Source organism: Marmota flaviventris, chromosome 5, assembly GCF_047511675.1.
Source record: "Marmota flaviventris isolate mMarFla1 chromosome 5, mMarFla1.hap1, whole genome shotgun sequence".
NCBI lineage: Eukaryota > Metazoa > Chordata > Mammalia > Rodentia > Sciuridae > Marmota > Marmota flaviventris.
Genome location: NC_092502.1, coordinates 56,239,678 through 56,383,856, shown reverse-complemented (window position 1 = coordinate 56,383,856; position 144,179 = coordinate 56,239,678). Strand labels below are relative to the sequence as shown.

The 144,179-nt window shown below is 38.3% G+C and overlaps 1 protein-coding gene across 1 annotated transcript; it reads right to left on the bottom strand.

The window, feature by feature from the left end:
- Positions 1-29,882: 29,882 nt before the first annotated feature.
- Gramd2b (GRAM domain containing 2B) lies at positions 29,883-98,294 on the bottom strand. Its single transcript, XM_027949298.3, has 14 exons — positions 98,048-98,294; positions 57,772-57,891; positions 54,490-54,601; positions 51,417-51,483; positions 50,365-50,468; positions 45,919-46,014; positions 43,920-43,991; positions 43,738-43,818; positions 40,741-40,852; positions 40,085-40,207; positions 39,364-39,451; positions 38,244-38,348; positions 35,259-35,352; positions 29,883-31,126 (listed from the first exon to the last, which is right to left on the bottom strand). Exons 1-14 carry the CDS (start codon positions 98,128-98,130, stop codon positions 31,085-31,087), a joined length of 1,299 nt encoding a protein of 432 aa, XP_027805099.1. The 5' UTR covers positions 98,131-98,294; the 3' UTR covers positions 29,883-31,084.
- Positions 98,295-144,179: the final 45,885 nt, after the last annotated feature.

Below are 144,179 nucleotides of genomic sequence, written 5' to 3'. Positions count from 1 at the left end.
TAAATAAAATAAAAGTCTTATGTACAACTATAACTAAAACAAACAAACAAACAACAACAACAACAAAAAAAAAACAAGGATAAAGTACAGCTAGGCAAAAGAAAAGAAATTTGTCAGACATGGTCTTGCTGGTCAGAGTCAGCCCTGGTTAATACTTGGATGTATATTCTTATCTCTATGTGCCCCCACCTATTTCCACATGTTTATGAAGCCCTCTCTGTGCCAGACATGGAGCAGAGTGCTGGGATGCCTTGGAGAACAAGCAGGCACAGTCTTTGCCCTCAGTCCATAGGAGATATGGACCCCATATCAACCCACACTGATATATTTGAAGCAAAGTGTTATTAGGAGGAAAGGCTGTGATACAGAATTAAAGGGTAAGAGAGGCGTGGAGAATGTCTTAATTTAGACAGCAAGGCTAAAAAACACTTGCCCAGGAGTTGACATTTCAGCTGAAGTGAGGATGGAAGTGGTTAGCGATGTCAAGACCTGAGTGTCCAGACAAGGAAAGGCGAGGCCAGCGAGGGGCTCAGAACACGCCACCCCAAAACATGCTGCTTTGGCATGGTGATTACTTTGAGCTGAAGGAACTTGAGAGACAGTAGATGCAGGAAGGGTCCTCTCTCTGCCCTCCCTCTTTCTACCTGAAAGCAGGGCATTAAGTCCTGTGAGAAGGTGCCCTCCCCGGGCCAGGAAGAGGACAGTCGTTCTCCTGGAGATGGAGAGTCAATGTTGAAATGAATGTGTACAAATGAACCTTCCTAAAGTAATCTTTAGCTTCCATTAGTTTCTCCTATTTATTTCCTAGTCACTTTTCAATCATTTACCACCCTTAACCCCATCCCCCCCTTTCCTTTGTCTTGTCAAATTTCCATGATTTGTCCCTCTTTCTTAAAATGGAATACAAGCCTCTGGCCTTGGTCTAACTGAGTCTGCATTTCTTTCTATGATGGTTTCATGCCACATAAATATGTTAACATCCAATAAAATATGAATGCTTTTTCTCCTGATTTCTCTCCCCGCCCCCCCAGTACTGGAGGCTGTACCCGGGGGTGCTTTACCACTGAGCTTCACCCCCAACCCTTTTTAGTTTTACTTTGAGATAGGGCCTTGCTAAGTTGCCCACACTGGCCTTGAACTTGAAATCCTCCTGTCTCAGCCTCCAGAGTAGCTGGGGTTACAGGTGTGTGCTGTTGTGCCCGGTTTAATTTGTCTTTTAATTGTCTTAATTTATCTCAGCTCAATTTATAGGTCCTAGCCACAGACCATAACAGGATAGAGAAAAAATATTTCTCTTAGGGCAGGAAGGAGTGGGGTAAATTTGACAGTTTTTCCAGGAGGAGGAAGCGGGAGGGCAGCCTGGTTGGTCTGGAGTGAGGCAGGGGATGTGGCCAAGACTTGGTAGAGTTGGAATTTTGTCTCATGGGAACATTAATTGCATTATATATGTAATTTTAAAAACAAAAATAAAAAGTTATGTGTACAGGATAAATTGTAACATATTTTTCTTTTTTAAAAGTTGTTTTTGTGGTGATGAGATGGAACCTAGGACATCATGCAAAATAAGCGCGCAGTCTCCCACTGAGGTACATCCCTAGCCATGCAACCTATTTTTCTTAATTACCAATACACGCATATTGTCTCCATTATCTTCTTGATGGAATAGGTGGTAGTCAGCATTTCATCACTGTGATGAAAATATCTGACAAGAACAACTTAGAGGAGGGGAAGTCTATCTCACTCAGGGTTTCAGAGGTGTCAGTCCATGGTCAGCTGACTCCATTGCTCTGGGGCTGAGGTGAGGCAGAGAATCATGGCAGGAGGGCCTGGAGGAGGACAGTTATTCAGCTGACGGCTTCCAAGAAGCACAGAGAGATCAAGATACCAGGGACATTGGGGGCAAGTGTTTTAAAAAGTTGAAGAAATGTGACATTATTTGTTTGTTTGTTTTTTTAAAGATATAATGGCTGATTGTAAAAGTTAGATTTATTTATTGTGTAAACTTGGGTCCAAGATGACATTTTTAACCAGCTTATGAACAATCATTGGTAAGTTGGATAATATAGAAAATACTTTTTCCACAGGGATAGTTAATTTAGGTCAGTCAAGTTGGTGATGCCTGTCCATTAACCATTTATGTATTATTAATAAAATTACAAGAATAAAATCATAAAAAAAAGATACCAGGGACAAAATATAAACCCCCAAATCACGACCCAGTGACCTACTTTCTCCAGCCACACCTTACCTGCCTACAGTTATAACCCAGTACAATGGTCCTTTCAAGTTGTTAATCCATCAAATGGATTCGTACCCTGGTTACAGCTCTAATAAGGTAATCATTTTACCTTTGAACATTTCTGCATTGTCTAACGTGAGGTTTTTTAAATTTTTTTTTAAGTGGGACACCTCATGACTAAACCACAACACTTTTACCACCTGTTTCTTCATAACTCTGCCTATTTCTTACTAGTGAGTCTTTCGCTGCCATTGTATCAGAGCATACTAGACCTTCTGTCTACCAACAGCCACTTCCTTGTATATGTGTTTTTGAAAGTAGTTCCCTTGGGACTGAATAAAAACCAATAAATAGGATTTAAAAAAAAAAAACTGGCCTCAGGAATCTTAAAACAATTGAGTTGAATTTATTCCTAAGAAGTTATTAAGGAATTGGAGGTACTGACCAAGCCTGGAGTGGTGGTATGCATTTGTAATCTCAGCATTCAGGAGGCTGAAGTGGGAGGATCACTCAAGAGTTCATGACTCACCTGGCCAACAATAGCTTTGTTCTTGAGATCCTTTCTTAAAAACAAATAATGAAGTTGGAGCCTCCTGAAACTTCTCTGTGCACAGTTCAAATGAAAAGTGATTTTGAGAAGCAGGGGGTGGGGGGTGGGGGTAGGGGTAGAGGGGCATAGTGACACATGCCTGCAATCGCAGCAACTTGGGAGGCTGAGGCAGGAGGATCATAAGTTTGAGGCCAGCCTGGGCAACTTAGCAAGACCTGTCTCCCACAAAAATATAAAAAGGACTGGGGATGTAGCTTAGCAGTTAGGTAGAGTGCTCCTGGGTTTAATCCCCAGCTCTGCCATCCACTGCCCCCCTGCCATAAAAAGAAGTGATTTTGTTCCTGATCTTTGGTTTCAGGGCAACAGGTCTAGTTGTACAAGTCCAGGCTTCATAGGGAATTAGACAAGGGTCACCTGGCTAAAGGAGCCTGCACTGACCTTGAGGGCTAGGGCCAGAAATCAAGTGGTAGGTGGGTTTGGTTCATCCTCTGAGGCTCACTGGACGGTGCTGGGCAGTCTTGTGTGGAGTTTGTTTTCCAGGGGTTTTGATTCTCTATCAATCTGTTATTAAACTCAGGTCCACAAGTTCATACCATGAAAAAAACAATGTCTGAGAGACAAGCAGGGGGTGGGGGGATAAAAGATTTGTCCAGTGGCCAAACAATGGAGAAGTGGGAGGCCATGCTTGCCAATCAACTTCTCGACTCCAAGGAATTAGGGTGCTGTAGATGTAGGAAAGGAATAATGAGGGAGAGAGAGGCTAACACAGCGGAGGGATATTCCTTTATTTTTTGGGAATAGTGGAGATCTTCTAGGAGCTCAGATGCTCTTCATTCCTTTCATGGCCTGGTGTTTCTGGCTATGTGGCTGGTAGGTATCTTTAGCCTTGAAGTGGGAGGAGAGATGCTAAGCAAATCTAGGTCAAGTTAGCCCTGTATTATTATAGTTCTAAACAAATCATTTCTTCAAGTTCAACATATCTACATGTAGAGCTGAATAGAATCTGACCCAAAGGTTAAGACAGCAATGGAGTCAGACACAATATAGAGGCAGAGAGCCAAGCCTTTCCATGCCACATCAGCATGCCAAAGTGAAGAGTCAATGTTTCAGTAAAAGTGGGCTCCAAGTCCCTAAAAAGTAACTTTGGCAACCATTATCATCTTTTTTTTTGAGGGGATGGGGGACTGGGGATTGATTGAATCAGGAGCACTCTACCTATATCCCCAGCTCCTTTTGTTAAAATTTTTAATTTTTTATTTGTTTTAATTAGTTACACATGACAGTAGAATGCACTTTGATACATCATATATAATGGAGTATAAAAATTTCTCATTCTTCTGGTATACATGATGTAGAATCCCAATGGTCATATAGTTATATATGTAAATAGGGTAATAATATCTGATTCATTGTATTATCCTTCTTCCTAGTCCCATATGCCTTCCCCTTCCTTCATTCCCTTCTACCTAAAGATCTAAAGTAACTCTGTTCTTCCCTAACTCCCCAAACCCCTGCCCCTTAGGAATTAGCATCTGCCTGTCAGAGAAAGCATTCGGCCTTTGGTTGGGGAGATTGGCTTATTTCACTTAGCTCTATCCATTTACCTGAAAAGTCCATAATTTCATTCTCTTTTTTAAAGGCTGAATAATATTCCATTGTGTATATATACCACAGTTTCTTTATTCATTCCTCTACTGATGGGCATCTAGGTTGGTTCCATACTATAGCTATTGTGAATAGTTCCATACTATAGCTAGGTCAATTGGTGGATCCATTCCAAGTTTTCTGAGGAATCTCCACACTGTTTTCCAAAGTGGTTGCACCGATTTACAGTTCCACCAGCAATATGTGAGTGTACCTATTCTCCTACATTCTTGCCAACACTTATTATTGCTTGCAATTCTTGATAACTGCCATTCTGGCTTCCCTCAGCCCCTTTAAATTTTATTTTGAGATAGGTTCTCACTATATTTCCTAGCCTACCCTCAACCTTGCAATCCTCCTGCCTCAGCCTCCTAAATTGCTGGGATTGCAGGTGTGCACCACTGTGCCCAGCAAATTTTGTCTTCATAACCCATGTATCAGAGGTGCTACCTAGAGCAAAATTGATGAGAGACTAATATTGTGTTGCCCAGCTGTGTGACCTTAATATTAGTGATTTTTAAGCCAACTAAGAGCAAGTGAAACTAGAGGGTTTATTTAGGTTTTCCCTGGTAACACCTCTCTGAAAAGGAAACTTTTCCTGGGAATGTTTATTTTTAGGAAGTAAATTTATGATGTTGGGACATGTTCTCCAGCCTAATAAGGAATGCTTCACCCAGTGATGCAGGATTATTTATCTGGCTTTTCATTTTTATTTTGGCCTCATTTTGTCCCAGATAGTGGAAATCCATTTTAACATTCTAAGATTTGAGGGCCCTGATGAAATATTAGAGTTCATTTGTTGTGCCATTGGAAAGAAATAGTAATAGTTTTAATTATTTCACATTATGAGCTCAGGAGTCATTCTGGATATAAACTTTTTCCAGGGTGTTCTTGACTTGGGAACTGATCCACTCATTTTGGTGGTTTGTAAGCATACTGACTGTGTTTACTGAAGATCTATCAAATAATTATGGACTTCCTTTTCTTAAACACTGTATAATCAAATGTGGCTCATGTAATCATTTGGTTAAGGATATTAGTGAACTTCAGTTTCTGAACATGAGGACAGGAGAGAGCCTAGCATGGTGGCCAGGAACAAGGCTTCTGGGATCACAGCATCAAATCCTGGCTCCTCTACTGAATAGTCTTGACTTTTTTTTTTTTTTAAGAGAGAGAGAGAATGTTTTTTTAAAAAATATTTATTTTATTTATTTTTTAGTTTTCAGTGGACACAACATCTTTGTTTGTATGTGGTGCTGAGGATTGAACCTGGGCCGCACGCATGCCAGGCGAGCGCCCTACCGCTTGAGCCACATCCCCAGCCCTAGTCTTGACTTTTGATAAGTTCTCTGTGACTCAGTTTTAGCACCTGTAAGATGGATTTGTGTGGGCAAAAGAGTGTGCTTTATAAACCTCCAATTAAAGACAATAGAATGAATCTGAAATAATGTTCCTATATTCATACATAAATACACCACCAGTGAAAGTTTACATCTTTTACAACCATGAGATCCTAATTAGAATAAGTTATACTCCATGTATGTATTATATGTCAAAATATACTTTACTGTCATGTATATCTAAAAACAACATATAATAAAAATTTTTAAAATAAATAAACCTACAAATTTTGGGGAGTGTGGTCGACCAAGGGCCCCTGTTGCTGACCTCTGAACTCTATCACTGTGTGTGCAGGACTTCATGGCTGCTTCTAGTCAACTGTGGCAGGAGTTTTAAAGGAAAGCCAATTCCAAGACCGCCTCTTGCCTCTTTAACTTTGTGTGGCTTGCCTGATTCAAACTTTTTTGTGTGTGTGCGTGTGTGTGTGTGGTGCTGGTGATTGAACTCAGGGCCTAGTGCATGCAAGGCAAGCACTCTACCAACTGAGCTATGTCCCCAGTCCCCCTGATTCATATTTCTATCTAACCTTTCTGCCCCAACTCCTCACTGGGTCAATCTGAGGGATCTCCCAGCCTGGTCCAGCTCCCTCCCTATTTTCCCTCACATAGGCATTTCTTCTAATAGGAGGTTGTCAGATTTAGCAACAAACAAAGTCCAGAATATTCAGTTAAATTTGAATTTTAAATAAACAAAGAATAACTTTTTATTATAAATATACTAATGTTGCTGAATGCTCTGTTCTTGTCCCAGATGCCAATCCAATAATGAGGGCACAGTTTTGAGAAAAAGGAAAAAGAAGGTTTATTGCATGCAGCAAAGGAGAAACACAGGAACTCCTGTCCCAAAGGCTGTGATTTTGCCCATCAGCAGGAACAAGGGGCTTTTAAAGAAGTGATTCAAAGGCTATATTCCCCATTTCTCTGTTGGAGTTGTAATTCAAGTTGTAATTGTTAACTTGGGAGATAGTCATTTCTGAGACCTTCTGGTGCCATCCCCAAAGTCTGGATTACTTTGTTCCTGTGGTGAGTGTGTACTCAGAGGCAGATAAGTCTGCCTAAAATGGGGAAGAAAGGTAATCCTATTTCCCCTGAGATTAGGGAGAGGAAGAGATTAGGAAGAGCAAGGAGAGAAGAAGAGAAAGAAACATGTTCATTTTAAAAATAAGTTGCAGTGGCAGAGCAGCAAGGGCTATATCAAAGCATAAAGTAACAGGGATGCAAGATTGGTTCAACATATGGAAATCAATAAACATAATCCATCACATCAATAGACTTAAAGACAAGAATCATATGATTATCTCAATAGATGCAAAGAAAGCATTTGACAAAATATAGCACCTCTTTATGTTCAAAACACTAGAAAAACTAGGGATAGTAGAAACATACGTCAACATTGTAAAAGCTATCTATGCTAAGCCCAAGGCCAGCATATTCTAAATGGAGAAAAATTTAAAGCATCCCCTCTAAAAACTGGAACAAGACAGGGATGCTCTCTTTCACCACTTTTATTCAACATAGTCCTTGAAACTAGCTAGAGCAATAAGACAGATGAAAGAAATTAAAGGGATATGCATAGGAAAAGAAGAAAAACTATCACTATTTGCTAATGGCATGATTCTATATTTAGAACATCCAAAACATTCCACCAGAAAATTTCTACAACTAATAAATGAGTTCAACAAAGTAGCAGGATATAAAATCAATAAATCAAATGAATTTCTATACGTAAGTGATGAATCCACTGCAAGAGAAATTAGGAAAGCCACCTCCCCCATTCACAATAACCTCAAAACAACAACAACAACAACAAAACACTTGGGAATCAATCTAACAAAAAAGGTGAAAGACCTCTGCAATTAAAACTACAGAAAACTAAAGAAAGAAATTGAAGATCTTAGAAGATGAAAATACCTTCCATGCTCTTGGATGGGCAGAATTAATACAGACAAAATGGCCATGCAACCAAAACTGTTATTCAGATTTAATGCAATTCCTATTAAAATTCCAATGATATCCCTCATAGAACTAGAAAAAGCAATTGTGAAATTCATTTGGAAAATAAGAGACCCAGAATAGACAAAGCAATCCTCAGCAAGAAGAATGAAGCAGGAAGCATCACAATACCAGACTTTATACTACAGAGCAATAGTAACAAAAACAGCATGGTATTGGTACCAAATAGACATGCAGACCAATGGTACAAAATAGAAGACACAGAGACAAACCCACATAAATATGGTTATCTCATACTAGACAAAGGCACTAAAAACATGCATTGGTGAAAAGATAGCTTCTTCAACAAATGGTGCTGCGAAAATTTGGAATCTATATGTAGCAAAATGAAATTAAACCTCTATCTCCCACACTGCACAACAACCAACTCAAAGTGGATCAAAGACTTAGACACTAGAACAGAGACCCTGTGCCTAAGAGAAGAAAAAGTAGGCCCAAATCTTCATCATGTTGGCTTAGGACCTGACTTCCTTAACAAAACTCCTAAAGTGCAAGAAGTAAAATCGAGAATCAATAAATGGGATGGATTCGAACTAAAAAGCTTCTCCTCAGCAAGGGAAACAATCAATGAATGATGAGAGAACCTAAATATTGGGAGAAAATCTTTTAACATATGCACCTCAGATGAGCACTGATCTCCAGGATATATAAAGAACTCAAAAAACTTAACACCAAAAAAACCAAATAATTCAATCAATAAATGGGTAAGGAACTGAACAGACTTCACAGAAGAAGAAGTATAATTGATCAACAAACATATGATAAAATGTTCATCATCTCTAGCAATTAGAGAAATGCAAATCAAAACTCGTATTTCATCTCACTCTAAGTCAGAATGGCAATTATGAAGAATACAAGCAATAATAAGTGTTGTCAAGGATGTGGGGGAAAAGGTACACTCACATATTGCTGGTAGAACTGAAAATTGGTGCAACCACTATGGAAAGCAGTATGGAGATTCCCCAGAAAACTTGGAAGGGATCCACCATTTGACTCAGCTCTCCCACTCCTTGATTTATACCCAAAGGACTACATACCAGTGACACAGCCACATCAATGTTTATAGAAGCTCAATTCACAATAGCTAAACTATGGAACCAACCTAGATGCCCTTCAACAGAAGAATGGATAAAGAAAATATCGTGCATATACATAACCTGAAAGAAGAATGAAATGATGGCATTTGCAGGTAAGTGGATAGAACTAGAGAATATCATGCTAACGGAAATAAGCCAACCCCCACAAAACCAAAGGCTGAATGTTTTCTCTGATAAGCAAATGCTAGTGGGGCAAGGGGAAGAATGAAGGAACTTTGGTTTGTGCACAGGGGATAGGAGAAGGGTGGGGCTGTGGGGATGGGAAGGATGGTAGAATTACCCTATATACATTATTACCCTATATACATGTATGATTACACTACTGGAGTGTTTCTGTACCATGTATAGCCAGAGAAATGAGAAGTTGTGCTCCACTTGTGTAAAATATGTCAAAATGCATTCTACAGTCATGTGTAACTAATTAGAATAAATTAAAAAAAAACCCAAAGCGTAAGGAGGACCACTATTACAGAATTAAATGATTAAAAGATGTAAACTAACTAGGGATGGACTTGACACATAATAAGTGTGAAATCATGGAAAACTCTACTTAAGAAGGGATCCGTTGGTCAAAGAGAACATTTTTAAATGCTGCCTAGAGATCATCCAACTGGCTGCACTTACACTAACTCAGACCCTCCCGCAGCTATACCTTTAAGTTGACCAATCAGCCATGAACTCATGGACTTCAGTGCTTGCCTGAACCAATCATTGTAGATTTTTGCCTTCTTAAACCCAAACCCTTTGTTTTCTCTTTAGAACACATGTTCAGTTTTACACAAATCTGTGTGTCCTGGATTGCAATTCTTAAAAACTCTAAATAAAGATCTTTTATCCTTTATAGTCTTGATATTGATTGACATAAATTCTCAATCTATATTAATTTTATTATAAGCAGAGGGTATTATTGTTACCAGAATCTTAGGCTAGAGGTGGGCTAGGAACTTTGAGGGGTCCAAACAGATTAGGTCCACTCATCCCAAAAATCAAGTGGAAAAAGTAATTGTGAAGTAGGAAAGGAATTTATTCAGTTTAGCCATACTGGGAAGGATGGGAGTGGGTGGGTAGGAACCAAATATCCTCATCCCTGTGTTCAGGAGTCTAACAAGAACTTTTAGGATGTAGGTAAGAAACAGAAGTGTGGGGGCAGGACAAGAAGTATGCCTGGTTGAGCAGAATTGGTCGAACTGTGTGTGGTTGATAATTATCTCCAGATTTGGACATGAAGAACCTTGTCAGCAATAAGAAAGTTGCTGTTGCCTGGGGTTAGTTTTGACTTTTTTCACAAGATGTTTATTGATCAGACCTGTCATTCCTGGAATCCAAGGAAGAGAGAATCCAGAAAAGAAAGACTCGGAGAAAAGGAGAAGTCAGAAAGGCAAGATAGCATTAGTTCCTTCAGATTCGGAGCAATGACTGAGGCTTCTAGGCTCCGGTGGTCTGGAACAGGAGATGGTGAAAGCTGACAGCTGACAATCTGTTAATTAGGATGTCCACGCAAATCTCAAAAATCTCTTAGTTACTCTTATCTTTGTGCCTCTGAAGGAGGAGGATGACCAACTTTAGATGAGCAATCCTTAAATGATTAACATGTCTTAGTGCACAGTTGGACAGGAATCGGGCCCAAAGTTTAAGTTAGCAAAGAAGACAGATGCAAAATGAAGACAGAGATGCCAAGATTTATCCTGCTTGTACCTGGCCTGAAGTAGCCATTGGACATCTGTGTGCCCAAGTGAAGAGTCAGTAGCAAAATCAGCTACTATTTACTAAGTCACTACTACATGATCAGTACAGAATTCATTTTCCTTGACCTTTTTCTTGGGTCAGTCTTTCTCCTATGGAGGAGGGGAATAATTCCTTTTCTCTGCCTTCTTAAGTTCAGGTCTGGAGCCCTGCAAATTGAATTGACAAAACATAGATTAACAAGAGAAGGGGCTGGGATTGTGGCTCAGTGGCAGAAAGTTTGCCTAGCATGTGTGAGGCCCTGGGTTCAATCCTCAGCACCACATATAAATAAATAAAATAAAATAAAATAAATTGTGTCCAACTACAACTAAAAAAGAAATATTAAAAAAACAAGAGAAAAAGATTTATTTAATATGCATATGGAGGCTTTGGAGAACTGAAAGAAAAACCCCTGCAAAGGCTGTCAGATCTGAAGGCTAATATACCGTTTTATCAAAGAATGGCACATTTGTGGAAAAGTGACAAGGCAAAAGAAAAAGGTTTTGAGTTTCTAGAAGCAGTAAATTGTGGGACACTAAATATATGGAGAAGCCAGTGGAAGATAAGAGTTCTTTTGTGAAGATTTGTTTATGCAGATTCAAGCCAGTGCATTTCCAGTGATAAGAATTTTCTTTTCCTCCTGATAAGGGAGCAGAGAGAGGTGCACCTTCAAAAAGAAATTTATGCCTCACATTTAGGCAGATTGGAGGAAGGATAGAGAACTATTTCAGCAGACTCCTCTTTTTCAATTGTCTTCAGCTCAAAATAATTCTTTGCATAAGTGGCCTATTTGGGGGTAACATATTCTGATTCCCTTCAATATGTTTGATTTAAAACTGCCTACAAGTTACCCAATAAGTTTGAAACTTAGAGTTATTTTTATCTGATGCAATATATGAAGAGAATCACTTTCCCTTCGCAGCTGGTAAGCAAATCCCAAGTATGGAGAGTTGCCTTGAAAAGTCCTCTGGGGACAGAAGATGGGCTTCCAGGCTGGGGAGGCTGGCTGGCTGGAGGGCTACTGCTTATGGTGCAAGCTCAGGAAAGGTCTCAGTGGGTGAGCAAGGACCTTGGCAAGGAGCAGACTCTGAGAGATGTGGGGACAAAGGTAGGAAAAGCAGCACAATAGCCCTAGGCTGGGAAGTGCATGATGAGAATTCTTCCCAGTACCCTTCCAGGCACCAGAAAATTTATACATTCAGGAATGACAGACATGGAAGTGGCAACCCAGGTACCACGAGGAAGTAAAAAGTGGAGTCTGTAAATACACTCTGAGCAAAAACTAAATATTAAAAAGAAATGCATGGGGCCACATAGAATGCCTCAGTAAATTTCAAAAGGAATAATATTATTCTGTGTTATCCGACCATAATTGTCAATAAAATGAGCAATCAATGACAGAAATCATAGAAAATAGTGTATAGCTTCCTCCAAAAATTAAAAATAGAAGTGACATATGAGCCAACGGTTCCACTTTTGCATGTATATTCAAAGGAAATGAAAGCAACATACTGCAGAGACAGTTGCATTCCATGTTTTTTGCAACAGTAGTCACAATAGTGAATATGGAACCAACCTAAGTGTCCATTAACAAACAAATGATAGGATAAAGAAGATGTGGTACATATTCCCAATGGACTACTTTCAGTCTTAAGAATGAAGGAAATCCTGTCATTGTGACAACATGGATGAACCTGGAGGACAGTATCTTACTTGAAATGTCAGGCACAGAAAGACAAGTACTGCTTGATCTCACCCATATGTGGAATCTAAAAAAGTTGATCACATAGAAGCAGGTGACAGGAGAATTGTAGTAATCAGAGCCTGGAGGATAGGGAGATTGGAGAGAAGGTAAGAGGATACATTTCAGTTACACAGGAGGAATTAGTTAAAGGGATCCATTGCCCCATGTGGTGACTATTCTGATATTTTGTATACCTGTGTTATGGTTTAGAAATGGAATGTTTCCCAAAGGCTCATGGTTGAAGGCTTGATCTCCAATGCAGCACTGTTCAAAGGTGGGGCTTTGGGGAAGTAATTGGATCATGAGGGCTCTGACCTCACATATGGATTAATCCATTGATGGATTCACGATTTGGTGACATTATTGGGAATTGATGGAAACAGTAGGATATGAGGCTTAATTGGAAGAAAGAGTCCATTGGGAGCTTGCCCTAGAAGGGTATATCTTGCTCCTAGTTCCTTTCTCCCTTTCTCTCTCTGTTTCTCAGCCACCATAATGTGAGCAGCTGAGTTCCACCGCACCCTCTCTTCCATGATAGTCTGCCTCACCACATGCCCATAGCATGGAGCAAGATGACCATGGATCAAAACCTCTGAAACTGTGAGCCATACTAACATTTTCCTCCTGGCTGGGTGTGATGGGGTATGCCTATAATCCCAGCAACTCAGAATGTTGAGGTAGGAGGATTGTAAGTTTGAGGCCACCCTAGGCAACTTAGTGAGATTCTATCTCAACCTATAAAATTTAAAAAGCACTGGAGATGTAGCTCAGTGGTAAAGTGTCCCTCTGGGTTTAACTCCCAGTACCCAAATAAATACATAAGTAAACTTTTCCTCCCCTAAGTTGATTTTCTCAGGTTTTTTTGGTCACAGTTGTGAAAAGCTGACAAATACAATCTGAAAATTGCCAAGGGTAGATTTTAAGTGTTCTCATTACACACACACACACACACACACACACACACACACACACACACAAAAGGTTAATTAGCTTGATTAGCCTTTCCACAATGTATACATATACTGAACACCTTGTTTTCCACCATAAACATATAAAATTTTCTCTTATTAGAAGAAAGAATGACCAATAACAGAAAACTACCTTAAATGTCTTACTTGTTAGAAACCAAATAACATTACTAAAGAGATCTTAAAATTAAAAGAGAAGAAATTAAGAAGTATATGGAACTAAGTGACATGAGAGGTCAGTCCCAGATGTGAGCTACACAGACTGGAGTCAGGTAGATCTAAATCTTTGAAATGTGGGTGTTTGTTGTGCACTGGAACAGCAAGTCGCCAAAGAATTCCAAGGCCTTGCTGCTAGTACTTACTAGAAATGCTGGTGTGAAGGCTTGCTGAGCATGTGCACATCCACATGCATGGAATTCCCACACTTCTCTTGAAGGATATGTTGTTTTTGAATCATCACTTGCTTGACCATATGTCACAGGTTGCTGGGGATGGTTCTAGTTTATGACTACTTTCCTGTAAAATTATCAATAGACATCATCTGTCACTTTCATAAGTGTCGTGGTATGGATAAACTATGCCATACTCCTAAAAAATCAGTTATGCTTTAGGTTGGTCATAATCTTGAAGTGCTGGCATTTTTGTATTGAATAATGTCTTTGTGTTATTTTTACAGTTTTCTTTTTCCCCTTCTTTCTCTATCTTTCCTTCTCTCTCTCTCTCTTTTCCTGGTACTGGGTATTGAACCCAGGGACACTTACCATGGAGCTATATCCTAGCCTTTTTTATATTTCATTTTGAGACAGGGCCTTGCTAAGTTGCTGAGGCTAGCCTTAAACTCACAGTCCTCCTGTTTTAGCCTCCTGATGCACTGTGCCAGGTATTATTAGTATTTTCTTTGATACTTGTTTTGTTTTATAATTGCTGCATCATTACCATTTTGAGAGACTTATTTTTCTTCTCCAAACCTTTGTTATCAAGTTCCCTCTTCCTATACCCCACCATGAGAAGGTTGCAATGGATGAGGTGGACAAGCTGGAAGAGAGGGACTTTGTTTCCTCAAATGGAGAGACACAGGTAGTGAGTTACACTTTTGACATGCACTTCCTGTTGTGGTACTGACTTCCTATTTCAGTGCATTCTCATTTCTGATCCAGAAGAAAACACCTCTGCATGCTTAACATTTAAATTCTATGAAGAAATGTATTTTCTTTGATGTGAATGCAGTCAATTTAAATTTTATATCTGCAAGAACAGCAAGGAATATAAACCAGAACAAACTGACTGAAATCAACACTGGGCTCATGAGAGGCAACTCAGGTCACCTGGCTGCCTCCTGTTCTGGGAGAGAACAATGTGGAGCTTTCCAGACTTCTGCCTTTAGTTGGGAAATGTGATTCCCTTCTCTCCAGAGAAGCTCTCAGTTCACAGTCTCCTTTAGACCTACACTACCGAGTTTTCATCAAAGGAGATTCCAGCTTGCAATGTGCTCTGGCATGCCTCACTGACATTTTTATTCATGGTCTGTCGCAATGATGATTTACAGCGGTTCTTATCATTAATAAATCTGGAATAACTAGAATAGTGTGTGACCATAAAGACAGTCCTGGGTCACATCCTTAGGCTAAAAAGAAATCTGGATGCCCTAAAGGAATGAAAAACATGAACATAATATAATGTTGACTGCTCTTTCTTATTTCCTTTTGGTCCTCAGAAAATTCACTGTGTCTACTGTATGGCTCTTTGCTTTTTGAGGTTCCTTGGGGGAAAATGCCATCTATGAATAAGATGTGTGATATATATTTAATGTTTCAGGGTGGGCATGTAGATACACCCTAGTTTTCTAGATGTAGACTTATAGCAGTCTGGGGTATTTTGAAAGATGGTTAGAAGCAGGAAGTTACTAGATAGGATTTTGAACTCTGGAAGTCAGGGCCAGGAAGTCTAATACTAAAAACCCACCAAATGAAGGGAAGACAGAGGGAATGGGCATAGGAAAGACAGTAGAATGAATCAGACATAATTTTCCTATTTCACATATGAATACGTGACCAGTGAAAATCCTCATCATGTACAATAGCAGGAATGGGAAGTTATATTCTATGTATGTAAATAGGTCAAAACACATTCTACTGTCATATATATCTGAAAACAACAACAACAACAACAATAAAACCCACCAAGTCTCTTTCTAGGAGAGATTTACGTATTGCCTGGGCTTGAATTCTGCTCACAATGCATGTTCCCTTACACTTTTTTTTTAAAAAAATATGTTTAGTTGTAGATGGACCTAAAATCTTTATTTTGTTTATTTAGTTTTATGTGGTGCTGGGGATCGAACCCAGGGTCTCAGACATGCTAGGCAAGTGCTCTACAACTGAACTAGAATTTTTCTTTTTTAATATTATTATTTTTTTTTTTTTTAGTTTTTTCAGCAGACACAACATCTTTGTATGTGGTGCTGAGGATTGAACCCGGGCCGCACGCATGCCAGACGAGCACACTACCACTTGAGCCACATCCCCAGCCCTCTACCACTGAACTATAACCTCAGCCCCCCTTACACTTTTAAAGAGCTTCACAGTTTACAATCAGGGGCCAGTGAACCAGTTTGAATTTAAACATTTTATTTTCTTCCCGTGTACACTCTCTAGAGTGAGTGGTGCTATCATAGATTTGAATCCAGGAAAGCTGATGGGGACCTAAGGATCTGTTTCCAAACACATCTATCTCACTAGGATTCTGTGGTCAGTATTTCTTGGACCACACTGGTTCGTTGGCAGGGCTAACTCTTTTGAGACAGCTGGGGTATCACCGAGGCACTGACTGAAAGAGCCTGATCAAGAAATTCCTCTTTAGACTGAACCCTTGGTCCTGGATTCATCAGATTCAGTATGAGGGACTGGTGGTAGAAAATTTGTTGAGGTGGGCCTGTTGAGACCCATACTCCTGCAACAGCTTGAAACGTAAGTGAGACTCCAGTGTCTAGAAAATGAGTCACTATGGCACCACATATTTCAACCTTGGGGGAGAATTGTCGTCCTAGCTGAGTAAATGAGCATCTCACCAGGGAATCATAGTGTCTAGTTATTATTTGGTGCTGTGATTACTATTACAGCCAAGGACCAAGAAAACATAAAATAAATAAAAAATAACACCAAACACTGAATAAAAGAGTGTTTCTGGGATCCTCTGTATTTAGTGAAAACCAAGTTCATGGGAGGAAAAACTAAGCCCATGCTTTTTCATTTCCTCAAACCCAGGTATATGGAGTATAGGTGCGGGCAAGAGCAAGTGTCCCCATGAAGGGTTTCTGTATCAGAAAGGAAGCAGAGTGGCTGCTTGGCCTCCGGGAAAGTGTTCAACCTTGCTGTCTCAGGCCCTGTTTATGAAGTTAGAAGCAGCGGATGGGAGTGGCATATTTTGTCCTTTCTAAATGTCATGAGCTGCTTTATGAAAATTTATCCAAACGTCAGGAAGTTTTCCATATGTAAAAAGCCCAAAGGTACAAGAACAAAAGATTATAAAAATATTGATTTAGAAATAGGAAACCTCTTATTCTCTAGCAAGACCATGAGCCTGGTTCTGTTCATCCACTTCAGTAGCAGGTATGGCTGTCAAAATATTTACCTGGAGGAGAACCAAGCAGAAAGCTGGCAGCCTTGCCCATAGGCCTATCCAGCCACGTGGTTGCTTGTCTTAGGAAAAATGCAGCGCCAGCTTTCTTCGTTTCCTTGTCACATCATAGCTTTATGCCATTTTATAGCTTTAAGGGCTTCACAGCTGTCCTTATTTTGTATTTGCCCACTTTCCCCACAGGCAGAATTTAGCCAACGTTTGATATTCATTTAGGTTCTTTGTAAAAATGGAAGATTGTGGTTCTAATCGAACCCATTCATGTTCTTTTCATTCCTGGCTAAATCAGGGGAGGGGATATTTCCAAAATCCATCCTCTCGAGGCCATGAGTTGAGATGGTTTGGATTCCCTGCAATCTAATACTTTGCTCCTCAGAAGGAGAAATGAATCAGGGTCTTACAAGGAGAATTGCTCCAGGTCTTATGGTTGTTCTGAATGACCACCCAATTCATCCCACTCTCAGAAAACTGCTTTCCTATCATTTGTTTTGGGGAATTAATGATTATTGCTGAGATTTAAAGTACAAGGAAGAAGATCAGTAGTCTTGAGGGGACTGAAGCCCCTCTAGGAGTCCACAGATAGTGCCAGTTTCTTATAAAACTTCACTCGAAAATCCACTTGGGCAGTAGGATCGATACAGTCAAAGGCCTGCAAGAGAACCCTGCCTTGAGATTAATTTCATGTTGTAGTGCTCAAGAAAATAGTGTTAGAGGAAAGCATTAATATCCTATACTGCCCGTGGATCAAACGAAAGGGTATAAAATGCAATAGACAGGCTCTCTTAAGAGTTAAAAAACAATGACGGCCAAAGGATGTGCATGTTGACCCAAAGCTTACTCACTTCTTTTATCAAGATTGATAATAGGATTCTGGTCATGGGAAGCCATTGGAGCCCAGATGGAGACCAATTTACTGGGCTTAACACACTAGGTCACTTTGGATGTGGACAGGCAGGTAGGAATCACCTTGTGTTTCATTGCTGAGTTAATCCCTTTTCCTCCCTGTTATTTAATTTTCTTTTCTCCAGGGTGACTTCAGGATTTACACAGCATTTTATTCAGTTCAGCAGCCACTCGGCTCTGATGGTGCAATCAGCACTCTGCCTTCAATTTTCTTCTGTCAGTAAACTACCTCTCTGGAACAACTGCCTGGCAAACAAATTGGGTCACAATATGCTTGTCTGTAAAGCCGACAGCCCATCACATCCTCCACGCAACGTTACCCAGATCAACTGTGTCAGAGCCCCAGTGTTGTCATGTGACTCTTGTTCTTATTTCTTAGCTTAGTGAGAGATGGCTTAATTTCCCATGGGTGAGTTTAACCCTTGAATGGAAATTTGCCTTAAAAGAATGGAAGAATGTGCAGATTGCTCATCCACCATTGTTCTCTCCTACAGTAGTCAGAATAACAATTTATCATCAAGCAATCCAGGAAATATTTTTATGACTCCCCCCGCAACCTCTGCCAGACTGCTGTCTGGCTCTGACTGCTTCCTAACTGAGCTTTCACTAAATAAATAGCTTTTCAACAAGTCCAGCGGGGAGGCAGAATGGAAACTGAGTATTGTGGCTTTTTCGGGAAGTGAGACTATGATGGATAGAGTCCTTGCTTTCTGTTTAATCTTAAGTAACTCATTCGAGCATTAACCTTTGAATAGGAGTAAGTGTAGATTATTATGAAGCTTTGATTCAAGTCCCCAGTCCTCTCTTCACTCAGGCTGAGCCAGCTGAGCACCTAACAGCAGGCAGTCACTGGACCCTAGGTATGGCGCCATTTCCTGCAAACCAGCTAGCCACTGGGTGGCGAGATGATTCCATTGGACCTCTTCCAGTGCAGAGGGAAAAGAGATTCTCATTTTTGGAATGCACATGTCTTCTCAATATCATCTACCTTTTTGCCTATAATGCTTCTGTCTTGTTCATCATGGTGACTTAACTCCACACACTGCAACATGTTGCTTCTGATTAAGAGACTCATTCCCCAAAGAAGTGTAGCAGTAGGCTTGTGCCTATGGTTTCCATGCAGAAGTTGCTGGCCTACCAGGACAGTGGCATGGCCTCCTGATGACCATCCCTTACAGGACACAGGAGGTGTCATGGAGTGGAAATCAATATGTGTGTCTCTCCTGCAGCCAGAAAACATAGCCCAGGAACAAGGAGTGGATTCTCTCATTATTATAACAAATAATCCATTTGCAGATTTCTTGCTTTCCATCCTTGCAATTTTGAACTTTGCTTGTTTGGAGATTTTGAGTCCTAAGGGAGGAATATATACATGAGGAGATAAAAAAAAATGTTTCCATTGTGTTGAAAGCTAAGACTGCCCAATGTCCATTTTGGTCTCCTAATGTCATTGGGTCAATAGGCAACTCAAAACTACAGTGACACCAAAGAAGGAAGAGGAGGAGGGGTGGGGGAAAAGGAAGAAGTAGAGAAGAGAAAGGAATGGAGGAAGGAAGAAGGAAAGAGAAAGAAAGACAGGACTAATGAAAATTCAGACCCTTTAGGAATAAAGCTTTATGTCACCCCTATTAAGTAAAGAATTGTGACCAGCTGAGGTTCTGTTTGAGGGCAAAGAGAAGATGAAATGAGAAGTGGAAGAAAGAAGATAGAGCTGGCTGCAGTAGTGCATGACTATAATCCCAGCTACTTGAGAGGCTGAGGCAGGAGGGTCACAAGTTCAAGGCCAGGCTGAGGCAGGAGGGTCACAAGTTCAAGGCCAGGCTGAGCAACTTAGTAAGACCCAGTGTCAAAAAAAAAAAAAAAAAAAAAAAAAAAATAGAAGAAGGAACATATAACGTTGTGACTAGTTACAAAAATAAGCACTACCATAGCAGTGATTAATATTTTTCTTGGTTTATGTGTATATGAGTACATAAGCACTGTGTATGCATGTATATTATAGATGTGGCTGTATTAACTATTTTCTTCTTATCTCTTTTTCTTCCCTTTAATATTTTGTACAAATTTTGTTGGAGGCTAACTTTACCATTTAATAATTAGGAAACAGAATATTTCTATGGCACTATACCAAAATTTTTTGTATTATTTTGAATTTTAGCAGGTTCTTATTATATTTGAAAGGAAAGTGACCACAACACTCGGAGCAAGAGATCTTTATTGCAGCAGTGAGAAAGAGGAGGAGGAGGAGGAGGAGGGAGTTTTTATAGCCAAAATCTAATGAGGTCTTTGGGTGTGCAAGTTGCCTTTTTGGCATACAATGATTGGATCATATAGTATTTGCTAAGGGTGTCATCTTCTGCCTTCAGACATACGGGGCAGGGGCTAGATGTGGGTTTCTGTTGCACCAGATGGGCGAGGGTAGAGTGTTCAGCCTTGAGTGGGGTTGAGTGTTCAGACTTGAAGCAAACAGGTGATAAAGAACCAGACAGAGTGGGGTTTGAGTGCCCAGGCTATCCTGCAGCTAACGTTTGTTCAGCCTGCGCAGCAGACAAGTTAGTTCAGCCTGCCTTGCATCTAACAATGTTTCCTTGGCAGGTCTCAAATTCAGGGGCTTAGATGATTCACCCATCCCAGCCTTCCAGGTAGATGGGACTGTAGGTGTGTTGCTGTACATTACACCTGATAATCTGACAAACCCTTCTTTCCTTCCTCTCTTTTCTTCTTTCTCTTTCTACCTTTCTCTGTTTCATTCTTTTCTGACATAGTGTCTTGTTCTGTAGCCCTCCTGTGCAGCTGGGATTAAAGTCATGTACCACTCTGCTGGGCTTTGCGTCTATTACAGTTTGGATATGACGTATCCCCCCAAAGCTCCTGTGTTAACGCAGAAATGCACAGAGGCAAAATGATTAGATCATGAGAGCTGTAACCTAATCCGTCCATCCTCATTGGGGAGGTGGGTCATTGGGGACATACCCTGGAAGGTCTGCCCTGCAGTGCCCCTACCCCTTCCTAGCTGCCATGTAGCAGAGAGCAACTTTTCTTTGCCTCACCCTTTGGCCATGATGTTCTGCCTCACCTTGGGCCCAGAGCAATGCAGTTGACCAACCACGGATCAAACTGTGAGTTCAAATATCCTTCCCACCTTAAGTTGTTCTTGTCAGGTATTTTGGTCACAGCGATGAGCAGCTGACTAACACAGTGTCAAATCTGAGGAAAAATTGACATAGCTGAGAGGTGGATAGTATGACTACGTTCTAGAGATGGATGCAATGGATGTTGAGACTTGGTGTCTCATCATTTTGAGGAAAGTGTGAAAAATCTTCCTTTGATGGAAGGAGAGTTGTACTTGTTAGACTGAAACATGGAGTTGTGTTTCTTGTTGTGTAAGACTTCAAATATGTATAAAAGATGTGCATGAATGCTGAGCAGGAGAAGGGTGGGTAATGGCCCTATCAAGCTATCACTCTGGGCTCTAAGCCCTTCATTTTGTGATGCTAATGCCCAGACTGTTTCCATTTGCCAGCTGCTCCCTGCTAGACTCTGCCAAAAGGGGCAGGAGACAAAGAGCCTGTAAAGGTGGGAGGGAAGGAGTTCCCTCTTCCTGTTTGCTTCTCAGAACTTCTTGCCTTATTCCTGTTCCAGCAAGTGTTACCTTACTCTCACTTCACTCTGACACTGAAGCTTACGTCTAAATACTGAATCCACATTGGCAGAATCCACTTTATCCCCTTTGAGACCTCCTGGCTGTGCCCCTTCTTTAGAGGTTTGACTTTTAGCTCTGTGAGGTCCCTCCTCTGAGCTTCTAAGTTTTAATAGTTTTAACCACTTCCCTCTAGTTCCCCCAAACCGAGGTCTGCCACCTCAGTATTGTTTCCCTTTTCTGTTACCAAGTGAATAATTCTTTCTGCTTGGTTCACAATTCTGGATGTTAAATTTTCTCTGGCATGGAGCTTCTTGCAGAAATGGAGCTGGGAGTAAGCCAGGTGGCTGGAGTTTGCTGAACAGAGCACAGGAGAGTAGAGTCTCTCTTTGAAAGACATAAGCAGAATAAAAAGACAAACTATAGTCTGGGAGAAAATATTTCCAAATAAAATATCTGACAGGGAACTTTTATCCAGAAAATGTAAAGAACTGGGGCCATGGCTCAGAGGTAGAGCGCTTGCCTAGCATGTGTGAGGCACTAGGTTCGATTCTCAGCACTGCATATAAATAAATAAAGGTCTGCTGGGGTCCTGCCCTAGCGGGGTCCAGGGAGTCCTGAAGGATGAGTGGCGTCGGCGAAAAGATGAGACAGGAGTCGTTCCGTTGGAGCAATCTCCAGAGAGAGATCTCTAATGCAGCTTTCTCTGGGTCATCTTTTATTACAATTTTTCTCATCATTATAGATTCAGAATACGTCATTGATTAAATAATTTAAACCTTTGCCAAGACATGACATTTCCTTAACCATGGTTGGGGGTACAAAAAAATGTAACATTAATTTACATTTTTCCAGGATATGACCTTCAGTTATGTAATTATTAAAAGTACAGAATCATTAATAAAATATGTCACTAATTTACATTTTTCAGATTTTCCCAAGATTTACTATTTTTCCCAAGATATGTTATTTTCTTATTAACTAATGCCAAACTACGTAACCAGACTCTAAGTCTCCTAACCAATCATTAACCTAAAGTACACTTGTACTTTATTTCTAATCTAAAATTCCCATCTAAAAAAGTCCCTTTAAATCTTATATTTAAAATATCCTAAAGTTTATGAATCATTCTTAAAACATATCAGAAACCTATACAACTACAAACTTCAGAATTTCTAAACTTAAGAATCTAAATAAAATAATATTTCTAACATTATTCTAAAACTGTGTCTTATAAAGCTGTTTTAATTAATTCCTAAATTTATTCTCATAAAACTGATTGAGCTACTTTCTCAAAGAGTTTCTTTGTTTCTCAGTCAAGGTGCACTAGTTCTCATATCTTTATAATCTTTCTCAATAGAAAGTAAGTTCTAAAAATCAATCCACTTTCCACCAATATTAACTATGCTCATCATATATCCCTATGTAAAGTAAGAAAGGGTTTATAAAAAGAGAAGAATATATCTTTATATGTTTTAACTTTCCTAAGTGCATAATATAACTTTCCTTAATCAAAAATGAAACTGCATGTGGTGAACTTTGTGAAATAAGCATACTGATTAGGTTTTCTAAGAGGCCAGAAATATGGGCTTGGGTTCTAGTTGATATAATCAATGTGGTGCCTAAAATTCTCATGACCTTTCAAAGGATGATTGTTGTCCGTTATCAGGTTTATCCACAATGTACTGAGATAGAAGAACAGCCTTCTACTTTGTCCTTGATATGCTGAGGGGTAGTAGAACAGCCTCCAAGGCATGAACTACCTGTTATGTTCTAACCATCTGAAATTTAATTTGTTTGGCATTTAATATACTCATGCTTCCTGTCAGAAACATAAGCATGAAAATGCAAAGTCTCAATTACATAAAAAAGGGTCTCATGGTTTCGGTTTCCCACCAACCAGCGTGGCTTTGCCAGCATTCATCCTCACTGTGACCCTGTCAAGACAGTGGGAGAGCGGCTTTGCCAACAATTTTTCTCACTGTGACCCTGCCAAGACAGTGAGTGGGGGATCACCTTCACCAAAGGTCCACTGACAACTAAAAAAATACTAAAAAAAAATTTTAAAAAAAGAACTTTCAAACTCAGTATTAAGAAAACAGTCCTGTTTAAAAAAAAAAATAAGGGCACAAAACTTAAACTGACCCTTCACAAAGAATATAAACAGATGGCAAATAAACACATGAAGAGAAGCTCAACATCAATTGTCACTAGGGAAATGCAAACTAAACTATAATGAGAATCCATAACATGCCTATATTGGAATGTCTAAGATTTAAAAAACTTTTTGTATGTGTTGGTAAGGATATAGAGGAATTGGTACTTTCATATACTGCTGGTAGGAATACAAAATAGCATACTTTGGAATAATACTTCAACATTTTTTAAAAAAAGTTAAACATATACCTGCTATTTGAACCAGACTTTCCATTCCCTTTTACCCAAGGGAAATGAAAGTACATATTCACACAAAGACTTGAACCAGAATGGCCATAATAGCTTTATTTTTAGAACTAGAAGCAACCCCAATGTCTATCCACATATGAATGAATAAACAATTTATAATATATGTGTTTGTGTGTGTATGTACATATATATGCATATATAATGAAATATTATCAAGCAATTAAAAGGAACAAATCATTGAAACATATAACAAAATATAAGTATTAAAATAATTGTGTTGAATGAAAGAAACCAGGCAAAACAGTATGTATTTTTTATTTTTTAGTTATAAGTGGACACAACATCTTTATTTTATTTTTACGTGGTGCTGAGAATGGAACCCAGTGCCTCACACATGCTAGGCGAGCGCGCTATCACTTGAGCCACATCCCCAGCCCCAACAGTATATATTATATGGTTACATATATATATAAAACATTCTAGAAAATACAAACTATTGTAATCTACAAAGACAGAAAGCAGATCAGTGATTGCTTGGGATGGGAGTTCAGAGAGGGGCACAAAAAATGGATTACAAAGGGATTTCTTTGGGAGATGATGGATATTTTTATTGTTTTAATGGTGATGAAATTTTCATGAATACAAAACCTATGTCAAAATTGATCAAATTGTATACTTTATTTATTTGTGTATTTTATAAATTCATTCCATAACTTTTATTTTTGGCTATAGATGAACACAATATCTTTATTTTGCTTATTTATTTTTATGTGGCGCTGAGACCGAACCTCACATGTGCAAGGCAAGCACTCTGTCACTGAGCCACAACCCAGCCCCCAAACTGTACACTTTAAACATGTGTAGTTTGCTATATGTACATGTGATAGCTTTTCGTCACTGTGACCAAAATACCTAACAAGAACAACGTAGAGGAGGAAAAATTTACTTTGGGCTCATTGTTCAGAGGTTCAGTCCATGGTTGGTCAACTCCACTGCTGAAGGGCAAGGATGAATTGCCCTACAAGGGGAACATCATGGCTGAAGAGTGTGAAGGGTGTGGAGGAGGAAATCTGCTTAGCTCATGGCAGCTAGGAAGAGAGGAGGTGAGAAGGATGGAGGGGGAGAGAGAAGAAGCAGACCAGGTACCCCCACCCAAAAGACCTTACCATAATTAAGTTTCTCCAAAGACCCTTCCCGTAATTACGCTTCTCGTCACCAAGATTTTACAGATTATCAACAGGATTTCACAGGAGTTCTGCAAAGAGTTCAGTGTGGTGTGAAGCTTCTACTTTCTTGTAAATGCCAGGTTTGCATACAAAAGGTGTGATAGAGTCTGTCTCAAAGAGTTTATTGCTGTATTAAAGATACTCTATTTTCTTGGTAAAAACTTAGAAGATCTCTGTCTAGCCTAATAATATGGGACAAAGTGTAACTTTTCCCAAACATTGGGTATAAAGTTCCCAAGCAGTGGATATAAAGTTTCCAGACTGGGGTCCAAAGAGTTTTAGGCAGTAGACCCTCTGGACAACTGCAGCTTAAATAAACCTGCTTCCTGAAAATTCCTCAGGTGTCCAGCTTCATCTGTCCTATATCAGAGATAGATAGATATAGAGGAGCCAAGCACATGCGTTCAGTGATCTACTTCTTTCTGCCACTACTACTTGCTTACAGTCACTACTCAGTACTCTATTCAAATTATTTATCCATCAATTGCATTAATCCACTGATGAGTTGGGCATGGTGGCACATACTTATAATCCTGGCCACTCCAGAGGCTGAGGCAGGAGGATTGAGAGTTCAAGGACCTCTCTCTCTCTAAAAAAGATTAATCTACTGATCAGAGTGCCCACAATTTACTCATTGCCTAAACACCCCACCTCTGAACCTTGCAGTATTGGGAATCATGCTATCAAAACATGAGTTTTTCAGGGGACATAAAGAGTTCCAAACCACAACAATCAGTGAGAAGTAAAACAAATCAGAATGCTGTTAGGATGGTGGTAGTTAACAAAACTGCACAATATTCCTTTTAGTAGTTGACCAACTAAACTTCTCCTGTGACTCTGGCTGCACACTGCACTCTTTTTCTTCCCTATTTATTTATTTTTTATTTGTTCTACTTAGTTGTATATGACAGCAGAATGTATTTCAATTCATCCTGCACAAATGGAGTGCAACATTTCAATTCTCTGGTTGTACAGGGACTAGAGACACACCATTCGTGTAATCATACATGTACCTAGGTAATGATGTCCATATCATTCCACCAGCTTCCCTGCTCTTATAACCCTTCCACATACTCCCCTCTGCCCAATTCAAAATTCCTCCATCCCTCCCACCCCCTGCCCTTCATCATAGATCAGCATCCACTAATAAAAAAAAAACATTTGGCCTTTAGTTTTTGGGATTGGCTTACTTCGCTTAGCATGATATTTTCCAACTCTATCCATTTATCTGCAAATTAATGCTGGGTAATATTCCAGTTTGTATATATATATATATATATATACACACACACACACACACACACACACACACATACTACAGTTTCTTTATTCATTCATCTATTGAAGGGCATCTAGGCTGGTTCCACAGTTTAGCTATTGTGAATTCAACTGCTATAAACATTGTGTACACTGCACTCTTACTACAGAGACTTCTTGCTGGGGTGAGCAAGCCCAGCTGAGTTTGGAGGACAATATGTTTACATCCTACAGTGACCCACATATGTGCAGACTGGAAGAAATAATCCTTGAAAGAAGGAGCAAAGGAGTAATAGGATCACTGCATGGGTGGGGCCCAAGAATGAGGGAGGTGAAAACAAGGAAAAATATATGGCTAAATTGTTTATGCACACGTAGCCTAGGGACAATCAGGAACTGTCTAAGCAACATTCTCAATGCTTACTTTAGCTTTCTGGAGAGAAGGAGGCATGTTTCTGTCTATAAAATACTTAAAAACAGGTTCAGTGATGGCAGGACAAAGGGAACATGCTTCTTTATATGACATGATCTCCCACTTCCATGTTCAGAAGGGTTTTTATACTCAAGGTCATTTTCAGAAAGAACAGTCAAAGTGAGACTTTCTGGCGGGATTCTTAAAAACCTAAAGACGAATGAATTACATGGTTCATCAAGACCCATTGAAAGAGTGACTTTGTGGGAAGCAAGGGGTCATTTTTCTTTCCCACATTTTGTTACCATAATCAGTGATTATTATTGGCAGTGATTATTATTATTGCCTAAACACCCCACCTCTTCTTGTCACCAAGATTTTACAGATTGTCAATAGAATTTCGCAGGAGTTCTGCAGAGAGCGCATGCTCTGTGGGTGCATATTTGTGTACAGACAGAAAGAGGAAGACAGAAAAGGGTGATTAGAAATACAGAGATAAGGCCCGGGGTTGTGACTCAGTGGCAGAGTGTTTGCCTGGCATGTATGAGTCACTGGGTTCAATTCTCAGCACTGCATATAATAAATAAAATTAAGGTCCATTGACAACTAAAAAATTATTAAAAAAAAAAAAAAGAAATACAGAGATAAGAGAAACTAAGAGGTAAACAGTCAGGTCCTCATCCCACCCTTCTACCCCCCATATTATAAAGAGCTTTATTGGGACACAATAAAGATATACTAGAAATTCAGGGGTCAAAGATGCTATAATGAACAACAGTTTTTAAATTTTTTTTTTAAAGGCAAGAATCTGGTAAAATCATCATCATCATCAGCAGCAGGGACAGGTTTAAAAGAAGCACATAAAAAGATTTGTTTTTTCACATTATGACCCCAGCTGACAGCATAATTATTACTGATGTATACACCTTTTTTTGTGTGTGTGGTACTTGGGATTGAACCTGTGGTACTTTACCACTGAGTTATAACTCCAACCCCCTCCCTTTTTTTCCCTTTTGATACAGGGTCTCACTAAGTTGTCCAGACTGACCTCAAATATGTGATCCTCAGACTCCTGAGTTCCTGGGATTGCAGGTGTGCTCCCCCCCCCAATCTTTTTATTGGTTCTTTGATGATGTGTACAATATTTGTCTTAAAAATGCTGAAGAGGGAAAAATCAAATGGATTGTGCTAATGTCTGTGTCCTTTAGATCACCAGGACCACTGATGAACAAATAAAGCATTTTCTGAATTTCACCATCCTAACATACATAAACCAAAACAGCAGACAATTCATATTAAAGTCAGAAAAATTTCAGTCTGATTCTATGAATTTATAAAGTAGGATGAGTTGTTGAAGGCAAGGAAAATACATTCTTAAAAATGAATCTGGGCTGATTTCAAAGAATTGCATAAATGAATACCTAGATGATGTTTTAGAGCATTGTAGAGTACATGTAGGAAGGTACCTTAAATTTTCACAAAGCTTGAGGGCTGAGGATATAGCTCGGTTGGTAGAGTGCTTGCCTTACATGGACAAGGCCCTGGGTTCAATCCTCACTACATAAAAAACAAAACAACAACAACAACAAAAACCCATGAAGCTTGAGAGGTGAACCATAATAATAATAGTACTTCCAGAATATGGAAGATTGGCAATTGATAGTAACTAAGATAGTATATGCGTAATCATAGATTAAGATGCCAGAATGCATAGAAATAGCATTACAATTGATAATCTCTTTATAAGTTGTTTTCTGTTTCTAGAAAGGTAGAAACATACATCTAGAAAGTATACAAGTGTTTAAGGGCAAGGTATTTGGTGGACTTTTGTCATTATTTGGCTACTTGGCATTTGAAGCCCCTTAACCCCGTGTTAAGATAATCTCCTACATTTGAACCCAGGTGGTAGAGGCTGAACCAGCCCAATGCTTGCTTTCCCATGCTGTATAGTTAATGCACAGGTGTATGACCTAGATTCCACTATTAGATCCACCTGAACCAGATTTTTGACTTGTAAGCTAGTAATGAAAAACAGAACCAGTAGCAATAGCAAGTGGCATTTCCAATGCAAAAAGAATACCAACTAAGAAATGATGGAGCATCCTTTCCCTTCGGACAGCTCAACTGCAGTGCTTGTTGGAAAGTTAAGTTCCAGGTGCAGAACCAGCAGCCATGCTGTGGTGGTGACAATTGTGAGACCTGTTTCTTTGCTGAGAACCATCCAATCTTTTAAAGCATCTTATCTAATTTAAAAAATGTGACGACTGCTCATTGTCGGAAATATGTAGAATTTAGAAAAAGACAAGGTGTTTTCATGTGTACATACATATGTAGGGTTTGTAAGATTGGGATCATACCATAGTTTTATTCTTGTAATGTGATTTTCTTTCTTTCTTTTTTTGGGGGTACTGGGGATTGAACTCAGGGGCACTTGGCCACTGAGACACATCCCCAGCCCTATTTTGTATTTTATTTAGAGACAGGGTCTCACTGAGTTGCTTAGGGCCTCGCTTTTTGCTGAGGCTGGCTTTGAACTCACCATTGTCTTGTCTCATCCTGGGATTACAGGTGTGTGCCACTGTGCCTGGCTTGTAATGTGATTTTCTGTTTTATTTTCAATGCCTTTCTTTGACAGGACAATTCTAAATAACAAAATCATTTAACTGTTCTGCTGTTGAATGTTTAGATTTAATATTCTGCTGTCAGAAGGCTTCGAAGAACATTCTTATATGTAAAACATTGACTACATCTCTAATTATTGCTTTAGGGTAAATTCCTAGATGGCAGATCATTAACAGTAAAATGTGAACATTTTAAGGCTCTGTACCCATTTGTAAAATTGTTCTCCAGAGGTGGCTGACCCACTCTTGATTCCCTGGTGGGTTCTGAATAAGTATTTGGAAGAAAAGAAGTATGAATTGAGTTGAAAGTAGTAGCGTAGAGGTAGAGAAAGTGTTAAAAAGCACAGCACATCTTAGTTACCCTTGTTTACAAACTGACAAAACACAGGGTGAGCAGGGTGTTTTAACCAATGAGTATTTTATTAAAAGCCAGTGGTGCACCAGGCTCAGTTGTTGTCCAGTAGGCCGACAAATACAAATGATGCCACCAATTCACTTAGCTTATCTGATTAAACAAAATACATTTCATAGAAATGATTATAAAATGCATTGCTGATAGAAACAGAATATATTTTATACTTATAGATCTTGTACCCTAAATAATTATTAGTAAAAACCAGCCAACCCATATGGTAAATAAAGTTAGCAACCAGTTATTTCTTTATTTTAGTCAACAGAGAAAGACAATTGTCATGTTGAAATGGGTTTCTGCATTCATCACAGCCTTACTGTTTCAAAGCTAACGTAGTTGACATACAATATGAAAAATTCATTTTTTATTCTGTATTAAATAATTGTTAAACACTTTTGGTTTAAAGTTAGTTTTGGTTTCAGAATAAGTTTAATTTACTATTTCTGTCTCGTGCCTCATGATTCACCATCTGTGGTGGGTGAGAATCACTCCAATTAAGTATTGGTTACAGGAACAAAGCAAAACATAAATGGGATAGTTTAATCCACTTTGCTTGACATTCTTGCCAAAACTGAATGAAGAAGTTAAGATACATAGGTGATTTCAAGCAAAACACAACAGCAGAAGGGGGAAGGGAGTGGGCGGGGGAAACTGGTGTTATTTGAAGCAAGCCTGTCTAATATTTAGAGACATTTATTGCCTTTTTGGAGACTTGGGTCATTCTTTAAAGGACTGTATTGAGTCCATTGGTGTTTGATGTATCCCTAGGTTTGAAGGTTGGGTAGGAGGGGTATAAGAGCAAAAGGAGGGTGGGAAGGACTTAACAGGTGTGGGGTGGAGTGTTTACTGACACAATCACGGCAATCGCAGAACCCCAATTGCCCCAGGGAGTGTCCACCAGGCCTTTCCTGAGACCTCCAGAGATGGGTCTGTTTTCTTCAGGCAGCGGCGGCAGCAGTAGAAGCAGCAGCAGCAGCAAAAACTTCTTCAGAGACAAGGTCAACTTTTATTGCACAAGAAGCAGAACAAATCCCCTCCCCTATCCTGAGCTGGAGACCTCCCAGTGCAAACAGGTCTGGATTCTCATCGGCTCGCACCTCTGGCCAGCAGGGGGCGCTTAACAAGCACGCCTGGGGAGCACCTTCTTGGCGGAAACGTGAGGTATTGTGTTGGCCCCAGCAATCTGGTGGGTCAGTCACTATTCTCAAGCAGCTTTTGTAAGTTGTTTTGTATCTTGAAATAAAAAAGAAACTTCTGTTAGTAAACAGAATGGAGTATCTTAAGGGTGTATTTGCCATGGCCTGTGTAATACTTGAGATTCAATATTTTCTACCTTGAATAAAAAGGTACACATAGGTTAAAGTGAAATAAGGCAAGCAAATGATTTTTCAAGGACTAGAATTCTGTTTGACAATCAAATCTAAAAATGGAAAAAAAAAAAAAAACTAAAGGAAAAAAAAAGAGTGGCACAAAAAGGAAAATGTCAGTAGAGACTGAGAGAAATGAGGTAGAAGAAAAAGAACAAAGAACTGACAACACCCAGTGCCACCCAAATTCATTTAGAGACCATGGGAAATTGGCCTTTCCAGAACCCATTTGATGTTTTTTTTTTTTTTGTACCAGGAATTGAACTCAGGAACACTCAACAACTGAGCCACATCACCAGCTCTATTTTGCATTTTATTTACAGACAGGGTCACACTGAGTTGCTTAGTGCTTCACTGTTGCTGAGGCTGGCTTTGAACTCACGATCCTACTGTCTCTACCTCCCAAGCCACTGAGATTACAGGAGTGTGCCACCATGCCTGGATCCTTTGATGGTTTAATTAGGCTAATGCCACATCATAATCATTAACATTCCCATTAGATATAATTTATGCACAACACTCCCAAGAAAACTGTAAATTTCACGGGGATAGGAACTGACCAAGGGATCGACCATGTCTTATGCTTGGACCTTAAGACTATAATCCACTAAAAATGGACATTAAATGTCTGTTGAATAAAATAATTTTAAAGAATTCAGAGCAAGGAATTCTCAACAACCAATATGGTGTTGGGAGTAAGGAACTCCATGCATCAAAGAAAAAAAAAAAAGGAGAACGTATTCTCCTATAATCTGGGTATTTGTCCCCTCTCACACTCATGTTGAAACTTAATCCCCAGTCATATGTTTCGTATTTTGAGGCAGGGCTTTATAGGAGGAGGAAGAGATACCCAAGTTAGTAAGCTTGTTGTCTCACCATGTGAACCCTTGTGCCACCTCAGGACTCCACAGACTCCCTATCAGCAAGAAGGCTTTCACTAGATGTGGCCCCACAACCTTGGACCTCCCTACCTCCTGAACCATAAGCTGAATAAGCCTTTATTCTTTATAAGTTGCCCAGTCTGTGATCTTCTGTTACAGCAAAAGAAAATAGACTAATAGACTAAGATATCTTTTGAAAAGGTCTGTGATGTCCTTCAGGCATACTTGGGCAAAAAAAGAGAAAAGGTCTCTAATGTGTACGTGGTAGGAACTGGATGTGTTGCTCACCTTAACCACCCAATACCACACACAGGCAGTTCTGTACATGAAATTGAGGACCAGAGGGGTTAAGGAACATGACCAGTTACACAAGCAGTAAGTGGCAGAGTAGTGATAAAAACAAAATTTACACTCTTTCTACCATACCATTCTACCACCATTAATGGCACTTCTAGTATCAAGAAAATAACTATGTATTTCTTTGCTCATAAAAAAAAATTGCCTTCTCTCATATTCCTGCTTCTTAACTTCCCTGCCTCCCTCAGTACCAAGGATAAGTGGAAAAACAGGAGTAGGAAGATAAAAAAAAAAAAAGAAACAAAAGATAGATACCCAAAATAGTGAAGACACACTTACTAAGGGCAAAAAACAAACAAACAAAAACTCTAAAACAAAAAACCAAATCCACAAAAATAAAACAAAAGAGGCAAACAATTTGTAGAAGAAAACCCAAATGTCTGATAAATAGATGAGAGGGTCAACCTCAGCAGTAATTAGGAAAATACAAAGAAAATTCATAATGAGATTCATAGTATCAGACTGGTAAGCAGGGGCCTGAATGGGTCAGGATAGGGCCAGTGGAAAGAGACTTTGAGGAGACATTTGAGGGTAAAGTTCATAGGATTTGCCAACACATTAGTCAATCAGGGGCAGGCGAAAAGCGGAAGGAGGTAGACATTATTCTTAGACTTCTAATGAGGAAGACTGAAAAGAACAGTGATCCCATGAGCAGAAACTGGGAGGTATTAACCAGGGAAAGACCATGAAGCTTAGACATGACCCATCCTTGAAGGTGTGAAAAGAAATCACTGGTACTGTGTAAAAGGAGCAGCCACCTTTCACACTTTTCCATAGCATGGAGCTGTTATTTCACCCCAGGTTGTGCTGTGTAATTGTAATTGCCTCTGAGGAAGGGGGCAGACCCATCCAAAACCAGGGGGGTGGCCTGATAACTCTTTTTCATACTCAGATTCCCTTGAGTAATACACGTAACTTATAGCTTTTCAGAATGTCAATTTGACCCAAATCTCCTTTTTACTAATTCTGCTTTGGGACAAAGGTGGTCTCCACTGGTACTACTGGAGAGGTCTCCCTAGCTGGCTAGCTGAACTGGGTCTGAAGCCCTACCAGAGACCCAGCCAGCTGTAGACCTGCTAAGAACAAGTCTTCCTGTATTCTGTCCCATTTCTACAGAATGTGGCATCCTGGCCAGGCCTGGCAGGAGAGTGAGAAGGAGAAAGCAGCAGGATTCTGTGTGCTTCCTATTCAGAGAATACCATTTGAATGTCAGAGTGAAAACTAATACCACTCTGTTCTCTAGGTCAGCATGAAAGGCAACATTAGTAAGCATTTCTTTATAAACAAAACCCAAACAACAGAATAAAAAAAATCATCTTCAATTCTCAGAACCTGATGTTTTAGAAAGGAAAAAAAAAATTAGTATCTAACCCACATCTGGTCTAGTTGATTTTGGATTTAAAAGAAAATGTTTCTTAGTTTGGCCAGAGATACAATGACTCAATATGAATTATCTGGTTGAAACAGTGGTTTGGAAACTCCTTTGCTTTCAACCCTTGTTTCTTAAATGCTAGGTAACATTTAATGTAGGACAGCAAAGATAACTTTGCTTATTTATATTTCATATTTCTTCCCAGAACTGCACTATTATGTAAAGCCACCAAATACTCAGAATTCATAATCGCAGTTCTAAGCAAACACTTGAGTTTTCACTCTACACCTTTCCTTAAGGATTAAGATTAGAAAGAAAAAGAAAGAAAGAAAGAAAGAAAGAAAGAAAGAAAGAAAGAAAGAAAGAAGAAAGAAAGAAAGAAAGAAAGAGGAAGGGACACAAATGCTGAAAGACCTGTTTATTAGGTTTAATTCTGGGATTTTTCTAGCATGTTGTTTCTCCTTGTTCACTCTCCCATCGGCTTCCAAGAATGCCACAAGCTAATGACAGATTTGCCCTGGGAAGATATTATTAGAGGTAGAGGTACATCAGTGGCCTCATCTACAAAGTCAAGGTCTGGATTCTGAGAAGCAATAAAGCCTAGGGCTGCTTGCTTGACTAATATATCAATTAACTGATATATGCCTCTGTTTGTCTTGTCCAAGAGATTGAATCCAGGGCTTCTTACATGCTGAACACATGCTATACCACTGAGCCCCAATCCCAGCCCCTAGGAGAGAAAGTTTCTAAGCACAACTTCGCAATCAGATCAGTTTCAAAATGTAGGTCCCCAGTCAACTTTCTAGTGTATCACCTTGAGCAAGGTAATAAAACTTGTACCTTCTCTAACAGACAGTGACCTACTGCAATATTTTATGTATGGCAAGAATCAGCCTGGGTGGTGGTGGGACTGGTCAATTGTCTCAGTTGACTCCCTACCATGCCTAGTGTCAGTGGTCACTTTCCATTGAGTCCTATGGCACAGAGAAATATGTCTAATCAAGGAGAAAACAAAAGAAAGACCAAGGGAAACCATGTATTTAAAGGAAAATGAGATTAAAATCTGTTTCTTGGGGGCTGGGGTTGTGGCTCAGTGGTAGAGTGAATGTCTTGCATGTACGAGGCACTGGGTTCGATCCTCAGCACCATATAAAAATAAATAAATAAAATAAAGGTTTGTGTCCATCTATAACAAAAAAAAAAGTAAAAAAAAAATATATTTCCATTATGGAAATAAAAAGTATTTTTCCATATTTACTTTGTAAACCCCTGCCCCCCACTCCCCTGCCAGGTTTGGTCATTTAGGTTTTCTGCAGACTGAGTTGTGTGAGTGTGTAAACCCTGGTCCATGGCAATTGATGGAAACTACCATGAAGAAAATGGGTCACCTTTTCTAACTTCACTATGTTAGCTGAAAGTTCTTGGCAGAGGACCTCCACATTTAATTGTACTTGTGATCCCAGGCTGGATGGTGCTATCTGTCTGTAAAAACAAAGAGAAAAATTATTAGCAGGGAGGGCAAAGAGAGAAGTGGAATGAATCCATTTTCAATTTGAGTGGCAAACTAGGCTATAATAGGAGAGAGAGAGCATTTCACTTGTTAATATCAGAAAGGCCCTGCAGTAATCCCCACCTCCAGACTAGGTATTTAGGAAATTAATTCTCACAAGCTCAGCTGAAAATCTTTTAAGCTATTTTTGTTCAAGGGAATGAGTTGTGCCTTGGCTTCCTAACAAAAATCAGACCATTATTTTCAAGTACATGGTTTCTTAGACTCCTTTTATTAACTCCTAACATCCTTTCTTTCCCTACCACAGCATACATTTGTAAGGCTTATTGCTAACTCAGTAATACACAGATTTTTTTTTCAAATGGGAGAAAGTTTAGAAATGTCTATCTCATTAATCAAATTTCCATTCAAGTCTGAGATTTTTTGGTTCCTTCCTTGAGACTTGTCATACCATCATAACAGGTGTCCAATATTTACCATTTGACTATTTTGGGCATGGCTCTTACTCTGGGGTCCTTTAGTTGTTAACACCATAGGAAATTTGGAGAAGTACAGTAAATACATTTTTCTTAGAGAGATGATCTAAAGCTGTTTATGAGATTTTCACAATCAAGTTAAGAACCATAATCTGTATCCACTCTACATTTCTTAGTTGTGATTTAATTGGCACTGTTCAGTTTTTGGATGGTGGTGACTGGTCCAATTTATTTTACATAGGTGCTGTTTTTAAGATAGAGGGACTTGGTAAGTTATGGACAATTATTTAAATCTTAAGAAAGATGTCAATATTCTTCATCCTTGACCCATGGAAACATGATCTCAATCCTTGATTTTTTTAGGTGAGGGATCTAAGGCCTGGAAAAGTGACTTACCAACATGAGACTCTGAGTAGCAGGTGTTCTCATCCCTGGGCTAGGGATATGGGGACGAGCAGAGCCAGCATCACAGGATGCTAACATGCTAACAAAGCTGGCAATATGCATGGATTCACAAGGATGGCTCTTCAGCAATGGAAGAGGAAAATTCACATGTGGATTCAGCTGCCCGGCAGCACAGATGGATCCCTCTGGACAAAGGACCTGGGGCAGCTTGGGTCCTGGAATAGGGCTGTGTCAACACACCTTCCCACCATGCTGTTCCCTGACCACATGTCACAAGCGATCTTTGTGATTTTTTTCCTTTGAAGGGTATTTTTCAGGTTCTTATTTCCTCCTGGATTGATTATTTTGAAAGTAGAATGAATGAATATTCAATTTGTTAGTGGAATTCCCCACTGATTATCACCAAGTTTATTAAATGATAATAGGACATGAGATCTATTTTTCTAATTGAACCAACTTCTTCTTATGTGATAGTGAACTAATAGCCTATAATAATCTGGAGTCACTACGCCTCTAATTCTGTTAACATTTGAACAGGTGAGAGAGTAAGGGCAGATTATGAATCTATTCCGAACTATTTATTAGGCTTCTATAATATATTGGTTCAAATGTAAACTGTGGCTCAAAAATAACCTGTAGACCAGCATATAGTAAGCCACAGAAGGTCTTTAGGTAACTTAAAGAGTAAAGAAGGCCCTAGAATGGTATACACAGCAATTCTCAAAGTGTTGATTATAGACCAGCACCATCAGCATCAATTGGGAAGTGCCATCCCAGGCCTATTGCATGAAAAACTCTTGGATGGATCCTTCAATCTGTTTGAACAAGCCCTGAAGATGATTTTGAGGCATCTTAAGGTTTAAGAGCCACTGATAGACTGAGAAGCCTATCTTTGTAATTTTGTAGATCTGCATTTGAATCCTGGTTTTACTATAAACAGTGAGACATTAGGTTAATTATTTCTTTTTATTTATTTATTTATATGGGGTGCTGAGAATTGAACCCAGTGCCTCACACATGCTAGGCAAGTGCTCTACCATTGAGCCACAGCTCCAGTCCCCTAAGCTAATTATTTCTGAGCCTCAGTTTTCTCATCTGTAAAATGGAAATAACAACCCTCTCATCAGATTATGGTAAAAATATAATGAAGATAATCTGTTTGTATTTGTATCTGTATATATCCATTCTAATAGAGATTCTTGCATATGGCAGGTAATTTGTTAAGGACTACCTCTACTTTTTTTTTTTTTTAAATTTATTTATTTATTTTTTTAGTTTTCGGTGGACACAACATCTTTGTATGTGGTGCTGAGGATCGAACCCGGGCCGCACGCATGCCAGGCGAGCGCGCTACCGCTTGAGCCACATCCCCAGCCCCAAGGACAACCTCTACTTTTAAAACTCGAGCTAAAAGTATGCTTTCTAATCTGAAAGAATGATTCTATTTTACTTGAGGAAAGAATACTATGTCTGAACAGATTTATTTGGTCAGACATGTCAAAAAGGAATGAATGAAAAATCTTCACAGACATAGTCAACTAATTACTAGTCGTATGATTCTATAGTTGTTGGGAGTTTTGTAAACAAATTGGTTAAAGATTTAGACATGATGAAATGTGCTGAGTTACTTGCATTGTTTTTCTTTTACAATGTCCTGACTCACTGCCATTTTATGAAGATAAACTTGTATAGGTTAATAAACAGGCCAAGGTCACAACCGACTCTTGGAATCATAGAGCAAGACAATGTGAACTTAGGTGCGTTTCTTGCCATATTACTGGCAACAGTATAGTAACTCGAGAACAGTGCAGGGTTAGGTCATTCATCCCTAGGAACCTCCTACCTCTTGACTTTTTATATCCTTAAAAGTATCATACAGAATGCATTCTCAGTGAATGTTTGCTAAGGAGGATGCCAAGCTTGGGTCAATTATTATGCTAATCTGAACAGCCAGTGGAGGTCAGCTAGAGGAAGCGTCTTACTCGGTACTGTGGGTATCCACGAAGGACGTTAGTGACCCCAGTCGCTCCTCCAGAGTGTTAATTCTGTATCTCATGTAGAAGGTCGAGATGATTAGGGCACAGGCACTGGAAAGAGATAAAGAGCAATTTCCAGCAGGTTAATGGCCAGGATCTAATATTCAAAAAACAATAAACTCAGAGCCAATTTGAATGCTGGAGCAAAGCATTTTCTAAAACAACTTGGCTAAAGAGGTGTTCAAAAGATCATTTTAAAAAACAGGTCGATGCTTGGGGCTGGGGTTGTGGCTCAGTGGTAGAGTGCCTGCCTATCATGTGTGAGGCACTGCGTTTGATTCTCAGCACCATATATAAAATAAATAAAAGTCCATCAACAACTAATAAAAACATTTAAAAAATAGGTTGATGCTTGTCATGAAACTTCATGGCCAGAAGGAGACTTAAAAAGACTAAAGCCCTAGTCCCTCAAATTGCAAATGATGGACATTCTAATAAGACTGTTCAAGGTCAGACCCAGGACCATCAAGCCAGTGTTCCTCCTCCCTCTACTGGAGGAGTCTGGGCAGAGAGTGCCTAGTCTGCTCCCCAGTGACTCACAAATCCCTTGCTTTATCTGGAAACCAGACTGGGCATGTTCTCTTTATTGTGAGGAACAGCTTAGAATTGGACCATGCTATTTTCAGAAGGACTGGTTACAGACTGGAAGCTGTTTAAAAAGTCAATGCCTGCGTTTTTAGGAGAGGGAAAAGTCATTTTGAAGATGTATTGTCTTTTCTTCACATTTTGAAGATGTCTTGTCCTTTCTTCAGAGGACAGGGAACAGACGGAAAAACAACAAGAAAAAGATACTTTGTAATTTATAGAACAATGTTCCAAGGAATGGTGTCTATTCAGAACTTAGTTCTCTGCTGAATTTGGTACAATCATTATGAAAATGTAACCTATGCTTAAGAAACCAAACAACGTCAATGTAGGGGACAGAAATTGTCAGACAAAATGTTTGGGTCCCATTAGAGACAAATACAACAAAGATTCACAATGGCTCTTGGCAATGTGAAGAGGTTTTTCCTTGAGAGAATTGAATCATTTGTTTAAATCACTCAGAGTAAATACATTTACTTACACAATTGCATAAAATATAAGAATATGGTGGAGAGCCGGACATTTCTGGGACTTCACTTTATGCAAAATTCCAATGTTTTCTGACAGACCTGTTGGGTGGAAACCAGAAAAGCAACAATTTGACACCGTGGCATACTTCCTTCATTAGGCAATGTCCCAGTGGGGAAAAGATCCTGGAGACAGGTGCTCAATCCCAGGGAAAAGACATCAGAGAAAAATATTAACTGAAGCCTTTTAGTTGTCACTTTAACCAGTAGTTTCAATTGTTTCTAAAATATTTCATCCAACACATGTTCACTGAGAGCCTTCTTTGGGTCAAGTATTGAGTTGGGATCAATGGAGAACAACAGAACACCATCCTTGCTCTCATGCCAGCATAACTGGTGACCAGTTATTAGAAGATTAGTAAACAAGAACCAATTCAATGATTTGCATTTACCACCAATATTTGGATCATAATCTCAAAGTATTCAAAAGAATGAAGTGGGCTCCATGAAGACTAATTCAGCTTTGTCCCCCCCACCCAGAGTACAATGCATAACTGGGTACTGGTTGCTTCATGAACAAGAGAGAATTAAAATGCAAAAACCTACAATGAGAAGGGAGGGACTATGTAGGGATCAAGTAAGACAATGAGATATTTTAAAGGTTACAAACAGAAATCTCCTCCCCTTTAAACAAAATAAACAAACAACCCCTCTCCCCCCAACTCTACTTTTTACCATGTACAGGGAGACTTTTGACTTTTCCTTCAGGAGTTCTGTTGACATGGGCATCTGCCCGAGTTGGTTTTGCTTCTCCCTTGGAGACGTTCAGAACTGTCTGGGATTCTGTCACATGGAAATCTACCAAGTCAAAGTGGAACTGGATCAGTTTTCTCCCCAATGTATTTAAAAACACAGGATCAACTACAAAGCAAAGCGCTCTTAATCTGTATAATGGCCGAGTACATAAATGGATCTTCTCATAAGTTGGGTGAAGTGGCTGGTGATGGAAATCCAATGCTCAAGCAAACAAGTAATAAAACAATATAAGGACAGCCTGTTGTCATCCCGCCAATTTGCAAGGGAAATTTGTCTATAGCAATTAATGCTATCACTGAAATAAGAAGATAATACTACATGCTGATTTTCCTCCACCATGCTAATATTATGTCCATTTAAGAGACATTTGTTAAATGCATAAAGGGAAATGGACTTTGACCACTTAGGTAATTCCTTTCCCTTAAACTTTCAAGTTGCTCCCTTTCAGATTCCCTTTGCAACTGTTAACTAGGACGACAAGGTGGGCTTTTTTTTTTTTTTGTCTCTTTCTATGGGGAGAATGAGAGAGTTTAGTGGGGAATCAATTTTAGTTAAGAAACAAAGATCTGCCAGACCTCGAGAGTTCTCAGACTCCGGGGTTTGAGAACCAGAACTGCTGTATCCTTCCATGTCTTGACTTCTCTGTCGAACCACTCCATCCACATCTGAGAATTCATCATTGAAATCCTGAGGGAGACAATGAAAGGAAGAGAGGCCAATTTTTCCGCATTAAACAGGCAGGCTTTTGTGACTTGTGGCCATCTCCATTAGGCCTGACCCATAAAATACGGAAAAGAAGGAAGGATTACCCCACACTACTGGGATTTTCCTAAGAGATCAGAGTATCTGGTTACTGAAACTGAGATTCTTCTGGGCAGTTAGCATTCTGTCCACAACAGTGACCAACTTGTTTGAGGCAAATGTCTAAGGAAAAAAAAAAAAAAAGCTGGAATGCTAATGATTTGGAAAGCTTCCAGTGTAAAACTGAAGAATTCTCATTAGCACTTTGTAATGAGAAAAAACTGAGTGCTATAGACATACAGAGGAGAAAAGAGTGGATAGAAAGCTCTAAATCCAAGTTTGAATATGCAGAGAGGTATTACTAAATTATAGTTTTTTTTAAAAGATGTTAAAAACAGAAGGAAAAATGACTTTAGAAAGTAAACCATAAAATGAAAGTTTCAGCTTTTTTCCTTCCCTCAACTGATCAAAATAAGGTCAGTAATGTAAAATTTAAATTATAGGGAGATGATAGAGGAGTAAGGGAAAAGGCAGAGATGTTTCAGTTTGCATTCCTTGGACTCCTCCAAAGTACTTGGAACTACAGAGATAAGTGGGATCATTAAAATGTCCCAGCAGAGGTATAATTAGGCTGAGCTTTTAACATTTTAGTTAGCTGCCAGATGAAGAAGAGACTCCTCTTGCAAGCAAATCACCAACCTTTTGCCTTGAACTTGCCTCTTTTGGTCATCTCAACATTCATTTGTATTTTACACAAGAATTTATAGGGGAACGAAAACTGAAAAAATAAATCTCTTCAAGTTCATCATGATCTATTGAATGCCTAGAGTGTTATCAGGCTGTATGCAAAGCTCCTTGCATACATGATTGCATTTACTGCTCCTAACCACATGGTGATGTGGGCATTTTAGTGGATGAGAAGACTGAGCAGTGCCGGAGCTTGCCTGATGACATCACATGATGGGTGGAGCCCGGATCTGAAGCCAGGCTTGCTGGATTTCAAATCACATCTAATTGTGTTTTGCAATGCTTCCCATTACTTTTTGTAAAAGATAGATCCTTAAAAAATTGAGATAAAATTCACAACATAATTTAAAATATGCAATTCAGTGGTTCTTAGAATATTCACAAGGTTGTGCAACCATCATTCCAGAATAGTCCTCCCCAAAGAAAGCCCATACCCACCAGCAGTCACTACCAATTTCTCTCTCCTCCCACTCCCTGTTAACATCTGACTTAATTTCTGTGCCTATGGGTCTGCCTGTTTGACACATTTCAGAGGCAGAGGGTCCCTGACTCACAAGTTTTTGACTTTGTGACAGTGTGAAAGCAATTCACATTCAGTAGAAACTATATGTCAGATTTTGAATTTTGATCTTTCTCTAGCCTAGTAATATACTCTATAATAATCTCTTGTGAAGCTGGATAGTTGCAGAGAGCAGAAGCTCTGGGTCAGCCAAGTGACCATAAGGGAAAACAATGGATACTCTGTGGTGTACTCCACTGGTAAGCCCTGATGTTCAGTGAGCTAGGCATAGTGAATGAATTTTTGACTTATGATGTTTTCAATTTATGATGGGTTTCTAGGGATGGAACCCCACCATAAGTTGAGGAACATCTGTAACTGTAATCATACAATACATGACCTTGTGTGTGTCTGACTTCTTTGATTAAGCATTTTGTTTTCACTTGCCACCCATTTGGTTGTACATATCAACACTTCATTTCTTTGTTATGGCTGAATAATATTCCACTGTATGTATACACCACATTTAAAAAAAACTATTAGTTAGCTGAAGGACATTAGGGGTTTCTCCCTACTTTTTGTCTGTCATGAATAATACTGCTATAAACACTCTTGTAATAGTTTTTATATGAACATTCTACTACTCCTTAAGAAAAAATTCTACTACTCCTTAAAAAAATTCTGTACAGGAAGATTTGTAGGAGGTATTGAAACTATGGGATCATACTGCTTCACTAAATGCAAATATATAAGAATAACAGATTTGGGAATAATTACTTGTATGACACTGTACTCTTTGGGGAAACATTATATTCCATTAGAGGTACAAACCTTGTACAAAAGGGAGTTATTTCCCACTAGAGATTTACCCTACAGTCAACAAATTCTAAAGGAACCAAATAATGTCTACCTGTTACTTGGGCATTATAGTTTTCTTTCATTCATTTCTGAGTTTGCCTCATTTTCTTTTCTATGCTGTCAAGCCGATGAAGACAAGAATTAGCTTTCTCTCCACATGTCTGAGGCAGAAAAACAAGGCTACTCAGCAAAAAGGGATGCCTACTCTCACCTCCCGATGGGAGAGAAGCCCTGAATTAATTTTGATTTTTCCAGTTTTCTTATAGTATACACTGGTATGGTGCTTTGAATATAGAATACTTTTGTGGGATGACTTATGCCCTGCTTCAAATAGATTTGCAAATCCCTTTAAAACCATGCTAATGGTATATATAGCTCAGTTGTAGAGCACTTACCACCCTCCACCAAAAAAAAAAAAAAAAAAGAAAAAAACAAACAAGCAAACAAAGCCAGTCCTTATGTATTTCTGTGGTGACCAGAAACTCACTAAGACAGCTTATTATCATGTTTCATTTGTTTTACAGAACTCTTCAATTACTAGAAAAAAGTTATGGTTTCCAGTGTGTCCCTCTTCTTCCAGAGACAGATCTGGAAGAATCTGCTTCAGCTCTGCCTCAAACTCTGAGGTCCTAAGCTCCTCCCACACCCTGGCCATGGTGTATGCACACAGTAATTATGGAACACACTCCCTTTCTTTTGCCTGAAGATAGTTATGTAGGCAACTTACCAGGGGCAGAGATGAAGGACGGTCTGCTTGGAAAAAATTTTCACCAGAAGACTGAATGGGGCTGCTACCAACACTTACATTCTGAAATTATTGGAACAAAATGAAAATCCAGATCAATTATAGGCAACCAGAGGCAAGAGAGAAGAAAGGCAGCTATAGAAACTCAGGATGGTCACACTTACTTCCAAGTGCCCACACACAGATTTTAGCAGTTTGTAAGTTGAATCTCTGGAGAGTAAGGAGACAAATATGTACTGAAAAACAAAAGGGAATAAGTATTAACAGAGACTCCATTATGAGAAGCATGAGTTCAGAGTTCAAATAAGCAGCTGTATATATTTGTTTTCAAATGACACAAACCATCCCCCTTACCCAAACATTCAAATTTTACTTCATTTAAATAAATAATAAAACAAGTATAAGGAATAAAGCAAGTATTACCTCCCCCATAACAATAAAACTTCTAGACTCAATTTAAGAATAATAAAGAAATGTAGGGCTCCAAAATTCTGACATAGGTGCCCCTCAAAAGCTCAGAGAGCAACGGGCCTAGACATTCAGAAAAGACCAGTGGTATCTGCTAGATCCTCTTAAAGTCTCTCCCACTCCAGTTTTGTTTTTGTGTTTAAAGGTATTTAACAATTCCCCTGGGTCCACTTTCTCTGCCCTGACCTAGATTTCCTCTGAAAACTTCCCAGCAACTCTAATAGGCCAGTTCTTTTTCACACCATTTCCAGATTCTTCCCTGTACAAATATGGAGATTTTTCTAGTGGTTGCTTATAAGTGAGTTATGGGAAAAGAGTAAAATCAGAGCCAGGCAAATAAGCTGGAGACAAATGACATAAGGAAAGTTATACCATAAATGGGATATTCACAAAATATAAAAACTCACTTTTCTCCATCTATCTGAGCCACTGAATCTTTTCAGATCCCCTTTGTATGACTTTGTGATGATCCCTCTCTTTCATCAAGAAAACTTGATGTCATTTCCAAGTAAGTATTTATTATATTCCAAAGTAGTTAACACTGTGGGTTCTGGCATTAGATTCAGTTGTAAATTTTGGCTTTGATATTTACCAAGTGGGTGATTTTGGGGAAAGCTGCTCAAGCATTCTTGCCTCATAGGTTGGTAGCGTGGAATAAATGAGAAAATACAAAGAAAGCATTTGATGTGTGAGGGATACTAATGCCAGTTAGCTGTTAGTATTTTTTAAAATCTCAAAATAGATATATTAACTTATTTGCTAGCTCATCAGAATTGCCTCTTTTTATCTTTCCATAAGTTATCTAGTATGGTGAGAAGTGGAATATAGCTATGTGTTTTCATAAATATGGTAGGTAAGAGATTAAAAAAGAATTTCAAGTAAAAAACAAGTAACCGAACTTCTCCATTTCCTCTCTCCTGTCAAGCTGAAATAAATACCATTCTCTCTTTCTCTCCTCCACCCTCTCTCTTTGTGGTGCTGGGATTGAACCCAGGGCTTCAGGCAAGCTCTCTACCACTGAGTGATGCCTAGTCCATGAATTATTACCACCTCGAATGGGAATATTTCTGGTTGCACGTGTCTGGGATAGCCCAGGAATCAACAGTAGCTCTAGAATTTCTTGATAGAAGAGAGGTTGTCCAAGCACCTGGTAGCAAAAAGGGGTGGGAACTGATCCCAAAGCTATAATTGTGGAGCAGGTACAGGTTTCATGCATTTGGGATGACTCTGGGGAGGCACCTAACTGGTTATGAGAAGGCTGGCCAACCCCCTCCTAGAGACTCTTCAGTGTCACCTGCCTCCCCTATCAGCAAGGCCGCTGTCATTATTTTTTCTAGTAATATTAAAGGAATTGAATATTTCAGTTTTGTCTGACTGAACAATTGTTAAGGAAAGGGAAGTTGGGAAAGAATTTAACTTTTTTGACCTTGGTCAAGCAAGTATAGTTAAGTCAGTAGGAAATTCAAAATTGGGAACAATTACATTAGAATAAATCATTTTGCGGGGGGAAATATAACATAATTTCCCTAGGCTATAATTTTTAAAATTAGTCTTATAGAAAATCTCCAGCTTCACTGTAGGAGATGATGATATTTACGGTCCCAGGTCTCTGTCCTTGGCAAGAAGCCTGGAAGGCAACAGAGCCCAGAGCAGGAGGATAAAGCAAAAGTGCTCATGCTCTGCAGGAGTACTCACCTTGTCTGTGACTGTTGCTATAATCAGGGCATTTGGCACCAGAAGAGCAGTTTTGGTTTTCTTTATTAGGGTTACTGAGAATGCTGGAATAGAGATCTGAAACAGATTCAGGAAGTTAGCACTGGTTTAGACTTCACAGGAGAGCACTTCAAATCTACATATTAAAGGAAAAATGGGGAGAAAAGATAAACAAGGAAATCAACACCAGCATCAAGCTCCCTAGACTTCATGAAGAAAAGTGAATCTTCTCAGCAATTTAGTGAGACCCTCAGCAACTTAGTGAGACAGCATTCCTGGGTTCAGTCCCCCTGTACCAAAAGAAAAATAAAAGTGAATCTTACAAAGTGGTATGAGTCAGGCGTGGTGGCACACACCTGTAATCCCAGTGGCTCGGGAGGCTGAGACAGGAGGATCTTGAGTTCAAAGCCAGCCTCAGCAATGGTGAGGCACTAAGCAACTCAGTGAGACCTGTCTCTAAATAAAATACACAATAGAACTGGGGATGTGGCTCAGTGGTTGAGTGCTTTGATTTCAATTCCTGGTAACCCCTCCCCCCAACCAAAAAAAGAATAGTATGGATGGTGCCACCTGAACTCTTCAAACTGGTGTTTATAAAGCCAGAGGACAAATCTGGACCAACAATTCTACTGAAGGTCTTACTGGGAAACTTTTCTCTTTAGGCATGGGGAATAGAATATAAAAATTACATTCATTTTCATTTATTAGAGCCCAAGAAGTTCCAAGATGTGGTCACCCGCTTTGGGTTAACTTCCACATGCCCCACTCCCCTCTGTGTAGGGCATGTGTGGGTGGGGACAAAATTCAAGAATGCCAGTGCAGTAGAGAAATCACTGCAGAGTCAAGGTTATTCAGTTCTGCATGACTCCCTCAGTCTTACAAACTTTCTACTCTGGGCCTGTTTCCTGATCCATGCATTGGAGATAGACTTGTCTATAGAATTTTCCATGACTTAAATGTGAAATATAATATGGAAATATATGGAAAAAGGCCAGTATCAGATAAAAATTTCCATCCATTTCCTCATTTGTCTCATGAAATTAGGATTTTTTAAATTAGAACCAAAAAATAAATTTATTAGAACCCAAAACTACAAAAATAAACATACATTGGTGAAATATAAATTCACCTCTGGTTCTAATAAAAATGACAAAACTGTAGAAGCTGTCATTATTAACACCTGTTTACCAGATGGGAATGTCATTTAATTACGATAAGACTATAAAGTTGGTATCTTATAATGAAATTTGTTTAGAGAGGTACATGACTTGCTTGAGGTCCTACATAGAGAAGGTTACAAAGGTAAAATCTGAACTGAATTGATCTGAAATGTGGGTTATTTTCAATACATTGTGCTATAAGAATGTACGAGATGGTGCAAAGAACACTAGGCACTCTGGATATCTTGTTATATCCTCCCAACCTCATTTGGTTACAAAGAAGAATAGATCATATCACTTTGATCCCTGAATAATAGAGTCACACAGGAATGGTTAAAAGAAAATGATGTCACTCCCTCCATAGGTCTGTGTGCTTGCCTGAACATGTGTTTTGTTAAAATGCTTCATTTATTCCAAAAGAGATCAACAAGGTTGACAGGAAAGAGGAGGCCTTGCGTTAGTACTACCAGCTTGAGGAAGGAAAACGAACTTTTAATTTTGAATCTTTGCATTCACATTTGGGTTTATGAGATGCGCTGACTTATTGCCCTGCCAAGTTCCAGACAAGAAGACTAAGGAGGAATGAGGAACTAATCCAAATTAGGTATTTTCTCAAAGCTCTTTTGCCAAAGAACTCTACCCACAAAAAATTTTAAAAATAGGAGGTAATTCTGCAGTTGTAAATTGGGATACCTTTGGGAAAACTGAATTTGAAGACCTATGAAGATTAATGATGATATCAAAATGAGTCCAATTTGGTTTTTGAGCAGCAGTGCAAACACACAGTGACAAGGGACTATAAATTTAGATTTTTCTAAGGCACTGAACACCCTTAAGGAGTTTTCAATCATGAGTGCAAAATTACAACTCCACAGCATTTGTGAAACGAAGCTGAAATTACTTTTCAGTGAGACCAAATGGAACTTGATAGATGCATGCTAATTTTACTAGTGTCTGAAATAGAGACCGGCCGACGACAAGGTTCTGATCAAATTAAGGCTAACTTTATTAACAGTTTTCCACGGCAGGGTGCTTAGAAAGTTCCCCTTCCGAGAGCAAATTATCTGGGTGTCTTCAGTTCATACTGGAACATGCTGGACTTCTATTGACAGTGAGGAGATTCTGTAACATCTCGGAAGCCCAGATCTCTTTTGATACTCATCAGAGAGGAAGAAGCATATGACTCACTATTATGGTTCTTATTCCCACTCCCTGCTAATTTTCAATCTTCTGCCTCTGTAAGTTAGACAGAGCACATGCAAAAACAATCCCCAAGAGTCTGCATCTTTAAACACCCAGGGTTTTACCTTCTTTTTATCATTTCTCTGTTAGGTAGAAGTAGGGTTTTTAAAGCCATTGCAGAATAGTATTAGCTTGAAACTGCATTTACTACCTTTCTTCATTCTTCCATCTCTAACTGAGGACTGTCTTGGTCCATGAATATCTTTAACCCTTGCTTCTCTGCTCAGAGATGTTGGCTCTCCCTGAACTTCTGAGAACTACCTTTACCACACTGAATGGTACTATATAATCTCCTTCCCAAATCCATGAACGAGTTCTCATAATTCAGAAATCTAGACCGTATGGTGAGATACTGCTTAATATTGCTTTGTGTTATATTGATTCAGATAATACCTCAAACCAAAATTTGCTTATTTAAATGTGTCTCTACAAAATAAAGAAGGAAGGGGCTGGGGATGTGGCTCAAGTGGTAGTGTGCTCGCCTAGCATGTGTGAGGCACTGGGTTCGATTCTCAGCAGCACCACATAAAAAATAAAATAAAAGATATTGTGTCCACCTAAAACTAAAAAGTAAATATTTAAAAAAAAATAAAGAAAGAATACAAAAAAAACCCATGTTTTACCTGAAGAGTAGTATGCTTGTCTATACCTAATGCCAAAAAAAGAAAGTTTCCATTGTATTTGTTGAGTGGTCTCTATACATGTGCCAGAGGCTTTCAGGAAAATATTTTTAAAGAAGCAAATCAACTCAAATAAAAAAGTTTATCATCAGCCTACTTCCTGGGTATAGAGACTGCTTATTCATCATCATGAATCAGAGTGACTGAAAACTCACTGTCATGCAACCCAAGAAGATGTTTTTGTTGACTTCTTACTCTGGTGGCCTGAGTGAACTGTGATGTAACACCATGCTCGAAGGCAAGGATGTCATCAGGAGGGGATTATCTCTTCTCTTCCTACACTGCAGGTTTAGAAGGCGGTGCCGCGGGCAAACTGCCAATTTCCTCAGGTTATTCTCATTTATGCTCAAGTGTCACGCACCTCTGCTCCCTGAATCTGTGTTTAATGAGAATGAAAAGGCTCAGTATCAGAGAGTCCTTGGGGAAGTGGGTATGAGACTCCTCCAGAGGAGGTCTAAGTGCTGCCCTTGCTGCTGAGGATGTGCTTCATGTGCAGGTCTCCTCTTTGTTGGTCTGAATATGGTGTAAAGTTTAACATTTCTTACACAAAGGGTTTTGGTTTTAATGAATGCCTTTGAAAGAAATTGTATCACCTTCTCATATGAAACACTCTTGGAGTGTTTCTGGTGACATTTGGGCAAAGGGTATCTAGGGGAGAGGGACCTTGTGCTTGTATAAGGAAACGAGTGAGCATGCTGAAGGGAGGACTCAATCCTTGACTCCATTTTCTCTCTCTCTGACCTGTTTGTCTCTGAGTTATTCTTCCCCTCAGTTATCTTAAATTCCAGGTCTGAGAGATAACATCTTATGATGGATATTGAAACTGCCCTTTCTGCCCCCAGCCATGATTTTGTTGGTGCTGACAAGACAAGACTGCAAGACAAGACCAGCCCAGGACAAAGATCAATTCGACCAGGACCTGAGCAAGATCATGGCCACTGCAACCCCCTTGCCTCTCGCCTCTGCTCTTTCCTGGTAGAACCACAGTGCTACTGTTGAGGCCCTGAAGATAGCGCTCTGACCTGTCTTCCCAGTACAACCACACTGAGAATATATTCCCCAATAGCTTTTGCTATTGTTGTTTTTTGGGGTGGCTGGGAGTCGGCCTGGTCTGCTGGGATTCCCCAGGGGCCAGGACTACAGTTAACAATGGTATTTAGGCAAAGAGGGAAGTTAACGTCATCTGGGGGCATTGAAAACCTGTAGTCTTTGAAACCACAGCAAAAGAAACTTGGTGTAAAGGCATAATCATGATATATTTACAAACAGAGTTAAGTTAAAAACAATTTATATGTGCAATATATAAAAATGCAGGATTAGCTTTCTTTTCTAAATATCATACCAACCTTAGTGTCTTTTCCAAAGACCTTGGAATGAAAACAAATCCAGTTTTCTGATACAAAGAGCTTTCCTTGGTATAGTATTTCTTTCTGTAGAGCGCAGGTAAAGCCTGGGAGAATACAGACAGGTATAACAGCACCATTTAGGATCCCACTAAAATATTATTTTCATTTAAAATAAAAGTTGTGTATCTATTCAAGAATGGGCAGAGATAATATACTCATACTCCAAAATTCTATCACCTCTTTCTCAGTCATCTTTAGTGGAATAAAAGCTGCGGTGACTGGATTTTATTTTTTAATTCAAAGTCTTAACAGATTCTAGAATAAGAATCAAAACGGGATGTAAGTTAACCATCATACCCGAGAAACCGAGACTGGTGTTTCAGAAGCCTCCTGTTTAGGAAGGTGTGTCACCCGTGAGAAGGTGTGTCACTCGTGTGCCAACTGTGGCACGCCTGGTCCTCCCTTCCCAGGGATCCTCACTAATGACTCACTAAAGAAATAGCCAGCCACTTCAGGGAGAGCATGTGACTTTGCCCTCTGCCTGGAGATCATTGCAGGAATCTAGCATCTTGCCTTCATACATGTACACCAAAAGAGGCTAGGAGTGAACCTTGGGGCCCCGATGTGATGGGCCACACACATCACCAGCATTCTGGGAATCTGCATAGCACAGATATTAGCATATCTGTCTATACTTTTGACCTGTGTGTCCTTTTAACTTTCTTGTAGCCTCTCTTGCCCCAGGCTTGTTATACTTGAAAAAAAAAAAATCTCAGGATGATTCAATCAGCTGTATTTCAGCAATAAATACAAAAGGCAGGAAATCATTCTGGAACTATGCTGGATGAGTCCATAACTCATGAAGAGATTCAGCTTCTCATTCTACTCTCTTACCTTGCAAGGCACTAGGGGAAAGGTGACTGTGGCTGGCATTATTGCTCCTCCATGACCTGCTGCCTTCAGAAACCTATTCCCCACACTGACTCGGTTCCCCAAATAAGTAGCAGCTTCTCACATATGTGGCTTAGAAGTTAAAACAGGTCCAAACTTACTTTGCCTCAGTGGTTCCTCAGTTGGGACATCAAGAAACAACTTGTGAAAGTGCATGTTCGCCTTGTACTGCAGAGAGGAAAACACAGGCCTCACTGTACAAATCCTAACTCCAATTTAGATTAAATAACACATTTTCCCTCCCTTAATGCTATCTTTAGGAATTTACCCTCTCTGATCTTATAAATCTCCAACCCAGCCCTTCACTTGGAGAACAAAGGTTTATTCTAACAGGATTAATGCCTCGCTGGGTGGACACCACATGCAGCAGGTGGTCAGCTGAAGTATCAGGCAGGACAAGGATGTTCCTGATAAGGAATGAGATGAACTCTAAGGAATCTCACTAGAGAAGGTACTGGCTACCAGGGCACTAAAGATATGGGTACCTCAGAAGATCCCAAAGGGTAGAGCTTTGTACTCAAATAAACCTGGACTACAGTCCATGGTGTGGGATCATGGCCCAGTCAATTCACTTCCCTGGGTCTTGGTTTTCTCTTCTGTGCCAGAGGCCAAAGCATCAGAGAGATGCCACCAGGCTTACAAGGGTAGCACACTGCCTGCTTTCCTTCTTTTCCTCCCTTCCTTCCCCTCTTCCCCTCCTTCCCTCCCTCCCTCCTTCCTTCCTTCCTTCCTTCCTTCTTTCCTTCCTTCCTTTCTTTCTACACCAGGGATGGAACCCAGGGGCGCTTAACCATTGAACCACATCCCCAGCCCATTTTTAATTTTTTATTTTGAGACAGAGTCTTGCTGAATTACTTAGAGCCTTGCTAAGTTGCTGAGGCTGGCTTTGAACTTGAGATCCTCCTGCCTCAGCCTCCTGAGCTGCTGAGATTACATGCCTGTGCCACTGTGCCCGGCTGACAAGTGGGATTTCACACAAAAGAATTAACTCTCCAGGGCAGTAGAAGGCCCAAGAGTTGGAAATGCTGCACATTTCTTCATCTTCACCATGTGCAGCTTGCAACTTGCTTTACACAAACCTCATCCTCAAAATAACCCTAGGAACTCGGTGTCCCTATTCCAGGGCTTAGGACCTCTCTTCAGGAATACCGGGAGCTTTAAGCCATACCAAAAAAGTAGGCAGAGTGCTACCCTTATAAGCCTGGTGGCATCTCTCTGAGCTAGGTCCTCCCTCTGCAGGATCACTCTGCTGCATAGGATGCTTCTGAAGAAAAAGTCTGATTAGGAGAACTGAGAGAGACGGGCAAGTAGGCCCCTGATGATGTAGTCCCCAAACCAGGGGGGCTCAACGGCAGGACCGGACCTCTTGTTGCTGTACAGGAAAGCTGTAGACCAGGTTGTCACAATGACAGGTGGTCCCTGCAAGCCAGCTATTTTATAGATAGACACCTTACATAAAGTACATTTCCTTGTGCTGCTTCTTAGGAGGGCACTTTGCACTGAGAAAGATACCCTGATGAAAGCTAGGTGTTTGATGGGAGCTTCAGTAGTATTTTGTGTTTAATGGCTACAGGGAGCACTGTTCACACATTTGATTTAAAACATCTTAGGTCATGGAGTCTTTAAAAGCATCAGTGTAGAGGCAGGAGGATCTCCAGTTCAAAGCCAGCCTCAGCAATCTAGTGAGGCCCCGAGCAACTCGGCAAGACCCTGTCTCTAAATAAAATACAAAAATGGGCTGGGAATGTGGCTCAGTGCTTAAGTGCCCCTGGGTTCAACCCCTGGCGCCCCCCTCTACTCCAAAATGTCCGTGTAATGAAGAGCCAAAAAAAAAAAAAAAGGTAGTGGAACAACACATATAGTACCTGACTCTTGATTGGATCTGGGTAGGGAAAAAAAAAATCCCAAACACCTTTACTTTATAAAGGACATTCCTTACTAGGGCAGTTATGGAAATACAAACTGAATTTTGGTACTTCATTAAATTTCATGGGTGTGCTGTTTGTTTTAATTTTTAGGAAATACATATTTAAGCATTTGGGGTGATATGTCAAAAACCCCCTCTCAAGCCCCCAAATGACAAGAAGACCGGCCTAGAAGTGGAGCTCAGGGGTGGAGCATTTTCTTAGTGTGTGGGAGGCCCTGAGATCAACTCCCCACACCCAAAACAACAACAAAAAACACCAACCCCAAACTCCTGGCCCAAGTAAACACGTCACACTCAGTGACACAGAACTGGGCTTTGTTACCTAGTGGGGTGTATCTGAGAGCAGAACTGAAATTACTTCTGCAGAAGGCCTTTCTTCTCTGGTGCCTTTTCTGTAATTTTAATTGTGGATGTTACATCGTCCCCTGTCCTGCTAACTATTAGACAAGCACTGTGTTAGTATATGCTCTCTGGGTACTTGTCAGAGTTAGGGGACACAGCACAGCATCTGCTACCTCTCAGTATGTGTCGAAAGGTCAGGTGTAGAATCTAATAGTGATGAGAAATTGACCAGAGGAAGAGCCATTGTCTGTCCTTCCAAACTCTCTGAACTCCTGTGCCTATGTCAGTCATGCAGGAAGTTGCCTGCTCAGGTTATTTTATTTTATTTGTTGTTTTTGGATACACATGATAGTAGAATGTATTTTGACATATTATACATACGTGGAGTATAACTTATTCTAATTAGGATCCTATTCTTCTGGTTGTACATGATGTGGAGTTACCTGGTCATGTATTCAAATACAAAGATAGGAAAGTTATGTCTGATTAATTCTACTGCCCTTCCTATTTCCTCTTACCCCTCCTTTCCCCTCCCCTCCCCTTTGTCTAATCCAATGGACTTCTTCTACTCTTCCCCTTCCCACCCTCCCTTGTTGTGGGTTGGCATCCACATATCAGAGAAAACATTCAACCTTTGTTTTTTGGGGACTGCCTTATTTCACTTAGTATGAAAGTCTCCAGTTCCATCCATTACTGGCAAATGTTAAAATTTCATTCTTCTTTATGGCTAAGTAATATTCCATTGTGTATATATACTACATTTTCTTTATCTGTTCATGTGTTGAAGGACACCTGTGTTGGTTCTATAGCTTGGCTATTGTGAATTGAGCTGCTACCATGCTCAGGTTCTTTCCCTCCCTCGGCCCTAATGGTTCTGTCATCCAGTTACTCCATTCCCCTATTACCTGGCTGGAAGAGGAAGACTTTTTTCTTTCAGTCTTAGGGTCATTTTTGCTTTCTGTTTTACAGTCGTTCTTATCACCTACTAAAGAGGTACCATCACAATTGGATTTTGACCTGGGGAAATAAAATCCAGGAGATTATAAGATGAATTGTTTTATCCACTCATTATTTATTATAATAAATCTTGATTATTATACTATGTCACGCGAAAACCTGATGTTTATTTGTCTCTTCTAGATATCAGCAATCATTCCTGATACTCTAGGGCATTTACACAGCACGAGTCTCAAGTGAGTGGGGGATTAGAGCAGGCTACCAGCACAAACTGCAGAAATGATAACTTATTTATAAAAGGAGAAATGACAGTTGCGATGTGAAAGTAACCACATCATTTCAAAAGTATTTTCGTCAGTATAAAGAGGAGTATTTGAAGAAAATTACCAAATAAAATTAGAGCTATAATTCAATCAAAGAATATTTCTGTCTCAGAACCCATTAATATTTAACAAGTATTAATTGAGGGAGGCATTGTGCTAAATGCCTTGGGCACACAAGGCAGTCTTTATGTTTAGGGAGCCTGTGTGCACACGCAGCAGACATGGCTTTAAGAAGGCAGGACTTGATTCAGCAAGATGTATCAGAGGAGTTGGGAGAAGGTACAGAGACAGTAGGTCAAACAAGAGGCAAGGGAAAAGGAGGTCAACAGAACAATGTGGGCTTAATGAGTGGGGCCTAACAGGATGAGCAAGAATTGGGTATGAGGAAAAGAGAAACAAAACATCTCAGATGGGGGAAAATAGTAAGAGTGAAATCAGTTACAAAAAAACCAAAAACAATGTTTAGATCTGGGTCAAGTCTTCTTAGGTCCTGTCTTGTTAAGGGCAGAGGTCAGAGCTCCAGAACTTCTTTCTAAAGTGATTCTAGTTCTGGCTCTCCATTTTAGCAGATGTGGAATCTGAACATATATTCAATCCTATAGCTAAAAACAGTCCAAGTGAAATGCATATATGATTTCCAGAGGTAATATATGAACAAGTCTTATGATTGCATAATTGCCTGCTTATTTCTTGGGAGGAAATGATATACAAGAAATCCATGATTTTACATTATTATTCCTTAATATGAGGGCCTGTTCATATTTGGTTCAAAGTAGATTTAGGAAGAATATGAAATAATTTGGATGCCACAGAGGGGCAGAAATGACTGACATTAGACACGACACTAGGCTCTGATTTGCTTAGTTGTGAAAACACAGGCCATAGATGCCCTCGGCCCCTTCCAGCCCCAACAGTTCATGATCCCACCAGGCTCACAGCACAGGTTAAGTGCTGCTTAGCAACTCAAGGTAAATGATTGGGTTTCAGCTACAGGCCATTGAACCTATTTATACATATAAATTTCCGGGGAATTCTAGAGATCACATTTTGGAAACTGTGAGTAAATGTCTGTCCTCGAAAAGAAAATTATTCTTACAAATGTCAAATTACCAGTTATTCACACTCCTTCCTGATTTCAGTGTCATCACCTCTTCTGATTCAAATGAGTACCAACAGCATTGCCAAGGACATGTCCAGGTCTTCTGAAGACCACAGGCTGCATGTAGGCAGGAATGACAAGGTGAGCAGGTGACTCTACCTTGGGTAATTTCAAGCCACAGGGGGCTGTCTGTGTAGGGCTGACCTCTGGTGTGGAAAGCTTCTTTACTCTTGGGTTTTTTTTTCAACTGTGCCATTCTCAATGAGCATAGCCCCATGCAAAATTAAAGTGTGCAGCCTCTGCACAAAAATGATTAAGGATTTCCCGACAGTGCAAACAGAGCATTCGCCCCTGTGCCATAGCACAGGCCATGAGGCCACACAGTTTCCAGCGTGTCCTCCCTGATGCAATGTGCTGTTCTCATCTGAAGCCTGAGGAAGTTGGAGTAAAACCAATAATGTCTGCAAGGTGACTGTTGGAGCCAGTTGACACTGCTGAAAATTACATGAAATAATAACGTATTTTGTGCCCTTACGGAGAAACTCACTTGGTGAGTGAGGCAGGATGTTCTTACAAAAAACTACTGTAAAAGGGATGGAGAAAAGTGAGATGCCACAAGACAGGCATGCAGAAAAGATGGAGAAATAATTGGAAATCAGAGTCTGAAAAGAGAAATCTGGAAGCAGAGTTAAAACTTACGCTTGGTCCTGAATGAAGAATAGATTTGGAGAGAAGATATGGGCTGGGAGCCAGGAAAGAAGTGAAAAGAAGCAGTTAGTTAATTATTTGTTAGTAGGCGCCAAAAGAGGGAGAAGTTCTAATAATGGGCAGGGAGAGTGATTGCTCCTCAGCTGAGATTAAAAAAAAAAAAAAAAAAAACCACATTGGGGGCCAGAGATGTAACTCAGTGGCAGTGCACTTGCCTAGCATGTGAAAGGGCCTGGGCTCAATCTATGTATTTAAAAAACCAAACCAAACCAAAATAAAAAAAATCAAGAAAATCACAACCAAAAAACCCAAACAAAAAAATTGCACATTTACCTATCATTGACCATTGGTTTAGTTACTCTCTTTAAAGGGCTCAAAAGTAACTTTAAGTCCCTTCTTGGTAGTTGGTGTCTCGGAGACTGATGGAAACCACAGCTATATACCTCAAAGTCTCCCTTCCCCGCTAACTTCCCTCACAGCCCAGTCACAGACACAGGTGGCCTGGTGGATCACTGGGATGGGTTTTCCTCTGTTCTTTTCCATGGCTCCCAGGAAAGTGAGAAGCCAGGCCCAGAGGCTGAGCAGATGCTGCAACTGGCCAGCCTTGCCAGGTGCTTCATAAATCTGTGCTTGGGGGCTGGGGCTGTGGCTCAGCAGTAGCGCACCTGCCTGGCATGTGTGAGGCATTGGGTTCGATTCTCAGCACCACATATAAATAAATAAATAAAATGGAGGCCCATCAACAGCTAAAACAAACAAACAAATAGCTGACTGACTGACTGACTGAATGAATGAATGAATCAATCAATAAATCTGTGCTTGGGAGTGGGGCTTCCTGGCTTCATCAGTCTGCAAAATCAGTGCTTTCTGAAAAGGCTACCCGTACTTCAGAAGGCTGGGCAGGAGGAGAAAAAGAGGCTGCTAGAAAGAGATGAGAGAGGAAGCCAAGTGCCTGTGCCTGGCTGTCAAGGAAAAACACTCTGTTCTTTCCCAGAGGCCTTATTTGCCTACAGTCAGTCCACACTCTTCACACCAACCATAAAACTAGAAACCCCAGTCTTCCCACAACCCTGAGAACAAAGAGTCAAGTGAGGACTCACCGCAGGCAGATGCTTTTCTTCTGGTCTGGGGACTCGGCCTCCACCGAGGGGGTAGGGGACTGGGCTGTTGGACTCCTGCTGGTTTTCTTTTTGTCCTCCACACCATTTTCAGCCTCTGAGCTGGAGAAGAAAGAGAAACGCTTCACCTTAGACATCCAGAGGGAAGTGGAAGGAAAAAAACGGTGGAGTAACCTGGAGTTCTGGAGAGCAAATGATCTTGAATCCCCACTGACAGGCTGGTCAACTTGGACAGCTGTGCACTTTCCCAATCTCCATTCTGACCCCTCTGGGCTGGAGCCTCGAGGGCAATAGTTGCAGATCACAGCTACTTCACTTGAAAAGGCCGACTGTGTAAGGACTGCTCAGCTCCCAGGGCTGTGCCTGTGGGCCCTGCACCGCCCAGCTTTGGCCAGCCTAGGCGTGTGCTGGGCAGCAGATCACCTGGAGGATGGGAGGGCCCTGTGCGCAAGCGCTCTGGAACCCACAAGGGGTGGCTGCCTGCAGGTGCTGGGAACTCCCACCCACTCTGTTTGTACTTCTCTTATGTCACTTATCACCTTTTGTTGTAGTTATGAAGGTTCCACTTTGGGTTGTTGTTGTTTTAGCCAACCACTTCCCTAAGCAATTTACAGTCTTTAATCTTTACAACCACCCAGGCTGGATAGGATTGATTACCTTCATTTTACAGATGGGATATCTGAAGCTTTCATCAAATATGAACAAGTTTACAAAACTAGCATCTACCTTGGTTGAAATTCAAACTCAGTTCCGTTCACCTGTAAGGTATTTGTGTACACATTCTCTCTTTCAGTCTCTCTCCCCACTCAATCATCCATCCCCCAACCACTTACTCGTCCATTTATCCTTCTTACTAGCTCTTCAGTGTGAGAGCCCCATGGTGAAGTGGAAATCTGATTCATCTTTACACAAACCACAGGGTCAAGGATAGTGGCAGTATGTAGTCACGGTCAAGTGGTTTTGGAAAAACTAGATCTAACCCTGGTAAAAGAGTGGAAGAGAGTAGACAGGAAGGTGAGTCAAGAGAATTTGCACATTGAACAAATGGACAATGACCATCATGGTGTACACCACTTGGGTACAATTTCCAATGTGGGAAGTAGGAGAAAAGGAATATTCAGTTTTCTTTCTTTCTTTTTTTTTTTTTTTATGGTGTTGGGGATTGAACCCAGGGCCTTGTGCATGCAAGGCAAGCACTCTACCGACTGAGCTATATCCCCAAACCGAGTAAAGAAATATTGAGGGGAGAAAAGAAGGTGTTATTAAAGGATCAGAACTTCTTTGATGCCAGCAATGAACACGTAAGACATACTTTTGAGGATGTAAAAACACTGAGGTAGTTGAGCATAAAGTAAGACATAGTAAATGGCATTGCTATGACAGATTTCCTCATTTTAACCTTAATTTACCACCTATTAGATATTTCCACCTGCATATGAACAAGCAGGCAGGAAATGTTATTGGCTGGTTTAAGCTTTGCTGTTGCTTGCTTAGCCCTGTCACGCATAGAAACATTGTAGTCTATACTAGGAGTCCTATCCTAAAGTTGAAATCAAGAGCCAGTGTATCTGACAAACATAATCAACCAAGTAATAATTCCTATGAATGACTGATGTTCTCATTCTGTAGTTAGCATTTCTTCTTTTCTTTTTTTTTCCTAAGTAGACAAATATTGGAGAACAGAGATCCAACCTTTTACTTCTTTGGTTCTTCCAGTACTTAAAGCACTCAAGTATATTAAAAAGGCTTAGTTCTTATTTGCACTGCATTATGTGACAAAGATTACATGGGAGACCTTGAACTCTTATTAGAAAACATTGATTGGTTTAAAATAAAATAATCGAACTTTTAAATTTTAATACTAATTTAACTTACGAACTTAGAGTTTTCAAATTGTGAATTGGCCTTGGAGCACACCTTTGCCTCTTCTATTTATTCCCTAAGACACACATATTACTCCTATTCTTTAGGGGCATCAGACAGAAATCCACTTGAGAAGCACTCTTTAGGTAGGGAGACCAACTGTGTGTGGAACTTCAACAATCCATCTCAGCATTCATTTAAATATTTACTCAATTTTATGGGGGGATAGAACAAGATTTGGAGGCAGAGCCTTTGCTGTTCTGTATAGCCCTTTTGTATAGAAAGAGCCATTCCTGCTAAAAGCCACTCTGAAAAAGGTGTCCCTCTCTTGAGGCCACACCCCTGATACATAGACTGGCAGAGAGAAAGCTCCTCTTACATCCAGCACCAAGATGTAAAGAAAGCCCAGTTCCCTCTGGCTTTGAGCCCCTCCTTGACCTTGCCCTACCTGGTCAGGCACTTCAGTACTGAGTGTCACGTGGTGGTTCTGATTCAGGTGGACAGATTACAATATCTGTGCATCCTATCTGAACAATGTCTTGCAATACAAAACACACAGGCATGTTCGAGTTAAAAGAGGCTATTTCCAGATACCCTCCACCTGGCTCTTCCTTAAACTTGTGCTTGTCTTCAGTGCAGATTCTGTGCTTGAGGGCCCTACCAGGAGGACATTCTTCTCAAAGCCTCCCTGTAACTCACCTTGCCCCTAAACAATGAATGCCTTGATCTGTTAGCTTTTCACCCACGTCTTGTTATCCAATGACTATACCAAATTCCTTGCAGGCAGGGAACTTCTGTTTTTTGTTTTTTGTTTTCCCATAACACTCAGTTCTGCATTTTACTCACAGTGGTCATCACATGTTGATTGATGTGGGATTAATTACATATTGTCTCAAAGAGAAAGTGAGTTTCATCTATGGGTAAATTCCATGTTAGTTTAGTTTAGTTTTTTTTTTTTTTTAAGATGCTTTAGACTCAAACAAGCTAATTCCTAACAGCTGAGATTTTTTTCCCTGCCCCTTACCTTGGAGGTTTTGTCAAACCTAGACTGAAGCTCTGTAGAGTCCAAACACTAGGGACGTGCCTGTGTCTGAGAAGCAAAGTGTGGGAGGGGAAACGGAATGCTTCCTCAAGGACTCTCCGTAACTTTAAAGTTACTCTCCATTAAGCTGAACATTTTTATTTAAATCATGAAAATAAGAAAATCAGGGTTTTAAAGAATATTTTTAGTTGTAGATGGTCACAATAACTTTATTTTTTTTTTAATGTGGTGCCCAGAATCGAATCCAATGCCTCACACATGCTAGGCAAGCTCTCCACAACTAAGCCACAACCCCAGGCTGAATTTTATTTTATTTTTTAACAGAAAAACAAAGCCTTTTAAGTTCCCTTAATCTCCAACTAAGAGACTCAACTAGAAAACAATAAACAAAAATTTTTTTTTTCTTTCAACAAATATTTATTGAAATGGTCCCTGCTGGTAAGATGCTTGGAGCTTCAGGAGGATAAATGAGCTGACAGTTCTAAGCACCCATAGGAACAGCAGAAGATGGTGGAAACCATCACTTGGTGCTGGCAGGTTATTTCTTCTCCCATCTCCATTCCAGTTTATGCATCAGCTATGGGTCCTGAAAGCTCTTCAGTAGGAATTTCAGAGCAGTGAGACAGTCATGTTTACACCCACCAAGCCCAACTTCACCTACTAGGGGAAAGAATTTTTATTCAGCTAGGACAAGCTGGATTCAATAAAATGGTTACACAATCTAAAAATAAAAACCAGGTTGGACTATCCTTATCAATGGCCCAATATGGGTCACTGCCCAGACCTCAGTAGTCTGATGATGACATAAATTCAGATGTCACAATTTTTCAGAACTAGAAGTTTGACATAGAGTTAACTATCATTCCTCCTGGTGATAGTCTCTGTGAGTTTAAGGTAAACTCGACCCTCTTTTCTCTTGTCACCTCAGGTCCCGGGCCCTTTGCCCCTCCTGCTGAGAATGTATTGCACTCAGGTATCCTCACATGCAAGGCCAGGTAAATAAGGAGCCATCTGGCAGAAGCTATATTAAGCTGCAGCTCAGGTGAATAAAAACAAGCGTCTCACTGTGGTTTAGTGTTCCTTTCTAATTACGGCAGTAATTCCTGTGTTTGAGTCTACCTTCATGTTAAATTAGTGTTCGCAAAGGCATAAAAAAAAAAAAACCAAACCCACTAGATTCCTTACTCTAGTACAGGTGGGGGTAGTTTTACATCCACTATCATTAAAAAACAAACCAAAAAACCAACCACCCTCTGGTCATCATTTTTCAAACGACAGTTGTTACCAACAAAGAGGATCTCCACAGGATACATTTCTGGACACGGCCAGGGAAAGCAGAGTGTCGCGTGTTGTACTGAAAGCTCAGCTAGGACTGACTCACTAAGACCTGGGGACTCCTCACAGATCCTTCCTTGTTTCTGGTGTGTGCCTGCCTGTGGCTTCAAGGCTGAAGCAAAGACTGCAATACTTGGGAAGCAACTAGTTAACCAGCAGAGACAGAGGAAGTTTCTGGGAACTGCTGGGCAGCAGCTATAGTACAAACACAGACAGACATCTAGGAACCAAAAGAAGGAAGTAGCGTGGGGTGCAGAGGTGCCGAAGCAGGTAGAAGCTGAGCTGAGGACAGCTGGGTGACTCTTCAGCTTTTCTAATTTGGTAAACTTAGAATCTCCCAAGATAGATTTTTAGGTCAAAATGGCCTTCCATTTGTAACTCTAATATAGTAATATCTTTGTCTAGACACTTTAAATTAATTTGTCTATTTAAATATTTATTTCTGAATAGGTACCATAAGCACCAGTACAAAAGCTGAAAATTATAAATAAGGAAACAAATTTCCCTTTTACCCCCGTTTAGTGGTGGCCTGGTTTCTTTCTGCAAATGTACCTACTGTTCTTAGAAACTTGTGTTTTCTTCCTGGGACATCTGGGCATATGTGTGTGTGTGTGTCTGTTTTAAGTATAAATGACAGCTTTAGTATTCCACACCTTGTTTTGTTTTACTTACTGTATTTCAGTGTTCTTTTCCTTATCAGTATACAATAGATCTTCCTCATTCTTTTTAATGACTGCATAAGAGTTCCATTTGAATTAATGAACAATATTCAACCAGTTCCTTATCAATGGGCATTTAGTGGATTTTAGTCTTTTGCAAATACAAAGAACATTGCAACACGCGACTTTGTATTTTTATTATGTATGTGAATATACCTACGGTATAATTTCCTGTATATGCAACTGCTATGACAAAGGCATGTGATTTTAAAAATTTTATAGTTATTGCCAAACTGCCCTCAGTAGAGATTCTGTGACTCACATCACAATATATAGCTGTTTTTACACATTTGTGTTAATGAAGTGTTAAACTTAAAAATATGGCGCTGGGGCTGTAGTTCAGTGGCAGAGCACTTGCCTAGCATGTGTGAGGCACTGGGTTCAATCCTCAGCAACACACAAAAAATAAATAAATAAAATAAAGGCATGCTGTTCATCTACAACTATATTAAAAACATGTATTTATTTAAAAAGTGCCTAGCAGAGTACCTGATACATAGAATAACAATAATCATTTTAATAATGACTAGTGTTAAACTTTTTAAACAGGCCTTTACATTTATTTTAAGACAGATTCTCAGTAAATTGCTGAGACTGGCCTCCAACTTGTGATCCTCCTGCTTCAGCTTTCCAAGTTGCTGGATTACAGGTGTGCACCACTGTGCCAGGCTTTCTGATGACTTTTTGATAAAAACATTTAGGAAAAACAATTCTTATTATTACTGCCTCGTGGATTCTTGGCAACACTCTAGAACCGCCTTTGTTTTCAAGAGTTGGGGGTCTTACTATGCTGCCCAGGCTGGCCTTGAACTCCTGAGCTCAAGAGATCCTCTTGCCTCAGCCTCCCAGTAGTTGGAAAGTTAGGCATGCACCTCCAAGTGTGGCTTTTTAAATTAAAAAATCTTAAATATTTAGAAGAGTTAAGTGGATTTTCAGGGTCAGTGTGACATTAAAATAAGCCATTAATGACTAACTTTATTTTTTCTTGATAGACTTATAGACAGATACAAGGCAGATAGATAAAAATTTACCTCCCCTCTCTAGGGTGTATAAAATGAGGATTTCTAAAAGATGCAATAATTCTGATATAAGAATGATAGGAAACCATCATTAGAAGAGGTATTTCTCCAAATTTCTGAAATATGGGGAACAGAACATAAAGTACAATATTCACTCATGCAGCCAAGTAGTTTAGAGTATGGGCATCAGTGTGACATAAGAGAACAGAGACCTGTTTGTCAGCAATTCAGAGAGGTGCTATAGGAGGGGTAGGTGAGAAGTTGCTCAAAACATTAGATTTGAAGGTGTACCTGTGAGAAACCTTTGACAGCCCTCTCTCAGTCCCTGTGCTCAGACCCAAATGGCAGGCAGTTAAGAGTTTAGCCCAAGAGTGAAAATATCAGAAGTTTCATTTCTAAAAAACCTTAAAACCTGAGGTACAGAAACCAGGGTACCTAGTACAAGGGAGGGAGCCCCAGGTCACACCCCTGACCTTCCATTTTGAATAAGGCAGTCTTCAGACAGAAGCCATCTCCCTATCCATGGACAACAAAGGTCCAGGATAGATACTCTAATCTCTTCTTTTCCCCCTAATCCTTTGTTCTTAAATATGAAACAATAAGCAAAGATTGTCAGATCTTTAAGAAAACTTGTGAAAGTCTGAAAGAAAAGGCCAAGATAAACCTTGACAAATAAGACAGTAAAATCCTAAGGAAACTCACTGCAGAAACCAGAAGAAAATAAAAACAAACAAGCATAAAAGAAATATTAAAAAAAAAAAAAACCCAAAACAAATCCCCAAACCTAATTACTATCTTCAGAGAGAAGACAGTCCCCATAAAAAAGAACTTCAGTATCTTGGAGCAGAAAGGACCATTTTTTTTCCCAATTCTCCCAGAGTCCAAATCCTTAACATAACCTAACAAGGACTCCAGATCAGGAGGGTGCCCTATCCACTCTCCTAATCTCTCTGACCCTTGCTCACTCAGCCCAGCCACACCCCAAGATATGAGGAGAGATTTCTGTTGGCCTGCTCTCCTCAGAGAGTCACGCGATTTCCCTCCTCTCCTTCAAGTGGATACTAGAACGTCACCTTCGTCATGAGATCTATATATTAACCAAGGGCTGGGAGACATTCAGAAAGATAAAAGGCAAGAGGGCAAAAGAAGACACCTGTAAGGCAGGCACATGTATATTAAATGAACAGGGGTTCGAAAGAGAACAGAGAGGAGAGACGCAGGGAGCAAGGGAAAGAGAAAGCATTACTAAAGAAGAAAATGGGAGGGTGAAGGGCAGAGGCTACTGCTTTCTTATCCTAAAAAGTGGGAAGTTAAATTGATTTTAAAAAATGCATGAGAGAATAGGAAGGGGTATTATGCCATTTAAAACTGGGAGTAGGGGGCTGGGGACTGAACCTCAGTGGTAGAATGTGCTTAGCATGCACAAGGCCCTGAGCTCAATTCCCAGCACCAAAAAAGAAGAAGAAGAAGAAAAAAATTGGAGTTGGAAGAGAGAGAGGTCAGCAGTGTCAGTGAGCTGAGTCTTTTCCATCAAAACAGGAAGTTGAGAGATAAGGTTTAAAATTCATAAAGCAAGAAAGAGCAGGAGACATATATTTTTACAGATAGTAAGGTGACTAATTCAATTTAAATCCATACTGTTAAAAGTGGCAACCACTTTTAGTCACGGATGGGTGAGGTGGTATTGACTTCATCACAAAATTTTAGTGCATTACATCATTTAGGTAAACATTCTAAAAATTAAAAAAAAATCTTTATTAATATCCCTGTAGATAAAGTGTAAAATGCAGAGTGAATAACAAAAATAGATCAATCTACTATCTTCGGAGGAGTTCATACCCTGTGTAAAACCCAATGCCAGATTCTGTGTTTTCAAGGTACTTAGCTTTTACTAGGAATTTTATTTGAGCGCACAAAGAACAACACAGATGATAAGCATAAAGAAATCAGGAATTCATTTCTTCTAATTGTAAAGAGAATGAAGGATGTTTTGTAAAAGAAATAAGCACAGCATTGTGTGGGCATGAGGCGACCTATCTTTCTCAATTAAACAAAAAAAAAAAAGAAAAGAAAGAAAACCCACAAAGTAAGTGCCAGAAACATATTTCAGTCCAATAAAGTAGAAATGTAAATAATATCTCTATTTGTCTTATAAACCAGTAAAAACAAAATAGTTCCTTAGATTGGAAAAACTAAAATCTTCCATTACTACCTGGCAGTCTTAAGTACCCCTTCTGCCCACAGAATGCCAAAATTGTGCAGAACTGATTGTAGAAGGATTGACATTTGAGCTGGGTACATATGATTTGGAGGGGCAGAGATACCAGAAGGGATAAGAAACATGAAGAAAGTCAGAAGTTAAATCATACCAAGGAGGAGTCACATGCTTACAAGGAAATCTAGCAGCTTGGTGTTTTCTCAAGTACAGGCAGCAGGAAGGAAGCAGCAGTAGTTAGGTGGCCATGAAGCTTGATTCCTGACGGGAAAGAGCTGCTTTTAGACTTTGATTGGCAGTCAGGATTAACTGAAGATTTGTAAAAAGGGGGAATGAAAGGACCAGATATTCAGTACCCACTTTTCCCCATACACCTCACGAAGAGTCTGATGAGATGTACTTCTGTAGGATTATTCTCATGTTGGTGTACAAGAACTGGGGAGGCTGGAGACAGAAAATGGAAAGGCAGATGAGGGATGCATTGGAAGGCAGGAAGCAGAGCCTGTACTGGAGAAATACTCCAGAGATAACACCAAAATGAATGGGGAGAAAGCAACAGAGAGAAATCCTGAGGTTATCTGGGGGATGGTATCCATGGCACTGCTACTATGAACAGTTACAGGAACACAAGAGGAAGGAATTTTTAGGTCTGTTTTAGATATAATAGAAAGAACATTGTTACTAACAGCCTAAAAAACTGAAAGAGCCTAGAAGAAATGAACAATTTTCAAAAGAGTAAACGACTTTTCAGAGGAAGATTTGTGCCAGCTTGAAAAGTAATTCTGTTGAGTCCCAAGACACTGCCACAGCAGAATAACACCTCAATCTCATGCAACAGCAGGGCTGGAGGATGGTGTAGCTGAGGCCTCCATCTGGCTCCAATGCACTTCTTTAATCTGATCTCACAGAGCTCGCTCTCTGCTCCCATTAAAAATGGGCAAGTCACTGTCCCATTTCCTCCTTCACATTTACTCCCAAGTCTGTTTTTCTAAATCATTACTTTTCTCAAAGCTTGAGGCAACTCACATTATTCCACAAAGTGTTTGATTCAAGATTCTGATTTCAGAAGGGACAGAAAACTAGCTTATGTTAAACACAAACAAATAAACAAATAAAAAACAGCCCCCAAGAGTTTCGTTGGTGCCTTAAAATGAAGTCCACAGCTGCAGCTGCCGAAGTTGCCCCTTCCACCCCTGGAACATGCAGCAATGATCTCCAATCTCTGGGGTGTCCCTCTCCAAGTCTTGGGACATCAATGCCTGATTCATTCTCCTGAGACATCGCCTCCATTATATCATGCCGCTGCTCCTGAGCCAACAATGGCTTTCTATGAGCATCAGATGAGGCCTCTGGACATGAGCCATGACCCTCCAGAGTTTCCCAGTCCCCCTTTTTCTACTTTTCAAAAAGAAATTCTCCATTCCAGGCCTGACTGTGGGTCCTTACACCATGCCCTAGGTTATGTCCCATTCCATCCTCCCTCCATGTACTATTGGCCTGCAATGCCCTTCCTGCTTCCCCAACACTGCCATATTTCCAGTCTTAGGACAGTCCAATTACACCCTCCTTTTCTCCCTGCTGTATTTCCAATGTCTGGATGTGAAATTGTGCAATTAATTCTTGTTGATCGGATAACTGAGATATTTTGCAATACAAGACAAAAATCCATATTTTTAAAAAAGGCTTGGGCTTACATTTTTGTCTTGAAATGTACCTGGTAACATCCCTCCCAAATGTGGTGAGCAGTTGTATTGGAAGAGGGCCTTGCTGAGAGCTGGGGTGGGAGGAGGAAAAGTGCAATCTTTTCACTTTCCCTCTGCTGAATTAACATTGTGTGTAAACTTATCCTTCAAACTGACTGTTAGGTGAGCAATATTTTGAAACCATATGAAAATACTGCCTTTATTACTGGAAGAAATAACAATACTAAGCAAAACCATAATCGAGCTAAATAACTTCTCAGCAGTGGCATTTTGAGGCCAAGCACTGTTGGAAAACAATAAAGGAAAATGACAAGAAAATCCATGAAGGAGGCAGAACTGACTTCTCTCATTTCCCGTCAAGGTAGACTGATGCTGCTGATAGTTCTCTTTTGTTACTCACAACCTGAGCACGTAAGTAAATATCATTTTGCATTGCTTAATCCTAACAAAATTCCTGTAAATATATACTGAATACGTCTCAGTTATCAAATCAGAATATAACCTCCTCAGGGGCCAAGACTTTAAATATTTTTCATATTTCTATTTCCATTCCCTTTTGAAACTGTTATTCTGCTAGTAATTGCTGACTACCAGAATAAGCCCCTTTTCATACACCTAAGATATATTATATGGCATCTATTGGGTTAAGGTTTTTGGCCTGAGGCATCTATTTCGGGAAAAACAGATTTTTAAAATATAATGAAAACCTTACCCAAACTGAAAGACAGAAATGCACAAGAACATAACATAATGTCCAGGAAAAACAATGTAGATTAAGTACAATTAACAAATCTTCAGCTATTAGGGTAAATATTTAAAATATCATGCATATCAAATAAAATTAGAAAGTAGCTCAGGTCCTTTAGAAATAGCTATGGATTATGGAAAGCAACGTAGTCTTTGGAAATATCTTTTTTGGAGGTGATATAAGAAATATGCCATGTAATAAATCAAAATAGCCACTTGGAATTAAAGACAATTCTGAATGATAAAATGAAGCAAAGCTCTTTACATAAACCAGACTTGCAACAGGTCAAATTTATAAGTGATCCTATCTTTAAGAGTAGGAATCATGGAGTTTAATAGCAGCTAAGTTCTTTCACCTGTCTTTGGGTAAGGCCATCTAAAATTTTCATTATGAAAATCTGGTCTACACCAAAAGCGATCCTATATGCTTGATAAATAGCCACATGTATAGTTTTTGAACTTCCACCTGGTAGGGAAGAACAAACATAGGCATGGGCCCTATTTCCAATACACAGAGTTGAGATGAAGAGATTAAACACATGGATAAAACCCAAAACCCATTGTGCTATCAATTCTATTATAACTCAAAATAATGTTGGCAGTGTTCCTTGGGATTTTCAGAATTAAGTGAGGTCCATCATAGAGGAAATCAGTTTGGAACCCTGTTTTGAAAGAACAAAAGACCAAGATAGTACAAAACTGGGAGATTGAGGATTTCAGGCTAAAGTCATAAAAAGTTATAGCATGCAAAGAATGAGAAAGAACAGTATGTGGGTCCTCAGGAATGACAAAGAGAGGCAGCATTTGTAGAATGAGGACTGGGAGGTAAGCAGAATGCTAAGGAATTGCATGGCTGAGGTGTTGATGGGGGGCGGAGGGTGCAGTTGAGCAGAGGACTTCTAGTTGGGACAATAACAGGTCTTGCCACGATTTTGAGATGAGACATTTTATGAAAATGATACACCACTGAGAAAAATGATTGTGTATCTTCTGATAGATGGGTATGGCAAGAGAATAATGTCAGTAATGCTATGGTGTGAATGTTTGTGTTTCCACAAAATTCTTACATTGCCCTCTAAATGCCCAAGGTGAGAGCATTAAGAGTTGTTCCCTTCGGAAGATCCTTGGGTCACAAGAGTGGAACCCGGGCTGGGGCTGAAGCTCAGTGGCAGAGTGCTTGCCTAGCATGTGTGAGGCACTGGGTTTAATCCTGAGCACCACATGAAAATAAACAAATAAAATAAAGGTGTGATACCCATACACAACTACAAAAAAAAAATTAGAAGGAAAAAAAAAGTAGAACCCTCACAAGTGGGACGCAGGCATGAATATGACAATATGAAACTTATTCTGCTGTATAATTCATATGCACTAATTTTAAAAAAAGCATACATCACCATGTCAAAAAAAAAAAAAAAAACCAGACAATAGAAGACTGAGGGAGTGTACAGCCTCCATAAGGATACAGTAAAATGACAGGTGTCCACAAAGCAGGAAGCAGGTCCTTACTAAATAGGAAATTTCCTGGCATCATTTTTTGGGGAGGGAGGGTACCAGGGATTGAACTGAGGGGCATTTGACTGCTGAGCCACATCCCCAGACCTATTTCATATTTTATTTAGAGTCAGAGTCTCACTGAGTTGCTTAGTGCCTCGCTTTTGCTGAGGCTGGCTTTGAACTTGTGATCCTCCTGCCTCTCCTGAACCACTGGGATTAGAGGTGTGAGCCACTGTGTCCGGCTCCTGGTATCTTGATCTTGGACTTTCAGCTCCCAGAACTGTGAGAAGTTCTGTTGTTTATAAGCTACCTAGTTTACAGTGTTTTGTCATACCACCGATAACAGATGAAGATATTAGGTTTTTTGCTTCCAGGAATAGAATGAATGAGGATCAGGTAGAAAGTGAAAGAAGGAAAGAGGTGCCCCAGAGAGGCCTTGCTAATACACTTTGTAGGCAGGACATTCCTTCATGTAAATCCTCTTAAGTTTCAATTCTCTTGTTATGACCTTAGTGAAATTATACCCACGATAACAAATTTTATTGAGGGGAAGAGGGAGCAGAATAGATTATGCCAGAAATACGTGTATTTGGCCAGAAAGGAACATCATACCTATTAATAGTGCTCTAACATTTAACGTTAAAACAGACAAGTGAAAACGAGGGCCATTAGGAGAAAACTCGGAAGAGACAAATGTTTGCTTTTGTTTTGAGAACTGTTCCTGTCCCCATGGAGCTGAGCTGTACTACTCTGGCCCTCACCGGGGGGAGTAGGCAATTGGACCTGCAGCACTGGAGGGAAGAACAGCCTCCTGTCACCCTGGCTGGCAGCCGTGATGACTAAAGCCCTTCCCTTCCTCTTACACTCTTTATTTCCTGTAACTCTGTCTTTCTGTTCCATGTGGGACAGTAAAAAATAGATCAAAAGTCAGAGTGAGTTCAAAGACCAAGATGTGTGGGCAAGACCAAGATGTGTGGGCACCACTGTAGACTTAAAGGCACTGAGAATCCAAAACAGTATGGAGTGCTCCAGAAACCTGGCACTGCTGTTTCTCCCTCTCTCAAACTCCCCATTTCTACCCCCTCTGCTTCCTGTATTCTGATTTCATAGTTCGGACTGGATGCGTCTGAGGGCAGCACAGGACATCCATAGGGGCTGTGCCATACTGGAACTTGCAAGTCATACCAAGTAACTAACATATCTTGGATTGTATGGATGTCATTAGCACATTCTTTGTTAAAATGCCATGTATTATTAAAACTCAGGACTCTTCCAAGAAAAAAATTAGCAGAGTACAGTGGTGCATTCCTGTAATCCTAGCTACTTGAGGGACGCTGAGGCAGGAAGATCACTGGAGCCCAGGAGTTTGAGGCTAACCTGGGCAACATGGCAATACCCAACATGAAAAATGGAATTACAAATATAAAAAAAAACTAGATAAAAAATTAATAGGACTGAACTTCTAGGAAAGGCACTGTTGTTTCTTAAGAATAGGACAATTATATATTAGATAAAGCAGTTTTCTTTAGAAAGCTTTGCTTTAACCAAAACACTCCCAAACTAGACACATACTACCCCCTGACAAAAAAATAAGAGTACGGTTTTTATTATTTGCATTTTGAGTGAGGTTTTAACAAATGTAATGTAATCTACCTAGGAAAGCAAATGTTTCTTAAATGTATTTGGCTTTTCCTAGAATTTATCATATTCTGCATATCATATTATACATATTAGTATCAATATCTAATTAGTATCATATTCTATATATCATATTGTACATATTAGTTGTCAATAATATAGAGTTGTTCCATATTATTATTAGCATAGCAAAATTTTAAAATATACAGTTATAGTTATATATGTATCAATATGGAATAATTGCAGAATTAGTGATAATTCCTCACTATTATTGAAAAGAGATGTTTATCCCAATATTTTAAATACAATTAACTTGTACAGGATAGGAATATTAGATTTAATGTAATTTATACATGATAGTACCTCTTTTAAGGAAATAAACATTGATTCTGAACAGATTTTAGTCTTACTTCTGACATCCATATTTCCTATCCTTAATTTCTCCCACCACAAATATGTATTTTCTCTATCTGCATGAAGAACGTGTTGCTTTGGAAAACACACCTTCTTTGTTTTTTCCTTCTTTCTTGCCACTCCTTCCTACTGGATTTTCCAGATGACTACACTTGCATTATATCTTGCTATCCTCAAAGAATACCTGCACCCATGATGGTCCTGCCAATCTCTGGGGTATGCATGTGAGACAGGTGCTACCCACACTCCACAGAGAAGGAAACAAAGGTAAGGACACTAAGAACCACACATCTGCAGCCTCAGTGATCGAGCCTCTGTTATTCTCATACTTTGTCTATCTTTTGCTCAGCAAGCCCAGCCACACACCAGAGCCTGTGGATTTCACCTCCTTAATATTTTTTACTTAAGTTTCCTCCTTTTCTTTCTTTAGTTGGTTGGCTTAGCTAGTAATGTCCTTAAAGTCTCCTGCCTGAGCCACTTGTCCCTCCCAACTTCAGAGTTGTATGTGACACCTTCTCCTTTCATCTGTGTGGAAGATCACTTTGCTTCTTTGAAAAGCTCCAAAATGATCACATCATTCCTTCACCCTCTTTAAAATCTTATGGTTATCAGTTATCAGTTGCTAATGAAGATGAGTACAGCAAACAGGTCCTCTCCATTCTGACACTTCCCTTTCTGACTCTTAAAATGTTGTCATGCTTCTCCCAAACACACTGTGCTTGGGCTGCTAATGCCCTCTCTTGAGGTCTCCCCAGAGCACTGCACATCTTTCAAAACTTATCTCTGGCTGGGTCACCCCCTAGATGAAGCCTGCTCCAATCTCCTTTATAGTTTTATACTAGGTTTATTTAAAAATTATGAATGGGCTACTGTTTGCTTGTCTTTCCTTTGCTTAGACCATAAGCCTCGGAAGGATAGAGTTGTGGTCTTATCACATCTCTTATCCCTACAAAGATGCTCAATTCATCTACCTCCAGTACTTCCTGTTCTTGAACTCAGCCTTAAAGGTCAGATTTGCTGATTTCTGGCCTACAGTCCTTTTTGGCTATGTTGGACAGTAATAAATAGCAACAGGAAGGGATGTATTTCACTTGAAATTCCTGGGCTTGGGAAGACTGGCATGGGAGCCAGAGAACTTTTCTTCTGGGGGCTAAATCCTGTTCTGGAAACTTAGACTAAACATGTGAGGGCAGTTTGGGTGGGGCAACAGCTACCTATCCAATTCTTTCACACAAAGATAAAATAGAAGTCTCCTGCAAAAGTCGCGGGTAAGGAAGAAACATTTCCATTGAGGAAGCTTTACCATTCCTTCCCATAGAACTGGGTGAAAGGTAGGGGAGTTGGCCTAGTTACGAGGCTGATGACTTTGTCAACCCTGCTGGGAGGGACCTTAGTGCCTTAGTTTGCTTTGCTTTGTTAGAATTTAAAGGGTGATGTCTAGATATTGCAGACTGCAAGAAACTGGAAGAAAATGGGGTTTGTTTTTCTTCACTCTACTCCATTTCAGAAATGGAGAAGGCTCTAGAAGAAGAATCTCTATCCCATGATCTGTGGCTTCCTAAGAGTAGCCAAAGGCAGTTTCTGGGAGTAGCATCTTTGAAAGGGATGTTTATCATATTTTGGTATCTTAATAAGAGCCTGGACTTTCCTGCCTCCCCACCAGCCCTCCCTGTCATAGCCTGTGTCTCTGTCAGATCTCTGTCATAGCTGCTCTTTGTCAGATCTTTCTCAAATTTAGAAAACCCAGACTTTCCCCCTCTTCCATTTAAAAAAGCTTTGAGGAAAGGAGACTTAGGGTATATATGCATTTTCTTTCCGATGAAAGAAGTTACAAATCATTGATAAAAGGAATAGTGGCAATACTTGAAAATCAGTCATGGTTGCTGTTGGGTTTCATAGAAAAACTCAGACGGGTCTACCTTTTGAGATTAATAAATTTACAGCATAACTGAGTAATTAAGGGTAGTCACTTAAAGTTGACAGAATAGTATAAACCTGAAAGTTAAACTTGTTTAATCTATATCCAAGCCCACTACTTACACTTCTTATTTATTTTGAAGCAAATCCCCCAGAACATTATTTTTTCATCTGTTAACTACTACAGTACATAGTTCCAGATTGTTTCTTTAAAAACAACAACAATAAAAAAACCCAAACAAACTAATATATTGAGCCCCAAAAAGATCAGAAACTATAATTGATTTTTTAAAATGAGTGAAACCTAGCCACCCTGCAGGGTAGGTATCAGCTCTATATGGTAGGATTCAGGTCTGGAGTAGACTAAGGCAGCTGTAGGCATGTGGCTGGGTATTTGGGTACCTGGAAAGGGACTCAGGAAGGTCACATTCCCTGAACTAGTCCAGATGGCTGGGGCCAGCAGAGATGTAGGAGGCATCCTCTTGGATATCCCCTGGGACCATACCCTTTTCTCTTGGGGGCTACCTGCTCTGGCTATTCTGTGGGGAGGAAAAAACAGAAATGACATTCCCTAATCTCAACATCTGGGCCAGTAATCTGGCTTCCTTGAAGATAAAGGAAGAAAGATTCCCAATTACACAGAACAATATAAAGCAGTTATAATTGTGAACAGAATGTATCAAAGGGGATGAGCTTCCATGACTTGGTTGAAAGATGGAGCCATACCTGCATCCTGTCTGGGCCTTATGTGGCAGCTACTCCTATCCTGTAACCTTTGCCCCACAGCCAATGGACAGTGTTGAGAGAAGCCTAAGTAATGGCAGACGCCGGCGAGGTGTCAGTCCATCAACACCGTGTGTCAGCAAGGCCTGGGGCTATGCTGGTATTAGACTGTCTGGGCTTTCATACAGGCATGTTCACCTGTCTTTGTGATTTGCAGGGTTAGGTTGACCTCGGAACAGTCTTGTAGCCATTTGAAAAAATGAGCAGTATGTGGATTTGAAACAAAATATGGAGTTCTAGATGCAAGAGTCAGTTCTCTCAGAAGTATGTGATTCTCAAATGACACTTGACCCTTATCCTTGCAAGAAGTTCTTTGAAAAAAAAAAAACCTATAGAATTCTGTTCACGAAAAACAGCTTGTATGCAAAAATAATTCCAATCCTATCCAGATACCAAATGGGCAGGTTACTTTAGAAAGAGCACTGAGGAAATCTCTTCTAAGCTAGAGGGCCAGCTTGTTTTTAAGGCAGACATCTGCACAGTATGGTTTGCTCAATAGTGAGAGATAATGGGAAGGACCCCTCTCTGTAGAGCTCCTGAACCCTCTCACCACCATTCTTGTATCTGGCCTCTTACCCCAGTGTGGCCATTGGGCCTCTTACTCCAGTGTGCTCCATTTATATTTCTTTGGAATTATCTTTAGAAGAGGTAGGCCAGTATTAGTGGTGAGGGTAGCGGTGATGAATGGTGGAGGGTATATGTCTCTTTTGCAGCTCATAATTTTGTTGTGAATATAACAGTATGAATGTATGAAGTCACTGGTGGAGTCCCCATCAAAGCTGAGAGAAGACTGATTTATACATAGAAGACAACAAAGGTACAGTGGTCCCGCTTTACCCATGGAAGGCACACCCTGAAACCTCTAATGGACGTCTGAAACTTCAGATTGTACTGAACCCTATATATAATATACTTTTTCTCTTACGTACATACCTATGATAAAATTTAATTTATAAATTAGGCACAGTAAGCAGTTAATTGTAATTACTACTAATAAAACACAACATTATAAAAAATATACTGTAATAAAACTGCCAATATTACTGTTCTTATGCTTTAGAGCTGTTATTAATTAAGTAAGTAAGGGTTACTCGAACACTTCCACTATGATAGCATGACTGTCAGTAGCAGTGAAACCAGCTACTAAGTGACTAACGGATAGGTAGTATATAGAGCGGATATGCTGGAAAATGGGTGGTTTGTGCCCTCGTGGGATGGAGTAGAAGGCAAGGAATCTTGTTGTCCTGCTCAGAAATGTATGCAATTTAAAACATAAATTATTTATTTCTGGAATTTTCCATTTAATATTTTTTTAAAGCATGGATAACCAAAACAGCTCTTGTGCATTAAAGTTATCGATAATGTTAACATAACTAGAAGAACAGCAAGTAACTGGACAAAGGGGACAAAGGGGTAAAGAGATGTGAGACAGGAAGTGGGAGGGTCCTGACCCTCCAGATTTTGCCTGGAGGGTCCTTATTGGCTTTTCTAGTTAGTGGGACTCTGGCTCAGCAAAGAAAATACACAGACTGCAACACTTATTAAGACTGAGAATATAAATTAGACTAAAGAACTTTCCTTTTCTCTACTATGGGTCATTTCAAGTGCACTTAAGTGATACGGTAAACTGTCTGTGAACTCCATAAACTAATGGTTCTCAAAGTGTGGCCAAAGGACCTTCTGTGTTGGAACTAACAGGGGCTGAAGAAAGACCGCCTTGTAAAAATGCACTCCTTAGCCCTACTTCATACCTCTTTAAAGTCTTATAACCATGAAAATCTTGGAATCATTGAACTGAATATCAACCAAGCTGAGATTATTGGGACAAATGGAAAGCAAATTTCCTTTTTTCTTTCACCCAGCAATGTTATTAGGGAAATTGGGAGACATTTATCAGCACAAATCAGGGCTATGGAAAAACAATCCCTAATAATGATGAATCTGTAGTGCTAGCTTTAGGAATAAAGTTTCTATATTAGATACACAATTCAAAATCAAAGTATGAACCACTTTTGGGTTTTACTTGGGAGACACAATTACTGGTCATTTTTATTTTTTGTTTGATTTGTGGTTGTTACGGTTTCCACCACAAGCTTCTTAGAATCATAGGTATTAATTTTTAAAACATTCTTGGAGAAGGAATAAGGACCGCATTTCATTTTGAGATACCCAGTATGTGTGGTATATTAAATGTTTAGGGAGGGATTTTGAGCAGGAGGGTTACAGAAAAATCTAGAAGACTTATAATGTAAACATGTGACTGACTATACATTGGAAAATGAATTTTAAATATGGTTTTGAAGCATTTGTTTCAAAACTATGGCTGACATTAATTTTTTGGGCGAAGAAGGTGGTGAAAATGAGATTAGGAGTCTGGGGGTCCATGTACTAAATTCAAATCCTGTGTCTGTTTCTATTTTTCCTGGTATTCAGGGGGACAGTTAACTTCTCTGAACTGTCTTCATACACATATCAGGAAAAATAATTCCTTCTGCCTTAGGATGTTGTGAGACTTTTAAAAAAAATTAAATGTTTTATATTTGAAAAACACACAAATATATTAAAAATATTTTTTTAAAAACTTGTTTTTGCCATACAAAAAGTGTTCTGAATTGATTTAAAATTTTTAATGCTAGGAAACAAAACATTGAATAGATATAATCCCGTGATCCACTCTCACAATTATCACATGATTTCTTTTCGGTTTAGTAGTAAAATGGTTGGAATTCAGAAGTATATTTCATTAAGAGCTTCCAATAACCTGGCTCACACACTTCTAAGAAAATTCTCATTGGAGGAGCTTTTCTCATTAAAATTAAAACATATTTTCCATTTACAAATTTTTATTGTAGGGATTAGCCATTGAAATGATAACTGTGAAATGTTCTATGTGCCAGCATTAGTAGCTATGGTTCTCCCTAGTAAGGATGATCAAATGACCTAAATATGAGGAGGGATAGGAAAGAAACAGGGGGAGGTAGGCTGGGAGATTCCTGCTGATTTCAATGAACAGAAATATTTATGTGGAATTTTACACAATTGAATCATGTTATATGAATTTTTTGTATTTCACAATTAAAAAACATTAGAAATATTCCTGAGATTATTTTGCTCAAATGAATAGACATAAACGCCACCTTTCATAGATGCTATGAAATATCCCACTATATTTCTGTGTAGTTCACTAAGCTAATCCAAAATTGATGGTCTTTATAGTGCTTTACTTTATTATCACATTTTTTATTTTGGTTAAATTTGTCAATCTTTTTTTTTTTTTTTAATTTCTGAATTTACTTCCATGCACAGCAAGACTTTTCCTACTTCAAGATTATATAGTGGTTCTTATTTTCTTCTAGTATTTCATGGTTCTTACTTTTTGGTGTTTGAACACTTGATCAATCAGAAACTAATTTTAGTTATAGAGTGAATAGGTTTCCAGCTCTAATTTCTCCCATATGGTTGGCCTCTTGTCTCATCTTTTCCTCACAGTTTTGAAAATACTTCCAGATATATCTGAATTTCTTTCTGAGCCTTCATCAGGATAGTTTCACCATGATAAGCTATAGATCTATTTTACCATCATTCAGATTTTTGCCTGGATATCCTTGTTCTTTCAGAAAAAATTTTAGGATCATTCCATAATGTTTTCTTGAGTCTGACCTTTGTTGGAGTTGCATTAAACTTATAAATTTAAGGAACACTTTGTAATGTTAAAGTCTCTTTTTAAAAAAAATTTTGAATTTGTTCTAATTAATTATATATGACAGTAAAATGCATTTTGGCACATTATATATAAATGGAGTATAACTTCTCATTCTTCTGGTTGTACATGATGTAGAGTTACCCAAGTCATGTAATCATATATGCACATAGGGTAATTATGTCCAATTAATTCTACTATCCTTCCTATCCCATATCTGCTCTCCTCCCTCTACTCCCCTCTGTCTAATCCAGAGTACTTCTGTTCTCCATCCTGCCCTCCCCTCTTATTGTGACTTAGCATCTGCTTATCAGAGAAAACATTCAGCCTTTGGTTCTTTGGGATTGGCTTATTTCACTTAGCATAACATTCTCCAGTCCCATGCATTTACTGGCAAATGCTATAATTTCATTCTTTAAGGCTGAGTAATATTCCGTTGTGTATATATACCACAATTCTTTTTCCATTCATCAGTTGAAGGGCACCTGGGTTGGTTCCACAGTTTAGCTATTGTGAATTGAGCTGCTATAATCATTGATGTGGCCACACACTGTAATATGCTGATTTTAAGGGCTGACTGAAGTTGTAGCTCAGTGGCAAAGTGCTTGCCTTGCACATGTGAGGCACTGGGTTTGATCCTCAGCACCACATAAAAATAAATAAACAAAATAAAGATATCGTGTCCATCTACAACTAAAAAAAGAATATTTTTTTAAAAAATATGCTGATTTTAAGTCCTTTGGGCATAAACCTAGGAGTGGGATAACTGGGTCAAATGGTAATTCCATTCCAAGTTTTCTGAGGAATCTCCATATTACTTTCCATAGTGGTTGTACCAATTTGCAGTCCCAAAGTTCTGAAGAAGGTAAACAATTATTCAAGTTATACTTTTAGTAGTTACATTGTTTTACTTTAAGTCCTATTAAATTTATCTCTAGGCATTTTATATTTTAGGATTCTTATCCATAACTCTTTTTCCAATTTCTTTTTTAAAATTTGGTAAGAAAGCTATTTGGTTTGACTTAAAATTTGGTAAGTCAGCCAGCTTACTGAATTCTCTTGTTTCTAATTGCTTTTGTTGTTAGTTCACTTGAATAAAAAAATACTGTATAATAAAATTTCACCTCTGTTCAAACTTGTATATTGAGAAAGTCCAACCTCCTACAGGTCACTCTTATCCTAGGTGTCTTTGATTTTCCTTATTGCTTTCGTTCTCTGATATATGCTCCCTTTTTAATTTTTTGGCACTAATAACTGAACCCAGGGGTGCTTTAACACTGAGCGACATCCCCAGTCCTTTAAAAAATATTTGTAATTTTTTCTTTTGAGATAGGGTCTTACTGAGTTGCTGAGGTTTGCCCCAAATCACCTAGGCTGGTTTTGAAGTTGTGATCCTCATTCCTCAGCCTCCTGAGTGGCCGGGATTATAGGTATGTGGCACCATGCCTAGTCGTATTGTTCCCTTTCTTGAGAACTCTGACACATGGACACTTCATTGTCTCTCTGGATGGTATCTAACAACTCATGACCTTTACTGCCACATCACAGTAATCACTTGGGTTAAAGCCTGGTTTCACTGGTGCTTATAAAGCTCCCTGTGGCAACCCTTCACCACCATAACCTCTCCAATGTCCCCACTGTCTGCCTGTGATCGCCTACTCTTCCAATTCTCATCCAGCTGCCACCCTCCCCTCCTGTGCTTCCATGGTCTTCCAGCCTGTCAGTCCCTCTGGACTTTACTTACTTCCCGAGATAGCTCAGACCACACATTTCAGTGATCATTCCATTTTCCAGTTCTTCTGCAACATCCACTCAACCTATTACCCTCCTTCCCACATTAGATCCGAATTTTCATGTACTAGTTCATGCATGCTGAGGTTGAAAAGGAAAACATTCAGTCCTTGTGGACTGGTGCCTTTGTTGTCAGCTGGGCCCCAGCTGTTCTTGGACACCCTCCATTCCTATTCCTTCAACTCATACTCCAAACAATCTCCGTACTTCTCAAGCCTCTAATCAAACAGTTCACCCACTAGAGGAACAAAGCCATGCTGTGACTTCTCTAAGAAAGCTGAAATTTAAAGTGCACAGATTAGAGCAGCCACCTACCTTCTCTTGAGCTACAATTACCTGTACCTGCACTGTCTGAGTCTATTTGTTCCTCCAGTTGCAAGATGTAAAGTCTCTCTCCTATTCATATTGGAGCCCATTTGCTGAAGCTTCTGGGCTTGTTCCATCAGTTATCAGATGTGCTACATCATCTTCTCCCTCTCTGCTGGCTCTTTCTCCTAGTTTATCACACTCTGTCATCTAAAACATAAAACCTTCTATGGACCTCACTGCTCTAGTTACCTTCCTCTCTTTCCTTTATTTCTCGGTGGAATGTCTTGACGTTCTAGTCTATAAATGCGGTGTCTGCTTCCTCATTTCCCACTTACGCAATCCGTGACAGTCTAACCTCTATGCCTGTCATACCACTAAAATTTCCCTGGCAAAGTTTACTAGTGACTTCTACATCAGTAAGTGCTAAGGGCATTATAGTAGTTCTCTTAATGCTGGTTTTGGTAGCACCAAGACTATTTTCTCTCTCTCTCTCTCTCTCACACACACACACACACACACACACACACACACACTTTCTGTCTTCTTTTCTGGAGTCATTGTTGATTCTATCTGACTTTCTTATTCCAGTAAGATCATCATTTCAATTCCATTTACATTAAATTCAAAAGCTGTTTTTATTATATTATTTTAAATTCAATTCAGAGGATTTCGTTCTTTAATCTTTAATTTTTTTTTTTTTCATATTCCATCAAGCAGCGCTGAGCTCACAGAACTTGGCTGGCATTCCTGTTCCCTCAAGTTCAGCACTCCCAGGAATTCTCCTCCCTGTGCGAGGCTGGGTGTGATGACATTAAAAAAAAAAAAAAAAAAAGCACCCGAGTTCCTGTCTTCAAATACCTCGTATCTTCCAGGCACAGCATCATACCTTCACATATATAATCTTACTTAATTTCCACTACAGGCTCCTGTTACCCAGATGGGAAACTGAGGCTCAGAGAGGCCACGTGACTTACTATTGTGAAGTCTCACAGATGGTGAAGGGGCAGAGCAGAGCTCTGAACCCCAGTGGTTACCCTGCGTGCCTGGTCATTGCCCAGCCTGGCTCACTAACTCCTGGCTCAGAGTTTCATATGATGAGTAGGGAGTCAGGCATGGAGTCAAGGCAGGAGTGGGATGGGTGTGAATGAAAGGAGGTGGTGTGGCTGTTGACTGTCTCTTAAGAGTCTCTTTTCTTTCTTTTTTTTTAATATTTATTTTTTAGTTTTAGGTGGACACAGTATCTTTATTTTATTTTTATGTGGTGCTGAGAATCGAACCCAGTGTCTCACGCATGCTAGGTGAGCGCGCTACCACTTGAGCCACATCCCCAGCCCCCAAAGAGTCTCTTTTCCTTGTTAGTTTTTTCATGATTCTTTTCCTCTGATTGATTTTTGTGCTGTTTATTCCCCTGCATTTTTGTGGCCTCTTTTATTGATCTTCATCCAAACATAGGCTTCTTTTATTGATCTTCATCCAAACATAGGCTTCCTAAGTTCCTTCCTAAGTTCTGTCTTTGGTTTCTTCTTCTCTCCATTGGAAAATCCCATCCAGTCTCCATCCACTATAATCTATAGGTCAACAATTCCCAAATCTGTCTTCCAGCTCTGACCTCCACTCTGATGTCGACTTTTTATAAGAGAATTCATTTCAATACTGCAAATATTCTTTACCTCCTATGTTTTATGGATTAATATAATGGCATCACAACCCACACAGCCCTCCTGGAGGGAGAAAATAAGAGTCATCCTAGCTTCCTCCCTCTACCCATCAAATCCATCACTGGCTCTTACTGTTTTATCTCTCAATATTTCTCAAATTTATTTTCTCCATTTCTCCTATCAAATAATCTCACTTGGATTGCTTCCCAGTCAGCTAAACCCTGCTTCCTGCTTTGTTTGCCAATAAATCTATCTTAAACCCTGCTGCTCCCCGGATTGTCTCTAAAAAGCTCAGTCTTGACTGTATCACATCTCTGGTTAATCCCTTTGAGGGCTCCCTATCCCTTATAATAAACCTAAATTCTTTCTCATTGCATTAAAATATCCCTGTTCTTTGAACTTTCACCAAACCACTGTTCCTGCTGCACGTATTGCTACTCAATTTTATACAATTTAATGTTCAAGTTATATAAACTTTCCATAGTTGCCAGGCCATGACTTCATCACTGTGTCTTTATTTAGGCTCTTTTTTGTTTTGAATGACTTTTTTTTTTTTCCCCTGAGGGGGCTTATTCCTCTTCCTCCTAAAAACTTACCCAGATTCATCATTTCCCCTAAGAAGCCTTCCTTTACCCCTATGTTGGGCTAGTTCCTTCCTCATTATTCTCTTTAAAAAGTTTTTCTTATTTTATCATTCTTATTTATCACAATAGATTAAAATTCATATTTAATGTCATATTAAGATACTGTTAAAATTATAGTAATAAATTATCTGGAATGTATAACAAGAAACTCAACAGCAAAAAAATAAATAACCTAATTGAAAAAATGGGCAATTAGGGCTGGGGATATTGTACAGCACTTCCTTGGCATGTGCAAGGCCGTAAGCACAGTGACACCAAAAAAAAAAAAAAAAAAAAAAGGTGGGTGGTGGGTGGTCAGAGACCTAAACACACATTTCTCAAAAGAAGACACACAAATGGGCAAACAAATATATAAAAAATGTTCAACATGACTAATCATCAGGGAAATGCAAACTAAAACCACAATGAGAAATCATGTTACTCCAGTAAGAATAGCTATTATCTAAAGACTAATGATAACAAGTGCTAGTGAGAATGCAGGGAAAAGGGAACCCTGGCATACTAATGCGAATTGGTATAGCCATTGTGGAAAACAGCATGGAATTTCCTCAAAAAATAAAAAAATTAGAACAACCATATGATCCAGCAGTCCCACTACGAGGTATATGTCCAAAGGAAAGAAATCAGTATGTTGACGAGGCATCTGTATGTCTATGTTTGTAGCACTATTTGTTACTTCTAGGCATGGACTAAAAATAATCTAAATGTCCATGCATTGATGAATGGATAAAGGGAACGTGGTACATATATACCATGGAATACTATTCAGCCACAGAAAGAATGAGATCCTGTCATTCTTGAAACATGGATATAATGGGGGTCATTACATTATGTGAAATAAGTCAGATACAGAAAGACAAATACCACAGGATCTCATTCATACGTAGAATTGAAAAAAGTTGGTCTCATAGAAGTTAAGGTAGATTGGAGGATACCAATAGCTGGGAAGTGTAGGGGGTTGGGAGGGATGAGGAAAGGCTGATCAATTAGTACTAATACAGGAGTAATAAGTTCCAGTGGCTCTTGCATAGTTGGATGACTATAGAGAACAATAATGTAGTATATTTCAGAAAGTTAGAAGAAAGGATTCTGTATGTTTTCTTCATAAATGTTTGAAGAGATAGATATGATTAGGTTAAATATTACACAATGTGTACATATATTGAACTATCTCATGGTACCCTGTTCACATGTACAATTTTTAGTTTTTTATGAATTAATTTAAAAATAAATTCAGTTAAAAAATTACAGTAAATCTATGTTAATGTTTTTGAAGGCAGGGTCTGTGCCTACTACATCTTACTATCCTATAATGCAGCATAATGCTTAATAATTGTAGGTCCTCAAAAATGTGCATTAAATTCAATTATTGATGTAAGAAAAATACTTTAAATAATAAATAATATATTGTATATTAAAAGTGCTAGTACAATCATTAAGTTGAACTGGGCAGCTAATATCCCTTTTTATTTCCCCAATTTCATTTCTGAGACAAAGGACATTTTAACCTTAAATTGTATTCTGCATTCAAGTGCAATAAATGATTCTTCTCAGATATGAAATATACTAGAGAAGTCTGAAGCTCTACTGACAATAAATTCGATTCCATTTGTATTACAGGCTTAAATTAAGTAACTTGACTAGACAGTTCTACTGTGGCCAGTCCACGAAGCCCTGTGGCCAGGAGGGGCTGTCTGAACGCGACATGAATGCTGATCTACCTTTTTAATGTGAAAGAGGACAGTTTAGGTTTGTTCCAGTGGCAGTTCTGCTTTAAACTAGTATAAATTTACCTAGGGAAAGACTTCAAAAGAAAAAAATAAATAAAGAGGCCAAAAACATGTAAGAAAGCAAGGATTCTATTCCTATTTAAGAAGCTTTTCTCAGTTTGTTCAGCCAAATAGAATTCTTTACACAGAGGCTATCTCGGAGTGCTGAGAAGTAGGGCAGTTTCTTCAAAGACTGGTCCTCTTCAGGCTGGAAGAAATCTAACAACTCTGGCCATTCAGTTCTCTCCTTTTACAGAGGAGGGAACTGAAGACCATAGAGGAGAAAGATTTCCCCAAGTGTCAAAGAGGCAGAAGTGCCAAAGCTGGGAGAGAGGCAGAGAGCAAAGCAAGGAGGGGAATGCCCAGGGGACCCCAAGCCCTCCCCTTCACTCTCCCTGCTCAGCCCTGAAGCCCACCACTCCAGCCTCCAGCAAACCCTAAGCAGGCATCCAAAACAAGAATTCCAACTTACAAGTATACTATCCTTGTTCTTCCCTCTGCTTGGAATAATTTTTTTTCCCTTTAATTTGTGGCTGAATTCTTTATTAGCCTTCAAGCTCACTTCAAACATCACCTCTCATCTGCTTATCCCAAGAAAAACTGATGGCCTACATCTTTGTTCCTATAGAATTTGATACCAAGTGGAATTCCTATCACATGGTATTAGTAATGTATGCATCCCACTCCCTATCCCCAAACTGGGAACTCCTAAAGGGCATCATACATGGGTAACTTGGCATCAGATTCCCAGCATGGAGTAAGTGCTAGGTAAGTTCTTGCTGAATTACAGTGGTAAGAAGAGTGGAGACTGTCAAAAAATCAGATTTCAGGTAAAATGGCTGTGTAACGGCTGTGCTAATGAATCTATCATGACCAGAAGTCAAGAACAGGAAAATACGCTTGCCTTGAATATGCTCAGGGATTTACCAGGGAATAGACCAATCTGCTACCAGATGTTAACTATTAGTGGCACTTAGGCAGTAATGGAAAAGCTTAATGCTAATAATTGGTAATTACCATATGGGAAAGTTAAGAGTAATGCCTTGCATACAGTGGAAAAGGCCCACCTGGTGTAAAACTATAACATGGAAAGGAAAACTGAAAAAAAAAAAAAAAGTAAACCCTATACAAATTCCCATTACATGTAATGAAGTAGAAAATGGCACAAGGAAACTGTGACAGCTTAACCTCCCCTGTAGAAATTCACAGATATTTTTCAAAAACTGTTTTCCATAATAGATACGGTATACTTTTCAAAAAAAGGAGTTATACATTACAGTTGCATCTTCAAAATATTTTTTAATGCTTATTATGTGCCAACACCTATCTGGGTATATTATAAACACTGAAAAAATATTTGGGAACAGAATACTAACTACAAATGTTTACTGTATTCATAACGCAGTTAACAAAGTAATAAATCTAGATTTGAAAGTGTGAAAACGGCTTGTAAGTATGGGCAGAAGCTGTCTTAATATTTTATAGTCACATCTTGTTTTTGATCACACATGAGCTCATTCACAGAGTGGTTTAAAGGTATTTAAACTATTCTTATCCACCTCATCACCAAATTTTGACTTTAAACAACTTCAGGCTGTTTCTAAATCCTGAATTCACTCTGAAAGGAAGAATATTTGCCAACCTTATGACTAGTCAAGGACCAGATCCAGGCTTTGAAAGCAGCTCTGCAAGAAGAATTTCAAAAAGATTTTGTGCAACTGCAGCATTGTTGAAAAAGTTCTTGGGTTCCTTAGGTGACTATTCTTAGACAACATTCACATGCTTCTTCAATTAGTCATGTTACTTTATAGAGACAGACTGTGCTTGTGCAACAAAGAACTCAAAACTATGGTCTTTAAAAGTTGGAATTTTTGAATGACCACTGTGAAAATCACAATGTCAAGCTGCATCTGAGAAATTCGACTTTCTACTGTCAGATTTGAGTACAACACAAGTACCCAATGAGGCCAAATACAGCAAAGAGTGCCACTGCTCAATTATAGCTAATCTTGTCTTGTACAGAGCATGAGAAATCCTTCCAATGGTAGACCCATAGAATGGAAATGAGTCTTAGTTTTATATTTGGGAAAACAGACCTATAAAAAGTAAGAGATATATTCAGTGATGCACAGACATTTAGTGGGAGTTACTTTGCCTTCTGCATCTTTGCTTTTCCTAAATTTAGGAAGCTTGTATTATTAATGATTTTAGCAAGCTGGTTCAGATTAGGCTGCCTGCTTTTGAAATTTGGCTTCAACATTTTTTAATACCTATGTCCTTGGGCAAGTCCCTGTGTCTCTGTTGTACATAAAATGTGATGAAACAGTGTGTACCTCAGTATATATACAGATGTCAAAGCATGGTAAACAGTGCCTAAAACAGCACTGATATGTTTAATCTCTGATATATTTTGAAAGAAGATTAAATCTCAAAATGATATATGCCTTTCCTCTATTCCACTTTCCTTATGAGCAAAGGCTTTATCTTCTTCATCCTGGATGTCCAAGATGTTCTGTATGGCTCCCAATGTGCCAAACTACTTAGTACATGTCAGCTGAGCACAAGAACAAATCTCTCCAGTCATTAGTGATTGTCAAACACTGCCTACCTTTCTCCTAGCTCCTATGCCATTTATAATTCTCTCATCTCATAGGTCCTGATGAAAGGTCTGGTATTTTTTAATGTTAGAATTTCAGCAAAGGTGCTGGGCTTCTTTGTGACATACAGCACTATAGACTAGGGGTTTCAAAATAATGGTTAGGGTTTTTCAGATAATAATATTTAACAGTAAAGGACACAAAAACTGACATGTCTCTGAGGTTCTTCCCAGTTTTTAACTTACTGAAGAAGATGGAAGACATAATTTGAAAAATCTAGAAAGATAACAAATATGGGTATGATCATACACCTGACTTTTATAGACTTCAAGAAAACACCAACAGGCATATACAGATCAACAGCAGATCAATATCTCCAGTTGGAGGAAGAGGCATGTCCACCCCAGCTCATTGTCTGAGATGTCATTGCTAAGGTATGGAATGGTGTAGAGAGAAGTGCATCTTCCAGGATGGAAGAAGATGGTTAATGCAAGTAAGCATTTTAAAAATTTCTCTTTTCAATATAACCTCAGTATTATTTATTGCTATCTTTTCTAATTCTCTTCTTTCTAATACTTTATAGTGACAATAAACTGGTTTATGGTTTACTATATTATTCTTTATTGTTATTTTTGAATGTACTCCCACATGTACATGTGTAGACTATAAAACAGAATGCCATGTTATGCCATCAACTCCCTCCCTCATATACCTCAGTGGCAGAGTCTCCTGTCACTTTCTCTTGTGCTTGGTTTCATCTCTTACTGTTTTGTTCATACATTACAGGCAATGCCACTGCCTACATACCAGACAGGCTAGGTGTGCAGTTGACTACAGCATCTAGGTTTGTGAAGGCACTCGATCACATTCACATCACGACAAAGTCACCTCATGACACCTTTCTCAGAATGTATTCTGAGAAAGGTGTATGTCATTAAGCCATGTATGAATGTATGTACACTGGAACATGGCTATCTTAAGAAAAAAAAAACAAAACAAATTTAAAAAAACTTGATTTTTTGGGGTTTTGTTTTTGTTTTTGTAGTTGTAGATGGACAGCATGCCTCTATTGTATCTGTTTATTTTTATGTGGTGCTAAGGATCAAACCCAGTGCTTTACACGTGCTAGACAAGCACCCTGCCACTGAGGTACAGCCCTAGTCCTCATGTTGTTTTTAAATGACAATAGCATTAAGAAGAAAAACAGAACCTTGGGAGATAGTTAGCTATCTTTGACATGAGAAGCTACAAGATGGGAGGCAGGAGAAAGGCCTTTATTTTTCATTTTGTATGTATCTATATTATTTAGATTTCAGAACTTATAATATACATATGACTTTAAAAATGTCAACACCAACATGAAGGTTATAATCCAAGTCTGTCATTAAAAAAGTAATAAATTTATATGCAAAATATTAAAAGGTTATAAAAAAAAGAAAAGCACCCAAATATCATGGCCTGAGTTACCCTTGACATTGTGATTTGGAGAGTGTTTTAAATCTTTTTTTTGTGTGTGTGTGTGTGTGTGTGTTACTAGGGATTGGTCCCAGGGGCCCTCTATCACTGAGCAATATCCCAGCCTTTTTTTTTAAAAATTTATTTTGAGACAGGATCTTGCTAAGTTAACCAGACTGGGCTTCAACTTGTGATCTCCTGCCTTAGCCTCCTGAGTCACTAGGATTACGGGCATGTGCCACCTCACCTGGCAAGTTTTTAAAATCTTAAGTGTAAATATCATTTGGTCAACAGTAACAGATATTCATTATATAATAATATGGCCTGCCTTTCAGCTGCTTATAATCTTGTTTTTCTGCTAATGTGAATGTCCTTTCTCTTAAACCTACAACATATATACATGCATTGCCAATGGAAATATAAAATGCTGCAATTACTTGAGAAAACCAGCTCCTCAAAAAGTTCAATACAGAATACCATGTGACATAGAAATTCCACTTATAGGCACATCTTCAAGAGAAATGACAGTGTATGTGTGCACCAAAATTTGCATGCATGGGTTCACAGCAGCATTATTCCTAATAGCTAAAAAGTGAAAACAACCTAAATGCTCCATAGGTAAACATCTAAGACTTGATATATCCATACGATTGAATCCTATTCATGAACTACTGGGACATGTAGCTCATGGAGGAACCTCAACCTATGATAGGAAGTGTAAGAAAGCAGACACAAGAGACCACGTATTGTGTGATTCCATTTACAGGTGGTCATCAACTTGTGATACACTTATGATCTTTCCACCTTATGAAGGTGCAAAAGCAATACAGGTTCAACAGAAATCATACTTTACTTCTTGAATTTTGATCTTTTCCCAGGTTAGTGATCTATGGTATAATGTCCTCTCCTGAGGCTGGACAGCAGCAGTGAGCCACAGCTCTCAGTCAGCCATGTGAGTAGGACCTCTACTGCATACCATGTTGCTAAGCTGTGATGCATTATAGTTTAGATATATTAAATGCATTTTCAACTTACTGTATTTTCAACTTACGTTGAGTTTATTGGGACAGAACCCGATGGGAATCTGTACATAAAATGTTGAGAAAGGTAGGTTTAAGGGACAGAAAGAAAAGTGCCCCAAGGCTGAGGATGGGGCTGGGAATAGCGATTAAGTTGAATGTGTCTGAGGAATTCAGTGGAAGGATGAAAATGCTCTAAATAAGGTGATGGTGTTGGTGCACCATTAGTAAATGTCATTGAATTGTATACTAGGAATGGGTTGTTATGGTTTGGATCTGAGATATTTCCCAGTGGCCACATGTCGAAGGCTTGGTGCCCAGCTGCTGATACTACTGGGAGATTGTGGAGACTTTAAGATGTGGGACCCAGTTGAAGGAAGTAAGACAGCAGTGCACCTTTAAAGAGTTTATTCATCCGTTAAACCTTCTTTTCTGCTTCCTGACTACCATAAGGTGAGCACTCTGCTTTGCCACATCTCTTTGCCATGGTGTGCTGCCTCACCATAATGATGCAGCCAAGTGACCATGGATTAAAACTTATAAAATTGTGAGCCAAAATAATTCTTTCCTCCTTTACATTGTTTTTCTCATGTATTTTGTTACAGCAATACAAAGCTGACTTAACACATGGGTAAGTTTTATGATATATAAAACATACTCAATTAACCTATTAAAAATAACATGCATCTTGGGACATCATGTACCATAACACATACAGAGACCTCTGAGATATGTGGAGTGATGTGTCAGTGGCAGCATAGAAAGCAATCTACCTTGGGGAGTGCAGTTAAAGTTGGTCCGGCTTCCCTTCTAAGGGCAAATAATCAAACCTATGTTCCTAGAGGACAAAAAAGAACTCATTCATGTGGCTGAGGAGGTGTCTTTCCCCAGGACCTTTGTCTCCTTATATTTGAAAATATGTGAAGTGCCTAAAGCTGAGCATTTAAAGAAAGAGGAAGGTATTGAAGACAGTTCTGTTGGAATTTAGCAAATAGAAAAAACTCAGTAGTTGGTTTTTTTTTTTAAAGAGAGAGAGAGAGAATTTTAATATTTATTTTTTAGTCTTTTCAGCGGACACAACATCTTTGTTTGTATGTGGTGCTGAGGATCGAACCCGGGCTGCACATATGCCAGGTGAGCGCGCTACCGCTTGAGCCACATCCCCAGCCCCAAAAACTCAGTAGTTTAAAGCTGAGAATCTAGAGAACAAAGCTCAGGGCCAGAAAGTAGGATGTGAAAAATTAATGGATCATGGATAAAAGACTTAGACAACAGATGTGATAATCCCAAATAAGTGAATAATATCTAAATAAGCCAAGAGGCCACAAAACAGTTATGATATAAGAACTTTTTTGCATAGAGTAGAAAACAGAATGCCACATCAGACTTTTGGAAAAATTTGAGTGCTATTGTAAGACTCCTCAAAACTACATAGTAGGTGCTATTGTAGGCTACTGTAAGAGTTTGAGTCTCCTGAATTTTAACAATTTAACACAATTACATTTTATATCATCCTTCTACCCCCATCCCATAGCATGTCCCAGACTTTGAACAATTAAGGACTAACATAGCTTCAGTCTGGGCAAAAAGCATTTCTTACATTTCCCATTCAAACTTCAAATTGAACTGGGCATGGTGGTACACTCCTAGCAATATGGGAGGCTGAGACAGGAGAATCACAAACTGGAAGTCAGCTTCTTGACAACTTATTTTAAGACTCTGCCTCAAAATTCAAATAAATAAATAAATAAATGGGCTGGTGATGTAGCTTGGTGATAAAGTGCCCCTGTGTTAAATCCCCAGCACCTAAATAAATAAATAAATAAACTTGAAATTGAGCCTATATGAAACAGAAGATGAAACTGAGACTCGAGGTGCTCAGTCATTTGCCGTGGTCACATCTCTAGCAGATAAAAAAGCCAGATTCAAACTTTTGTTTCCTAAAGCCTACTTTCTTGCCACTTTATGAGCAGCCTTGATAAATCAGCAATTTTCTGTGACATTAATCTGGACATAGTTCATATTTCTTTTCAAAAACTTTCAAACCAGAACATATGTTATTGTTCTCTATTCTTCAAACACTTCCATTAATTGTTGTACTTTAATATAATTTTTATATTTTCTAATATGATATATGTAAATTTTTCTTCCTACCTCAAAATTTATATTAGAAATTGAACTGGCTCTGTTTGATTTGATGACTTGGAAATAAATAAATATATACATATATATATATATATACACACACACATACACACACATGCATAGAAAGATAAAAATATAATGAGATTCTTTTGCTAAATAGGAACTCTCAACGTTCAGAGTTGAACAAGCACTAGAGAAATCAAATTATACTCAATTAGTATTTGCCTTTGCTTCTCTTGCTTGCAACAGAAGATCAATACCTAACCCTTCATGTGATTGTCAAGTACCCCTAATATGCCATGCATAAAGACAGTATGGGTTACATAATACTTCCTTTCATGGTAGGCTGTTTATTTTTACTTGAATTCAATATTTAAAGCAAAAATATATATCTAAAATAATTCATACTAGAGAGCTGTCATTTATTGATAACCCCCGCCCCCACCTCTGTATTGGCAGATGAAACCCATGGCCTCCAATGCTAGTTAAGTGCTTTACCACTCTGCTACATTCCCAGCTTCCTGCCTCAGCCTCCTTAGTAGCTAGGATTACAGGTGTGTAGTAATACCACACCTAACTGAGAGCTTCCTTTTAAGGTAAATATTTATGTTGCATACATCTGTCCTTTTCTTATATATGTACATGAAAAAATTTCTAGAACTCTTATGTACTAAATTATTAAAATTTAAATATGAAAAATTCAAATTGTGGGCTGGGGCTATAGCTCAGTGGCAGAGTGCTTGCCTAGCACATGTGAGGCACTGGGTTTGACCCTTAGTATCACATAAAAATAAAAACAAAATTAAAGCATGTTGTCCACCTACAACTATAAAAAAACTATTAAATTCAAATTGCATTTAAAGTGTATATTATATGTGATATAATTTATTATCTGGAATATGAATCAAGGTAAGTTTTTCTGAGAAATACATCAGCATTAGGTTTAGCTCTTTGTTGAAATTCACTAAAAGCAACTTAGTCATTACAAAATCTGGCCCCTAAGAAACTAAGAAATAAAACTATGTTTTATAAAATGTATGTTAAAAAAAGTTAGTCCACGCTAGAACTGTCTATGTAATGGTACATACAATTCAGAATAAGAAAGGCAATAAAAGTGGGCGAAACTGGATCTCAAAAGGAGATATACAGCTAAATCACCTATTCTTTGTCAGAAAAGGAGTACAGTGTTATTTTCAAAGCAAATACGCAGTTCGGTGATGAGTGAATCAACAGCTTCACCTAGCTATAGCTCTCTGGAAAGTAAATGTATCTAAAAATAACTGATAGAAACTTTAAGGAAATGGTAAAATGTAGAATTTGCCCTGACATAGTCCAGATGAATGGCAGCTATACTATATATTTTAATTTAATTATATTATATATTTTAATTACTGGATCAGGGGTCTCAACCGCCTTAGTTCACTAACAGATGGTTTATGAAAGTGACTACTTGTGTGCCTTCTGAGAAATTCAGTAAGGAGAAAATGCAATCAGAGTTTGTGATCTATTTAGGGAAAGACACTCAATGTAATCTGGTGGTTAACATGTGAGTTAATATATGTTAACAACTTAAACAGTATTTGTATAAGCTAACCCTTCAATAAGCATTAATTGTTAAATAGCAGTAGCGAAATTCCATAGGACTGACCCTGTAGGTATAACATGAGCACTGATAAGGAAGAGATGTTTGTGGCCAGTGATAAGAGAAGGCTTTAAGTGAAGAGGAACTGATTTCTAGAATTGTAAGAGACAGAGAGGGAACTGCTTGAGTGAAGGAATAGAGGTGGGGAGAAGAAAGGCAGATGGGGATTCATTCAGTCCTACAGTAGGCATATATTTTGTTCAATTTGCATGGTGTCTCTTTTTTGTTTTATAAGAAATATAAATGGATGAAAAAGCCAACGCCAAGAGGGTTAAGAACATGATGAAGAAAGTCTCTACTCCTGGCTTGGATACTTAAAAAAAGAAGGGATTAGTCCAGTGTAGCTCCCTGTGTATTAGAGGATATTTATTGTGCCAATATCAGTATAACATTGAGAAAACAGTACTAACAGGACAAAAAAGTCACCCACTATTCCAAACAATTTTATTGTTTCTGTCACATAACTGAGAAGGTGTATTTTCAGATTTAAGTCCTTATAGACAAATTGCCACATGGTTCTATGGTTCAGAATAGGACTCTTAAATTTCTTAAACTACTTTATAATTATCATGAGTTAATGTTCTGTGTCACATGATCTGAGGATTTGGGAATGGCTACAAGAACACTGATTAGGAATCTAGGGCTCTAGATCTCGTGCCTAATTCTTATGCCATAAGTATTATTTGTAAAACGGAAGGTTGTAAACTCCATTATTGGTTCAAATTCTATAATGTATTGTCAAAGAAATTTCTGATCTGTGTGAATGTGTGTGTGCGGGGGTAAGTATTTATCTGTAAAACATATATAAATGGTAATTCAATAAGTCTGGGGTTAAGCCAGAGCATAATGCACAAATGATATTGTCTACTTCATCAAACAAGTAATTTCATTAAATCAATAAACCCCCAAGTTACCATCTTCCTCTCATTTGAAAAGTGAGCAGGGAGAGAATATAAAAAAAATAAATAAATAAGAAATATATACTTTATTTAATTATTTTTAATTTATATGTTTAATTGATTGGTCACAATTGTGTACATTTATGGGAAACAGTGCAATGTTTTATATATGTATAAAATATGAAAGGATTAAGTCAAGCTAATATCTGGCACCTCACTTACCTATGATTTTTATAAGACATTTAAAATTTACTCTTAAGTTATTTAAAAATATACATAGTTACTGACTAGATACAGTCACCCTGCTGTGCAACAGACCTCAAAACATTGAACCCTTTGTATCCTTTGATGAACAACTCCACATCATCCCTAGCCTGTGGCAAACACCATTCCACTCAACTTCAAGGAAATCAACATTTCTACATTTCACATATAAATGAGATCACATTCTGTTTGTCAATCTGTGCCTGGCTTGTTCCACTTAACATAATGTCCTGCAGATATATCTGTGTGGCAAATGACAGATTTCTTTCTTTTTAAAGGATACACTATTTATATGCTGCTTTTTCTTTATTCATTCATCCATTGATATGTGAAGGCTGATTCCACACATTGACTACTATGAATAATGCTACAGAGAATATGGGAGTACTGTATAATACCTCTTCAAGTAGAGGACTGCTTATATGGTTGTCTATAAAAGATGTACATGCTGACCAGTATTAGGCAATGAGGTAAAAAAGAGTCTTATGAGTGCCCAAATCATTAAAGAAAGATCTTAAAATCTTAGCAGAGGAGGCTGTGTTTCAGAGTAGGCCATGGAAAGTGACTCTAGATTCTAGATTCTGGAGCTAAGGAATGGGAATAAGTTACTGTGCAGTGGTTACAACTTGGCTCTTGAATGAGTTTCAGTGTTCTTATCTGCAAAATAGAGATAAAAATAGTGCCTATCTCATTCCATGTGCAAATGCATGTAAAGTGTTGAGCATACTCCCTGCACATAGCAAGCATTCTCAATAAATGGTGGTGATCATTACCTACCTACGAGACTTGGTTCTAAGTCACAAGCCTAGGTGGGTACAGTGACAGACACAGGGAAATAGGGAAGAGTGAGCCACTCAAATTCTCCTAGAAGAATGTCCATGAGGACCCCTGGACTTCAATAAGACTTTGAGCTCAGAAATAATTAATCTAAATATAAAGTCTAAAACAGAAAAGCTAGACAGGATTTCTAAGCATAAATATTTTTTTTTTTGGCAGCCTAGAATGATTTCAATACAGAATCACCACACTAATGCATAATTGTGATAATGATATTCTTTCTTAAAATTACTCTTATTCTGACACCAGAACAAGAGTTTAAGAACTCAGAAGATAATAGTATCTAAAATCTTAGATCAAATCAGAGATGACTTTAGTAAACACAGATACCATTTTGTAGGGAAAAACAAACTTCCAAAAGCAATAGAGTTTGCCAAAGACTGACAAATAGGTAAAAATCTTTACTATAGAGAAGATTCAATTATAAGCCTTGTCTGTTTAATGTGGCAATGGCCACCAATGTATGTCCCTTGAAGTACAGTACCATATATCTGTGCCTCCCTGCTCTTGGAGTTCCAGAAGGGAAGATCCCAAATCACAGTTATCTTTGTATTGTCCACTACTGTTCAACAAGCAGGTTCTGTGGTATTTATTAAGCTGAGATGAATTTGTGAAATTCAGTTCTAAATGAAGGGCTGTGTGGGGATCTTAAGCTTCAATGTGGTTTAGGCTTATTTTCTACAAAATTATTTTCCCACCATCTGAGTTTCAAAATAAGAAAAACTTTCTATAGTCTATGGTGGACTTTTTAATCAATCAAAATCATCTCTTCACTGAGTATCTGACACCTGGGAATATGAAGATTTCAATACTTGGGAACCCTTGGGTACATTTAAATCGTCCTGCTTTGTGTAACTGGAGTTAAAGGCTGCCTTGGACAAGTCCTGGGCTAGGAGTTTCAAGGCCTGGATTCCAGCCTTTCTTCTGGATCTAAAAGGGGGTTGGAGGGATAATGATAGAGATAAAGATAGAGACACAGAGAGAGAGAGAGACACCACAAAAAGAGTTCATGACACAACACTGTCCATATAAAAGTTCCAGAAAATTTTTTCCAGCTACATTTTTTCATTCTAGCATCAATAAAATGCTCGTCACCTCTAACATCTATACTATGGTGAAAGGACTTTGCCTCTTCTTCAGATAAATAAAATAAACACAAGAATGATGGAATGCAAAGTAAATAGATGTAACTTGACAGTTCGTATTTTCCCTTGTATAGGAAATATTATAAAGTTAGAATTTTTATATTGAGTGAGTAAACAACATTTTCAGGGGGTTTCACTTGTAGCAATTTTCTCTTTATCATGCAGAATAGGAATGTCAGATTACATTGACAATCCTGGGAAGACAAAGGATAGGGCAGCCAAAGGAGGCAGAAATCCTGGACACAATATGACCAAAGCCTTGAAATGACACATCAAAGCTGTCAATGATGCTCTTCTTCTGAAACTTAGGCTTAAACTTCAGCTGGTACACATTTAGAATCTGCACTTATCGGCACAAGTCCTTATGTGGAATAAGGCTGTGATTTTTTGAAAAAAAGAAAAAAGACTCAATGATAAAATGATGGGGATTGAATCTTCATTATTAATAAAAAGTTATCATCTTTTCATTCTAGCATCAATAAAACATTTTAGTACCCCAACAACTTGACATCATAAAATAAAATTGGGTGATATTGATTTAGATATTGATTTTACTCTCACTTAAAGTTATGGTGATATAATAAATAAGCAAATGCTGAAATATCATTTTCCTTTTAAAAATAAGAATGGGAAAAATGATCATTTAAAAACCACACTTTAAAAAAAAATAAAAATAAAAACCACACTTTTTCATTTAAAAAGCTATTCAAAGAAATACAGGGAAGAAAAATTAGTTTCGTTACAGGAAATTAATCCTGTGATCAAAATATTTGAACTTTTAGTTTCTTAAGTCAGAGTTTATAGGTCAAATAATGTGCAAATCGTGCTATTGTTCACATACATGTTTTAAGAAGAGAGTCAAAATCCAAGTGTTTTTATTGCATATTCATTGTGCTTCCCCACCTCACCCTTACACTCTCTGTACAAAAAAGTTTGGATTAAGTACTCAATCAAAGACAGGTAGTGTCTGAGGGGAAAGATAAGACCTATCTCACGTTTCCCTTCTCGAGGGGAAACAGCGAAGGAGATGAGGCAAAGACACCCACAAGCTCTGAATCACATAAACCACACATCATTGTGAAGGTAGTAGTCATATGACATCCAATAACTAGAGACAACTGGATCTCCCCAGATGTCACTAAGAAGTAGGACAACTGAAATGAATGTTGGTGCAGTTTCCTGACATGTCTTGAGGATTTCAAAGTTTTCTCAGACACCCCTTGAGAAGTAAAAAACATCAATTATGCTTTCGGATCAAATATTTCACATCCCCACCGACTCAGAGCTCCATCGCATATGTAAAAGACAGGGGGCGGGGAGGAGACGGAGAGATCGGGCGCCTCCGAAAGAGTTCAGGACACAAGACTGTCCATATAAAAATTCCAGAAAATCTTTCCCATCCGCACTCGTCCCCGGGCAGAGAGGTCTGGGGTTGGGGCAACAGCGCGCGGTCTACCGCCTCGGATGTGTCCCACCGGAGACTACTACTTACTGGGCTGAACCAACTTTGCCCTCTCTCTTGGCGAGCACTTTCGCAGGCTTTGTGTCTTCCACATCTTGCTGTAGTTCAGTCATCAGGGCCGGGTCCACAGGGCACCTTCAGACTCGGCGCGGCGTGTCGGCGCGGTTCCTTCCCGCAGGCTCCGGGGCGCAGGCCAGCGAGCCGTGCCGCGCCCTCCCCGCGCCCTCCGCCGCGCGGCGCAGCGCATCCAGGCCCCCGAGCTCCGGGGGCCGCCAACCTGGCCACGTTCGAGCCGGCGCGATTGGCCCCACCCACTGTGGGAGAGCCGGAGGGAGGGAAGGGGCGGGTCCAAACCAAGTGACAGCCTCTTTCCCCAACCCAGGAGGCCGCCGAGGAGAAAAAGGAAACCTGTTGAACTAGTCTTTCTGGGAGACGAAGCTAATTGGCCAAGCAGGTGATATATTTGCCTAAGAAGGCACAATATATTTAGCCGCCTGATAAATTGGGCTTTTTTTTTTTTTTTCCTACCTCGACGTAACAGGGGAATTTTAAAGAACAGCAGCGGGATCTAGATACAGGAAATGGATGAGACGGAATGGGACTTTCTCGCACACCAATGCACTGTGTGGGCTGGCCTATGCCTGGCCTAAATTATTCAGACAGGATGTTGCCTCATTGAGGACTGCCTCTTTGTGCTTAAACAATAGGTCCTCTCAATTTTTTATGTGGGAATAACTAAGGTGATAAGAAGTAGTTTGTCTTTAGTGGTTGCCTGGTTAACCCTTCCCTAGTTCTGTGGTAGGTGGGAAGCAATCATCAAAAATCTCATTAGCATCTTATTTACCATGCACCCAGCCAATATAATAAATGCCTCTTCTTCCTATCCTTGGTGGGGTTTTGACAGGCTGGTCCTTATCTGAGGTTTTGCATTTGAAACAACCCTTCACTCAACAAATTCGTGAGGCTTGGTATTCCAAGCATAGTTCTAAACATTGACATTATAACCAATAACATTTTTGTTGGTGGTTTTCCAATTTGCTAGAGAGTAGTTGATAATAAGAATTACTACTGACATTCGTTTGTCCCCCTTGTATTATTTTTCCCCTTCCCCTCACTTCCTCTTGTATGTACTTTTGTATACCTCTGAGGGTCTCCTTGACGTGATTCTGCAATCTGTATATGGGGTAAAAATGGGAGCTCATAACCCACTTGAATCAAATAGTGAAATATGATATATCAAGAACTATGTAATGTTTTGAACAGCCAACAATAAAAAATTAAAAAAAAAAAAAAAAAAAAAGAATTACTAATATAAAACCTATTGTTGGAAATCTAACTTCAAAACAATTAAAAAGTGGAAATAGTTGCAAACGTCACCTGGGAAGAAATTAAGACATCTGTGTTCTCAGGTTGCACGTCCTTCATCTTTCTTTTAAAATTAACTTTAGATTTAGGAATATTACAAAGAATTTTAGTATTCACATATGTATGTGATGTGTGTGTGCCTGTGTAAGACACTCACATTTCCAAATAATCTCAAACATTTTCGAGATGCAAGTCCCTTCCAAGGTTTTGTTACATTCTTTCCATCAACTAGCTTACATTGTTAGATTGGGAGAACAGAAGCATCTTTTTGTAGTCAACTTGCTCCAAAATTGGTTCTTGTGACACTTGAAAAACAAACGAATAGTTTGCACAAATTCCTTTAGAGTTGGCCTATCTGGTCTCTTCTTTCTAAAAAGGACACCCCCCCCCCCCCCCCCCCCACTGGGGAGCCATGCTGGGTAGGGAATGCTCTGGGTGACCTGGAAGCTGGAGGCTGTCTCTTTGGTGTGCATTGCTCTGTCTTCCTGAGGCCTTTGCGCTCCTTCTCCAGTTCCCCACCCTATTCAGGGTGGGAGTGGTCTGGGAACTTAGAAGAGGTTGTCAAACTCCCACCTCTGGGTAGTGACTCTTCAAATCTCAGGTGCCTTCCAAGCACTACTGATCTCAGATCTGACTCTTTTCCCCTCAAAGTAATTAAAAAAATTTGTGGTAAAATATACCTAACATAATATTTATCATGTTAATCATTGGTAAGTATATGATTCAGTGACATTAAATACATTTGCAATGTTGTGTAATCATCACCACTACCTATATTAAAAAAATTCATTCCCAGCATAAAATCTCATTAAATGGTAATTTCCATTAAACTCATTAAGAAATAAATCTCTCTCCAGCTCCCTCCTCCCATTCCCTAGTCATCTCTATTCTACTTTCTGTCTCTATGAAAGTGCCTCGTATTAAATGGAATCATATAATAATTTCCCTTCTGTGTCTGATTTATTTCACTCAGCATATTTTCAGTGTCCCTCCTTGTTGTGGCATATGTCAAAATTTCATTCTATTGATTGGTATTTCATTATTACATGCATATACCATGTATCTTATTTTCTTTATCCATTTATCTGTTGATGGGCATTTGGGTTATTTTTTACCTTTTGCCTATTGTGAACAATGCTGCTATGAACACTGGTGTACAAATATCTGTCCAAGTCCCTGCTTTCTGTTCTTCTGGATACATATCTAGAAGTAGATTTCCTGGGACATGTGATATTCTATGCTTAACCTTTTGGAAAACTGCAGTCAGGCCTCTTTTGTTGCATGGGTAAAGGAAAGTGTTCAGAGTGGCTCTAGCACAGGCTTACAGCTCAATTAAAAAGTACACAGATTCTTTGAAACTCATTCTTCAGTGTATGGGATGAGGACTTCCAATGGTGTGGTCTTAAGTGAGAAAGAACAGGAGAGGTTATGGGAGTGGAAGGAAGTTGGGTCTGAAGCACATAAGTTACATTATTTTACTCAGTGACATTTGCTGACGTTTAAAAGACATTGCCAAACAGCTGCCTCCTTTGTTTATTCTTGTAGCTATTAAACCATAAAATGAAATACAGTATTTAAAAGGCAGCAGCAATCAAATAATAGGGGAAATTTCAATGTGGTATAACAAAATAGAGACAGAAGATTATGCCTAAAATAAATTTTAGGAAGATCTTTTATTTTTACTTTTCTTCCTACAAGCCTCTGGGAATCTAAATTCTTGTTTATAATATTGAAGAAAAGTTCTAGCTGATCCTTTTCACAGTTGTTGAAACAGGTTTGGTAGAAGATACCTAACCTGTCACCTTTATGGAGATGGGAACTTCTGTTCAATCAGCTTATAATATTGGAAAACAGTGGTCTTTTTAAAAAACAGATTCGATGTATTGTGCATTCATTTGTAGTCTCAGGGTCAGAGTTCAAATAATGAGTTTGGAAATTTGAGTGAAGATTTGGTTGTGATGTATGGACAAATAATTACCCAATTTATAATACATGGAAGAGATGTATATTTATTAGCCAATATAAGTATGTGTAAATTATCTTCACATGCTTGTAATTTTATGCAGATTGTCTGATGGCATTTTCCATTGATGAAAGATGTTGATAACTTTATTAAGATGAAACCTGGATGCTCTGTAATAATTTAACTATGCATAATATTTCATAATCAAAGAACTTCAGAAACATTTATCAGACCATTCCTATTTTCAATTAAGGTCAATTATCCAAAAGAGATAATGGGAAAAAAGTGAGAATAAAGAAGAAAGCTATACAGTGACATTGGTGAACTGAATTCTAAGTCTTTTTTTAAAAAGTTATAAGAATGAAAATTGAGAAGCATTACCCGAAGGGATACTATTATTGAATGTTTTATATTAAATACAAAGAAAAGCTTCCTAATGAATACAAGCATTGGGCATTGGAATGGGAATGTATAACAGGCTGTGGAATCTTCTACAATGAAGGCCTTTGACAATAAGAGTTTTCAAAAATTGAAAGAGTGCCAGACATGGTGGCCCACAACTATAATCCCAGTAGCTCAGGAGGCTGAGTCAGGAGATTTGTGGGTTTGAAGTCAACCTCAGCAACTTAGTGAGGCCCTGAGTAACTTAAAAAGACCCTGTCTCTAAATAAAAATATAAATAAAGGCTAAGAATGTGACTCTGTGGTTAAGCACTGCTGGGTTCAATCCCTAGTATTACAAAAAATAAAATAAATAAATCAAAAGAGTGATTTTAGCCTACTACTTCCCAAGCCAAGTTATATATATTGGGAAATTTGAAATACTATTTCTCTCCCTAGAGATGAAGCAATAACTAAGCTTAACACCTGTGTTGAGAGGAACAGGCAGATGGGAAGTGTTCACTGTTCTAGGAAACACTAGAATAAATCTGGTTCATTGAGAGAGCAGAAGCCATACAAAGCCATACAAAGACTCTTCCTGGTCAATGCTCTTTAAAAATTAAAATAAATAAATTAAAATAAATTAAATAAATATATGTTAAAATCTACCTCAGAGTCCTAGAATGTCTATGTTCTATGCGGTAAATGCTACAGATCACAACCCGTGAAGTAGGAAGGTGTCTGACATCATCCAGTTCAGTAGTTTTCACACCAGGTTCCCAGGGAATCCAGGTTCTTAGGACCAATGTAGGGAGGAGCTGGCACTTGAACTTAGGTCTTCCGGTTCTGGTGCCCTCTTCTCACCACCACTCCAGTATAGTCTCTCCCACTTTAGTTAGAATTCTTTCGCTCCCATCTGTTTCATATATTTGTGTCTTAATTTCTACTTGGGGAAAGAAGTAAACGTTGCCCAGTACACACTAAGTAAAATTTAAAAATCAAATCCCCATCAATTTTCAGAGAAGAACCTAAGCTTCAGGGAGTCTAGGGATTTGCTAAAATTACAGTAGTCCCAACTGTATGGAGACCCAGTTTTCCTGACCTCCAGTGGAGGTTCACAGGTTTTATTAGACTAAAAAGAACAAGACACATTTTTTTTTTTTAAATGGCAGAAATACATGCATTGTGGGAGAGTGTGTTGGGTGAAACCTCAATCCAGGTCTTCAGGCATGAATATAATGTTTGCAGAAAAAGAAATGTTTGGATCTAGGACCATTTTTGGTGGTGGTATTTTGCAGTTTTCTGTTACTGAATAAACTAAACACCTGAAGATTCGGTGTCTTACAACAATAACTTCTTATTACTTCTCATTGTTCTGCAAGTTGACTGAACTCAGCCAGATGGTTGTCACTGTGGTCTTTCCTGCCAGTGCAGTCAGAAAGAGCCCAGGGTTGGAGTCATTTGAAGACAGCTGAGCTATGTGCAAGATGGTGCTTTAGGTGGGATGGCTGGAATTGCCAAGCGTTTCAGTCCATCCATGGGGCATTCCACAGGACTGACTCTGGCTTCCTTTTGTTTGGTGGCCTCTGGGTGGTTGGATATTTGTACTTGTGGGAGGCTTCATCCAGACCATGTGTGGAGGTGGAATCTACAAGGCCTTGTGGGAGGTAGCATTGGTGGTCATGCGGCTTCACCTGTGCTGCATTGTATTGATCAAAGGTGAGCCACGGGGCCAGCCCAGATTCAAGGTGCCAGAACTGCATAGGATGTGAATACCAGGAGAAGTACATCACTGGAAGCCATCTTTGGAAACCAGTTGCTGCAGTGGAACTGGTTTATAATAACTGGTTTATAATAGAGTAGGCTTCTGACTATAGACTTTGTCATTGGGCCTTTGGGTAAGTGAACATTTCTAACAGCACAGTTCTAAATGCATGGGATATTGGGGCAAACAAACAAACGAAAAAAAGCAAAATCCATGTTGTTGGGTTTCTACATCTTAGTGGGACAAACCAAAAATTTGGAAAGTACAGTCAGTCCCCTTATTGGCAGGTTCTGCATCCTTAGATTCTACCAAGTAAGTACAGATCAAATATGTAGTTAGGCCTCCAATGGTTGTGTCTGTATTGAACATGTATGGACTTTTTTTTCTTTTCATTATTCCCTAAATAATACAGTATAACAACTATTTACATAGCATTAGGTATTATAAGTAATCTAGGAATGATTTAAAGTATACAAGAGAATGTGTGTAGGTTACATACAAATATTACACAATTTAATATAAAGGACTTGATCATCCTCAGATTTTGGTGTGGGGGAGGGTCTTAGAAACAGTCCCTGGAGGACAGTGAGGGAGCATTGCAGTTTTAATGCTAGGATATAAAGAAAATAGAAAAGGTTAAAGAGGGAGGGAGGTCTATTTCACATGGAATGACCAGGGAAGCCTCTTGGAGAGATGATATCTCAACTGAACCTTGAGTGAGGTGAAGGAGGCCCTCTGAGGTTCTAGGTGCAAGGCTTGCTAGGCAGAAGGAAGAGCCAAGGTAAAGACCCTGAGGCAGGATTGAACTTGGCATATTCTGGGAACAGCAAGAAGGCCACTGTTCTCTATTGTTCCTGCAGTACAAGGAGGGAGGAGAAAGTTGGGTAAAGGCTGGTGTCTCAGACACACACTAGCTTTTCTGTTTATTTGTATCTGCTGTCTTCTTTTAAAGACATCTTCTCAAAATCAAGGACCCTATCTGTCATGTCCACCATTGTGTCCACAGCACCTGCTTCATGTTGGATGCTTAGGCAATGTTTGCTGAGTGAATGAATCATCAAGTGATTGCTTCTAGCCACTGATTCTCAACCATACTCTGGAAACTCAAATTGACTGACATGTTCTGATATATATTTTTTTTTCCTTTTCACTTTACAGTGAGAAAAAAGGAGTGACTTTGAAAAAGAAAGGTAGTAGAAAATTTCCTCTCGTAACTTAAAAAAGAGAGCCTTTGGCCCTTGCTACTTGCCTGCTAGTTGGGTGCAAGTACCCCAAACATATCAGAGAGGCCCGATTACTCCCAGCTGGCCCAGCTCTGGAGCAATTCCCAGAGGCACTGTTTAGAGTTTAGGCAACAACTTAAACTTATGGAATCTCTCATTTTTTTTTTCTTAGAGAAACATTCATTCAGCCTTTTCCTCTCCTTGTTTGGGGCACTAAGTATTACACCATCAGTGTGAGGAGGGCTTTTCTCTTTCTTCATGCCTATTTTTCTCCCTGTGAAACATCCTGACAGTGCTGTCCTTGGGAAGCAGTTGTCTTATTGTTTTGAAGTAGCTGATGTTTAACTAGCTAGTTTCTGCATATAATGTATTTTTTTTCTATCACTTGTATTAAACATTTTCTGTTGCTTATTCATTTAAAAAAAATTCCCATTAGCATTTTTATCTTTTTTTCCAATATTTTCCTTCAATATAACACTATTCATTTTTTAAAAAATCATTCCAAAGAAATAAGTGAGCCAAGAAGGAGTAAGAGAAAAGGATATCATGAGACTCCTCATAAAGATAAGAAAGTTCTTCTCTCAAGTACCTACTGACTTACTTTCCTTTTTGGTTGAATTTTACAAATAGATCCTTCACTTGAGGTGATTTGTATCCTCCCTACCTCCCTTCCTTCTTTTTTTCCTTTCTTTCATCGAATATTATTTTTGTTGCCTTTAAAGTGCCAGGCCATATACTGAGTGATGGAGATATAAAAATGAATAAGCCCCAAGCTTGCTCTTAAGTGAGTCTATCATCCTATTGGAAAAACATACCAATAAACAGATATTTACCAAACGTATGTATGCAGAACCTTAATAAAAAATTATTGTCCTTATATTTTATAACCCAGACACTTGGTGGTAAGTAACTTCATGGTGTCAAATGGTGAGAAGGAAAGGGTAGGTCATTTGATGCTTCCTATTCTTCTGTTTTGGGCCACACGTAAGCCACTCCACACACATATCCATACAACTTTAGAAAGGCTGAAAGTCAGGAGAACTGGGCTGTAATCCAACCTCTGTGCTTGGTGCTGGAATGTGAATCTATTAATGGAAAACAGCATGAAAGTAACAGATCTCCTGGCCCCAAAGAAAGGACCCTAGACTTCATAGTTACAGCATTATCACTTCTTTCTGCCTTTACATTGACAAACTACGGGGATGAGGGAAGAATTTTTTTTTTTTTTTTTACACAGAAGTGGTGTGTGAACCAATTGAAAAAAATTTAAAATTTTCTCCAGGAGAGAGTAAGTATTGAAATCTATTCATCTGAAAAGACAAATGCATTTACTGGCTTCTTATAGGAAGGGCTTTACTTTGCATTCATTTCCACTTTTAAAAGCACACCAGATGAGGGGCTGGGGTTGTGGCTCAGTGGGACAGTGTTTGCCTAGCACATATGAGGCACTGGGTTTGATCCTCAGCATTGCATAAAAATAAACAAATAAGCTGGGGGTGGGGCAGTGGCTCACTCCTGTAATCCCAGTGGCTCCAGAGGCTGAGGCAGAAGGATGGAGAGTTCAAAGCCAGTCTCAGCAAAAGCAAGGCACTAAGCAACTCAATGAGATCCTGTCTCTAAATAAAATACAAAATAGGGCTGGGGATGTGGCTCAGTGTTTGAGTGCCCGAGTTCAAACCCTGGTACCAAAAATAAATAAATAAATAAATAAAAACAAATAAAGTCATGCTGTCCATCTACAACTACCAAAAAAAAAAAAAAAAAGCATACCAGATAAAAACTGAATGCTTTCCTGTGTGTTAAAGATCATACACTAATTAAAATCAGTCTTTAAATTTATTTTTAGGATCAAGGAAATCTAACTTAAAATCCATTTTTATTCCATATCCACAAATATAATAAACTCTCTGCTAAGACATGTATCAGAGAGAGAGAGAGTTGGGCATTGGAAATGCTATGTACTATAGAATCCCCAGCCCCCATATTTTAAGAAAATATTGTGCGGATTTGTAGTAGACACTACAAAGAAGCAGCTTATTAGTTCTTATTGGGATAGTCTTGGGTTCTGGCTTCTCAGTTGTTTTCCCCAGCTGGTACCACAGTATTTATTTTTTTGCCCTTGGATATCCAAGGGATTGTTTGTGGTAGACTTTCAGTCAACAACTCTTCTAGTTTGAGCTAGTTAAGGGAATTGTCCTGGCAATAAGAGAGCCCTGACTGGGAGGTAGAATAAAGGAATAGTAAAGAGTTAAACTGATCTGAGAATTTTTAAATGTTCCTTATTATATTGGACAGATGTCTTATCTTCTTCTAAACCTCATTTACTTATCTATCGGGGGAAAATGGGTATAGCAGAAGCATTTATTTTATAGAATCACTATGGAATTTTAAGAGATAATGTATGTTATAAACTTGCATTGTAAGGCAGACACATAGTAAGCACTTTATATAACTATTGATTATCATCATTGCATTATTACTGACAAAAGTAGAATTTTAACAGATTGAGGATATTGCTTTCCCTTAGTTCCTCAGCTCTCAGTATGTCATGGCAACCCACAGTGTGTATTCATGTCACTTGCTAAAGGGAGTTACTAGAGATATATAAGATGTGATCTCTATCTTCTTCCACCATGACACTATTCACATGTCAGAAGTTAAGGCTGTAGCCTTAGATCATAGGCATTGATACATTTAACTTGCTAGATCTCAACCATAATCTCTCTAGTCTTCTCTCTCTCTCTCTCTCTCTCTGTCTCTGATGTCTTCGTTACCATAAAGCTTTAGCTTAACTAGTGAGAGTCATTGGAATTAAGAGTTAATCAAGATGAGCTCCTATGGAGTGGAAGCCTATGATGACTAGGGTGATTGTAATTCTGATTTGCTTGAGACAGTCCTGATTTAGTCCTGCTGTTAGACATAATTATATTAGAGTCCTCTTTCATTCTCTAAAGAACTCCATGTTGTAAAATTTTGATAGTCTAAAGTATTGACCACACTAAAATGTATTTGCTCAGTTGTTTAGAGTAGGCATCTAATGCACCCACATGTTGAATCTGATGGCCTTGTTGCCCAGGGGCTACTCTCTGTCACTTATTCTACTTCCACTTCTATTAAGTGACTTGAAAGTTATTGGAAGGGTGGAATGAAAATATTTGTATGCAAGAACGTCAAATTATCACAATTACCCGAAAAAACAATTTAAGCTCATGCTCCATTAATATAGAGGGAGTTACTAAAGATATATGTGGTTAGCTTTTCGTTGTTGTGACCAAAATATCTGACCAGAACAACCTAGAGGAGGAAGAGTTTATTTGCGGTTCATGGTTTCAGAGGTATCTGTCTATGGTCTGGGGACTCCATTGCTTGGGGCCTGAGGTGAAGCAGAACAGCACGGTGGAAGGGCCTGGTGGAGGAAAGCTGCTCTGGGAACTGGGAACTGGGAAATAATGACAGTGAGAAGAAAGGGCCACGGACAGATGTAGTCCAAGCTGTGCCTCCAGGGACCTACTTACTTCAGCCACACCTCACTTGCCTCTGATTACATCCAGTAGTCCAGTTGAATAATTAATGCATCTGATGGATTAATCCACTGATGAGGTTACAGTGCTCAGAATTCAATCTTTTCACCTCTGAACATTGCTACATTGCCTAACACATGAGATCTTTAGGTGACATTTTAAAATCTAAACTATAACAATATCAATCCAGAGCATCTCTCTATGTACAGAACTGACAGCTTTATGACCCAATCAAGAGTTTGGGTCTGACTGATTTATTATTACCTATCTTGACTCTATTAACCACAAGGCACAGTTTTTTTGTGAATCATACTTATGTCGACACTGAGGATGTAAAGAACCTGGCTTAATTCTCCAGATGCTTTCCTTAACGATTTGCTCAAAATGAAAGAAATCAAGAGTAATTCCCCTCTTTTACAGTAAGAATTTGAAGGCTAAGTCCCAGATCATGGCTTTCAGTTTAATCACTCAGGGAACTAATTCCTCAGAGCTTTGGGTATCTAATGGTTACTAAATTTCCAACAAGTAAGTTTTGTAATGAAAAAAACCAAAACAAAACAAAAAAACCCAGCATACCCTAGAACACACAACAAAATCAGTTTCAGGATTGCTTCACTATTTTTGTTATCTGCCCTGTTTAAAAGGGGGGACAGTGGTTACATTGTGGGTATGGAGTTTTAAGGGTACTTCAAATGTTCTATATGTTGATCTGGGTGTGTCCACATGTAAAAAATTATTAAACATGCACTTAAGATATAAATTAAATCTAAATTTTAACAATTAAAAAGAAAAGCCTTAAATCTGTTGCCAGGACTCGTTAAAAAAATGTATTTTGAGTTAATAAAAGAACAAAAAGAAAAAACAAAACAATATACATAAAGTTCTTAATCTCCTTTTTTACTCTTGAATACCATTATGACCTGTTTCTTTATTCTTTTCTATGAATAAATGCCTCACTAACTCTTCTTTACTAATATTTGCTAATCAAACTCCAAATCATGAACAAAAGAGTTTTTGGACAGGACTTTTTCTGCCTATTCTCACTCAGTTATTTGTTTTAGTGTGTAACATTGTAAAGTCTTAAACTTTTAACTATGTTGTTGTTTTATAACTTGTCAAATATCTGTTGAAAATTTCTAGGTCATGTCAATTATGAATTACAAATATTATGTATCTTCATTTCTTTGTTCCTAGTTTATCATGTGGCTGTTTAAAAAGTTAGTTTAAGCCAAAAGATCAAAAGAAGCAAATAGCATTTGGATGTAAAACATGATAAATTAGAAACCTCCAGATTAAAAAAAGAATTTGAGGGACTGGGGTTGTGGCTCAGTGGTAGAGTGCTTGCCTAGCATGTGTGAGGCACTGGGTTCCATCCCTGCTACCACATAAAAATTAAACTAAAAACAAATAAAATAAAGGTATTGTGTCCATCTACAACTAAAAAAATATTTAAAAAAAGAATTTGATACCTTCGTAGATCCTATATTTTACTATATATCTACCTCCAGAGGGCATTTGAATAGTTTGTAACCAACAAAACAATGATCTGTTTCACTAGACTTAGGTGAGTTCAAGAACTGAAATTATATGCAATTTAAAAAAAAAGTGGGGCAGGTGGCATAGAAGTCATGGAGTGCTTCCTACCTGCCAGGCACTGGGTCTAGCATACATTATTTAATCCTCACAACCAGCCTAGGAGGATTATATCATTGTATCAATGAAGATAATGAGATTTGGAAAAGACAAACAACACACCTTCTATCACACAATGGGTCATTTAGTTGTGTTGTTTTCCAAAGTTTGCTCTTTCTCTACAATTTACTACCTCTAGTGATGTCACAAGAAGTGAATTCCAAAGCGATTCAAAGATCCAAAGCGATTTTTGAGATAATCTCATCCATCTCCCTTGTTCAAAGATAAGAAGATAGAGTCCAGAGAGGTCATGTTGTTTCCAACAATTTGTGCATGTTGTGGGCCACCTACAGCTCAACTACTGGTTTCTACAAGCTTCTTCTACTTCTTATCCTACATCTCCACCTCATCCTGCCCCCATATCAGAGTCAGAATTCAAGCTTTCAATTCCACATTATAGGTGGTCAAGAGTGAGTGGTTAGATTTAAATTCCTAATCTATCACTATGAGTCGTGTGAGTTACTTTACCTCTCAAAGCATCAGTTTCTTTAGAGTAAACAGAAAGTAAGTAATCGTGGTTTTGGTAACTGAAGGAGTTAAGACATGGAAAGCCTTGAGAATGAGGCATGTAGAAAATGTTTTTTGATGCCAGGGATGAGTTTGGTTACTTTGCTGCACAACTTCCTCCCTTGATTTATGGCTACGTGTGCACAGGCATATCTGCCCCTGACAGGGAGATGGTATCTCATCCATCTCTGTTAAGCTCTCCTCTTCCCCTCCGCCACGGTACCAAGATCAGTATTAACAATTCTAGATACGGAATAAAGGGGCAGGTGGGTAGGAATGAGGGTAGAATGAATCAAACATTCTGACCCTATGTGCTCATAATGATTACATGACCTGAGTGACTCTGCATCATGTACAACTAGACGAATGAGAAGTTATACTCCATTTATGTATGATGTGTCAAAATGCATTCTACTGTCATGTATAATGAATGAAAACAAATAAAAAATATTCTTAAAAATCATCATTTTAAAGCTGATATATATGGAGAAGTTACATCATATCTCAAGGTGACTTCTCCACTGAATTTAAAAATAGATTTCTCTCAAAGATTTCCTTCTGGGATAAATATTAGTCCACTGGTATCCAGAGAGATGAGTAACTGACTGTTAAGTGGGAAATATTGTCTTCTTGTGGCTTTGGAGTGACTGTACCATAATCTCTGTTTCCGTAAAAGTATTCTTCTCCCATTAAATTCCCTATTAAATTATGATTTTTACATATGACCTTCTTCTTTAAGCTAGACCCCTGCATAGTTGACTTAGTCCCTGAGAAAATAGTAAAGAAAAATTCTGGACTTATTTTGAGGTTGCTATAGATCCTTACGCCTTTATCCCAAACCCAGAGGACTAGATATATTTTTTAATTTAGTGTTATTCTTGGATTTTAGAATGGTAATGTGACACACATGCTGCACATTACATAATATCTGTGTTAGTTTTCTGTTGCTGTGACAAAATACCTTATATAACCAACTTGAAGGAGGAGAGGTTTATTTTGGCTTTTGGTTTCAGTCAGTGTTCACTTGGCTCTGTTGTTTTGGGCCTCTGGTGAGACACAACATCATGGTAGGGAGTATGTGGTGGAGCAAAGTTACTTACCTCATGACAACTGGGGGACAGAGCAAGCAAGAGAAGGGGTGGAAAAGAAAACATACCCTTCAACAGTCTGATCCAGTGACCTACTTCCCTCAACTAGTTCCCACCTCTTAAATTTTTCCCCACTTCCCAATAGTCCCTTAAGTTATTAATTCAAAACCCTATTAATACACAAATGGATTGAACTGTTGATGAGATCAGAGTCCTCATGATCCAATCAATTCCCAAAGGCCCTCCGATCTGAAGCATTAGGGAACAGACCTTTAACATATGAGCTTTGGGGATGCACTTCAGATCCAAACCATAACAATATCCCTGGCTGGTAATCCAACACAATTCTATTTCTTTAACTAAATATATGAATATTCCTATTAAGTGAGATAAATAGATACTGCTTATAGCTTTATATCACTTTGACTGAGGTTCTGCCAATAAAATTATAAAAGTAATTTGATTTTCAGAAGCCCTTTCATTTCAGAATTGTGGCTAGGAAATTGTGGATTTCTAATACCAAAGTGGTTATGTTTTAAAAAAGAAAATGATGGAGGTTGTTGCAGTCCTTGAACTAGGGTCTTAAGTCACAGGGACTCTACTCTGAGAAGGGGGGAATTACTTCTTTTAAGGAAGCTGGTGCTACACTTCGGATGAAGGTTAAGCATATGACTCAAGGTGGTATTTACCAATATCTCCTTGCTCAGTCAACCCATGGTTTCATTAGCAATCAGTGTGGCTATTATTAGTGTGCCTGTTGTTTATGAAACTAGGCATTTTGAGTTGGCTGGAAGTACCATCACATTTAGAAAGCTCTTCCCCTTTGCCTTCTTCTATCTATGGTATGTAAATGACAAGAAGTCACAAGGAGAGCCAGGAGCCACAATGCAGATGTTGGCAGAAGCCCTGAACATAGAAAAGGGACAGGAGGAGAGGGCTGATAGCAGAACACTAGGGCCTAGGACCTGATTCATCTGGGACTCTCACAGAGGCTTTTAATTTTCCCTGCAGCTAGTTCAGCAGTTACAGAACAGTGATTCTCAGCTAAATATGAGCAAGCAGTGAGTTTTGTTAAAATTTGAAAGCCAAATAGTGAACTAGGAAGTTTCTAATTTTCGGTAGTCTCCCTAGTCTCTACTATCTTCTGTGATTTGCACATTTGTGTCATCTGCTGGGATTAGCATTTGACCCTGCATTTGATGTGGGGTCATAGGGTTACCTCAGTATTGAATTGTCTGAGCCTAATTAGCAGCAGTGATATCTTGATTATGTTGAATAGATCTGGCCTACTCAAGACCGTGTGGCTAGAAAACTGTGTATTAATGTAAGCTATCGAGGGTTTATTTGATAGTAAACTTTTCTAAGTATGAGATAAGGCAGATCCATGTTCTAAAGTTTCTATAAAATGCTCCTTGTTGGAGTGCTGGCGAGGATGTGGGGAAAAGGGTACACTTGTACATTGCTGGTGGGACTGCAAATTGGTGCAGCCAATTTGGAAAGCAGTATGGAGATTTCTTGGAAAGCTGGGAATGGAGCCACCATTTGACCCAGCTATTCCCCTTCTCGGTCTATTCCCTAAAGACCTAAAAAGAGCATGCTACAGGGACACTGCTACATCGATGTTCATAGCAGCACAATTCACAATAGCTAGACTGTGGAACCAACCTAGATGCCCTTCAATGGATGAATGGATAAAAAAAATGTGGCATTTATACACAATGGAGTATTACTCTGCATTAAAAAATGACAAAATCATAGAATTTACAGGGAAATGGATGGCATTAGAACAGATTATGCTAAGTGAAGCTAGCCAATCCCTAAAAAACAAATGTCAAATGTCTTCTTTGATATAAGGAGAGTAACTAAGAACAGAGTAGGGTCGAAGAGCATGAGAAGAAGATTAACATTAAACAGGGATGAGAGGTGGGAGGGAAAGGGAGAGAGAAGGGAAAATGCATGGAAATGGAAGGAGACCCTCAGAGGTATACAAAAGTACATACAAGAGGAAGTGAGGGGAAGGGGAAAAATAATACAAGGGGGACAAACGAATGTCAGTAAAGGGGGCAGAGAGAGAAGAGGGGAGGGGAGGGGAGGGGGGATAGTAGAGGATAGGAAAGACAGCAGAATACAACAGACACTAGTATGGCAATATGTAAATCAATGGATGTGTAACTGATGTGATTCTGCAATCTGTATATGGGGTAAAAATGGGAGCTCATAACCCACTTGAATCAAATTGTGAAATATGATATATCAAGAACTATGTAATGTTTTGAACAGCCAACAATAAAAAAAAAAAAATAAAAAAAAAATAAAATAAAATCACAAAAAAAAAAAAAAAAAAAAAAAAAAAAAGAAAAGAAAATGCTCCTTGTTGGAACAAGAGAAAAGCAGAAATGCTTTCATTAAAAAGGTCTGAGAGACCTCCAAAAATCTCTGGCCAGATCACTAGTAAACATCTTTCTTTCTAAAGTCAGTCAGTAAAGGTTGGAGGAACTGTCTTCCTTTAAATGTGAATACAGCAGCAAGAGACTTCAGAAAACATGAAAAATCAAGAAAACACAATACCATCAAAGTAACACAATGATTTTCTGATAACCAGTGCCAAAGAAATGAAGATCTATGAACTGCCTGACTAAAAATAATTATTCAAAGGAAACTCAGTGAGCGAAAAGACAATACAGATGGGAAGCTCAATGAATCAGGAAAGCAATACATCAACAAATCAAGAAGTTCAACAAAGAGATAGAAATAAAATTTTTTAAAAAGAATCAAAAATGTGAATTATGGAGTGTAGAACACAATAACTGAAACTGAAAATTTCAACAGAGAATTTCAAAAATAACAGACTATCAAACAAAAGAAAGAATCTGTAAACTCAAAGATAAGTGATTTGATATTATCCAATCAGAAGAAAAAAATGAATGAAAAGAACCAAAAAAATCCTATGGAATTTATGGAGCATAATCAAACAAATCTATGTATGTATTATGAGAGCCTATTATATAAAACATACTATTGTAAAAAATTATCAAATCACAAAGGAATATAATAAGAAAGGAATAAAAGAACAAAGTACTATACAATCAGAAAAAAAAAAAAAGATGGCAATGGACACCAATTAATATTTACCCTGTATGTAAATGCTTTAAATTTACCAATCAAATGGCATTGAGTTGTTGAAAAATTAAAAAGAAAACCAGGATCCAGTAATGTTCTGTTCATAAGAGACTTTACTAGATTTAAAAGTACAGATGAATAGAGAAGATATTTTATGCAAAAGGTAACCAAGACAAAACTGGAGTAGGTATATCAGAAAAAGTAGATTTAAATTTAAAACTGCTTTTAGAGACAAAGGTCACTTATAATGATAAAATGGTCATTTCAATAGGAAGAAATAACAATTATAAATGTATACACATTCAACATGAAAACAGATAAATATATAAAACAAATATTGATCCATCTGAAGATAAAAGTTAATATCAATACAATAATAGCAGGAAATTTAAATATACAGCTTCTAATAATTAATAGAATATCCATACAGAAAACCAATCAAGAAATGTCTTCCTTGAAAAACAGTATAGACCAAATGGAATGTTTGTATGTATACACTTTCCACCAACAGCAGCAGAATACTCATTCTTCTCAAGGACATATGCAGCATTCTACAGCATAGGTCACACATAGGGTATATAGAAAGTCTTAACAAATCTAAGAAGGTAAAAATTAGGTCAGGTATCTTTTCCAATTGTGATGTATGAAACTAGAGATCAATAAAATCAAGAAAACTGGAAAATTCACAAATATGTGAAAACTTACTCTTGAATCAAGAAGGAAATCAAAAGAGAATTTAAAAAGTGTCTCTACGTGAATGAAAATGAAAACACAACATACCAAAACTTATGGGATGTATCAAAATCAGTTCTAAGAAGAAAGTTAATAGTGATAAATGTTCATGTTAAAAAAATTTTTTTAAAAGACCTTAAATAAACAATGTAATTTTATACTTTAAGGAACTAGAAAAATAGCAAAAAACCTAAGCCCAAAGTTAGCAGAAGGAAGGAAATGATAAGATTAGTGAAGATATAAATCAGATAGAGAATAAAAATAGAAACAACAACAACAACATTGGGGGCTGGGTATGTGATGTTAGAGGGCTTGTCTGCCATGTGTGAAGCCTGGATTCCATCCCCAACACCACAAAACAGAAACAAAAACCAGTGTAACTAAAAGTTGTTTTTTGAAAAGAAAAAGAAAATTGACAATCACTTACATAGACTAAGAAAAAAAAAAAAGACCTAAATAAATAAAATCAGAACTGTAAAAGAGCATGCTACAGGGACACTGCTACATCGATGTTCATAGCAGCACAATTCACAATAGCAAGACTGTGGAACCAACCTAGATGCCCTTTAATAGACGAATGGATAAAAAAAATGTGGCATTTATACACAATGGAGTATTACTCTGCATTAAAAAATGACAAAATCATAGAATTTGCAGGGAAATGGATGGCATTAGAGCAGATTATGCTAAGTGAAGCTAGCCAATCCCTAAAAAACAAATGCCAAATGTCTTCTTTCATATAAGGAGAGTAACTAAGATCAGAGTAGGGACGAAGAGCAGGAGAAGAAGATTAACATTTAACAGGGATGAGAGGTGGGAGGGAAAGGGAGAGAGAAGGGAAATTGCATGGAAATGGAAGGAGACCCTCAGGGTTATACAGTGGAGGGGGTAGAGAGAGAGGAGGGGAGGGGAGGGGAGAGGAGGGGAGGGGAGGGGAGAGGTGGGGAGGGGGGATAGTAGAGGATAGGAAAGGCAGCGGAGCACAACAGACACTAGTATGGCAATATGTAAATCAATGGATGTGTAACTGATGTGATTCTGCAATCTGTGTATGGGGTGAAGTTGGGAGTTCATAACCCACTTGAATCAAAGTGTGGAATATGATATGTCAAGAAATTTGTAATGTTTTGAACAACCAACAATAAAAAATTAAAAAAAAAAAAGAACTGTAAAAGAAGACATTCCAATAGATGCCTCAGAAATAAGGATTACAAAGGACTTACAACCAAATATATGCAAACAAACTGGTAACACAGAAGAAAGGGATAAATTCCTAGACACATACAACTTGCTAACAGTGAATAAAAAAAAAGAATAGAAACTTGAATAAGCTCCTACCAAATAAACAGGTTGAATCAGTATTCAAAAATATCCCAAAACAGGAAAGTGCAGGGCTAGATGGCCTCATGGGGGAGTTCTCCCAATAATTCAAGGAAGAATTAATATTAGTCTTTCTTAACTCTTCAAATCACAGAAGAGGGAACACTTCCAAATTCATTCTACGAGGCCAACATCACTCTGATACCAAAATCAGTCAAAGACACTCTATTAATGAAAAACTACAGGAAATAACCCTTATGAACACAGATGCAAAAATTCTTAATGAAATACTAGCAGACCAACACATTAACTCATTTTGTCTCATTGCTCCAAAGGTGGGACACATAAAAACTTAAATATAGTAAATAATGTAATAGTATTAATTAATATGGTAATACATAGGTATATATTATGTAATACAGATTATTAAACATGAAATAATTTATCATGTTCAATCCATTTTAATGCATCTGTGTCAATTTCATTGAAATATTTACAGAATCGAAAACTTGGGAGTAATGGGTTCACAAAACTAAAGACAACATGATCATCACAGAAGGCACAGAAAAAGAATTTAACAAATTTCTATATCCATTCATGATTAAAACTGTTAACAAAACAGATATAAAGGAACTTACCTCAATACAATATAGAGCATATATGAAAAGCCCATCATAATTAATGGGGAAAATATGAAAACTTTCCCTCTTAGATCTAGTATAAGGCAAAGATGCTCACTTCCACCACTTTTCAACATAGTGCTGGAAGTCCTAGCTAGAGCAATTACACAAGAAAAAGAAATAAAGACATCTAAATAGAAAAGGAAGAAATAAAATTATCTTTATTTTCAGGTGATATGTCTAGGTAGAAAACCTAAAAAACTTCATCAAAACTGCAATAACCCATAAATGAATTTAATAGAGTTGCCAGGCAACAAAATCCACATACAAAAATCAATTGTGTTTTTGTAAATAATGAACTATCAAAAAAAGAAATCAAGAAAACAATCCCATTCACAATATCCATAAAATGAAAAATATACTTAGGAATAACTTAACCAATGAAGTGAAAGATTTGAACACTGAAAATTATAAAATATTGATGAAGGAAACTGAAGACACAGAAAAATGGAATGACATTTTACGTTCATAGATTAGAAGAATTGATATTGTTTAATGGTCCTACTGTGCAAGGGGATCTATAGATTCAATACAATTTCTATCAAAATCCCAAAGGCATTTTTTTTACAGAAATGGACAAAGCAATTCTTAAATCAGTATGAAATCACAAAAGACCCAAATAGCCAAGGAAAAGAAGAATAATGTGGGAGGCATTATACTACCTGACTTCAAAATAAAGGATAAAACTACAGTAATCAAAACAGTATGGTGCTGGTATAAAAACAGAAGTATAAAACTGAATTGAGAGACCAATAATAAATCCATGAATCTATGGTCAACTGATCTTTGGCAAGGGTGTCAAGAATACATAATGAAAAATCATAGTTTTTTTAATAATTGATGTTGGGAAAAGGGGGCATGTACATGCAGAAGAATGAAATCGGAGCCTTATATCATAATCAAACATCATCCTAAAATGGATCAAAGATTTAAATATAAAACTTGAAACTGTAAGACTATTAGAAGAATAAAATAGGGGAAAGCTTCCTGACATTGGTCGGGGCAATGATTTTTTTTTTTTTTTTTTTTTTTGCATATGACTCCAAAGCAAAACAAAAGCAAAAATAGATAAATGAGATCGCATCAAATTAAAAAGCTTCTGTACAAAAGGGAATGATCAACACAGTGAAGAGACACACTAAGGAATGGAACAAAATGTATTCAAACTCAATACCTAACAAGAGTTAATATTCAAAATACACAAGGAACTCATGTAACTCAATAGTGAAAATAAAAAAGAACAAAACACCAACAGATATATGAAAAGCTGTTCAATATCACTAGTCATCAAATAAGTGCGAATCAAAACCATGATGAAATATCACCTTAGACCTATTCGGATAGCTATTATCCTAAAAAGACAAAAGACAACAAGTTTTGGCAAGGAAGCAGAGAACAGAGAACCCTGTACACTGTTGGTGTGTTGTATAGTCTAGATTTGCTGAAAGAGTGAACTTACGTGTTTTTAGGACACACAAAAAAATCACAAAATTAAAGACAACCATGTGAGTTGATGGATATGTGAATTGATTATGTAATCATTTCACAACATGTACATATATCAAAACAGGGTCCTAAATATACGCAGTCTTTATTGTCAATATCTCAATAAAGATGGAAATAGAAACATCTTCCCTCTTGTTCTGGAAATCGAGCAGCAGGCTCTCTCCTGCTGCTTTTTACTTTTTAGTTCCCTGACATTATTCTTTTTCTCTTTCAACTTCTAACATTCCAGCACTGATGAATACTTTGTTTTTGAATAGATTTTTCTTATTAGTCCTAGTGATAAGACAAACTTAAAAACCTTCAAAAAGGAATAAAATGAGCATTTATGCATGTAAGTTAATTTTCCATGAAGACTGCTCGTGTGTTACGTGCTACCTGGAGCAGTGCTGGGCGGATCAGAGAGACCAGTCTCTGGAATTTTCCTTTCTGCTTTTCTCCCCAACCTTCTGTCAAGGCAGGCAAACTTTTAGAGGCCTTTCAGCTCCAAGAGGCCACTATTCCAAACCATCCCGTGAGTTCAGTCTGAGATCATGGTTGTTAAGCTCCGATTAAGGTAAAATGATCAGATCTTGAAATGTGCTGATTGGGAAAGTAATTAGGAAAATGAACTTCACTGATTATAATTAATAGGCAAGAATAGATTGTATTTAACCAGCTTTGTGCATTAAAGAATTTAACCCTGAGACTAAATGTTAACCATATTTTAAAATTCTTTCTAGTAGGTTTCTTAATCAGCCTTAATTTTCTTTCTGAATCACAAAACATTATTATTCCATTTTTTCTGAAGAAGTATCTTTTAATCATAAAATAGATATAATTGAGTTATAAAAACTGTGACCAAAAGCACCAGGACAATTCTATATAGATTACTTTTGGAAAATGGTTTAGTCTTGTCCATTAATGTATTTTGGAGACCTCTAGTTATAATTTTAATGACTCCATCCTAGTAGCATCCCAACTATTCTCTAAGCTAGCCTTAGGCTCTTTCATAGCCAAGTTTTGTCAGTTAGGGTGGCTCCCACTTGGCAAGAAAAGAGCCACATGTGGGTTATTCCAAATGGGGAAAAAAACATGGCTTTCATTTCATAGAAGGATAGTTTCTTGGGATTAGGAAAACCTTCACAGTCCCTATGGTATTTATATTTGAGTTTTCTCTACTCATATGAAATCTTCCTACCAGCATGTAAGTTGGATAGCAGAAGGAACCCTGACTATTTCATTCACCTGTGTATCGACAATGTTGAGCCTCCAGAATAAGCATGTGATTAAGGAGTAGAATATCACATGAATCTACTAATGACTTAAACACCTCTGGCTACAGGGAACTCATCCCCATTCAAGGCATCCCAGTTCACTCTTGGTCCCCTCTGGTCATTTAGAGTTCTTCTTTATAATGATTGGACTGTCATTTCTGCCTGAGTATTTAATCTAGATTTAGCCCTTCTGGCTGCATAGACTTGCTCTACCAAATGACAAATCTTTAAACATCTGAGTTCACACTTGTGTCCTGTTCTCTCCACCTAATCTCTGAGGTTTCTGCTGCAGACTAGTATCCCTGGTCCTTTAGTAACTGATGTGGACATGAACAGCTCCTCATACTCTCAGATACTATCCTCTACCCATGTACAAGATTGTCATCTTTTCACTGCACCCACGAAGGTTTAGGGAAGGCGCTTCCAGCAAGTAAATTTACCTTATGCATTCTAAAGACTATTTTTGCTCTTTGCTATCAAATTAACTGTTTCTTTTTCTTTTTCTTTTTTTTAAGGCTACAATTTTTTTTTCTATCTTTCCAGAGAGAATTTCTAATTTAGTCTTAAAACCCGGCCTCAATGGAAGGCAATTGTAGATAATTATTATCAGCTGCTGGCTTAGCCTATGAATTATTCATTGGTTGTGTTTTCTTTCCAGTTGGACTTGTTTGGAGATGCAAGATTATCTGACTCTTTGTGAAGATTAAGCCTGCTGAGATAGCTGGAGGGTCCCTCCCTGGATCGAAACCCAGAATGCTTCCTCCATGGCAGCCAGGCCAACCATCCAGACTCCTAAGTCCGATTCTGGGGACAGGGTGCTTCCCCATGTGGGGAAACCTGACAGTGAAGGAGAAACTTTGAAGATTCAAAAGACTGTGAAATGTTTCCATCTTGCTGCTAAACAAGGTTCAACTTAGCAAAAAGAATTTATTGATTTTCATGATCTTTGATAGTTTCTAGGGTAATTTTAAAATCCAACCATCAATTTGGAAGTTGCTGTACATGCAAACATATAGGAGTTTTTGTAGAAATCATCTATTGGTGAGAGAATATCGTATACTTGGGAAACAGAGAAGCAAATTTTTTTAAAAAGCATTTTTTTCCGTTACTTGAATTTTTTGAAATTACAGTCAGTTGATAATTGGGGAGATGGTCTTGATGGGAGGTGGAAGGAAGGAAATGGAGGATGATGATAGGGAAGGGAAAAGGAGGAAGGGAAGAAAAAAGGAAAAGAGCAAATAAAGTAGAATGTCTAAAAAATTCCAGGTAGCCCTTGGGTCCTTAACTACTTTCTTTTATGTACTCTGAGACCTGTACTATAGTTATATATTTTGTAATTAGCTGATCAAAAGTTAGACAATTCTTATGTAACAGAAATACATTGTTCAGGGAAGAAAGACAAATTTCTGGTTTAGTTTTCAAGTGTATTCTAGTTGACTTGTTGTAGTTACCTGCTCCAAAGAGAATGGGACAGAAAATAGATCCTTCCACGCTTCCATAAGATAGAAAGTGATTCTGATCTAGGCTAATAATCACAGTTAGGCTACTTAGTATTTCAGGGGTATATCATTGATTCTGTTCTTGATAAATTCAGCAGCTGTATCTCTGTGAGGATTCCTCTTTAAATGCCCAAGGTGAAAGGCAAGAATCAAAGAACCTCTGCACGTCATCTGTTCTTTAAATGACATCCCAACACCAGGAAAGCACCAAGGGTTTATTTGTACCTGGAAGGCTGGGAGAGTGGAAGGCCTTGATGGTGGTGATAGATATACTTCTGGCTAGAAAGTCCCAGGACCACTTCAAGGTGGTCAGGGCCTAAAGTGATAGTTGCATAATATGCAAATACATTTTCTATGACTAGTAAATTGGCTCTCTGATTTTTCCAAAGGATTGACACTGTTTTCTTAAACTATAGATAATCTAGTTCAAGATGTTGACATTGAACTTTTCAGAACCACTTTCCTTTTATCTTTTCCCTGAAATTGTACAAGGTGAGGGCAGGGATGTTTTGAGATGAATACTATAAAAAAGAATTTTGTCAGGTATCTTCAAGACCACCCCACACTCAGAGATTCACTAGAAGAATTCAAGGAACTCAACATATGGTTGTATTCAAGGCTGTGATTTATAACAGGGACACAGTAAGCAGGATCCTAAGGGGTAAGACGCAGGTAGAGCCTGGAAGAACCCAATATTGAGAAAGTGGCTTACTGTGCCTAGAACTGTGCAAATAATATGATTTAGATGAACTCCTGCTTTCCTTTCAGGAATTTGAATTTGGGGTATATGCTAGGCAGTGGTTGCCTATGTGATTAAAAAATCTTGACTTCAATTTCTCCAGTGAGGGTTCCAATTTTTCCACCTGCTCACAAACACATAATTTTTGTCTTTTCACATATAGCTGTTCTAGTGGGCATGAAATAATAATATCTCATTTTAATTTTGTGATGACTAATGATATTTAGTTCAATATTGCATCTTATTGCCCATTTACATATTCTCTTTGATGAAAAAGCAATCCAAATCCTTGCTCATTTTGAACATGTGTGTTACTGAGTTGTAAGAAATCTTTATATATGCTGTATACTAGATCTTAATCAGATGAATGATTTATGAATATTTTCTTTCATTTTGTGCATTGTCTTTCACTTTTTTGATGGTGTCTTGTATTTAATTTTGATGATGTCCGATTTATTTGCCATTGGTTTTGTCACTAATGCTTTTGGTGTCATATCTAAGTATCATACCAGATTTTAATCATCTCACTTTAGGAGGTCTATATCTTTTAGCCCAATTTCATTATTCCATAATGGAAGGAAGTTGAAGGTGAGAGGAACTGGAATACAGTGAAGTTGAAAGGCCATAGGGTTTAGAGTCTTAATATTGAGTCCAATTATTCTGTTATGGGAATTAGGAACTTAATCTTTCTAAGCTTCAGTTTTCTATCTAGAAAGTGAGGAAATAATAGTTCTTACTTTATAAGGTTTTTGTGAAAGTTTTGGATTCGCTCTTTTGAAACAGCTTAGGAGGAGACATTTAATAAATATTTGGTTGTTGTCATTTTTATTAAGAGATTGTGTAACTGGGCTGGACCTAATCAAGAATTGCTCAACAGATAAAGTTATTGTTCTGTTCCTAACAGTACATTTCTGAAAGGCTGCTGAAATTATGTAAAACTGTAGCATTACTTATGGTCATACAGTCCTCTGGCACCATCAAAAAACCTGAGAGGCACACAGAAAAATGATTTTATTTCTTTGGGTTTCAGCAAAAAACAATGCTAATGCTCTTTGGGATCTAAAGAAGAATCCTAGCCCCCCAAAATCTGTGGAGTCAGCATAACTGAACATTTTATCATGCTGTGTTGTTATCTATTGTTAATTAATGACCATTTATAGAACTACATGGAAAATTACAAACAAAACTCCTTCTCTGTCAATTAGATACAGGACTTTAAGAAAGGTCATTTGATATTTCAGTTAAATATTTACCATTCTTTATAGCAATACCTCAGCACTTCCACACAAATGTCCCCAGTCATTTGGTATTGATAAGTATAGAAATAGGGTAGGGCCACAATAAAACAAACTATTCCATCATTGTAAACCTAGATATTGGTGAAAGTTCAAAGTCAAATCATCTTCTCAGTTTAACCTGCTCTAATGTGTCAAGTAAACTAATAAGCAAGGAGAGACCTTCTAGTAAAGATATACTTATTAATCTGTAATAGAGACCTTTCTGCAAGTTTTGTTCAAAAAACTCCATCTAACATTTTGCCACTTTATTCACCAACAAAACTAAACCTTGGTCAGGAATTGAAGTAGTATATATTTTCCAATGTGGACAGTCTAGCAAATATTAAAAACTACTTTAAAAAAACACACAATAATCTGATGCTGTGAAACATTTACCTTAAGCCACAGTTTTCTATTTTAGTCATTCCTATCTTAATTTGCAATCCAAAGAAACCATTTAGAGACTCTAAGAGAAGACTAAAGGACACCTGAGGCGGATACAAAGATGAGTAACATAGTCTCTTCCATCCAAAATGTGGTGATTTAGTACTTGATCTAGGAGCAGTCTGTTGTTATCACTAACAGACTTAGAGTGAGAACAATCTTCAGTCATGACCCAAGCTGATGAAGCGCTTTGTGAAATGACAGCCCAAGGGAGAAATCAGCCATAGGCATTTTAAGCAGTGCTTGCGTAGTGACTTAAGTCACTCTCTCCTGTTTCAACAGCAGAACAACCTGAAGTACAGACTGAGTGGCTGAGGCTCATCTGGAACCCAGGCAGCCTGGCGGAGGAACCCGTGCTCTAACTCTTGTTCTGATCTACTTGTCAGCTCACATGGGAATCATCAGTGGAGTGGCTTTTGGATTTCTAGAAGCTCTAGTTCTTCAAAACTCCCCAAATACAATAATACAATACAATAATGTAGGTAAATAAAAGATTCAATAGTTTTCCTTTTCTTTTCTAACAAGGAGAAGAAGATAATATAATTTTTGTCTATGATTTGCCGTAAAATAAAATTTTACATTGAAAATATATAATTTAGTGTGCTGTATGATTTGGTTTATATGATATATGATAATAATATGAATGTTCCCCCCAATAAATTATGAATCTGTAGGGGAATAATGTTGTTTCCATGTTTTCCAGTAAGAAATCATTCTGGAAATAACCTTTCATAGTGTAATAATAACTTCTTTTATAGGTTTGTTAAACAACCTGTTAGTGAATATCATCCCATTTACTAGAATGAAGTTCTGATTATAATAGTTAGTTGATCTTGGCTAACAGTTGCAATAGGGCCTTGAGCTTATACAGTATAGTATGGGGGACTTCTTTAAGAAAAAAATACAAAATTAGGTGCAAATAGTGAATATTGAATTAGTAGAGGCATTTTCAAATGATAGCTGTTGAAGTTTCAGCTTCATTAGTTTCATAGTAAATCTGCCACTTTGGATAGCAACTAAATACAATTTCTAAAAATACCACAAGAATAAAATAATCCCTGGAAAAAATTCACTTTTTTCCCCTTTGAAGAAAATTTCTTGTTTGATTCCTTTCATCCCTTCTCTTTTCTTTCTCCATTGTCTGGAAAAATCCTGTTCACAATGAATCTCTCCATCTGTGAGATGAAGAGAGTTACTGATTTGCTCCAGGAAGCTGAAGCCTGTTAGAGCAGGGCTGGTTCTTTCCATTTATGCTCTCAGTGTACAAATTTGGAGAAAGATTATTTTGTGTACACACATGGAGAACTTTCACTTCCTAGTGTCTTTATTCTTATTTTGCAAGGGGAGAAACTTAAGGTCAGAGACATTTAAAACTAAGCCACAGCATAAACATTCAAATTCCCGAGTACAAAGCATCATTATTTAACCTCATCCAGCAGCAATGTTGGAAAAATCTATCATTTTGACATGAGATAGATTTGACCATTGGAACTTCTCTTTTTTTCTAGAAATAATCAATTTTTGTTTTCCAGAAAAGCTGTAATTTCGAGAAACTCACTTAGCTCAGCATTGGTAGTTTAATTTTTTCCCCCCTTTTATTTCATGTTTCTTTAAGGTCATCACGATATGAACTTCAGCCATATGAAAGGAATAAAATAGCTTAACAGCTGTTTGAATCTTCAAGTTTGGCTCTTATAAGTCTTCATGGTTTCTACTGGTATTCAAATATACAAAAGAAAATAATTCTTTAAGCTTCATGTAATGTTTCTTCCCTGTTTTTGGCTCTTACTAAGTTATGAAAGAATGTATAGAGATAAGAAAACTTTAAAAAACTTTAGAATTTGCCCTAGGGTTGTATGGATAATGATTTCCAACTGTATGTCTTTAGTAATAATTCACCTATCTTAGATGTAGTCATAATAATGGACAGCAATTATTGAGTGCCTCCCACTTTCCAGACACCAGAATCATCCACACCTAATCTTCAAAATAATCCAACAAGTTGGGTGTTACTAACCCTGTCTCACAAATGAGAAAACAGAGGTTTAGAAAGATTAGATACCTGAACTAAGGTGACACATCAGTGGCAGTTATAATTCAAATACAGATCTGAGTAACTCCAAGGCTAATTCCCTTCCACCATGCACCATCTTTCAGGTTAAAAATAGTTGGTGGTTTTTGTGTCTTCCCACAGCTGTTGTGGTGACCAGCCAAGAAGATGTCCCCATCATCTCCCCTCCTGCTGCTCTCACCCTTTGTATAGTCCCTTTCCACATGGAATACAGAGGGCAGACCTTCATGACCAACAGGATAGTTTAAAAAAAGGGCATATCAGACACTGGTTTTCATAGGGTTGTCTCATGTATTACTTGCTCCAGGAGATGCCAACTGCCATATTGTAAGGAGATCAAACAGCTTTCTATTCACATGGAGAGAAATTAAGGCCTCCTGTAGACACCAGCACAAACCCACTGTGTGTGTGAATGAGTCACCTTGTAAACGCATGCTTTGGAGGATTGTAACCTTGGCCAATAGCTGACAGCTACCACATGAGAGGGTGCGAGCCACACAGTACCTAGCCAAATTGCTCCCAATATCCACAGATACTGTGTGTGTGTAAGATAACAAGTGCTTGCTGTCTAAGAGGCTGAGTTTTGGCATAAAGTGCTGTGAAACAATCAACAGTTCACACAGACTTTGTCAGCTGTTCCTACTCAGTTTGGAACGTGCTTCCGTGGTGAGTTCATGTTCATGTCACGAAAGGATTTGGAGCTTGGATTTGCCTTTGCATGTCAAATAGGACTGAGTCATGCAAGGATCAGTGGGCAAAACTTCGGTAGTGATGATGATGGAAATAAATATACTTTGCCCTTAAGATTGGCCTGTAGAAAGAACAGCTGCTAATCCAGCTTCTATAGTAACTGGACATGATTTCTAAAAGGAATGCAAATAGTATGATATTACTCCTGGATGGTGTTTTGTTTATGACTCAAGACAAAATTAGGCTTTTGCATTCTTCTTTACTCTTTGAGAAAAGTGTATCTGGATTCTACCTCATTTCCTCCAACTTCCCTGGCCCTTCCGCTCCAGAGAACTGTTTCTTTCAGCAACTTGAAGTGTATTTTCTTTTCCACAGAGATAGCAAATGCTATTTTTTTAACACAGGATTCTGTCTCTCCCTCTTCCTTTCTTCCAGTCACTCCCCTTTGCCTAAGGTTCAGATCTCTTTCATTTCATGTTTTAGGAATGTTTCATGACTTTTAGGGACTGGCTGCCTTTCCTTGTCTCATGAGCCCAGTGCTCTGTATTCTTAAGATACAAGACACGCAGGATCCTTTAATGCTATCTTCTTCTAACTACAAGCAACATAAAGTCCTGTACCCCTCTTGTTTTATTCACTGCTGGATCTCTAGTGCCTTATTACACAACAGAAACTTGTTCACTAACTGTTGTTTGAGGAAAATATTATTCCAGGCAGAGAAAATAAGAACAGAGGTATGAAGATATAAAATTGTGGCATGTGGGATTATTTATTATATTAAAAACTGATGTTTTATTGAAGTAAATGCCTACTTAGTTCTTATATAATTTAGTTCAATTTTGCAGTAAATTCATTTTTTTAAACTTTAATTAGGTCAATATGAAATTAATTATAATTCAATTTGCACTTAAATTTATGGAAATAGAAATTTTAGCCTATATTGCTTCTGGTAGACTTTTGATGTTGTTGTTGTTATGTAATTGTAATTTTCCCCCCAATTCCAAGGATAAAACATTTGAGAACACAGAGAGTCAAATGCCATTTCAGATCCAATGATAAATTCCTGTGGGGCCCTGACAGGGACTGGACTATAAGTCAGAGGGTTTGAGGTGTCATTTGACTTTGCCACTCGCTGTTCTCCTTGGACTGGGCAAATTAAGGACTTGTGTGCCCTGTGTGTTCCTCTGAGCACCATCCTCTCAGGGGTGAGGTCTGCAGCAACCCCAGCAAGGGGTAACTCGGGGGAACCCCTCCTTTACCTGTCCCCCTTATAGCATTTATTCACCTAACATTTATTGTTGTCTGCTTTTTTCTGGGAACTGTGCTGCGTGATTGATTAGAAACCAAAGGCAGCACAGTGAGAAAGAACAGCAAATATTTATAAGAAGTATAATTCAAGAGCTGTTAAATGATAGACGGGAAGTAAACAAAAGGCACACTGTGAACACAGGGGGAGGGAGAGTGATGTCGGATGGCTTCCTGAAGGCAGTGACAACAGCTCAGAATTTACTGTGTCAGAGTGTTGTAGGTAAAGAAGGAAGTGTATAGTCCCTGCAGTAGTGCGCGTGGCTGAGAGCAGACTTCCGGGGCAGGGGGAAGGCAAGAGATGTGACCAGGGAGCTGACCAAGGCACAGAGCATCCCCCTCAGAGACCAGAGGACCACTCTGTGAGATAAGTGAACACACCCATAGTGCTTCGCCACTCCTACTTCAGGTTCTTTCCTCTGCACAGGCCCACATGGGGCATGAGGCCTGGTCACAGCACATGGTCTGCCCCGCTGGGGCTATTGGAAGGAATAAAAAAAGGTTTCCTTTCCTCCAGGATCACCCTGGCAGCTGGTAGTTTTTTACATTAGGCAAGATTTATTTTGTAGTACTAAGAATTTGAAATGTGCAGCTCATTTCTAGATCTAAGTGTTGAAACATGGGGACAAACAGGAAGCATGCTGTGGAAAGTGGCAGTTTGGAGATTTATGGTAATAATTTAATTTTCAGAGTGCATGCACATTGTCTGCCTTCTTGTTGGTATCTGTGTCAGTCACCAACAGAGACTGAAGCCTCTGGAAACAGAAGCTAAGTCTTCAACTAGTTACTCACAACAGTCTCTTCTCAACATAGTTTCTTCTTTGTGCTGGGTTCTGGGATATAGAGGAATGGATATATTCTTAGTCTCTAGGAGCTCCAGGTGATAAATGAATATATTATTATTCCTCTGTGCCCCCCACTGTCTTTTAATAACAAAAAATGGTATTAGAACAACTGCTGTGCCAAGCACTTCAGATATTTTCTCATTTAATACTCTTCATAATCCTAAGACTATCCCCAAATCACAGCTGAAGAAAGTGAGGCACAGAGAGAATGCAGAGCTCGTAAGTGACAAAAACCAGATGTAAATCAGGTAGTGCTCCTTACCTAGATTGTAGAAAGCATTCCAGGCTATTCAATGAAATTGCCTACCCTTCAAAATTACTTATAGCAAATAAATAGCAAATTGCTTTTTACAGAATACAGATGGTCCCTGAAACATGATGTTTGACTTATAATTTTTCTGCTTTATGATGGTGTGAAGTATGGTACAAACTGTACTTTAGATTTTCATTTTTTCCACCGCTACGGTATGTGTTATAATACTTTCAATGCTAGGCGGTGCCATAGAGCTATAGCTCCAGTCAATCACATAAGCACAGGCACATAACCACTGACACGCTACAGTATAATGTGTTGTCGAGCTATAATGTTTAGTAGGTGAGGCATATCAAATGCTTTTTCAATTTAGGATCTTTTCAACTTAGATTGGAAACAATGTGTACACTTGATTGGAAACAACTAGAATCACAGGATGAGTTCGTACAGGATTAGGAATCCCAGTTACATTTTCTTAACCTTCTTTCTTCCAACAATACTGTACCTACTTAACCCAGTGTCCCTCTCAGGCTCTAAAAATGACTTAGATGAGATGAAAAAAAAAAAAAAAACACAGAATGGAATGAACTTTGAAGACAGATTTGACTTTTTGACTTTTGGAAATAGCCCAAATAATTTGAAACCAAGCCAAGTAAATCAATTGGTCAATGAAGTTGAAAAAGGCCCCTTTGGTCATGTGTCTGGTTCTGTATTCACCCCTGAACTAATTTTGTTGGTTTAATTTTGTCATACTTCAATGACAGAAAACTTCTTTCCTTTTTCTGTTACTTGCTCTTTATCTAAGCATCTACCATAGTGAAAAGCCACCGAGGTTTGTAAAGTCATGTTTGTAAAAAATTTCCATAGATAAGACACCGTGCAAATAGTAGAAATAATTAATACTATTGCTGGATTATATATAAGCACTCATTTGTCACTTTTGTACTTCCTGGCAAAGCTCCCAATTTGCCGTTATGTAGCTCCATGCGAGGTCTCCTGGATAATCACATTGGACGCAGCTCCTAGAATTTTCCATTTAATTATATTTGCCTGGTTTTGGTTTTTTAAATACAAAGCCTAACTAAATAATAAGTAAATAAAGATGAAGCTATGTAAGTCCACTAGATTGATATTTTTTAAATCTGCATAAGAAAAAGGTTTTAATGAAAGACTATAGATTGAATTAATCTAAAATAGATTTCTATGTGGTCTTAAAATTTCATTAGAAAATGAGTAAAAACTTAGAGCACAGATTATTAAATTATGTTTTTTCTTTTTAAAAACAATTTTAGATGGTCTGAAAATTTTGGTGTAGTCAAAACTGCTCAGGCCAGGCACAGTGGCTCATGCCTGTAATCCCAGTGACTTGGGAGGCTGAGGCAGGAGGATCTGGAGTTCAAAGCCAGCCTCAGCAACAACGAAGTGCTAAGCAACTCAGTGAGACCCTGTCTCTAAATAAAATACAAAATAGGGCTGGGATGTGGCTTAGTGATCGAGTGCCCCTGAGTTTAATACCCGGTACTGCAACACCCCCCTGCAAAAAAAAAAAAAAAAAAAAAAAAAAAACCACCACCACCACCAACAAAATGCTCAAACCCTTTCTGTAAAATTGATTTCCCCATAAATAGTTTCAAACTGCCAAAAATGAAAGACTGATCACAGGCGTCACTTTTAAGCCAGCACTTATTCCACCTGGGAGTTTGTTCCCTGCTGTCCATTCCTTCTCTCAGCCTTGCAAAGTACATAGCCTGCATCAGATTCTGTACACAAAAAAAGCTCAGATCTGTGGTAGAACAGAGGCCTAGGAGCACTTATTATCAAAGTACAGCTTTGTGGGCCTAAAGCTTATATAAATTTAAGGTCTTCTGTAAGAAAAATTACGACAAATAAAAGATTAGGTATGAAAGTGAATATTTCATTTAGAATGAGGAAAGAAATCAAATCATTAACCTGAAAAAACTGACTAACTTCACAAACATTTCCAAATCCAGACAAATAATGCAATAACTCTCTGACATGCTTTATAATATTTCCTTATACTTTTTAGCTGACATTCATTGACCACTTTGTATGGCAACAATTTTGTACTATTTTTAGTCAAGAGAATAGAAGATAATTTAGTCTTTTTCCTACAAAAAAGACTTACTTTTTCATTGATAGGTTAGACTTTTTTTTTTTTTTTCAATTTCAAACTCATTCTTGAGTGTCATGTTAATCTATGTGACACACATGGATCCGATGGCTGTTTTTAGTATTACTGTATGGAATTCTGGAAAGTTCTATTATGTACAAGTACCATCGAAAAAGAAAGTAAAAGTGTAAGATTGGCTACTTATAATTATATCAGCTGCATTATTGAGTACATAGTCCTTATGGGAGAGAACTGCTATTGCGATTAGACCATAATGAGAACAGAGTCCACCTCTTAGAACTTATACATCTAAAGACTGGAAGAAATTTCCAGAACCTAGCTTCTAGCTTCGTACATTTCAAACCTTGTTTCTATTCCACTACCTTCATGTTTCCAATGCACATTACCGGTGGAGAGATGTCATGATGATACCTCTGGTGTCACTAAGCAGAGTAGCTTAGTAAGAGGTTCCTACACCAGCAATGTTATGTGTACCTAGAAACGAAGGCAAATCACTTAAATATATTTCTCTAATCCCTAACTCCAAAAAACTTCCCTTAGATTAGAATGTTACAAATGCCCAGGGTTGGGGGCAGGGGGAGGGAGGGACTAGAGTGGAGAGAAGTAGCAATCATAATTGCACTTAAAATGTTATTTGCAAATTTACTGACCTGTATGACTATATGAGCATATCGCTAGGGATCCTCCTGTGGCCTTGGAAGGGCAAATGGGGGTACAAGATAAAGCTGCATTGGGCTTTGTGAAAAACACATCCCTATGGCAGGACATTTTAGTGAGTAGTTAATTTAGGACATGGTATCAACCAAAAGCCTGCTAACTCAGAGCTGCAGGAAGTTGTACTAGACCTTTCAGGAAGTGCATCTGGAAAGATGAGTAAGAGTTTTTGAGGCCGTCGTGGGGAAGAGTGGGATTCTGTCATGTTCAAAAGCCTAGTAGCACAGAACATGTGTACTGAGAAGAGCTTATTTGCTTTGTATAAGTGAAGGGTCTGGTGAAGTTTGAGAAGACTGCAGGTCCTTTCTCTCCTGGAAATAACAGCTTCTGAGGACTTCTTCTGGAAACATCTAATGAGAGGCCTAGTCCTCTGCACCCAACCTCCTCATTGTAACTTCCACAGCCTGTTTCATTGTGTCCTGGTACCCTGGCTACCCCTGAGTCAGCCTGCTCCTCACTTTTGTATCTGAAGTTCTGCGGCATTCTCAGGTCCTGCCACCCCAGACTTGCCCATGCATTGAAATATGCCCTTAGAAAACCTCCATCAGAAGGAAACTTTTTAATAAACCCTGAAATGTTAACAGCACCCCCTTTAAAATCAGAAACAAAATGAAAATGCCTGGAATTGTTAGTTATATTCAATGTTCTGATAGGGTTTCTTGCTTGTGTAATAGAGCAAAAATGATTTTAAAGGAGTAAAGATCAGAAGGGCATAAACAAATTTTTATTAATTCAAATGATATCATTATCTACAAAAGAAGCATCTTAGAGTTGATAGATTATTAAAATTAATAAAAATATCTATCAAGGTTGTTGAATATAAGATCAAGTTAGAAATCCAATTATATTTTTGTACAACATCAATAAAATAAAATGCAATAAAATATATGTACAATAGCAATAAAGGTATAAAGCACCTAGGAATAAATCTAATGAGCAATAGACAAGAGCTTTGTGTAGAATATTTGAAAATTTCATTAAAGGACATTAAAGAAGGCCTTAATAAATGGAGAGGTATACCATGTTTATGAATAGACATATTTCTACTGTAAAGATGCTGTTTCCTCAAATTGAGCAATTGATTCAATACAATTTTAAGTAAAGTTTTTACTTGACAAGCCGATCCTAAAATTCAAGTTGAAGAGCAAAGGATCAAGAGTGTCCAAATGCTTCTAAATCAAATAAGGGGTCTTATCTTGCCAGATTTTTTCAAATTACAAAGTGACAATAATTAAGAATGTGATGTATGACAGAGCTGACATTGCAGATTCATAGGAAAAAGTCTATTCAATAAGTAATGTAGAACAATTCATTATCTATTTAAAAAAATTAAACTATGCCCTAACTCATAACAGAAGCAAAAATTAATCCCAAATGTAAAAAAAAAGATCTCTTTTGAAAAGAAAACATACTATTAGAAGAAGATGCATAAGACAATTCCTTATGGTATCAGGGTAGGGAGGGATTTTTTTTTTTTAAACACAAAGTACAAATCATAAGGAAAATGAATATTAAATTAAAAATAAGGTTTAGGACATAACAGAGCATGAAAAGACAAATTCATATATTGGAAAAACATTTTACTACAACCTATATTACTAACAAAAAGTCATTGTTTGGAGTATTTTAAAAACTGTTAAGAAGAAAAGATAGTGACTCTTCCTTTCCAAAAGAAGGAGGAAGAAAGAACTACAATGATGAATAAACATGTTGAAACAATGACCCCCCCCCTGTTATTCATAAGAGAAATGCACATTAAAGTCACATTTCACAATTTCCAGATGGGAAAACATTAAAAAGGCAGACGATTCAAACGCTGTTGAGGCAGCAGTATGACTGCTGGAGGTAATGTGACCCACAGAGTTTGGAGCATGATTTAATGTTAATGGGGAGAATTAATCGTGACCTTAATCAATAATAAGCATATTCCTCTCCTGGGTGTGTACCTGAGAGACACTGAAGTACAAGAACACCAGGAGACACGGACAAGATGTGGCATTGCTTGAACAAGCAAAAAACTGGAAACAACCCACAGGGAGAACTGAGTGTCCTGCTAAAGTGAACATCCCATCACTCCTCTTCTAACCCTCGGTGGCTTCCCATCATAACTAGAGTAGAATGCTAACCCACCAGGCACCACTCTTCCCAGACTCAAGATCCCACACACCTCAGAACATCATGCCCCTTCCCAGTGTTTTCATGACTGGCTCTTTTCATCATCTAGCTAGACCTAGGTATTACTTCATTGGAAAATCTCTACTTAATGATTTCATTTAAATTAGTTCTCCTATCTTCTATCTCAGCTTTGATTTGTTCCCTATAATTTTTGAATTATGTATTGATGTTGCATTATGTATTGATTTATATATATTTTTTGCCTGTTTCTGACATTAAACTAGTAACCCCCATGAGGGCAGGTGTTTGTCTCAATTGTGATTGAATCCCCTGCGTCTCCCACATAGCTGGACATGTAATAGTTACTCAATACACCTTTGTTGAATTGAATGATTGAATAAAAATACTGCATAAATTCTAACCATGCTCCTTTAGTTTGTTGATCTGAGCTCTAGTTCATGGAAAGAATAATGGATACTAAAATAGCCACATAAATTCCAAACATTTATTTTGAAGCTAAAGGTAAGTGTTTAGTTGGTCTTATTTTTGTTCTTAAAAATTTGAACAATTCCAAATTATCTTCAGTGATTTTATATACAAAATATTTAATAGATTTGTCATTTAGACTAAAGGTTCTCCAATGTCTAAAGTATTTGGAGAAATTTTTAGGTTGGTTCCAATACATTTTATTTTTTAAAATTCTGGTCCAAAAAAAGATAAGAGATGTGTGGAGCAGAACCTGCCCAGATGAGGCCAGCCTAGATCAGTCACCTTCCATTCAAACCATCTGAACTTGAACTCATGCTGCATCCTTGTTGCATGCTGCTGAGGTTTGTAATGGTCTTTTATACCAATACATTTTAAAATAGCACTTGTAAATGCTAAAATGGAGATCTGACGTTGAATGTGTGAATATGCAGGTGACATTGGCCTGGGATCTTCCTGAAAGAAGTTTGCATTTAGGTTGATACAGATTTTTAATTTTTATTATATTTATTTATTAATTTATAATTATGAAAATTATATTTATTTAACTTGCATTTTATATGTATTTATTTGTTGATACATTTTAATTTGGTTTATTTTTCCTGGTTACAATTGTGCCCAAGGAGAAGTTTGTATGACAGTCTATTTCAGAGACGGGGTAAGCAGACAAAGCATGCGAGAGATACTTGGAATTCAGCAAAATATATTTTACATTTTCAGTCATAAAAATTGTACTCTTGTTCAAACAACCACTAATGCAAGTAAATTAAGCCTTTTTTAAAGACAGAAAAATTAAGCTAACTGGAAAATAGATATATTAATCAATAATTTGAATAAATTCTTGGTCTCTGAAACTTATTTTAAAATTATTGAATTTGTTTTCATAATTGAACATTCTGATTTGTAAATGTCCTTAAATAAGATGGTATTTCTTTGTTTTTAATTGTATTTTTAAAAGTTATAACTTATTTATTTTTTGTGGTCCTAGGGATTGAACCCAGGGCCTCCTGGGTGCGAAACAAGTACTCTATGATTTCAACCCTTGAAAGAATCTAGAGCAATGTTGTGTAAGCGATTTTGAATGATTAAAGAAGAAAATAAATGATCATGTCTAACCTTTGACCTCCTGGCATGGTATTATCTAAAAATAAAGTTTGGGTGTGGAGATTATTTCTTTGCTTTCATTTGAGAAATTTACACTAAAGTTCAATGAGAAACTTCTTATATTTAAGCTTCCCCCTTTACTTGATTTCTACATTTTATAAGTTGCTAGAGAATTATTGAGACAGAATGAATAGAGTTTATAATTAATTGAATTTTTATTAAAATATGTATTTGTAAAGTGTCAGAGCGATATTGATATGGATATTAATATTTGCAGCTCAACAGGGTGTGTTCTGAATCTGTCCAAAGCTGGCTATAAATCACTATCCGGTAAATCATTGAACTACATTATAGCTAATACTATTTTAATATTTAATTTAGAAAGGCAAAAAGAGAGCAATTGTCTTATATTTTAATAATTGCTACTTAATATATTTTAGTCATAATTCATGTAATTTTGACACCAAACTAGGCTTTTGGTCTAACTCTCTGGCTTCACTTCCTGTGAACCTGACATTAAGTCAAGAATTGAGGAATTTCCCAGTAGCCAGTTATCTAGTACCAACAAAATACACAAGAAGGCACTCAATGATTTCCTTAGCAGTGGTGACAGTTCTAGTTGCTCAATTCATTTTCCCTTCTTTTTGTGCCCCATCAAATTCACTGGCTGGGATGCCTAGCTATGCCTTCTCTTTCCTTTTGACTGGCTGCTACCTCAGGGAAAGAGGAAAGAGCCTTTCAACTGCCACTTGTTGGGTGGCTGAGAGCACCCTGGGTACTTACAGGATGGCCAGGTCCAGGTTCTACCCACCTGAGAAACACGGATCCGGGGCTGTCCGTGGAGCTGTGTGAGGTCCCTGCACTGGCCTTCTTTGGGCTGCCAGGAATCTCAAACTGGAACACCGTGTCGTTGGAAGACAACCTTTTCTTCACCATTGTACGCTTGTCTACCAGTAAATCAAGAAATTAGCTCAAAGGCTCATTTCCAGATCTCCCAAATAGAGTGAAAGACTTTGCTTTTGGCTCTGCACAGTTCCTGTGTCTCGGGAACCTCCTCGCCTGACTTCTAATCTAGCTGAGGTTTTTTTTTTGTTTTGTTTTGTTTTTTTTTAAGTTAATGAGTAACATATCAGTATGATGTGGGTGGTTTTCTTCCTACTGACATTTGCTCTAAAAGAGAAGTAAATGTGTTTGGGAAATTTGTTTTCAGTTTATTAAAATGAACACCACTAAATTGGTGGACTTAGACAAATGAGCCTACAGAAAAGAAAACACTGAAAGAAAGAAAAAAACAAAGAGGAGCAGAGACTGGCAGCATCTAGATATTAAAAGCAGGATGCTTTTGCTAATCACTGAGCTTGACCAACAGGGTGAGGAATGTGGCTGTGCTTCATGACTACACAGGCAGGAAGTAGCCAGCCCACTGTGTGTGTTGCACCTCACGCTTGTCAAGATGCACCTGAGGTTCAAGGCTGTGTTCTTTGGTCCTTGGGATGTAAAGGTTCTGGAATTCTTATGGATATGATATGTATAGTCAAGGGAGTCTTGACATGAAGGCTATATATTTTGCTGGGTCACAGGAGACTGTGACCTGTACTGAACAACAAAGACAAATAAACAAACATTAAGAGTTTGAGTTCCATCTGTGTTGCTTGCTAGCTGGGACAACCCAGATGGTCCCAGTGATGCTGTGCTTGATCACAGGGTTAGAATACAATTACACAGGAGAATGGGTAATGGCAATGTATGACTATGATTATCTGGATATGCATTGCATTATAAACAGAAAGTGCAGAGAATGAGTTTCTTTATGTGATCATCTTCAGACACTTAATATTTATGCACACAAAAACATGAGTGTCCTTCCTCCAACGTTTCTAGCAGTGGTGTTCCAAAGTAGCTATGGTCTTTTATCTTATTGCCTTTGACTAGTGAGTGACATTGGAGAAGGCTGGCTTAAGAGAAGTACACAGATTCTGATTGTGGAAGAGAGCAAAGTTTCCTGGGAAATCAAACCTTTGCTCTGACCAGCTGATAAACCTGTCAGGGACAGGTTTGTGCTGCTCGGTGTGCAGTATTGACACTAAATACACTTTTGAAGTCAAAGTATGTTCTTCAGTGGGATTTTCCTGGGTGCCTAAAAGGGTGCCTGTCTTATCCTGGTTTGCCTAGGATTTCTCTTTTTAGTGCTGAATTTTCTGAATCCTAGGAACCCCTTCGTGCTGGTACCTATGATGCGTGTCCACCCTCATGCTCTGATTCTGATGAGGCACTGCTTCCCTCCTGTCCTTCACAGAGCATGACCTGAATGTCTTCTCCCCTTATATATCTATATTGCCATTGTATTGGAAATCATGCTGGAAAGATACTAAATAAGTTATTGCTGAAGTGTTGAATCAAACCAATCACCATATCTCATATAATAGGCACAACCTACATGGTGGTTTCTGCTCCTTCTAAACAAAGTTTAATTGTCACAGATGTTAATAACCAATAAAATGTAGTGTGTTACTCTCTTCTCTTGTGTGAGTTTGGATTTTAGCCAGGGACAACTTAGAACAAAATGTCTATAGAGTAGGGAATCCCAGTGTCAGTGGCTAGTCTTTGGGGATGTTTTTCAATAGGTGGTTTTTCTAGTATTCATTCAACACATGTATCTATTGGCAAAGCTCTATGCTAGCTACATATGTGAATGATACAAAAATTTTAAAAAATGAGTCCTTGCACCAACATGGTACCTAGGGAAAAACAATGTGCATAATTGAAAAGCTAAATAAAAATAAAAGAGGTAGGGAAGCAGTATGTCAGGCTAATGTTTCTGGAGTTTGTATTAGCTAATATTTTCTGATATCTCTGCTACATAAATTTTATATGTAATATCTGATTTAATCCTTGCCCAAGTTACATTTTTTAGATGAAGAAACTACTTGGCCATAATTAAATGGCAGGAATGTGATCATGATGGAATCCAGGCATTCCACAAATATTTATTGAATTCTTGCATTTAAAAGTAGGCAGATCATTTGAGATTGTAATGATTCAGGAAAGTCTCGTGGAAAAGGTGGGATATGAGTTGACTTTCAATGCCGCACATTGGAAAGGCAGAAAGTAAAGGGGAAGGGGCTCATGAGCACTTCCATGAGTATAAACCAGATGTGCACGAGTGGAGTGTGTTGGTGGAGTAGACGAATCAGTTTGAAGATTCCCATGTAGGCTAAATTATGAAGACCCCTCGGTGCCAGGATGGCTGATTTGAAATTTATTTTATAGGTGAAGTGAATAAAATTATGTAAGATTAGTTTGATTGGCCATGTGCTCAATGCTTTGGAAGCAGAAGGATATGAGATGGACCTTTTTTCAGTCATCTTGGTGATATGATTATTTCTGTCAGGCAGCAACTTGCCAGCCCATAGGAAGCACTTTGAAGTAGTTAAAATAGCCTTGACTGAACTCTCATGTAAGATGTCAAGTTAATTCCTTATAATGAGAAATTGTGTCAAAGATGTGATTTGCTGAAAGTCTAGAGTAAAGGTCATAAACTCAAATGTCTTCAGGAGCTGGAAAGGCAAGTAAACTTCAAGGTGAACATAGAAGCCCAAAGAGGAAGGTAGAAAACTGGAATGCTTGTCCCACCCCAGGGACATTCAAATTTTAAACAAAGCAGATGTTGGTGGAGGAAGGCAACCTACATCTGTCCAGGGAGTGAGAGTCAGCAAGAGCTGGCCCTGGAATTTCTCTTCTTGATAGAAGCTGCCTATGATTAATCTGATAAAATTTGTAAGTATTTATGTTTGGACTTGATGTTCAAATAGGTATAAGGTTCTGTTGCACATGACTACTGAAAGAAAATGTAAATTCTAATATTTTTTTTCTAGTACTGGCAATTGAACCCAGGGCCTTCGGCATGCTAGGCAAGCAATATACCACTGAGCTATAAGACCAGCCCAGAAAATGTGAATTCTGATTACTCTGTTGTTAAGAGAAATTGTAATTGACTTCAGTCCACATCAGGAATATAGCATTACCACCACCTGACCCCTTTACCATCTACCACTGCCTTAACCATTACCATTGCCTTTGCCCAAGGCACTTCTAAACTGTGGAACAGCTCTCATTTTTGTGTGTGAAAATTAAAAGAAAGACCAGGAGATCAAAGACAAACAACTGGAACATTTCTGTATGTATTCCTATAAATATGACATTCATGTAAATATATCCATAAAAGGAGATTAACACTGGCCAAAATGAATAATATGTGATAATAATTAGAATATAACTAAAATAAAGGTGACCAAGACCCTTTTATATCTGTTTCAAATAAAACCAAACACAATAAAAACTGACAACTGGCAGGAAGTTTTAAGTATGACCATCAATGATCTAAATATATAATTTTTTTGGATACTCTCCAACAAGTCAGAATGTTGCATCTTTCTAAATTGAGTTTGTAAGAGAGTTCCACTCAGAAAAAAAGAGAAATGAATTTGGGCTCCTCCGGTTGTTAAGTTAGTCAACATCTTTGAACTTTGCTTTGCTCTTCTGCCAAATCCAGAGATTTTAGGTGAAAATGGTTCTTCTTGGCTTTTACAATGTTTGTAGGTAGAAATTTCTCACACATTCCTATAAAGCATGCTTATCTGCCTTGCCTGGAAAATCAGACCTGATTAGAGTGTGGCAGTAACTGGTTGGTGCCAAGCAGTTGGTAGAGCCTGCTTGTGACAGGGCTGCCCTCTACAGTTGGCCTTGTCTCCAGCCTTCCTTGAATTGCTCTGCTTCCCTCATTCTCATAATCTGCAGTTGAGTTTAAAATTTCCAGCCTAGACATCACTGAAGGCCTTCTCAAACTCTAATATTTTTGCTTAAACCCCATGAATTAACGTTTGATTGTAAGATTTTCTTTCTTTTTTCAAGAAACAAGGCCCATAGTTCCAACAGTTTAGTATTGTACAATAACGGTTGGCTTTGGTAGTCTTATACTACAAAGACCAAAGACTCAAGAAGAAAGCTTGCCTTATTTCCAAGCATTCTGAGGTCCACGAACTCTTGTGTGTCCTCTTCTTCTTCCTCCTCCTAGAAGTGAGGGATTTATATGTATATCAAACTGAAAACACCAGATAAACAGTTTCAAAACTGAGATTTCCAGAGGCAGGAAATATAAGTTTCCATTTATAAAAAAATGAGAGCTTTTCTATAATGAAGCAAAATTAGAAGTATTTGTGTTTTAAGATATCTGGTGGATTATGCTGTATTCTGGCTAGTGTCAATAACATTTGTTTGCATACTCGAGTTACTACTCATTTGGGCATGGAAAAGTGCAAGCATGAAGTCTATACATTGTAAGCATTCAGAAGATACTGCATGCTCCATACTCATGGTGATGGAGAAGGAGGAGGAGGTGGAAGAGGAGAAGGAAAAGAAGAATATGATGAATTTTGAGCTGGTCTTATTTTCATAAATGCTGAGTGAAGACATATATAATATAATTGAAAGATATAATCACTTATCTCAATGTGGCCTAGGCTGTGTGTTTGCTTGTGGTTTTTGGAAGACCTAATCCCACAAGGAGAGTGAGGGTTAATCCTGGCTCATGAAGGGTCGACTTTGGTGGTAATGGCCTTGACAAGCTGCTTGGAATATTCCAGTCTGACTCAAAGGCTACATTATATCTAAAGTTCCTTCCTGTCTCCTCAAACTCCTTTATTCTGTGGTTTCTGTGATTAAGATTGGAGAAGAGAATTAACATTCTTCCTTAAAGTCATGAACCATTTTTTTTGAAAGGATGTAGAGAAAAATTATATGCTTGCCCTTGATGGAAAACTGTGTATATCTGTAGTGGGGTCATGATTTTAGAGGGAGTTTTGTTCCCCAAAAGATTAGAAAATTGATCCTGCAGCTCCAGTAAACATGGTAAGATGAGACTTAAGGCAACCTCACTTTTTCTGCAATTTTTTTTTTTTTTTTTTTTTGTGATACAAGGGAAAGAAAATTGAAAACACAAATTCCTCTTTTAAGCTCTTCACCAACTAGGAAATTTTTTTTCTGTTTTTAATTATATTTAATTAAGTTTATAAAATGAGTTGCAATAGTCAATTTTAAACTTTATGTCACTGTAAATTTCTGTTGATTGATTGATATATTTATTATTTAACAGTGATGTGCTGGTAAACTGGTTTTCCAGAAACGGGGGAGGGAGCTATTATTTGTAGCATTGACCAATTTCCACAGTGTAAGTACTCCTAATACGGCTGACCTTGAGCTACCAACATGCCTGAATGTGACTTTGGAAGAGATTCAGATCACCAGCTCTTGTGAGCCAGGACTGTTGACTCCTTTGCTCCACCATAAACGCTCAAATATTCAAATCTGGGTGTTGGGTGAAACACTTGAATTTGTCCATACAGTTAGCAGATTTATGAAAACTGTGTTCTTTAGTTTAAAAAACTTTGTTGTCTGACAAGTTGCAAAGTATTTATTCTATATTCTGCCTTTGTTTGATTTTATATAAATTGGTAATTATTTTCAATAGTTCTCAGAGAAATGGTTCTGGGGATGGTATGATCATTAGTGTCCCCATAAGAGGGGTTTTTTGGTATATTATATTGGGGGTAAAATATATATAACATAAAATTTATCATTTTAAAGTTTAAAGTTTAGTGGCATTAACTACATTCATAATGTTGTACTCATAAGTTTTTTAAAAGTATTTTTTTTTGTTTATAAAACAAATGTATATATATTGTAAACATTTTGAAAACACACACACACACACACACACACACACACACACACACACACACTCCTGTGCTCCTTAGCATCCAGAAATAAAATTACAATAGTTTCATCAAAATTATGTTTTTCTCTGAAGGTTTGTCAAAACAGTTTGGTAATCCTGAAAATATGTTCGATGTTTGCTAAATTTATTTTTATTATTTTCAAGAGGCCTTACTACTTACTACTTTTGAGCAACAAAAGACACATCTTTCCTCCCTCCCAGCTGGAGCACCAGGGGCCAGAGTAGTTGCAATTGAATCAAGAGCCTGTTTAGAGATTCCTGGAAATAGCTTTGAGGCAGATTTGCTTGTGAGTAAACATACCACCGGCCAAAATGTTTGTGAGATTACTCTAGAAGCTCAGTGAGATTTTTAACCAGTAGGGACCTTAGGAAGTGTCTACTTAAGTACTTCAGGTTACAGATCTCTTGTTTGTGTCCAGAGGGCATAGACTCACCCAAATTCATGAGCCAGGGCCACCCTGATTCACCTTTCACTCCCACCTGGTGGTCTGGATCCTTTGCATACAATAGTAATGTGCAGAACTCTTCATGATCATAGGAGAACTAGAACATAGCAGGGACTCCCTCTAGCAACAACCATCTGTGTGTAACACAGTCTGTATACTGGGCAAGGGAGGGGTGTGGTGACACCACCCACAACCTTTTATCTTGCACCCATGTCCTCTGAGGTAACAACTCTCTCTTTTCCTCTTGGGCACTAGCTTTCTTAGGTTCTATCATTATTTATCACACTTAAAAATGTCCCCAATAATCTCAATTTCAGACATTTTTCTCACCAACATTTTGGATTCCAGGGTTGGTACATATTTTGTTTTAAAAATGCAGACTTTCTGTTAATTCTTCCTGGACCACTTAGTAGCTGGGGGACTTGAACATCTCTGTGCTTTAGTTTCCTAATTTGTAAAATAAGAATAATAGTATCTACTGAATAGGTTTGTTGGGAAAGCAATTAGTTAATGTCTGTAAAGACTCTGAGGATGACTTAGCACATAACAAGTGCTCAGTAATTTTTTTACATTTATTTTGACCAATATTTACAATCATTTTATCAATATAATAAATCATAGGTCCTTATTTTAAGCACTGTTTTTGGAAGTTTTTAAAAAATAGCATTAAGATATAATTTATATGATACAAAGTTCACCTGTTTAAAGTATATAATTTAGTGCCTTTTAGTATATTTACAGAGTTGTGCAACCATCCTCATCATCCAATTTTAGAACATTTTCATCATTCCCAAAAGAAACCTTGAACCCAAAGCAGTAACTCCCTCTCCTTCCTCCCTCCCTTCCCTACTCTCCTAGAGGCATCCACTAATCTATGACTTCATTTTTTCTTTCTGCAGATGAGGTGTAGATTATGTCATCTGCAGAGAGAGAAAATACCTATTCAAGGCATTTCATGCAAGTGGGTCACACTACATGGAATCTTCGGTGACAGACTTTGCCCACTTAGCATAATATTTTCAAAAATCATTCATGTAACATGTATCAGTATCTCATCCCATTGTATGACAAAATAATATTCCATTGCTTGGATGTATCACATTTTCTGGTATCT

What these genes read in the sequence shown, in the direction of transcription:
- Gramd2b (XM_027949298.3), bottom strand. Translation starts at nt 98,130, where the DNA reads ATGACTGAACTACAGCAAGATGTGGAAGACACAAAGCCTGCGAAAGTG. An exon ending in TCTTTGGAAAAGACACTAAG is followed by an intron (nt 46,015 to 50,364) that starts GTTGGTATGATA and finishes AATCTGTTTCAG; the next exon opens with ATCTCTATTCCAGCATTCTC. An exon ending in CTGTGTGTGGGCACTTGGAA is followed by an intron (nt 43,819 to 43,919) that starts GTAAGTGTGACC and finishes CAATAATTTCAG; the next exon opens with AATGTAAGTGTTGGTAGCAG.